General features: G+C 45.2%; 2 protein-coding genes across 3 annotated transcripts; one reads left to right on the top strand and one right to left on the bottom strand.

Annotated features, from left to right (window-relative positions):
• Positions 1–13,043: 13,043 nt before the first annotated feature.
• On the top strand, positions 13,044–66,219 carry RPIA (ribose 5-phosphate isomerase A). 2 transcript variants are annotated; one of them, XM_060247870.1, is made up of 9 exons: positions 13,044–13,129; positions 13,337–13,397; positions 15,035–15,090; positions 18,643–18,702; positions 30,406–30,470; positions 49,263–49,331; positions 57,902–58,043; positions 59,914–60,013; positions 63,438–66,219. In XM_060247870.1, the coding sequence occupies exons 1-9, from the start codon at positions 13,067–13,069 to the stop codon at positions 63,533–63,535; spliced, it is 714 nt and encodes a 237-aa protein (XP_060103853.1). In that variant the 5' UTR covers positions 13,044–13,066; the 3' UTR covers positions 63,536–66,219. The 2 variants fall into 2 exon arrangements, with proteins under 2 accessions (XP_060103853.1, XP_060103854.1); XM_060247871.1 differs by lacking the exon at positions 49,263–49,331.
• A 28,002-nt stretch (positions 66,220–94,221) lies between these two features.
• Positions 94,222–100,949, bottom strand: LOC132577962 (cytochrome c oxidase assembly protein COX18, mitochondrial). Its single transcript, XM_060247750.1, has 6 exons — positions 100,689–100,949; positions 100,473–100,573; positions 99,135–99,298; positions 97,108–97,229; positions 95,851–95,958; positions 94,222–95,557 (listed from the first exon to the last, which is right to left on the bottom strand). The coding sequence occupies exons 1-6, from the start codon at positions 100,947–100,949 to the stop codon at positions 95,387–95,389; spliced, it is 927 nt and encodes a 308-aa protein (XP_060103733.1). The 3' UTR covers positions 94,222–95,386.
• Positions 100,950–133,617: the final 32,668 nt, after the last annotated feature.

Raw genomic sequence — 133,617 nt, 5'->3', positions numbered from 1 at the left:
ATAACTCTGATAACGGACTTAGCATTTGTTACAATTTTATGCGGTTGTTACAGAAACAATAAAACCATTTCTCACACTTTCTGAGACAGTTGTCTGTTCCCAGGGTTCGTTATCAGCAAAGGGAGGAAGGAGTCCTGCTGTGATGTCCTGACCGGCTAGTTTCAAAGGACACCTGCAGATGTTTCCCAGAGGCTATCTGCCACCCTTCAGTGGTTACAGTTTGTTTGAAATGCAAAGCGTTTTGATTAGTGGGCCTAGCTACAAGCACACAGGGTTAGTATAGAATTACAATATGGAGTCAGTTAGGCTAACATCACCAAGCTCAGCATACATGAAAGGCACAAGTTCTGACAATGTGGTTGGCAGAAAAGGCCGAGTTACGAAAATTTTTGGACAAGAATTTAAAAAGAGGATTTATTCGACCAGCTACTGCCCCTCATGCCACCCTGGTACTTTTCTGGAAGAAGAAGGTCAGGCTTCGGCTTTGCATGGATTTTAGGGGTATTAATGTGATCTCCACCTCCAACGCGTACCCGATACCACTAATAAAAGACTTACTAAGTACAGTGTCAGAGGGGAAGTTTTTCACCAAACTAGACTTACAGGATGCATATTTCCAGGTGCACATAAAGAAGGGAGATGAATGGAAGACGGCGTTTAATACACAAATGGGTCAATTTGAATATTTGGTTATGCCTTTTGGATTACAAGGAGCCCCGGGGGGTTTTATGAACTTTATCAATGAAATTCTATGCAAAAACCTATACAAAGGGGTTGTGGTGTATGTGGATGATATAATTATTTATTCCAAGGATTTTCAATCACATGTGAGATTGGTGCGGGAGGTGTTGAGCACTCTGTATGAAAATCAGCTGTATGTTAAGCTATCCAAATGTGAATTCCAAAAGACGGAACTTGATTATTTAGGATACAGAGTGTCAGGGAAAGGACTAGCCATGAACCCCGCTAAAATCCAAGCGGTATTAGATTGGGAACCCCCAAGAACACGTAGACAGCTCCAATCCTTCCTCGGGTTCGCCAATTTTTACCGTAATTTCATACAAGGCTTTGCGCAGACGATGTTGCCTCTAACTGACCTCCTCAAAACCAAAGGGAAGGACCCAGACGCTAAACAACCGGGGCCCAAATTGGAATGGATGGCTAAATGCCAAGAGGCGTTCAATAAACGAAAAGGGCTCTTCACTAGTGAACCCATACTGACTCATCCAAATGAACTGAAACCCTTCGTGGTCCAATGCGACTCCTCTGACGTCGCTGTAGGAGCAATTCTGATGCAGCCTGACGAAGAGGAGGCATTAAAACCTTGTGCGTATATTTCTAAAAAATTCTCCTAGGAACAGCAGAATTGGTCCGTTTGGGACAAAGAAGCGTTCGCAGTGACTTTTGCTCTAAAAACCTGGATAGCATGGTTAGAAGGGGCAAGAGTCCCGTTTGAAATTTGGACAGACCATAAAAATTTAGAGGCTCTCAATGGGAGAAGAAAACTAACTGAAAAACAAATTCGGTAGGCAGGCTTCTTTGCAAAGTTCGATTTCACCCTGAAACACATCCCAGGCTCAAAGAATTTTCTAGCAGATGCATTGTCCCCCAACATAATAGTCAGAGAGAGGAGGTGATTGACTCCATTATCTCACCAAACCAGCTAGGAGGAGCTGTAACTACCCGCTCCAAAGCAAAACATGAAAACCTCGAAGAGAAGTGGGGGGGGGGGGGGGAGAAAGACTAATTGCAGAAGTAAAAAAAGAAGGAGACCACAAGCTGGAGGGAGCCACAAAAGGAGAAGGGGGATTTTGGTACAGGGAGGGAAAACTCTATGTGCCTGAAAGTCTTAGAAAAGTATTACAGTTCTGCCATAGCAGCAAACTTTCAGGGTACTTTGGCTATGTAAAAACTATGCACTTGGTGAATCGACCATTTTGGTGGCCATTCATGAAAAAGGACATTTCTAATTACGTAGCCTCCTGCCCAATGTGTATAATGGCTAAGAAACGAGAAGGGAAACCCCCAGGGTTATTGCAGCCGTGAGAGACAGCTAATCGACCATGGTCAGTGGTTTCGATGGACTTCATTGTAGAATTACCCATGTCACAAGGGAAAACCGTAATCCTGGTAATAGTGGACACATTTTTGAAACAGGCTCACTTCATTCCTTGCACTCAACTAGCCCATTTGTTTTTCCAACATGTGGTAAAATTACACTCATTTCCAGACAAGGTCATTAGTGACAGGGGCCCACAGTTCGTTGCCAACTTCTGGCGGGAGTTTTGTAAACTTACGGGGATAGAGCAAGGTCTAAGCTCTGCTTATCACCCTCAAACTGATGAGCAAACGGAAAGGGTTAACGCGCCGCTTGAACAATATTTACGGTGTTTCGTGAATTATCAACAATCCAGTTGGTTGGAACTTTTATCTTTTGCGGAATATGGATACAATAACAGTGTGCATAGCTCCACAAAAACCTCTCCCTTTCTTGTGGTGAATGGATATGAGGGGAAACCTTTCCCGTTATTACCGGGCAGAACGACCTCGGAATTACCTTCATCTTTTGAACACTGGTGGGGTAATCCAGGGAAAGTTTGGAAAATAATACAAGAGAACCTGGAAGTCGCTAAAGATACCTACAAAAAACACTATGATAAGAATCACAGTCCAGTATGGGACTTTAGAGAGGGATAGAGAGTCTTTCTTTCCACTAAAAACTTACCACTGGTTCAACCTTCTAAGAAATTGGCATACAAATTTTTGGGTCCCTTCAGGAAAAAAAGGGTAATCAACAAAGTGGCAGTAGAATTGGAACTACCTAAAATGTTTAGTAAAATACACCGTTTTTCATTGCAGTCTACTCTGACGAGACCCTGGAGCTACGTCCTGGCACCCTCAACCACAAGCTCCACAACCTATCCAGATTGCGGGTCAGAGTCACCATGAAGTTAAGGAGATTTTAGATACCAAATTAAAACGGGGGGTGCTGTATTTTTTAATTAGATGGAAACATTTCTCAGCCGCCCACAACGAATGGGTCGAGAGCTGAAATGTGCAAGCAAGAGATTTAATTAAAAAGTTTTATAAAAATCATCCTTCAAAACCCAGAAGAAGATCTTAGAGGGGACAGCATGTCAAGCATGCAATTTCTTAATGTTGTATTGCCTATATTCCTCGCATCTACCCTTCCCCCCTCATTCCCCTTTCTCTTTTAGTAGTGAATTTCCTTGCATAATAGATCTCACAGACTTAGGCTGTGTCAGTAACCTTGTAATAGCAATTTAAAAAGCATCTCCCACAGGTTCTCACCAAAAGGTCTTATCAGCATGTTGAGAATGTATGAGAACAGGAGATGTTGCCATTCCATAGTGACCAAAGAGATAGTTGCTCATAGTCTTTGAACCTTCAATGTAATTTACATCTGTATGTTATTCTTTTGAAGTTATCTGTAACCCTGCCTTTGAAGTAACCTTTAAGATGCCATGCAAAGTAACAACCTGTATTAGGGTTTGTAGAATCTTTCGGGATCAAGTGCCGTGTTCTACTGGAGAAAGTTTTCCTTCCAGACGTTTCGTTCTCAGCTGTGGAGAACATCCTCAGCGGCGTTGCAGCCGGAGCAGGCGCTCAGACCTTCTTGGCTGCTGTGCATTGAGTGGAGCCAGGGCTGCTGGAGAGCTGCTATTTCTAGGCTGGAGGGGGTGTAATGAAAGGGCAATTGGTTTGTGGATGTGCCCATTGTTTGGTGGGGCTTCCTGGAAGGGTAGTGATAAGGAAACTGGCTGTTGAATGTGACCATTGTTCTGTGTGAATTGCTGGGAGGGTTGGAAGGGGTTTGAAGATAAGGAAGATGGTTGTTGTATTACTTCCAAGGTTTCGTCCCTTGGAGTAAGTCATAGAGTATCAAATAAAACGAGTCTTTGATTTAAAACAAAACCTTGATTATTTTGAAATATCGATGCTTGACAGCTTCAATGCTTTGTTTTCCAACCAGAAGTACCTCCAACATTTGTCACTGATACCTGACACTGGAGGAGCAAGTGGGAAGCAAGAGACTATGATGTCCACTCAGGCTGCACCCATATTACGTCTCTGGATCTTCTGGAAATCCCCAGCCCCAAAAATTTTAGTATGGCCTCACCCAGGGCCACAGCCTTTGCAATCACAGTGGGTGTCCAGCAAGGCTGTATTCTGGCCCCTACACTAATCTTTTTAAAAATGATTTTGCACCCTTTATGAGTTGTGTTAATCGACATTACCCCAAACTAGGAAAGAGATACTATTGCTATATGCCAATGCTGCTGCTGCTTTCACTCTCAAAAGTTGGGATAAAAAAGATGCTAATGCACTTTTTACTTTACTGTGATAAGAATAAGCGTTCCCTAAATTTTGATAAGTCCAAAATTATTGTGTTCAGTCAGAGTTGGAAGCCCTTCCAATAGACTGGCATTTCCCATTCGCTGGGTCGCAACCCAGCACCGGGCCACAGAAGCCTCAATACTGGGTCGCAAGAAAAGCCAAAGGAAGCCCCGCCCCCAGCAAAGTCTGAGCTCAATTTGGCTTCCTTCTTTCCCCCATCTGTGTTGTGCAGAGAAAAGCTAGCCTTGAAGGCTGACACAGGCTGAGCTCCGTTTGGCTTCCTTCCCCCCCCCCCCCCCCGTGTTGTGCAGAGGAGCTGGGCTGCCTCTCCTTCCTTCCCCCCCCCCTCCAAGTGTTTGAGAAAAAAGCTGGAGTCCACTGGCACTTTAGGCCCATGAAGTGTTCTTCAATGTATGAGCTTTCATGTACCTTGCAGTATGTTCTTTTGGGGAGATTTCCCCAGGAGACCTGGGCAGCAAATTGGGGGGGGGGGGTGTTTTTCAGCTGGGAGGGGCAGGAAGTGGGCATTCCAGTAGCTTTTTTGTTTTGTTTACCAAACGACCCAGGGCAGAACTGTTGCTGGCTGAGGTCATCTGATAGTAAGTTTTTTTCTTTGTTCCCCCTTCTTTCTTTCCCTGCAATTGATGTTTTCTTGGTGGGGGGGAAGCAGCAGTGGGAGGGCTTCCAGTGCCCTGGCTCCACTGGTGGACATTCTGGTGCTTTTTAGGCATTGTGTGAGAGAATTTTGGACTGGCCTGATCCAACATGGCTTCTCTTATGTCCTTATGTTCTTTTTTCCCATGTCTTTCTTTTCTTTTCCGTTCCTTCCATTTCATTCTTTCCCTTTCTCTTCCCTTTGTTCTATTTTTACTGGACAAAACTTTTCTGTTCATCATACTGTTGTTGCCGACAGAGGAACTCTGTCAATGAAAAGTTGGCACCCCCAGTTGAAGCCAGCTGGCCTTTCTATGAGATTTCTATATGGGTGAGTGAGAGGTGTGGGGCAGAAAGAGATTATTGGAGATTACTGCTGTATAGCTCAACAGCACTGAAAGTGATGGCACTATGAACTTGGCACCATTTTACTGTTCCTGCTTTTAACAGCTGTCTGACACCAAAATTAAACTCCTCCTGTAGATATTAAAAAGGATAAAAGAAGTTCACTGGCTAAATATCTGCACAACAGATGGCTTTTAAAGGCATGGGAAACACAGCCAGTAAAAAGCTGCAGGCCCCTCATAAATATCCTTTTTGAGATAACTGCAGAAAAGCTTGTTTGAACTTCATATAACTTGACTTTCATTAATTGCAGTACAATTCTCTGATACCTTTCACACCAATTTCCCAGTGTTTCAGCCAAAAAAAAGGAAGAAAAATAGCTGTCAAAGGATTTTCTTGAAACTAAGCATGCTTGGTTGTAGCTTGAGGCAGGGTTCCCGTAGTAGAAGCTGAAGGGCCTACTAAATGCATCAGCGTATTTTGAGGTAGAGCAGCTGCCAGGGCCCAGTGTGGGTGGAACACAGTGCTGGCATTCCTGATGGCGATGGCAACAGCACTTCCAACTGAATACACTGGACAGTGCTATTGCGGAAGGGGTGTGTAGGTGGTGTAGGCAATTGAATATTGGCATTAGGAGTGCTTGCAAGCTGGAGAAGAACACAAAATAGATGCATGCAGGTGTGAAGGGTGGAATGAGAGGACCCTGGAAATGTATGAAAAAGTTGCAGACCGCCCACTTTCCACCCCCATTTTGGCTCAGCATGAATTTCAGAGAGATTTTTCTGAAAACGAAGTTACTTCAGAAGAAAAGGCAGGTGTGGAGAAACGCCATTTTCGTTAATGGTGGTGCTTGGTTGGGAGGGAACATGAAACTGCTAAGGCAGGCTTTGTGGCCTAGCCTTCCCTTCACTCCCTCCTCCCTTCCGGAGTTAAACCATCAACTCTAGGGGGAAAGCCTCCTAGAGGGGCAGGAAGTTCTTCCTTTTTTTATTGGAGTGAGGCAGGAAAAGGTCAGTTCTCGGGCAGCCCTCAAGGAGAGAGGTTGTCAGTCTGTGGGCTCCTGACTGTAGGAGAAGCCTTCTCCTGGGGAAGAGCAGGAGTGGACTCTAGGCAGTCAGACCGAGGAAGTCATCCACAAGGCAGGGCAAGTTTAAACCAGGGACGGGAGAGTGCGTTTAAATCCACCTTTTATTTGTCTTTCTGGTTGCTGTTCGGGTGCTGTGCTAAACTTTTACATGCAACTGCTTTTGTTCTTTTCTTTTCTTTTTCTCTTCTAATTAAATATTTTTACTGTTTTGAATGCTGGCAGTCAAACTTTGTACCACATAGATCCCCAACCACTTTAGACCACGCTGCTTTATGAAGGGGGCCCCGGGGAAAGGGGGAAGGCATGTAGTTGGATAAGGTGCCAATCCTCCAGGGGTTCCCCGAAGAAGTGCTGTGGTCTCTGTGATACCAAAGTACAGGGTGGCAGAGGACCTTGAGGCCTGGCCTCAGAGCTGGAGAGGGGGATTGGGAGTCCTGTTCCTCTCAATCCGAACCCCTAGACTGAGCAGGTGGTGGCAGCGAGCCCAAGTGGCCGGAGGAGAAATAGCTCCCTCCAAAAAGGGGAATGGGGTCTGGTAGGCAAACCAGGGCCGTTCCGCCACAGCAGGCTTGGGGGAATACCCTGGAAGTGACATCACAGGAAAAGGTGTTCTGGTTCAGTGTGCCCTGGAAGTGACATCACTTGGCCCTTGACCTCGAAGTGACACTACAGGAAATGACATAATTCCTGTCTCCTGGCTCCACCCCTGAATTTTAGTGTACCACGAAGAAGTGTAAAAATAGCCAGGCCATGGGAAAGAAACGTTTCGGAAACCCTGAAATAGACTATACGAGGAAACCCCATCGAACAGGTGAAGAGCGTTCGATTTCTCGGGATTCATTTCCACTACAATGCTAACTGGGCCACCCATATTAAGGAAGTGGTCAGATCTGTGAATAGCAGTGAACTTGCAATCTCCCAATTTTTCTATACTAAAGGAAACCAAATTATACCTGCTGTTCTTAAAGTGTTCAACTATAAAATATGTGCTAAACTATTATATGGAGCCCCAATTTGGATTTCTGCCTTTAACAAAGTGGTTGATAGAATCCAACCTAAATTTCTTAGGAAAATTTTAGAGCTCCCAGCTTGCGTACCTTATGCAACAATATGCCTTGAGACAAACCAGAGATGTTCAGGCTCAAAGGCATGGATTTCAACCTTCAAATTTTGGCTGCGCCTCCATTTTCAAAGTGGGCCTATCTATGATTTCCTAATGTGCATTACTTTGCACTTGACCACATTGAACCGAGCCCTGCGGCACTCTACTGCTTACCGTCCGCCACTGCAAAGACTGCCCATTTATACTCACTCTCTGCTTCCTATTAATTAGCCAGTTTTTGATCCACAAGAGGACCTGTCCTTTTACTCCATGACTCTCGAGCTTACTAAGGAGCCTTTGATGAGGAACTTTATGAAAAGTTTTCTGGAAGTCAAGGTAAACAATATCTATCGGGTCTCCTTTGTCCACGTGTTTGTTCACCCCCTCAAAAAAATGTAACAGGTTAGTGAGGCAAGATCTTCCCTTACAGAACCATGCTGAGCCTCCCTCAATAACTCGTGTTCATCAATGTGCCTACACATTCTGTCATTGATAATAGTTTCTACCAACTATCCCGGTATTGAAGTCAGACTGACTGGCCTGTAGTTACCCGGATCTCCTCTGGAACCCTTTTTAAAGATGGGGGTGACATTTGCTACATTCCAGTCCTCAGGAATGGAGGCAGATGTCAATGAAAGATTACATATTTTTGTCAGAAGATCCACAAGTTCAACTTTGAGTTCTTTCAGAACTCTTGGATGTATGCCATCCGGACCTGGTGACTTACTAGTTTTTAATTCGTCCATCAGTTGTAGGACCTCCTCTCTTGTCACCTCAATCTGGCTCAGGTCTTTCAACACCCCTTCCAATAGAAGTGTTTCCAGAGCAGGCAAACACTTCTCATCTTCCACAGTGAAGATGGAGGCAAAAAATTCATTCAGCTTCTCAGCCATTTCCTTATCCTCCCTCAGTAATCCTTTGACCCCTTGTTCATCCAAGGGCCCCACTGCCTCCCTGACTGGTTTCCTGCTTCTACTATATTTGAAGAAATTTTTATTGTTGGTCTTTATGTTTTTTGCAATATACTCCTCATAATCCCTTTTTGCCTGCCTGATCACAGTCTTGCATTTGATTTGCCATTGCCTGTGTTCCCTTTTATTAATCTCAGTTGGACTAGCTTTCCACCGCTTAAAGGAGTCCTTCTTACCTTTTACAGCTTACATTACTTTGTTTGTTAACCATGCAGGCCTTCTCTTATACCTGTTTGTACCTTTCCTAACTTGTGGTATATATTTTATCTGTGCTTCTAGGATTGTAGTTTTAAATAGCCTCCAAGCTTCCCCAAGGGTTTTACATCTCTCACCAGGTCTTGGGCATTACTTAGGACCAAATCCAGGATCGCCCCACCCCTGGTAGGTTCTGTGACCATCTGCTCCATAGCACAGTCATTGAGAGCATCTAGAAACTCAGTCTCTTTCTCTCGACCAGAACACATATTGACCCAATCAATCTGCAGGTAGTTAAAATCACCTATGACAACACAGTTTTTTCGTCTAGCCACCATCTTTAAGCCTTCCATCATATTATAGTCATCCTCTGTCTTTTGATTTGGTGGGCGATAATAAACTCCTATAGTTAAATTGCCTTTTGGGCCCTCTATTTCAACCCAAAGTATTTCTATAAGGGAGTCCAATTCTCTGACCTCAGTCTTACTGGACCATATGCCCTCTCTGACATACAGAGCCACCCCACCTCCAACCCTTCCCTCCCTATCTTCCGGTATAACTTATATCCAGGAATCACCGTGTCCCATTGATTCTCCTCATTCCACCAAGTTTCTAAAATTCCCACAATGTCTATGTTTTCCCCCAACACTAAACATTCCAACTCACCAATTTTACTTCGAAGACTTCTAGCATTTGCGTACAAACATCTATAATTTCCCAGGGAAACTAGGCCCGCCACCTTGAGACTCTGGCAGGCAGTCCATTCTGTTTGTCACCGTCACTGTTCCATTACCCGGTAGAAAAGTATCAGCTAACCCTTCATCTCTTTGAGATGAGTCTTCCCGAACCAGAAACATTTCATCTCCTGTCGGCTTTCCCCCTAGATTTAGTTTAAAAACTGCTCTGCCACTTGCTTATTGTTCATTTTCCCAAGACAAATGAGAGTGAACAGAAAATTATTTTGGCAGACAAATAGAAAGGAGGAGAGAGATGGAAAGATAAGAGTGAAAAGAGGGAGAGGGAGAGAGAGAGAGAGAGAGAGGAGGCTGAAGTTGGTTCCTTATTTGCAGATCCTTATTTATCCCTTATTCGTGAATTCAACCAAAAACACTGAAGAGAGTTTGAAAGCTCTGAACGCCAAAATAAGGTATATATCATATACCCCCTTGTTCAGAGGACTCTGCCCTTCGAGAAGACATGTGCTGCCTCAAGGTCCAATGAGTGGTTCTCGTGCCAGCTGATCCAAAGCAAGGTGCCCCCCCGAGACACTCAAACAGGCAGACACTGGCACCAGACTGTATCCCAAAACAATGTTTGGACCACCCCAAGTTACACACCCCCACGCTCAGGACACTGTGCCCTGCAAGAAGACATGCAGTACTGCCCGGTCCAAACTCTGGTTCTGGCACCACAAGCTTCTATTTGAAGTGCCACCTAGAAGCCTGTATTTCAAAGAAGAGTTGAATAAGGAATTATTTTGATTGATTTCCCCCTACACCCCAAAAAGCAATATGGACCACCACATGCCATACACCCCCATGTTCAAGGGACTCTGCCCTTCAAGAGGACATGTGTTGGTTCCTGATCCAACGAATGGTTCTCATGCCTGCTGCTCCAGAGCAAGGTGCCCCCAAGACACTGTTTTGATTGCTTCTAAAAAGCATGGCACTGCATGCTTTGTTTTGGGGGAGCACTGTAAAGGCCTGTCTTTCAATAAAAGAACCTCTCCTAGTAATGTCCCAGCTTGCAGACCCCCGTAGGGTTTGCGCATGTCTTTTGTAGAATTGGCAAACTTCATGACGTATTTGTCCTTTTACAGTGATATTGTGACAAAACTCATTTCCTTTTTTGGCATATTCTTAATACTCATACCCTTTACAGATCACTGCCAGAAAAGATGTGCAGTGCTGGCAGTGTGCCCATCTATGACACTGGGTCTTGTGCACATAAGGAGTGCAACACCTCTTTAAGTTCCAACACGAGTTTGGTTTACCCTGTGCGCACACTGGCTGAACTGCATCTAAACTAATCTCAAGGTTTTTGAAAGAAAAGCAAGATAACACATGTGCCCCTCCCCAAAGGCATTCTATCAACTCCACTTAGCTTGGAAGATAGCCCTCTACCTTGATTTGGCTGACCTGGTGAAATGGATCTATGTTATAACCACCAGATAATATATAATTATTTTGAGAGCCAGTGAGGTTCTAGTGGTTGACAGTGATGGACTAGGATCTGGAAGATCCAGGTTCGAATCCCTACTTACACCATGGAAGCTCGCTGGGTAACCTTGGACTAGTCACAATCTCAGCCTAACATACCTCAAAAAGGTTGCTGTGCAGGTAAAATGGAACAATGTAAGCTGAACTAGGTTTCCACTGGAGAGAAACACTGGGTACAAATAATAAAATAAGTCTCTGGGCTAGACTACTATAATGCATGATGTATAATGTTCATTAATTTGCCGTTAAAAACATTTTGGAAACTCCAACTGGTCCACAACGTATCAGCCTGGCTATTATCAGGTGCTTAGTAGGATCTGCATATCACTCCCACATTGCAGATGCTTCATTGGTCTCCAATTAGTTACCAGGTTGGATTCACCCTGGCAGCTATTGCTTAAAAGGTAAAGGTAGTCTCTTGTGCAAGCACCAGCTGTTTCCGATCCATGGGGGTGACATCACATCATGTTTTCCTGGCAGATTTTTAATGGGGTGGTTTGCCATTGCTTTCCTGGTCATCTACGCTTTACCCCCAAACAAGCTGGGTACTCCTTTTACCGACTTCAGAAGGGAAGAAGGCTGAGTCAACCCTGAGCCAGCTACCTGAACCCTGCTTCTGCTGGGATCTAACTCATTTCAGGAGCAGAGCTTGGACTGCAGCTTTACCACTCTGCGCCACAGGGCTCACCTACCTGCAGGCCTATGGCCCTGCTACAAATGGATCACATCCACACGTTACAGAACGGCCTGGCTAAAGCTAGCAGGAAAGCAGAAGGCAAGAAAGAGAAACATCCCCGAGAGCGTCCTCGGAAAGAGATCAGTGCAAGGGCAACCCAAGGGATGCGCTCAGGAAACCGCGGCTTGACAGGATTCTTTTTCTATCATCATATTTTGCAATCCCCCTTAAATCTCAGTGGGAACAATGCCCAGCCGCCGCGACCAGTCTCCAGACCCGAAGCCGCTCCCTCCTGCCCCGGGACGGCGAGGCAGCCTCCCCCACTGGCAGGCAAGGAAGGAGGGAAGAGGGCTCTCCGCCGCCCGCCGCCTCACCTGCCCTTGCTGCTACTGCTGCTCCGCCGCTCTTCCTCCTCCTCGTCCTGCTGCTGCTGCTGCTGCTGGGCCGCCGCCGCCTGGCCCACGCCGCCTTCGTCATCCTCCACCGTCACGTCGGCAGCCGCCGGGAGCGCCGCCGCCTCCGCCCCGCCGCCGCCGCCTCCGCCCAGCCCCAGCAGCCCCGCGCCGGCCCGGCCCGCCTCCCTCAGCGGCGGCAGCAGCAGCCACAGCACCAGCGCGGCGGCCAGGCCACGACCAGCACCAGGACGGGCCCTCGGGCCTCGCAGCAGCCGCCCCGGCATGGGCCACTCGCCCGCCCCGTTACCTCATGAGGGACGGAAACACAGAGGCAAAGAGGCCAGCGACACAGCTGCCGGACGCGGCCCAAGCCCTCACGCCTGCGCCAGCCCCCACCCCTCATTGGCCATAGCGCCCCGACACACTCTGAGGATTGGACACCGAGGCCGTTCCCCCCACCCACCACCCGGGGCCAGCCAATCAAAAGCCAGCCAATGAGAGGGAGGTGTCCGAGTTAGTCACTGCCAATCCCAAGGCGCGTTTCCCCAAACCCTGCCCCGTGTGCGGGTGAGGAGGGTGCGGGCCACGGAGAGACGGGATTGGACGCTGCCTAGGCCCGCCTCTTCCTGATTGGGCTCCGCGGGAGCCTCCGACGTGGCCGATTCTGAATGTGGGAAAGGCCTCCGCAGAGCCACCTCCCTCCCTCCTGTGGGCGGGGCTTCTGCGACCCCAGAAGGGCGGAGTCGAGGAGGGAGGGCGGGGCATTCTGCTGCGCATGCTCAGAGAGCGCCTTCCTTTGGCGAGGGATCCTGAAGTGAAGCACACCCCTGAGGGCGGGGCCGGGCGCTGCAAGTCCCATCATGCGCGGCGGGGGAGGGGGAAGGCGTCCGGCCAGGTGCCTTGTGGGCGGTGTAGTCCCTGGGGCGGCGGGGGCGCTGGGGGGCCGGGCGTGGGCACTGCAAATCCCATCATGCGCGGCGGACGGGGTGTGGCTGAGGGGATGGGGCTGTGGGGGGCGTGGTGCGGGCGGCTCCGGCTAGTGCGGGCGCGCGGCGGCGACGGGATGGCGCTGGCCGAGGAGGCGAAGCGGAGGGCCGCCTGGGCCGCAGTCGACGCCCACGTGCAGGTGAGCGGGGTGGGGGGCGAGGCGGCTGGGCCGGAGCCCCCCCGGAGGAGGAGGAGGTTTCCGCGGCTCACCCCCCTGGCGGGGCGCTTGCTTAGATCCAGGCGGCCCTCGAGAGCCGTCCGCGTGCAGCCAGGGGCACGACCACCCGCGTTGGTGCCCTTGCGCATGCCACGTGCAACATGTTGACGTGACTCTTTCCATCTGTAGAATAACCACATCCTTGGAATTGGCAGCGGCTCTACTGTAGTCCATGCTGTAAATCGGCTGGGTATGTATTTCCATACCTCCTTCTTGTCCAGGCTGCTGGGTTTGATTCGGGGAATTCCTATAGGGGTGGCTCCCTTGTTTCCAGGGAGGGAGGGAGGATGGCACCGACCTCTTGCCACTTTCCCTCTCCCACCGCAGGCTCCCTCCCTCCTGTTCTTCAGGGGAGTCCCCAGGAGCAGCATGTCCGGGGCCATCTTGAGCAGGGAGAGGCCATGTTGTGCAGATAGAAAGAATCCTCTTGCTGACAACTTTTGGGAGGATCCAGGCCAGAGTGTGGTGGGTGCCTAGGTTCAAACCAGTCCTGCTGAAGAACATTTCCAAATGGGAACTGTTGCTTATGTAGAGCATGTGTCTGTAAATCCCAGCATATGCAAGCCCAGGCCAGGAAGCCAGTTCCAAGATGTGATGTGGCTTACTGCCTTCAGGCACTAGACTTCACAAGCACAGACCCAGGTTACGTCCAGTGATGTCCAACCTGGCAGGCCCAGTGATTGGACTCCTCTACCTAATTGCATATTGGGTCTAAAATAGTGGTGTAAATTTCCAGGAAATATTGAAACCATGAGGGGGGGGGAATCAAAACCTATCCAACATTCATTTTGTTATCAAACTTAAGAGGACATAAGATGCATTTTCAAAACTTTAATATTGTGTGTGTGTATTGCACTGTACATGTACACAGAAATACACACACAAATTTAATGTATATATGTCTTAGGTGCGTTTGAACAAAATTTCAGCTCTATCCAGTAGTACAGAGAGAAGAGGGTCCAAAGCAGGGTAGATTTCTTTTGCAGCTTGGTGTTGCATGAGAGGCCAGTTTCCCCTTCTCCTGAGCAATCTGCAAACCAAAGGTTTGGGGGAGGCAAAGAGGTGGTGATGTGATCAACATTTAGATAAGGTGGTCCAGATTCTGTGGTCTTTTGGAAAGGGCTGACAAGAGTAAAGCACTTAATTAGATTTTTGCTGAATGTTGGCACCTAAGAAATTTCGTGGATGAAGCCAGAAAAACTGTTGTCCTCCATCAAAACCTGCAAACACCAAGTTCTTCTTTTGTTTGGCATCCCCCGCCCCACTAACTGTTATTGGCCCTCTTACCTAGATGTATTATGTGTGTTTGTGTTTATATGTTTTATTGAATTGCTTACTTATTTTTATGTTGCTTAAAATGCGGTTTTAATGCTGAAAGCTTTTAATGTTTGTTATGTTCTCTGCCTTGGGGACTTTGTTGGGATGGAACATATATGAAGCTGCCTTATACTGAATCAGACCTTTGGTCCATCAAAGTCAGTATTGTCTTCTCAGACTGGCAGTGGCTCTCCAGAGTCTCAAGCTGAGATTTTTCACACCTATTTGCCTGGACCCTTTTTTGGAGATGCCAGGGATTGAACCTGGGACCTTCTGCTTCCCAAGCAGATGCTCTACCACTGAGCCACCGTCCCTCCCCAATAAGATAGAATAAAGATAGAATAACAATGTTTGTAGTAAACGGATCTATCATCACATGTTTTTTCTTGATGTTTTTATTCTGTGCAGACAGAGTAAACCCTAGTAATTTGGGCACTTAAAAGATGAGCAGAGGTCTTTGATGTACATTTGGCTTGCTGATTCTTATCCCAGGATTTTTCCCCCCTGCAGCAACAAGAGTTAAAGGAGAGAATCTCGACATTACTTGTATCCCTACATCTTTTCAGGTGTGTTCTGAACCCTGTCTTCTTAAAATGCAGGTTAACTTTACATTCCATCAGCTTCTTGGGAATGACATTGCCGCCTACTCGTCTGTCAATGCCTGAATTAAGATGGGTTTGTCCTTGGAATGGATCAGGGTGCACCTCATTCCAGGCCCTGGTTAGATCTGTGCTTCCTAATTCCTTATTTCTTTATTTCATTTATACCCCCATGGGTAAAACACAGCTTCCCTCATTCCTTCAGTTTATCTTAATAATTCTCTGAGGTAGCCTGAGTGCGCGTCATTAACAAAATGCATCATTAACAAAATGTTTTGAGAAGGTGCTATAATAAAGGGAATGGGACTGTGGACTGTGGACTCTACCACCATGTTCAGTATGTGTTCCCTGTTTGCTGTATGTTTTGCTTTAAACTTACATAATATTTTTTGCATTTTGTAGCATATCATATCTAATATTTGGGCCTTTATTTTCAGACTGCTGTAATCCTAGTTCTATGTTGCATCCTGTTAAGAGCATAAGAAGAGCCCTGCTGGATCAGACCAGTGAGGGTCCATCTAGTCTAGCATCTTGTCTCACACAGTGTCCAGTTAGTTCCTCTGGAGGGCCAACAACAGGTCAAAGAGGCTGAGGCCTTCCCCTGAGAGAACATGTCAGAAGAGCCATGCTGGATCAGACCAGTGAGGGCCCATCTAGTCTAGCATCTTGTCTCACACAGTGGCCAGCCAGTTCCTCTGGAGGACCCACAACAGGGCAGAGTGGCTGAGGCCTTCCCCTGAGAGAACACGTCAGAAGAGCCATGCTGGATCAGACCAGTGAGGGTCCATCTAGTCTAGCATCTTGTCTCACACAGTGTCCAATTAGTTCCTCTGGAGGGCCAACAACAGGGCAGAGTGGCTGAGGCCTTCCCCTGAGAGAACACGTCAGAAGAGCCCTGCTGGGTCAGACGAGTGAAGGTCCATCTAGTCCAGCATCCCATCTCACACAGTGGCCAACCAGTTCCTCTGGAGGGCCCACAACACGGCAGAGAGGCTGAGACCTTCCCCTGAGAAGAACATCAGAAGAGCCCTGCTGGATCAGACCAGTGAGGGTCCATCTAGTCCAGCATCTCATCTCACACAGTGGCCAACCAGTTCCTCTAGAGGGCCAACAACAGGGCACAGAGACCAAGGCCTTCCTCTGATATTGTCTCCTGGCACTGAGATTCCTTTAGCTTCCTTTAGTCACCATGACTGGAAGCCTCTGATAGGCCTATCTTCCTCCACGAATCTTATCTCATCCTCTGTCTGGAGCTGTCTGTTGCATTGACTTTTGTTGCCTTGAATCTCAGTGAGAAAGGCAGACTTTAAATAAACGTGATAGTAGCTCCTAATTCTTTATTTCAAATACATTTTATTGCAGTTTGATCATCATATGCAGGGTACATAAATACTGTTCAGCAAGATTATAACTCAAATATTAAGCACAATAAACTTCAAATATTAGCTAGTATAAGTATTGTAAAGCTGAAACCTTCATAAGGAAATTTACCTATAATTTACATAGAACTGAACAGGGATAAACCAAGATAGTCCCTGCCTTTGAACAATATAAGTAACAGTAAAAAACTCTGCCAAAAGGAAATATCATTAATTATATTAGGGATGGATTCTTGTGAAATTAGATATTCTGGAATAGGAAACCAGAAAGAGAGAGAACATTCAATTTGGTTAATGTTGTTAGAGAGCTTGGCCATTATGTAGGTACTCCCATGATTTGTGATGCCACAGGTTTGTGTCAGGATGTTCCATGTTGTAGACATGGCTGTTCTAGCTGCTGAGGGAAGAAGAAAAGGAGACGGTTTCTTTTTCATGAGGCAGGCTGTCTGGAGCAGTGCCCCCATTTTAAAAAAAGAGTTGGTCAGGGGTGAAAGCAATAGTTAAGTTGGTGATTCTTTGAATTCATTTTAAATCCCCCTCTCTTCCGCCCCCTCCCTGCAAAAAAAACCATGTAAATTAGGGCAAAAGGCCCAGCAATGGATAACTCTAATTCTTCCATGAGGTACTGCACGTGTTTGTAGGGACACTGACTGGTATGTAGGCCCAGCAGCAGACTAGGGCACTACCAGATGTATTTGTCCCTTCTCCTTGCTCCTGTGTTGTCTTTGGGTTTTTTCCAAAGAGAAATGATGCTGTACCTCAACAGGAATACAACTCTCTGTGACAGCACATTAACTGAACATAAAATGGCCCTGTAGATGTGAGGTCTGCTGGCTGAGAGCTCACAGCACACAGTCCTTAACAGCACCTGGGAACTGGCTGCCTGGCTTGGGTCTGTGCCCTCCATGTAAATATTATGCCCCATCTAGAGGTGTTGGTGATGCTAACCAAAAATTAAATAACACGCTTCCAGATTTTGTGGACTGCTGGTTCAGGCTTATGTGGTTGAAGTTCAGATCTCAAGAAAGACTGTGAAATGCTAGCCTTGTGCAAAATCATGTGGCAACTTCCCTTCTCTTGCCAGCATCGTGTTTTAAAATCATCCTCAGTTGCCTCATCGTGTGGTCAGTTTCAGTGTCCTGATCACTCCATTTCTTGTTGCAGTGTGGCTGTGCTCCGCTAAACCAAGGGACATAGGGCAATGTACTTCAGCAAACATTCGTTAGGTTACTGACCTAGAAGGCTTTATGTGATCGTGCTTATTTATTAAAGAGGCATAGGATATATGTAATTGCTTCATTGTTCTGTTAAATCAGGTAGTCTCTAGATCCAGGAGTTCTGCTGGATATCCTAAAATAAATGTTAAGTACTTATGCAGCAAGGAATGCTGTTTTTCTAAATGTTGTTTAGTTAAAGTAGGATGGAAATAAATGAATACTCATAATAATAGAATATTGCATTTTATTTTATTTTTTTGAAAAGACAAAATTGTTACAAGTTCTGATCCAATAGAACTTGCATTTTAGCAATGTGGTGTCAGATTTAAAGAAGAAGAAATGCTGTCATTTTCTACAAGCAAAATAGCAAAAATTCCTGATATTGGAGAGCTGGAAACTGCTGCACCCTATGCTGTGTTATCATATGTACCTCAATTTTTGCCATCTGGGTAGTGGGTGGAATATCCACAGCTGAAATCACAAAACAAATGTTGGTCTCTTGCAGAAACAGCGGAACTACCAGCATATGGGGGTACGGAGTTTAAATGATGAACCCTCACTCCCAGGTGAGGGGGTGCCATTTTTTGTTGCGTTGGAGTCCAAATGACTGACTAGGCATCACAGGTTAGCTGCCCTGGTGCCACTTCCGTGAGGATCGGGCCTTTTCCCCATGGAAGGGAATGGATGCTGCCCTTGCCTGTATCGGGAAGGGATAGAAACTGAAATCTTTCTTCATTAAGGAGGGGGAGATGTTTCTCAGTATCATTTTGCTGATTTCATTTTTAGATCAGAATAGTATGCTACTTTTGGAAAGTTAGTCACATATTCTCACATAATAAAAATAGACACATCTCTGATTGTTGCTGAATTAATCTGTTTTTCAGACTTTGAGAAAGAATTCTGATTGTTAATTTTCCCTGTAGGCACGCCAGTTGATTCTGCAGAATGGCTTAACTTTAAGTGACCTGGATCGACACCCAGAGGTAACAGGCTGCTTTTCTCTCTTGGATGCTGTGTGTGCCTCCCCCCACCCCCCCATGATGATGCAGAGGATTTTCAGAATAGGCTGGGTCGAAGTACCAGAATGAAGAGATGCCACCAAGGAGGGGACCTGCAAGGATTGCTGAGGGCCACTACTTTTCCATCCGCCACTGTTTCCTCTTTCTCCCCCCTGTGTCACCTCTACCCTGCTTTTCCCTGCTTCCTTCTCTGCTTCCCAGCCACTGGTGCTCAGTGTTGGAAGAATCAAGGAAGAGTATTAGTCTGTAAAAACTTGGGTCATTAGACTATTTTTGGCTGGCAGATATTCTAATTCAACAAAGGTTTAAATTTGGATGTTGTAGATGTCAGGGCAGTATGAGAAATCTTTTTGATGATCATTCTGACCACCCAAGAGTTAAACAACAGTCAGATTGTCTTGCCAGGTTGGTTGTGCTAGAGGAAGTCACATCATGATGAATGTGAAGTGTTTTATCTGAGCCAAAATATTCTTGGCATTGCTGGTCTGTTAGAATCATAGAGTTGGAAGGGACCTCCAGGGTCATCTAGTCCAACCCCCTGCACAATGCAGGAAACTCACAAACACCTCCCCCCAAATTCACAGGATCTTCATTGCTGTGCTGTCAGATGGCCATCTAGCCTCTGTTTAAAAACCTCCACGGAAGGAGAGCCCACCACCTCCCAAGGAAGCCTGTTCCTCTGAGGAATCGCTCTAACAGTCAGGAAGTTCTTCCTAATGTTGAAACTCTTTTGATTTAATTTCAACCCACTGGTTATGGTCCTACCTTCTGGGGCCACAAAAAACAATTCCACACCATCCTCTATATGACAGCCCTTCAAGTACTTGAAGATGGTGATCCTATCACCTCTCAGCCACCTCCTCTCCAGGCTAAACATGCCCAGCTCCTTCAACCTTTCCTCATAGGACTTGATCTCCAGACCCCTCATCATCTTCGTCACCCTCTTCTGGACCCGTTCCAGCTTGTCTATATCCTTCTTAAAATGAGGTGCCCAAAACTGAACACAATACTCCAGGTGAGGTCTTACCAGAGCAGAGTATTTTTTATTTATTTTTTCGTATTTATATCCCGCCCTCCCCACCAAAGCAGGCTCAGGGCAGCTAACAGCATTGTGATATCAACAATAAAACAATAGAAACCATTACAATAATAAATCAATTAAGAAGTTAAAACAGTTTACAGTTTGAAATTTTTAATACAATTTTAAAACAACAGTTTTGGTGCTAAAATTCATGCGATACATTCAGTGGTGTTGGGCATCTATGTACTTTGGTTGAAGGCCATTCGAAATAATGTTGTTTTGCAGGCCTTGCGGAACTGGGCAAGGTCCCGCAAGGCTCTAACATCGTCTGGGAGTTGGTTCCACCAGTGGGGGGCCGCAATAGAGAAGGCTCTTTCTCTAGTAGCCTTCAATCTCGCCTCTCTCGGCCCGGGGATTTTTAATAGATTTTGTGATCCAGCTCTAAGTACCCTCTGGGGAATATGTGGGGAGAGACGGTCTCTAAGGTAGGTAGGTCCTCAGCCATATAGGGCTTTAAAGGTAAAGACCAGCACCTTGTAGCGAATCCGGAATACTATTGGCAGCCAGTGCAGTCTCCGCAGCCCTGGCTGTATATGGTCCCGCACAGGGAGACCCAATAGCAGCCTGGCTGCTGCATTCTGCACCAGCTGCAGCTTCCGGATTCGAGACATGGGCAGCCCCATGTAGAGGGCATTGCAGTAGTCTAGTCTCGAAGTGACCATTGCATGAATCACTGTTGCCATATTGCTGTGCTCTAGGAAAGGGACCAACTGTCGTGCCTGCCTAAGGTGGAAAAAGGCGGATCTCGCAGTGGCTGCTGTCTGGGCCTCCATAGCCAATGTGGGCTCCAGTAGCACCCCCAAGCTCTTGACTTTGGGTGCCGATATCAGTGGAGCCCCATCAAAGGCTGGTAGAGGGATTTCCCTTCTCAGGCCACCATGGTTCAGACAAAGGACTTCTATCTTCGTCGGGTTCAGCTTCAGATGACTCAACCTGAGCCACTCTCCCACAGCTTGTAGCGCCAGGGCCAGATTTTCTGGGGCAGAGGCAGGCCGGCCATCCATCAGCAGATAGAGCTGGGTGCCATCAGCGTACTGATGGCAACCCAGTCCAAATCTCCAGACAATCTGGGCAAGGGGGCGCATATAGATATTAAACAGCATCAGAGAGAGCACCACCCTCTGAGACACCCCGCAATTAAGCGGATGTCTCTGGGACGATTGTCCCCTGATCGCCACCCTTTGTCCCCAAGCACAGAGGAAAGAGGAAAGCCATTGCAAGGCCAACCCCTGGATCCCCGCATCGGTGAGGCGCTGAACCAACAACCGGTGCTCGACCATGAATTTGAGCAGACTTCAGAGGATGGTGAAGGACAGGAGGGCCTAGTGTGACTTTGTGCGACTGAACAACAACAGGTTCCACTCATGCATCAAGTGCTTCACCATACCACAAAGCAGATTGCAACCGCAGACAAAAGAGAAGCTTGACACACAGACACTGGGATTTTTCGAACAGGAAGAATGATTATTTGCTCAATTTAAAATTAAATTTAGCTAATAATTGTATTATGACAAATTCGAAGAATGCAGGTAAATCAATGATGGGGAAACAAAGACATCAAAGTAAATATAAGTAGTCTGAATGATCAACTTATTTAATTTTGACTATGGTAATAATATTTGTTCCTTAAATTAAAAGATCTGTTGTTGAAGGAATACACCAGAAGCCTTTGTCTAAATATGAACAATGATTTCTGCAGGGCTAGTGGTAACATAAATAGAATGTGCGCCCAAAGGAGTACAGGTATTATCAGCATCAGTGTCTCACTTCCGACTCCCCAGGACAGTGCTAACAAGCCCGTGGTAGGATTCCAGAATGCATCTAGCACTGGTGCTCTTTGGAGTTAAACATTTCCTAAGATCTTTCTTTGCAGCATTATGTTGTTGTTTTTTGTGCTATCCAATGGTTATGTCTGTTCTGCACTCAAAAAGAAAGTTAATAGTAGTGAATCTTGTCCTTCTAATCTAGATATAAATTAATTAAATGACAATGCAATACCGAACAAACTTAAAGAACTTATGTGCTTGCCTGGCAGAGGGGTAAACACCCATTTGAGTTTCCTGAATTACCAAAGGTCAACCTAAATATCAGGGATATGTTGACTGACTATTGGAGGCAACTGTGACAAAAAGGTGTCAATGCTAAAAGCTAACATCTGTAAGGCACATCAAAATCTGACCTGTACAACAGAAGCATCCATTACAAAAAGCCCCTAAGTGCCTTTGCAACAGCAGTCTTCACACTGCCTTAGTTAGCTGGGGGCAGTTTCCTTAGAGAGCCCTGTGGCACATAGTGGTAAAGCTGCAGCACTGCAGTCTGAGCTCTCTGCTCATGACCTGAATTCAATCCCAGCAGAAGCTGGGTTCAGGTAGCCGGCTCAAGGTTGACTCAGCCTTCCATCCTCCCAAAGTTGGTAAAATGAGTACCCAGCTTGCTGGGGGGAAAGTCTGGATGACTGGGGAAGGCAATGGCAAACCACCTCGTAAAAAGTCTGCTGTGAAAACGTTGTGATGTGACGTCACCCCAGAGTAGGAAACGACTGGTGCTTGCACCTTTACCTATTTTCTTTTTAGTTTCCTTCTCTGCCCTAGGAACTGATAGGACCAGCTAACAGCTGCATACAGTGAAAACCACAAACTGCCTGAATGTACTAGTGAAAGGCTAATACCAAAAAGTCTGCCATTGCCTCCTCAGATGGCCTCTGCCCATCTCTAGGGTAAAGGAAAACCCCAACAGAGAACTCTCAGTTAATTAAGAATCCAACACGCAGCCAGGCTATTCAAAAGTTGCCAGCCATGGGCATATTTGCCAAGCAGCCTGTACAGTTGCGCATAACCATAAAGCAGAATATCTGCCTCTCTCTGGAATACAAGCACCAAGCAAAGCTCTGCATCCAACCCACTGCATTAGGGCAAATTATATCTTTGAACAGAACATAACATCCTGAGGTTCCATCAAGCTGAACAAATTAGTCCTGCAGATCTGCACTAGTATTAAAGAGGAATAGAAAACAGGCTGTTGTTCATTTGCCTTTTAAGATTACTGCATAAACACTTCAGCAACACGAGTTAAAAAAGGATGTTAGCCAGTGTTCCTGGCTACCTAATACTGTAACATGAAAGGAAGGCTCCAAGTTTTAAGGCAGAAGTTTTAAGATTGCAATGCTGCAGTTACTTAACCTACCATTAAAATGGTTTTAAACTTTCCTGATAGCTGACTGTTGAACAAAGTAGGATTTTCAGCTTTGAAGGGGAAAGAAAGTTTCAAAAAATCTTTTAAACACCAATAGTGAGGTGGCCTTGAGAGAGCCAGTTTGGTGTAGTGGTTAAGTGTGTGGACTCTTATCTGGGAGAACCGGGTTTGATTCCCCACTCCTCCACTTGCACCTGCTGGAATGGCCTTGGGTCAGTCATAGCTCTGGCAGAGGTTGTCCTTGAAAGGGCAGCTGCTGTGAGAGCCCTCTCCAGCCCCACCCACCTCATAGGGTGTCTGTTGTGGGGGGAGAAGATATAGGAGATTGTAAGCCGCTCTGAGTCTCTGATGCAGAGAGAAGGGCGGGGTATAAATCTGCAATTCTTCTTGCTAACATATCACTCAATTAATATGCTTTTATTGACCAATATTTTGATCACACATAGCGCTTTACCTGCAATATGTATTTCATGTAACCTGATAGTGAAGGTCAGAGATTTATGTTTCTTAATATATACATATCCAGACCCCTCACCATCTTCGTCGCCCTCCTCTGGACCCCTTCCAGCTTGTCTAGATCCGTCTTAAAATGTGGTGTCCAAAACTGAACACAATACTCCAGGTGAGGTCTTACCAGAACAGAGTAAAGCGATACCATCACATCATGTGATCTGGACACTACTGTTGATACAACCCAAAATTGCATTTGCCTTTTTAGCCACCACATCACACTGTTGACTCATGTTCAGCGTATGATCCACTCATACCCACTCCTTTTCGCACACACTACTGCTAAGACAAGTCTCCCCCTCCTATAACCATGCAATTGATTTTTCCTATCTAAATGCAGAACTTTACATTTATCCCTGTTAACATTCATTTTATTGATTTTAGCCCAGTTTTCTAGCCTATCGAGGTCTTCCTGTTTGTCTTCTACTGTATTTGCAACCCCTCCCAATTTAGTATCATCGGCAAATCTAATAAGCATTCCCTCTATTTCTTCATCCAAATCATTTATAAAGATGTTGAACAAAACAGGTCCCAGAACAGATCCTTGAGGCACTTCACTTGTCACTCCTCTCCAAGAGGATGCGGAACCATTCACAAGCACTCTTTCGGTGCGATCTGTCAACCAGTTACAGATCCACCTAACGGTAACAGGATCCAAACCATATTTTACCAACTTCTCAACAAGGATAGTATGTGGAATCTTATCAAAAGCCTTACTGAAATCAAGATAAACGACTTCTGTAGCATTCCCCTGATCCAGCAAGGTAGTCACTTTCTCAAAAAAAGAGATCAGGTTAGTCTGACATGACTTATTTGTGAGAAACCCATGCTGGCTCTTAGTAATCACAGCCATTCTTTCTAAATGTTCCAGGACTGACTATTTGATGATTTGTTCTAAAACTTTTCCAGGTATAGATGCCAAGCTGATGGGTCGGTAGTTATCCTTTTCCCCCTTCTTGAAGATGGGGACAACATTCTCCCACCTCCAGTCTTCTGGCACCTCTCCTGTTCTCCAAGAATCCTCAAAAATAATGGACAGAGTCTTGGGGAATTACATCCACAAGTTCTTTTAATACCCCTGGATGCAGTTCATCGGGCCCTGAGGACTTGGTTTCATTTAAAGAAACTAGGTGTTTATGTACTACCCCTATGCTAATCCTAGGTTAGAACTTCAAATCCTCATTATATGTTCTGTTTTTGCCATGTTGAGCACCGTTTCCCTCAGAAGAGAAGACTGAGGAAAAGCAGACGTAGAAAAGATTTATTTTATGTGGCCCTTGGCCGTACTGGGGGAAAATAGGAATTGAACGGTTACGCCCTCTCTTCATTACCTGTTACAATTTCACTTTCCTGCCCTCACAATGGGCCTACCATGTCCTTGCTCTTTTTCTTACTCTGAGCATAAGAACAGAACTCTTTTTTGTTGTTTTTTTGTATCTTTGGCCAGCCTAAGCTCCTAAGTTCTTTCAGTCCATATAATACTTCTTGAGTCAGAATCTAAGTCAGCATTATATTTCTCTTGACAGAAGCGGTAATTGAATTTGAATGTTTATATAATAAATAGGTAAGTGATCACAGTCTTGGTGTGCCCCGGCTTCCATGTGCATTTTGTAGTTCAACAGGTTCCATGGCCAGGGCTGGCTCACCCAGTAGGCAAAGTGGGCAGTTGCTTAGGGTGCCAGGAGGGTAGGGGTGCCAATTTGGGCTCCCCACCCCCTCCCAGTGCCCCAGGCAAGCACCCAATTTGCCTGCCTCCTCCGCCTGCTGGCAGCTACTGCCGTCCGCCACCGCTGCTGCCTCACCCGCCCCTTCCCTACACCACCGCCTCTACCCCTCCTTTCCCTGCCCCGCCGCCACGATCACAGTGGGCGGCGAGGCAGCAGCGGCACCCCCCTTCCCTTTCCTACCCTGCCCCACCACCACGATCACAGTGCGCAGCAAGGCAGCGGCAGCACCCCCTTCCCGTCCCTTTGCTCCCCCCCCCCCCCCCGGCACTCACAGCCCGACACGGATGAAACTTATCTTTAGAACGACCGGGCTGAAATGAAGGCTTGGCTCCCCCTTCCCTTCTGGTTCCAGAAAGGAGGGGGGAGCCAAGCCTTCATTTCAGCCCAGTCGTTCTAAAGATAAGTTTCACCTGTGTTGGGCTGTGAACGCATGGCGGAGAGGGAAGGGACGGGAAGGGGGTGCCGCTGCTGCCTTGCCACGGTGTGTGTGGGGGGGGTGGGTTGCAGTGGAGTGCGGTGCAAGGCAATGGCGGGGGGCGCCTTCCTAGGGCACTATGATCCCACAGGCTGGCTGATCATGGTGATCACGACTGATGGCTCTGGCCCTCCCTGTGAGGACTCTTTGTTTGTGAGATTTGTAGCCTGCTCTCCCCTGGGCTCAGAGGGGATAACAACAATACTCTCTCTCAGCTGTGGAGTCCTGTGAGCAGAAATTTTACTTTGCGAGCTCCTGGCATTCAAGTGGTGAGCTCCTGCATCAATTAGTTTGCTCTGGAGTCATTTTTTTCTGAGCTGAGACAAAAATGTGTGAGCCAGAGGCTAGAAAACTGAGCTAGCTCATACTAACTCTGCTTAGAGGGAACACTGGTCATAAATTAAAATATTGAAAACAGCTGTTACCAGTACTACTAACAGTCAGTCTGGTAGCACATGAGAAGGGAGCGCAAGATAGTGCCCTTTATCCATAGATTAAATAAATCATAATGCTTTTGGGGGGGATGTACCAGGAGAGTGGTTCCGCAGATAAGCTGGGCTTTAAAGGTAAGTACCGAGACCTTAAACTGGATGAGGTATTCAGTCTGGAGCCAGTAGTAGAGGACTGTTTGGATGTGGGCTCAAAGTGGAGTTCCCATCAGAACACGTGCTGCCTCATTCTGGACCATTAGACGTTTCCAGGTCAGCATCAAGGGAAGCCCTGCATAGAGTGATCTAATTTGGAGGGGACTGTTTCAGAAATCACTATGGCTGAGGGTGAGACAGGAAGGGGGCTAGATTTGCAACCTGGCACAGATGGGAAAGATGCCAGTTTAGCCGCATTGGTGATCTGGGGCAGCACCTGGCCAGTCGCACATCAACAGATACAGCTGGGTGCCATTTGCATGCTAGTGACTGGCCAGCCTGAAACTCCACACCAGCTGGGCGAGGGAGCGCATATAGATGTTAAATAACATTGGGGAGTGTATTCCCCTCAGGGAAGACCACCCACCAAAGAGTATCGTGGTGAGACTCTTCTCCCTTAGCACCACCCTCTGTCCTTGACTTTGGAGAAGTGAGGCAAGCCAATTCAAGGCTGTCCCACGGATCTCTGCGTTGGTGAGATCCTAAGTGACCATGTCGAATGCTGTCATCAGATCAAGCAATGACAGCAGTGCTGACCTACCTTGATCCAGCTGCCTATGAAGATCATCTGAGAGCACCCTCCTTTCCCCAGCTATAGCTGGGAGACTGACTGACAAACCCATCAACAAGGGGTGGTTCTTGTAGGCCGATAATATCATGCCAAGTTAGAAGAAGACTGGAGGTGGCGCTGCCGCTGCCTTGGATCACCAGCCCCCACAGTGCTCCCTGTTGGGAGTTTAATTCTCCTCTCTCGAAGGATGTAGCTCTTGTGTTCCATGGCTCAGTGCTCTTTGGTGCAAGCCTGGGACTTCCACCTCACCATTCTGCAGACAGCAGGAATGGTTTTCAGGTGGAAAGATGATCAAGAGGCTTGCAGTCTGCTTTGGGTTCATCTTCAGATTTTGTCAGTGCTTGTATCTAGCAGACAGTTGCTTGCATTTTGTTTGGTCCTTTTATTAGGACCAAACAAAAATAACACAGCAGCTTGCAAGCTGACATCAGCACTCTTTTAAATCCACAGGCTTTTTAAGTTCAGCTACCCAGCCTGGTAAAGAGATCTTCAAAGCTTTGTGTTATTTTGATTGGTCCTAATAGAAAGTACGGTGTGGCTTTTGTTCCTTTGGATTTTGCTTTGGCTCAGTGCAGCTCCCCACCACCTGGATATGTGATATTAGTTATGGGCCAAAGTAGCCACTTACGGAGCTTAGTTTCAGAAATGAGCAGCATTGCTGCTGTTGCTGTTTCTGAAATATGTCTTGTGAGTATATTTAGATTCTCTTCATAAAAGCGCCCAGAGCAGGCTATGCGAGAAGATCCCAGTTGGGGAGGGGGAGATGTGGTCCCTTTTCTGTGGCCACAAAGTCAGAACACGCCTGCTTTCCTTTAGAAGCACTGCTGGATACGTGGACAAACTCCACTGAAGCAGAAGCATTAGGAGAATTCTGTGTGTCATGTCATGTCTGCGAACATGCCATAGCGACATGGAAGTTGCTGTGTGTTGATGCAAGAAAGGTCATGCTTGTGTGAACCAGCCTTCTGACTCTGAGGGGGAAAGGATCTTAACATGGGCACCTCCCACCAGACAGTCAAGGAAGTGGGTCTAAACTGCAGTCTTTCTGTCTCCAGTGATGGAGTCCTTGGTTCATTTCTTACCTACAAGATGGGCTCTGCTAAGCCCCTCACTTGTTTCATTTACATTTAGGTCTTCCTGAATCCTGATACCGTTCCTGAACTTCACTCCTGTTTCTCAGTACTATCTTGCTCTTCCTTTTTAACCACGTTTATTGATTTTTAAATTAACTCAAACAGAAATAAATAGTTCCTTTGCCTGTGGCCATGGCAAAGTATAATAATGGTAGCATGTCTGCAGATAAGTATAAAAGGTTTCCAAATGTCTAGAATATATATCAGTGCACAGTTGTTGTCTATATGCTGTATATTCAGATACTGATAAGGTTGTAAGATCCTCAATCCATTGGTTACAGGAGATGCGCACTTATCTCTCCCGTACATGGGGGGGCGGCTCATTTTTCTTGACTGTCTCTACAAGACAAGCAAACAGTATAAAAGTTTAAAAGGCTTCTCAAAAATCAGTTATATTCTAATACAAAATTGATATGAGTAATTACTTCTTCCCAAAAGATTGAATAACTGGACAGGCCTAAAAGCATATGTTTAAAAATGTGTCTTGTAAGTTACAGAACCAATAGCTAATTACTTTACTTAGGCCTTTACTAAAAAGGCGCTGTGAAGAAGTTGGTTTTTATACCCCGTTTTTCTCTGGCCTAAGGACTCAAAGCAGCTTACATTTGTCTTCTTTTCCTCTCCCCACAACAGGCAACTTTTGAGGCAGGTGGGGCTGAGAGAGTGCTGAGAGAACTGTGACTGGCCCAAGGTCACCCAGCAGTCTTCATGTGGAGGGGGGGGGATTGCATAATTGTTTGCTGAGTAAGTGGTAGCGCAGGGGTGTCGCGCAGGTGGCCTGTGGGATGGATCCAGCTCTGGCTGATCAGCCTGTAAGTGAGGTGCTGACGTTTTACTCAAGAAGTACATATACTTAGTGTCAGGTGGTCTCTAGGGGTGTGCATCAAAAACAATATTTTTCAGGTTCAAGTATATTGGATCTGGAAAAATATTGGTATTCCAGTTTTTCAGGATCCTGGTACCAATATAGTGTTCGGATCCTGATTTTATTTGGAAAATAGTAAAGAGTCCAGCAGCACCTTTAAGTCTAACAAATTTTATTGTAGCATAAGCTTTTGATCATCAGATGCTTTGAAGAGAGCTGTATTTCTTATGCTACAATAAAATTTGTTAGTCTTAAAGGTGCTGCTGGACTCTTTACTATTTTTTAGTTCCATGTGTCTTGAAAGCTTATGCTACAATAAAATGTGTTAATCTTAAGGGTGCTCCTGGAATCTATATGGTTCTTTCGTTCTATCACAGAATCAGAGCTTTCCTTTCTTTTCCTTTCCAAGATAGACCTTCCCTTTTGCCCTGACCTGCCTCGTCCAGGGTGGCCTGATCCCCTCATATCTCGGGAGCTCATCAGGTCTTTGGGAGGGCAGCTTCCAAGGAATGTCAGGGGCAGGCAATGGCAAACCACCTCTGAAGCAACTCTCATCTTAAAAACAAGTCTAGGTTCTCACCTACTGGTGCATAATGCTAAAAGAGCTGGAATGTCTGGCTGCCAGACAATCTTTGGATCTTCTGGCTGTACTACACGTGCAGCCATTGGAGGATGATTTATTATTACCTGCCCCTTCAGTGGGAACCTTGGAAGAATAGCACATGGGCATTTCCTCCCAAAGTCTTGGCAATACTGACTCTAAGGCTTAAAAGCCTGCTTTTTTCTTCAAAGAAACAGGAGTCTCTGAACCTCTCTCAATAGATAAAATGGCCAGTCTTGTAATACCCCTCTAGAAATCGGTGGCGAGGCCTCCTTTGGAGACGTGCTGTGTGCAGTTCTGGTCACCATATCTCAAAAGGGACATGGCAGAGCTGGAAAGAGGAGCTCAAGGGGCACCTCTCCTATAAAGAGGGGCTGGCATGCCCCCTCCTGCATTGCCTGGTTTTTCTAAATGGAAATATAAGAATTTTATAAAATTGGGGTGGGGAAGGGCAAAGAGAGAGCTTTTTCTCCCCCTCATATAAAACTTGAACTCGGAGGAACCCATCAAAGTTAATGGGCAATAGATTCAGGGCAGACAGAGGGAAATATTTATTGAACAAGTGATTAAATTGTGGCATCCACTGCCAGTGGGTGTAGTGATGGCCACAAGCACATGCTGCTAATGGAGGCAGAGATCCATCAGTGGCCACCAGCCATGGTGATGAAAGGGAACCTCCCTATTCAGTGGCAGTCATCCTCTGGATATCAAGGGGGGAGGCCTTGACCTCTGTGCTGGCTTGTGGGCCTCCAGGGGAACTGGTGGGCCACAGTGTAAAACAGCATTCCGCATGAGGCACCTTCTGATCGTCTCTGATTCTGTCAGAAGCAGAAAATGTTGTTAATGTGTTTGCTTTGCATGTGTGTAGCTGGATGTTGCCATTGACGGGGCTGACGAAGTGGACTCTGACCTCAACCTTATCAAAGGAGGCGGGTAAGACAGACTCTTAGTCCTTCCAGGGAGAACAAGGTTGTGTGTTCTGCTGCTAGTGCCAAACCCTTTATGCTCCAGATGTTTTTGCCTACAACTCCCATCAGCCCCAGCCAGCATGGCCAATGACTGGGGCTGATGGGAGTTGTAGGCAAAAAACATCTGGAGAGCTACTGTTGGCCACCCCTGCTTTATGGAATGTCCTCCATGGAATTGTGCCCAAGCTCCTCTAGGGCTTCTTCGTTGGACTGTGTGGCCCCGAAGATAAGACTCCTATGGTATCAAGATCACAGGCCTCCAGGTTAATATGAAACAAAACTTTGTACAATAAGCATACTGGTTTCGAGATGTTTATAGTTTAATTTTTCAGTGAACAATAATGACTTTAGACTGAGGTGTTCCCCTTTCACTTCCCACATGCCTCACTCACAAATCCTCCTTTCTCTTCTTAAATCAACTGCCTGACATTTGAGGTTTTGGCTCTCTCTCCAGCCCCTCAGATGCCCTCTAAGTGCATTTCTATTCTTCTTCCCTAGAATCTGGATGCTTTTCCCAGCGCTAGGATGGGATTCTAATCAGAGGACTCTGCTGCTTCTCAGACCACCACTGACCTCTCTCCCACCACTCCACACATACTCCTTAGCTCCGCCCACACTCTCTCAGTCCCCAACCAATCACTCATTCACCCTCCTTGCTGTACTGCAGCCTACTAGCAATTAAAGGAACACACATATATCAAATCATTGCAGATGTCAACTGTGTTACCTTTTAAGGCAATAATCTTTCGAGGGACTAGCTGAGCCTTTTATGGGATGGGGCATATTTTAATCTTTGGAGCTGGGAGTTAAGGACACATGATTCTTTCTGAGGTTATTTGGATGATGATGCATCTCTGAAATTGAGTTATTGATTTATTTGATGAAAAGGATTAGAGAAACGTCTGGGGTCCCCAGAAAAACTCTCACACTTCAGTGTACATCTAGAGCGCTTGTGCTGGGTCAGATGCAGGAGCCATCTAGCCTCAAAGTCATTTGTCCTTGGGAGTTGGTCTCCTTTGCCCTGGAGGTGCAGCAGGGCATTCACTCCTGACGCCAGATGCCATGAGATGGCCAGTGCTGGGGTGGAAAGTTCTCTGGGATAATCCTTTTATGGATTCCTGCCTCCACTGAAGGCTAGGAAAATCCTGAATTTGCTGGAATATGCATGTTGATTCTGTTGAGCAGATGGAGGGAATCCCAGTCAGCTGTTACAGGACATTTTGCTCTCAGGAGTTCTATTGGCGGGTCCTCCAACTGCTAGCCATGTTATGATTTGGGTCCTGGAAAGAATTCTTCCTGTCTTTTCTTCATGGTGTTCCCTGCCCATTGGGAAACTGTTTCAGTTGTTCCTAATTGTTGACCTTTAATAGGTAATTTTCCTTTTTTTGCTGCGCTCCCTCCTAAAACAAGGAGCTTTGTTCCTGTACAAGAAGCCCCTCAGCCCAGGTCTGCCTACAAGAGCCCAAAAAATACAGTGAATGAACTTTTCACCTAAGGATTTATGGGCATGTGTCAACTAGGCAGCATTGCTTTTTTCCAACTGAAATACAAAGTGTTTCAAGAATGTATTGTAAAAGTTGAAAATGCTTCTAAAATAGCGGTTGCTCCTGTTCACCCAAGATTGCTGTGGGCACCTTCAGAGCAGGATTGCAGCCAACTTTTCTGGATCTCCCAGATGTGGTCTGCTGCTTCCCTCACTTGCTGGAATGTTAGGGAAAGGGGGAAGCAAAGTGGAAGGGTTTTGTTAGCAGTCCATCTAATATTAATAGTATTATAACACAAAGTAAATGATCTCCTTTGTGGTCTCTGTGCATCACACCCTTGGGATTCCAGGTGCCTGCGCCGACTCTACTGGTACTGAAAAGCTCCATCAAAAGATTTTTGTGTCCCGACCACTGGGCATGCTCACGAACCTATCCGCACATGCCCAGTAGGCGGAGCACCAAGATCCCGCCAGTTTTTTTCTGACCGCCGCGCTATTGAGACATACTTTCGGCTCTCCGGTTTTTGAAAAATTATTCGTCAAGTTCCAAGTGGTTTTCAGTGTAAAACCAATTTTATTGTTTTGCAATATATTGAAAAGTATTCATCAAACATATACTTAAAGGTATTAACCAATACACTACAAAATTCCCTCCTCCCCCCACCTCCTCTATTTCATGACCGCCGTTGTTCAAAACAAAAAAAAAATAAAGGTAAAATTCACAATTATAGAATCTTCACTAAAAATTACAGTTACCTTAACACAAGATGAACCAAGACTATGTAATAATTATTATTATAATTAACCCTCTATTTATCTCATAACCTAACCTTTTGCTAAATTACCTATTAAAATGAAAGCCAATATTTGCAGCTTTATCTTCTCATTAAAAATTCAGTTAATGTTATCAAAAATCACTAAACGTCTCTTCACTTTCCATTGTTTTTCAATATATTTTTGAAATTTCTCCCAGTCATCTTTAAATTTTTCTGAATTACAGTCTTTTAAGATTCTAGTAAGCTTATACATTTCACTCCAGTGTAGTACTTTTAAGATCCAGTCCCATTTCTCTGGTATTTTATCTTGCTTCCACATTTGCGCATATAATGTCCTCGCAGCTGAAAGCAAATACCACACCAATGTTCTATCTCACTTCGGAAAACTTTCCATTTGTAATCCCACCAGAAATACCTCTGGTGCTCTCTTGATGTTATAACCCAAGATTTTTGAAATCTCTTGTTGAATCATTTGCCAAAATTGCTTTGCTTTTTCGCAAGTCCACCACATATGGTAGAAAGAACCTTCGTGTTTTTTACACTTCCAACACCTGTCTGATACTTGATTATTCATTTTTGCTAATTTCTTGGGTGTCATGTACCACCTATACAGCATTTTCAAACAATGCTGTTTTATATTGTAACGTCGATATTTTCATAGAGTTCTTCCATAGGTGTTCCCATGTCTCCATTTGTATTTCTTTATTCATATTTATTGCCCATTTTATCATTTGAGGTTTCACTACTTCATCTTCTGTAGACGATTTCAATAGTAACTTATATATCCTCGAAATCAGTTTTTCATCCTCACCCAACAGCATTTTTTCCAGTTCTGTTTGATCTTGCCTTATCCCTGTATTTCTAATATCATGCTCCACCAAACTTTTAATTTTTTGCAATTGATACCAATTAAATTTATCCTGCAATTCTTCCACCAGTTTTAGTTCCACCTTGCCTCCCTGTATTTTTAGCAGTTGTTTATATGATAGCCATTTATCTTCCTGTGGATCTGAAGACAACTTTAAGACTTCTGTTGGCACAATCCATAGTGGTTTTCTTTTGTCACCATATTTGTTATGTTTTTCCAAGTATTCAACAAGTTTCTTCTTATATAATGATGTGAGAAAAATCCATCCATCTTCTCCTTTCCATAATATATATAGGCATGCCAACCAAAAATATTTCCATGGCCTTCTAATGCCAATAATTTTCTATTAAGCAAAGTTATCCAGTCCTTAATCCAAACCAAACAAACTGCATCATGATATAACTTAAAGTCAGGCAGTTGGAATCTACTACCCCTTTCTTTCGCATCTGTCAGAATTTTCAGTTTGATTCTTGGTTTTTTACCCGCCCATACAAATTCTGAGATCTTTTTTTTGCCAAAAATTAAATTGTTTATGGTCTTTCACTATTGGAATTGTTTGGAAAAGAAACATCATTCTTGGTAGAACATTCATTTTGATTGCAGAGATCCTACCCAGCATAGACATATTCAGTTTGTTCCATTTTAACATATCTTCTTCAATTTTACGCCAAAGCTTTTCGTAGTTATTTTTATACAAATTAATATTTCTCATCGTAATCTCTACTAGATATTTTACTTTTGAGATAACTTCACATCCAGTTAAGCTTTGTAATTCATTCTGTTTGCTCGATGACAGATTCTTACTTAAAATTTTCGATTTTTCTTTATTAATATGAAAGCCCGCCAACTCTCCATACTCTTTAATTTTGTTTAACAGCAAGGGCGTCACTTGTAGTGGGTTTTCATTAATAAACATCATCTGTAAATGCCCTATATTTGTAAGAAAAACCTTTCAATTTCAATCCCTCTATTTCTTTGTCCTCTTTGATTTGCATCAGCAAAATCTCTAAAGTCATTATAAATAGCAACAGAGATAGAGGGCAATCTTGTCTTGTTCCTTTGCTAATTGTCATTTGTTCTGTCAAGTCTGCATTTACACAAAGTTTAGCTTGTTGTTCTACATAAATTGCCTTGACCATTCCTATAAAATCAACTCCCAATTTCAATTTCTCCATCACCACAAACGTAAAGTCCCAGTTAAGATTATCAAAAGCTTTCTCTGCATTGGCAAAAAATAATGCAACCTCTTTTCCTGGAAGCTTTTCATAGTATTCTACAATATTTATTACTGTTCTGATATTGTCTCTTATTTGCCTTCTGGGGAGGAAACCTGCTTGCTCCTCTTGTATAAAAATATTCGAATGCTGTTTGAGTCGTTCTGCTAGTATCCTAGCATATATTTTATAGTAATTGTTAAGTAGCGAAATCGGTCTATAATTTTTAACATTCGTGGCATCTCCATCTTCTTTTGGTATCAATGAAATAACTGCTTCCTTCAATGTATTTGGCACTTTCCCAACTTGTCTGATACTATTCATCAATTTTTGAAGTTTGGGTACTAATGTATCTACCAGAACTTTATAAAATTTTGCCGAGAAACCGACACAGTGCTTTGCCTTATTTCATTGAATTTAATGCTGCTTCAATTTCAACTTTTTCAATTGGTTCATTTAAAGTTTTTTCCATGCTTTCTGTTAAGGTCTTTACTTTTATTCTCTGCAAATACACTTCTACTTTCTTTTTATCTACTTGTTGACCTTTAAATAGTTTAGCATAATATTTGTAAAATTCCCTTTTAATTCCAGCTTGATCCACAAGTTTTTTACCTTCCGATAAAATTCTGTTTATAAATTTATTCTCCCTTTTTTTCTTCATTTGCCATGCCAAATATTTCCCAGGCTAACACGTCTGAGAGCAAGTTCTTTGGGGGAAGGAAAAATGGCCAAACAAGTACAAGAACAATTGGATGTGGATTTCCGGGGTTGGAAAAACCCAAGCTGAATTGCTTTTCAGAAGGGGAGCAGGCTGGGGCTTCTGTTTGGGGTAGTGGAGGGCAATTTAATGCCTACTGCCTTCTTTTCTCAGTCAGAGATCAGTCCAAGATATGCACAGGAAACTCTGAGGAGATTTACCTTGGCTAAAAGGGAGTCCCGGGGGGGCTCCTTTGAGGGGTCTCCGGAGACGAGTTGCATATTCATCATCTGCAGAAGTTTCCAAAGTCATTTATTTGACATAAGCTCAACAGGATCCTAACCTTCTTTGAGACTGCTAAACATCTAAAGCTATATAAGACCGGTGTTGAATCTGGATAACTGCAGAAAAAGGTACTGATGACTATCTTCATTCTGGGACTATTTAAAGTTAAACCAAATAAAATCAGAAGGTGAGAAATACGAGATTAAGAAAGCTTGGAAAAAGAAGGGGAGAAAGGGCGAAATTTGAATTTTATAAATTTAAAGGACAGTGCTAAAAAGTGGAAAGAAATTTATTGTTTTGTCTGCTTGTGGTTTTGGTGAAAAAACCCCATCGTCACAGATTTGCAGCTCTCACAGTCAACACAGGAAATACGCCAAACATCGTGAGATCTTTTTACCAGTGAAAACTGGATTTGGTGGCAAAAGCAGGAAGTGTCGGATGGAAAAGGGAAGTCATTGAAGCAGCTAGCCTACTCTAGGACTATAATATCATAGAAAAACATCAGCGACCATTGCTAGGAGGTCAAAATTTAGACAAAGTTTTTAAAGTGTTCAGGACTTTAAAAATTGGTGAAGCTGAGAGATGACAATTATAAGGTAAATACTATTGGACATTATCGCTGATAATTATTTTAGAAGCCTTTTGAAGGAAATTTTTTTTAAGGGAAGCAGAAAGTCGCGACCGCCATTTTGGAAGAAATAAAAACTTCAAAAATTGAGCCCAGGAGGCTCTGAGGACGGCAAAATTAGGCTTATTGAAAAGGGCAAGCCTTACTCTATCAGACCTGATAGTTTAAATTTAATTTAGAGAGGTCAAAATTTTCAGTGTTTTTTTAAATGTCAGAGCATAAATTAACCCATGCAAGGACTGCCTCAATGGAGAAAATGCAAGGGCAGTTAGAAGCAATGGAAGCCAGGATGATGAAAGGGGTGAGAGACATAACTGCTTCTAAAAAAGAAATTAGAAAAAACATTGAAGAGCTAAGGAAAGATATAGACGATCCCAGAAATGAGACTGTGGTAACATCAAAGAAAGTGCAAGAGATGGAACAGAGAGTGAAAGTACATGATTCCACCTTGCTAAAAATGCAAGAAAAGGTGGCAATTCATGACTGCAAATTGATGGAAAACCAGATACATCTGAGAGGAGTACCTGAGGATGAAGAGACTGATTTGAAAGGATATATACTAAGAATAATTGCAGAATTTTGGAGGAAGATCCTGAAGGAACTAGAAGTATGTATGACTATATGTATAGAGTGCACTATATGCCAAGAAAAATAATCTACCAGGAGATGTGGTTATAAGATATATGACAAAAGAAATGGTGGGAAAAATCTTGAATAAAAATTTTGAAAAGACATTGATAGTGCAGCAGAGTAAGAATCATGAAAGAATTGCCAAGACAAGTGATAAATGACAGAAAAGCATACAAAAAATTGACAGAAAAACTACGTGACAATGAAATGAGGTATAGATGGATAATACCTGAAGGTCTGAGCTTTGAGCAGCAAGGAAAAGGGATTACAATTACAAGCACACAGGAACTGCGTAGGTTTTATGAAGAACATAAAGAATTTGCACCATGATGGATTACAAATTATTATCTTGGAATGTAAATGGACTAAATTCACCACAAAAAAGAAAGGCAACGTTTCATTGGATTAAAAAGCAAAATTGTAATATAGTTTACAAGAAGTGCATATCAAACAAAAGGATTACAAATTTTTATAAAATAAACAACTGGGACTAGAATTTTATTCATTGGCCGAACAGAAGAAAAGGGGAGTGATTTTCTATATTAAACAAGAATTGGAGCCGAAATTAGTGTTTAAAGATGAAGATAGAAGTGGTAGAAATAATATTAAATGAAAAAAAAATGTTGTTATTGGGACTGTATGCATCAAATGGTGCAAAAGATGCTTTTTAAAAAGACATTATACAACAATTTGATGAACTGACTTATGACCAAGTTTTGATAATGGGGGACTTTAATGGAACAATTAAGAACACACTGGATAGGTCTGGGGGTAAAAAAAAATAATAAGGAAGGAAAATTGCCAAAGTCTTTTTTTAAATTGGTCAAACAAGAAAATTTGGAGGATATATGGAGGAAATTTAATCCTGAAGTGCAGGACTATACCTTTTTTCAGCAAGACAAAACTTCCCAGAATTTACATGTTGTGGGCACTAAAGACTTAGGCTTTATAACAAAGAAAATAGATTTTACCTAAAATCGGGGCTGACCATAACCCAATAATGTGAATTACAAAATTGTCTATGAAGTTGAGAAGATGGAGATTGAATGAAGATTTACTGCAAAATAAAGAAATAGTGACATCTCTAGAAAATGAAACTAAAGCTTTCTTCCAAATAAACGATAAAGAGGATATAGAATTTCAGACGGTCTGGGATGCTTATAAAGCAGTAATGAGAGGAATATTGATTACATTGAATAACAAAGATAAGAGGGCAAAAGAAAAACAGATGTTGGACATTCAAAATGAAATAAAGAAAAAAGCAGAACTGAGAAAAAGGCCAGGGAAAAAGAAAATTATAAGGGAGATTACAATATTACAAAGGCAAATGAGACATTTCTTAAATAACTGGAATGGAATCTGAAAAGATTGCAGCAGAAATCTTTCGAGGGAGCAAACAAACCCGGAAAATATTTGGCCTGGCAACTGAAGAAAAAGAGAGAAAGTAAAATTATTAATAAAATTATGGTGGATGGAAGAGAGGTGGTAGATCAAGAAGGAATAAAAAGAGAATTCTTTAAGTATTATGCCAAGTTATTTAATGGTGTTAAAATAAGGAAAAGAAAGATGGATGAGTAAAAATAGCACCCTTAGCAGAAAATATGCAAAAAGTTTTGAACAATCCAATTGAAAAAATAGAAATTGAAGCAGCAATTAATGCAATGGAAAATGGAAAAGCACCTGGGCCAGATGGCTATACAGCTAAATTTTTTAAAACCCTCAAAGAGGAGTTAATCCTGAAACGTCAGAGTAAGAACAGAATAATAAGAACAAAAGGGAAAGTACCAAATATGTGGAAGGAAGCTGTTATTTCGTTCATTCCAAAGGAAGATAGAGATGTTACTAATGTAAAAAATTATAGACCAATTTCATTATTAAATAATGACTATAAAATATATACAAGAATCTTGGCAGAATGGTTTAAACAATATTTGATAAATTTTATAAAGGAAGATCAAGTGGGGTTTCTTTCCAAAAGGCAAATAAGAGACAATATCAGAACTGTTGTAAATATTGTAAAATATTATGAAAGACATCCAGAAAAGGAAGTAGCATTATTCTTTGCGGACACAGAGAAAGCATTTGACAATTTAAATTGGGATTTTATGTTTGCAGTAATGGAGAAAATGGAGCTTGGAGAAAGCTTTATAAGAATGATAAAAGCAATATACACTGAACAACGTGCAAGGCTATGTATAAATGCTGATCTTACAGAAGACATGATAATTAGTAAAGGTACAAGACAAGGTTGTCCACTTTCCCCACTGTTGTTTATAATGACTCTTGAAATATTACTGATGCAAATTCAAGAAGATAAAGAAATGGAAGGATTAAAAGTAAAAGGATTTACTTACAAATACAGAGCATTTGCAGATGATATAATGTTTATAAATGAAAACCCCATACACCTTTGTTGTTAGCCAAAATACAAGAATATGGGGAGTTGGCGGGACTTTGTATTAATAAAGAAAAATCAAAACCTCTATGTAAAAATATGCAAATAAATAAGCAACAAGAATTGCAGAGACTAACGGGCTGTGAAGTTACCGCCAAGGTAAAATATTTGGGTGTAGAGATAACAATGAAGAATATTGATTTGTTCAAAAATAATTATGAGAAGCTATGGCGTAAAATGGATGAAGATATGTTAAAGTGGAATAAACTTAATTTGTCACTGTTGGGTAGAATAACCGCAATTAAAATGAATATTCTACCAAGAATAATATATTTGTTTCAAACTATTCTGATTGTGAAAGACAGTAAACAATTTAATAGATGGCAAAGAAAAAATTTCAGAGTTTGTGTGGGCGGGAAAGAAACTAAGAATTATAATGAAAATTTTAACAGATGCAAAAGAGAGAGGCGGATTTCAATTACCAGACTTAAAATTATATCATGAAGCAGTTTGCTTAGTATGGATAAAGGAATGGATAATGTTGTTAAACAAAAAACTCTTAGCGTTGGAAGGTCATAGAAATAAATTTGGCTGGCACGCTTATATGTATTATGGGGGGGGGGGGAGATAGACGACTTTTTCTCTCACCATTATATAAGAAACAACTTGCTAAATACATGGATAAAATGTAAGAAATATGGAGATGAGAGAAAACTGTTATGGATAGTGCCAGCCGAAATGATAAAAATAACAGCTGAGACGGGTGAAGAAAAGTGGTTGTCATATAATCAGCTATTAAAAATACAAAGTGACAAAATAGAATTGAAAATTGCTGAAGAGCTGAATAATACATATGATTGGTTTCAAATGCAACAAATAAAGAGCTTGATGGAGAATGGCATTAAAACTGAAGGAATAAGAAAAGAGCAAACAGAAATAGAAAAAGTTCTGCTTGGTGACAATGAAAAATTAATTTCAAAATTATATAAATTACTTTTAAAATGGTCTACGGAAGATGAAGTAGTGAAATCTCAAATGATTAAGTGGGCAATTAATGTAAATAAAGAAATACAGATGGAAACTTGGGAATATTTGTGGAAGAACTCTATGAAGCTTTCGACGTGACGTAGTATTTAAAGTATTAAAGAGAACTGTTTTAAAATGATGTATAGAGGATATATAACTCCTAAGAAATTGGCAAAGATGAATGATAAGATGCCAGATAGATGTTGGAAATGTAAAAAACATGAAGGTTCTTTCTACCATATGTGGTGGACTTGTGAAAGAGCAAAAAAGTATTGGCAGATGATTCAATAAGAAATTTCTAGGATCTTGGGATGTGAATTTAAGAAAGTTGCAGAGACTTTTCTGTTGGGATTACAAATGGAAAAATTTCCAAAAGAAGATAGCACTATAATTTGGTACTTGCTTTCAGCTGCTAGGACATTATATGCGCAGTTGTGGAAGCAAGAAAAAATACCAGAAAAATGGGATTGGATTGTAAAAGCTATGACATGGAGTGGAATGGACAAATTAACAAGAATTTTAAGATACTATGATTTAGAAGTGTTCAAGATGGAGTGGAAAAAGTTCAGAAGATATGTAGAAAAAGAATGGAGAATAAAAGGGCATTGGACAATTTTTGATAATGATTAAGTCTTTTTTAATAATAATAATAATAATAATAATAATAAAATTTTATTTATACCCCGCCCTGAGCCTGCCTCGGTGGGGAGGGCGGGGTATAAATAAAATATTATTATTATTATTATTATTATTATTTAAAAAGAAAATTAATTTTTGTTTTTATTAGTTAAGGGTACCTTTAAACATTAGTACTTTAAGTAAATAACACCGGCGTGGGTCAAGTAACGGGGGGAGGGATGGGTAGAAAGTAATATATGGGATAGATAAAAGAAGTTATTAATAATGCAAGAAATATAATTTGTTACCATATGTTACCAAATAAAATTGTTTTAACCACCAAGAACAACCGGATGCTATGGAGGCAAGATTGGTGAAGGTGATGAAAGAATGAATAACTGATAGCAAGAAACAATTAACTAAAGAAATAAATTCTAGTGCTGAAGAAGTCAAAGAGATTAAAAAAGAGTTTGAGGATCTCAGGAAAGAGTCACAGGCAACAGCACAGAAGACACAGAAGATAGAAGTTAGAGTTAAAGATCAAGATGCCACTATAAAGAAGATGCAGGAGAAAGCAATATTACAAGATTGCAAGTTAATGGAAAACATGATTTGTTTAAGAGGTGTGCCTGAAAAAGAACAAGATAACTTAAAGAAGTACATTTCAACAATCATTGCTGAGTTTTTTGGAGGTGACCCTGAGGAGACAAGACACTTGTATGATTATGTTTACAGGGTAAATTCAGAATTTGCTAGAAAGCGTAAGCTACCAAGGGATGTGGCAGTAAAATTTACTACAAGAGATATGGTGGGAAGGGCGTTAAGTCAACAATTTGAAAAAGCAATGGTAGTGGATGAAAGCAGAGTAAGAATAATGAAGGAGCTGCCAAGGAAGGTTATAAGTGACTGAAGGCAGTTCAAGACTGACAAGCTAAGAGAGAAGGGAATAAGATATAGATGGATTTTACCTGAAGGTCTTAGCTTTGGGTATAAAAGACTGAGAATTATAATAATAGATACTCAAGGCATAGAGAGGTTTTTTGCGAACAATAAAGAATTTGGAGATTAGAATAATTGAAGAATCACTATGGATTACAAATTAATTTCTTGGAATGTAAATGGACTAAATTCACCACAAAAAAGAAAAGCAACATTTCATTGGATTAAAAAAACAAAAATGTAATATAATTTGTCTATAAGAAGTACATATTAAACAAATGGATTATAAATTTTTATGGAATAAATCTTTGGGTGAAGAATTTTTTTCATTGGCTAAAGAAAAAAAAAGGGAGTAATTTTTTATATTAAAAAAAGAATTGGAGCCAAAGTTGATTTTTAAAGACAGTGAAGGTAGGTATGTTGCAGTGGAGGTGTTGATGAATGAAAAAAAAAACATTGTTACTAGGATTCTATGCCCCAAATGGGGCAAAGGATGTTTTTTAATAGATGTTATGCAGCAACTAGATCAAGTGACATATGAGCAGATAATGATAATGACTTTAATGGAACTTTAATGGAACTATCAACAGTTTAATGGAATGACTTTAATGGAACTATCAACAATTCTTTGGACAGATTGGGGGGGGGGAGATGGCAAACTGCCAAAGTAATTTTTTAAACTAATAAAACCAGAAAGTTTGGAAGATGTATGGAGAAAGTTCAATCCTAATACGGGTGATTATGCTTTCTTTTCAGCAAGGCATAACTCCTTCTCAAGAATTGATATGTTATGGTTTACTAAAGACTTGGGACTTATTACAAATAAAATAAGAGATTCTTCCGAAAATAGGTGCAAACCATAATCCATTAATGTGGTTGGCAAAAGTTAGAAAAAAGGTGAGGAGATGGAGGATAAATGAAGATTTATTGCAAAAAGTAGAAGTAGTGGCATCTCTTGAAAAAGAAACTAAAGCTTTCTTCCAAATAAACGAAAATCAGGACATTCAATTTCAAACCATGTGGGATGCGTATAAAGCTGTGAAGAGAGGAATATTAATTACATTGAACAATAAAGATAAAAGAGATAAAGAAAAACAAATGGTGGACTTACAAAAAGAAATAGGTAAAAAAGAAAAACTGAAAAAAAAGACCGGGGGAAAGTTTTTTTGCGGAAATTTACAGTATTACAGGGTCAATTGAGTCCTTATTGAATAAGGAGGTGGAATGGAACTTAAAAAGACTGCAGCAGAAATCTGAGGGTTCGAGTTCCAAGTGGTTTTTGACCTTTTGTCTTCTCCATCGTCTGTTTCTTTCTGGAAAAAAAAGGACATCCTTGTGTCTCTGTGAGTCTGGGCTTTGGCCAATCTTCACCCCGTCCTCCCCCCCACCCCGGGTGGCTCTCAGCCTCCGGATAGTGGGCCCCTTCGTCTATGCGGGGGTTCTTCAAACGGTGCCTCAAGTGCGGCAGCAAGCTCACCCCGACTGACGGTCACTCTCTTTGCTTGCTGTATTTGGGAGAGGGGCACCGCACTGATTCCTGTGGTCACTGCTTAAAGTTCAGTAAGCAAACCAGGAAAAATCGAGCCGCGAGGCTTCAACTAGCACTGCTCCAATCGGTGCTAGCTCCTCAGCCGATGGAACACAGCTTGGCACCGGGGTCTTCGAACCAATCAGCATCAACAGCTACTCCAACGCCAACCAAGTCCGAAGACCAAGACGACGCATGGCTCCAAGTCTTCGACCGCTTTGCTGAAACGCAAGCGGAACAAGGAGCACAAAGCATCAAAGAAACTCAAATCAGCTGCAACGGGTGAATGCGCCTCCCCGACACCATGAGAGGCTTCCCTTGAAAGGGTTCGATTGATACTTAATACAACACTACCTGATTTATCACCACTGAGACTGGTACCTCCCAAGATACTGGCTTCTCAGCACCGGAAGGACCCCGCGCCCTGCAGATCCCCTTCCTCATCGGCCCATGTTTTCGACAATGAAGTGGAACACCTCGATCTTACTCAGCACTCATCAGGGTCGGCACAAAGAAGTAAGGATGTTTCCCCGGCTCAACCTCATCAGTTTTGTTCACCCGTTTGCCACTACAAACCTAACTCTCTGGAGCAAGGGGACCGTCCCCGGCGCGATGACAGGTACCTGTGGTACCATAGTGCCCTTCCACCTTGTGAGCATAGACAGGGCTACCCCTTCCAACCCTATCCACTCTATTCCTGGCATTACCCCCGGGACCTGCCAGAGTGGGATCGGGGTTCGCCTTACCACTCTACAGATCAACGCCGTGGGGACCCTAAACCATCAAGACCAGCATCGGCATCGAAACACCCATCCACACCGACCCTCCCCTACCTATCTGAATCTTCGGATGCTGAGGGGTCGGCTGGTTCAATCGGTGCCGATTCCGATCAACTTCAGTCCAAGCCTACACCATCGACGCCAGTGGCTGATGATGCCCCAATTTCTCCCTCAGAGGACCTCAAGTCCTATGGGGACTTAATCAAGCGGATGGCTGCCTTCCTGGGTCTGTTGATTCAGCAACCCCAACACGAGGTCAACCTAGTTTTTGACATCGTCCAACGAGATGTCTCTACTTCTGTCGCTCTTCCTCTCACCAATGTGCTGCTGCAAACTGTCAAGGGACCCTGGGAAAAACCATCCTCCCTGGCAGTCTGCACGAAACACTTAGACCACATGTATAAGATCCAAGAGAAGGGAGCTGAATTTTTGTTTAACCACCCTAAGCCCAGCTCTCTGGTGGTTATATCTTCATCCAAGGGCAAGCACTGCGCATCATCTCCCCCTGACAAAGAGGGAAAGAAGATAGATGCCTTTGGGCGAAAGTTTTGTGCCACTGTGTCGCTAGGGATCAAGTCTACCAATTATCTGGCCTGTTTGGGACATTATCAGTTTGCTTTATGGGACCAAGTTTCTACTCTCCTGCAGCATCTTCCACAGGAACACCACTGTACCCTACAGAAGATCCAGAAAGAAGGCATGGTGGTTGCTAAGCAACAACTTAACTCCTCAAAGCATGCTACTGACACTTTTGCTAAGATGCTGTCTTCTGCGGTTGCCCTCCGTAGGCACGCCTGGCTCAGGTCTACTACCTTCATCCACAACACAAGGTCTGCAATCGAGGACCTCCAATTTAATGGTTCTGGTCTATTCCACTCTTCGACCAATACCACTCTCCAGGTCTTGGATAAGAGTATTAAGGCTTCTCGTACCCTGTGTGCTTCTTCATCTACACGTCCTTTCAGACAAAAGCCATATTCTCACCCATGGTCACGACGATCTCAGATCTCCTCTCCTGAGCAACCCTGGCGGAACCGGCCCCACTCTCAACAGGGGAAATTGTTCCCAGCTAAGCAGAAATTCCAAGGCCAATTCCGGCAATCCCGCCGAAGGCAGCCTACCAACCCCAAGCAGAGTCTTTGACTTCCCTGGTATTGTCACTCAAGGCGTTCCATCACCCACTGTCACCCCGGGAAGCATTTGGCTATCTCCCTTTTTCCATGCTTGGGAGAGTATTACAACAGACTTTTGGGTACTTACAATTATCTCCCAGGGGTATGCGATCGAGTTTCAAGAATCACCTCCCATTCCACACATCGTTGTTACTCCTCCCTCGGAGGCCCTGAATACAGAAGTCCAATCTCTCTTAGAGAAGGGAGCCATCGAACCCGTCACACTCTGCAGGGTCAGGGGTTTTACTCCCATTATTTCACCGTTCCAAAGAAGGATGGTGGACTTTGGCCTATTATGGACCTCCAGGGCCTGAATGAATGCATTGCGTACAGGAAGTTCAGGATGACCACTTTGTTTCAAATCTTCCCTCTATTAGAGGAGAACTCTTGGATGGCTACGATCAATCTCAAGGACGCATATATCCACCTGTCCATACGGCTGAGTTACCGTCAATACCTCCGGTTTTCAGTGGGTGCAGGTCACTACCAATATACTGCCCTTCCATTCTTCTTGTCAACAGCTCCCCAGGTTTTTATCAAGGCCATGGTGGTTGTGGCAGCTCACCTCCGACTCTTAGGGGATCACTGTTTTCCCCTTCATAGATGATTGGTTGTTGGTGGCTGGCTCCAGATCCCAACTGTTGCAGCACATCCAAATAACGCTAAAGACGCTAGAATCGCTGGGCCTCTGTGTGAAGCTTCCAAAATCCAATCTGATACCCAACCAGAGGGTGCCCTTCATTGGAGCCCTCATAGACCCCACTGTATGCAAAGCTTTCCTCCCAATTCCAAGGACGTGCCGCATCAGGACCTCGGGAATGGCCTCCGCTCATTCCATCCAGCGGCTTCTGGGCCTTATGGCCACTACAGTCATATCATTGGCAAAGCTGCGTACGATACCTCTGCAGTTACGGTTCCTCAAGGCATTCAAACCGTCACACCACTCTTCTGCACGCATGCTCACGCTGCTGCCATCAGTCATACGCTCCTTCCGTTGGTGGGGGGATCTTTCAACCTTCTGGAAGGTGCTCCGTTTCGACTACCTACCCCAGCAGAGATGTTAACGACGGATGCCTCTCTTCTGGGTTGGGGAGCCCACCGCAGAGGCTTGACTGTGGGAGCTACTTTGACCTATCGCATCGTGCATCATCACATCAATTACTTAGAACTTCTGGCAATTTGGTTTGCTCTTCAATCTTTCCTCCCTCTAGTGAGGGGAAAATCCATCTCGATCCTGACGGACAATATAACAGCTATGGCCTATATCAGTAGACAGGGCGGCACTGTGTCAAGGAGTCTAAGTTGTCTTGAGATGAGCGTTTGGCTCTGGTGTCTGGACCAGGGTTTTTTTCTTTGTGCCGCAGATATTCCGGGTACCCTGAATGTCCAGGCAGATTATCTGAGCAGAGGGGGGGCGCAACTACACGAGTGGGAATTGAATCCACTCTACTTCAGACCTGTATTCACAGCTTGGGGTCACCCCGAGATGGACATTTTTGCCACTCGTTGGATACCCTGTCAGAGGGCAACGGCCTTCTTCTCAATTGGTCTCGCAGCTTCCTCTATCTGTTTCCGCCCGTCCCCTTGCTAACCAGGGTTCTGATCAAGATAAAGAGGGAACAGCCCAGTTGCATTCTCATAGCCCCATGGTGGCCATGTCAGTTGCGGTTCCTGCTTCTCCTCCAACTGTCTCAAGGCCGGTCGCTGTTTTCCCCAAAGGAGACGGATCTCCTCTTCACCAACAGGGGCAAGACGTACCATCATGATATCCCTCACTTGAAACTGACGGCTTGACTCATCACTTAGCGCCAGTTTCTGACAGGATTGTCTTTGTTTTATTAAACAGTAGAAAGCCATCTACCAGGAGATCCTATAGTTTTAAGTGGAAGTGGTTTGCTTCTTTTGTTCCCCCTTCTCAACTCCCTCCGGATCAGACTAGTCTTCGCACAATTTTTTTATTTTTATTGCAATTGTTGGACTCTGGTCTTTCATATTTATCTATCAAGGTATACCTAGCATCGATTTCAGCATATCACGCCCAAACTGAGGGGTTTTCCGTGTTCTCTCACCCTGAAACAAAACATTTCCTTAAAGGTCTTATTCGTCTACATCCGCCCGCCCGTCAATTGGTCCAGGCTTGGGTTCTCAGAGGGCTTACGCATCGTCCCTTTGAGCCTATGGCCTCATGTCCCCTTCACCTCCTTTCCTGAAAGGCGGCATTCTTGGTGGCAATTACATCTGCTAGGAGAGTCAGTGAGCTCTTAGCCTCCAGATCGGACCCTCTGTACCTGCGTTTTCTTGACCCAGGGGGTGGCCATTCCTGCTGACATTCGTTTTTTACCTAAGGTGGTGTCTGAATTCCACCTGCATTCTGAGACTTTGTTACTGGCCTTTTTTCCCTCTCCACAGGATCAGGAACAACAGGCCTTGCACACGCTTGATGTTAAACATGCTTTATTGTTTTACCTTCATAGGACTAAGGAGTTTCATTTGTCAACTAGCCTTTTTGTTTGTTATTCTGGATCTTCTAAAGGAAAGCAGGTCTCCTCTCAGACTGTCGAAGTGGATCGTAGAGACTATAAAGTTAACATATCTGCTGGCCAAGCGTCCTTTGCCGGGTCTTCCCAGAGTGCATTCTTCGTGTGCCTTGGAAACGTCAATGGCCTTCCTTAAGGGGGTGCACCTGTCAAACATTTGCAGAGCAGCTTCTTTTGTGAAGCATTATGCCTTGGATGTGGATGTGATGGACCGCATGCGTGTGGGGAATGCGGTGCTTCAGGCTGCAGTTGTCTAGTGCCAGCGCCCTCCTCCAGATAATTTTTAGCTTGCTATTCTCCCAAGGGTGTGATGCACAGAGACCACGAAGAAGATAAACAGGTTGCTTACCTGTAACTGATGATCTTCGAGTGGTCATCTGTGCATTCACACTACCCGCCCTTCCTCCCCTCCGCTGGCAGTTCTTGGAGTTGCTTTCAGTGGTCAGAAGGAAACTGGCGGGATCTTGGTGCCCCGCCTACTGGACATGTTCAGATAGGTCCATGAGCATGCCCAGTGATCAGGACACAAAAATCTTTTGATGGAGCTTTTCAGTACTGGTAGAGTCGACGCAGGCGCCTGGAATCCCAAGGGTGTGAATGCACAAATGACCACTCGAAGATCATCAGTTACAGGTAAGCAACCTGTTTTTTTTTCCAGTATCAGTATCAAATATGTGTCAGTAATTTACAAGTGTGATAAAAGATAGTTCACACAATTTAACAGTCTCCACACTACCACAAAACTGAAATACCAGAGGTTAGCATAAATTTCATGTGCATGGTTCTGTAGACCATGTCTAACTAATATTCCTTCAGAAGCAGTGTTTGTAGGAACCATTTCAGCCTGACTGAAAATCAACTGAGGCTATTTGCAAAATGGAGTTTGTTCCCTAAAGCGTCATTCATGGCAAACGTGATCTCTCCCTGGTGACACCACCGACTATTACAGAAGGGTCCATCTTCCTCTGCTGTAACTGCATGTCCTCAGTCCTCCTGGGGGCCAGATTGTCATTTTTATTGAACAGCCAAAGACACTTGTCAGTTACTGGAAGTGGATACATTTGGATGCACGAAACGTGGAGGAATGTTGGCCACCCAGACAAGGAAGTCTCCCTGAGCAGCAGGAGCTCCTGGGTCCCCTCTGATGGGCTTGTTGTTTTCTGCTCTCTTCCTTTCCTCTAGGGGCTGCCTGGCTCAGGAGAAGATTGTTGCTGCCTGTGCAAAATGCCTCATTATTATTGCTGATTACAGGTAAAAGACCCTGCTTTTCTGAAGAGGCAAAGGGGGAGGGGTACGTGAACTTCTTTGAGTTCTTATGCTTATCGTTGTTGTCATCATCATCATTAATTTGACTTAATGAATCGCCCCATCCCAGCTTAGGGTTGCCAAGTCCAATTCAAGAAATATCTGGGGACTTTGGGGGTGGATCCAGGAGACATTAGGGGTGGAGCCAAGATCAAGGCTGTGACAAGCATAATTGAACTCCAAAGGGAGTTCTGGCCATCACATTTAAAGGGATGGCGCATCTTTTCAATGCCTTCCTTCCATAGGAAATAATGGATAGGGACACCTTCTTTTGGGGCTCATAGAATTGGATCCCCTGGTCCAATCTTTTTGAAACTTGGTGGGTATTTTGGGGAGAGGCACTAGATGCTATACTGAAAATTTGGTGTCTCTACCCCAAAAATCAGCCCCCCCCCAGAGCCCCAGATACCCGCAGATCAATTCTCCATGATTTCCTATGGGAATAAATCTCCATAGGGAATAATAGAATTCCCAGCAGACATTTCCCTCCCCTCCCCTCGCTTTCTGATGACCCTGAAGTGGGGGGAGGGCCTCCAAACCGGGGGATCCCCTGCCCCCACCTGGGGATTGGCAACCCTATCCCGGTTAGCCCTGGGCTCTGGCCAATGAACATCAGTAATATAGTGGGGACCAGTGTCCCCTCTCAGCTGAGTTAGTGTGAGCCAGCTCACAGATTTTTAGCCTCCAGCTCGCACCTTTTTGTCTTAGCTCAGGACGGATGACCCCCGAGCACAATAATTTATGCAGTAGCTCACAATTTTAATGCCAGGAGCTCACAAAGTAGAATTTTTGCTCATAGGACTCTGCAGCTTAGAGGGAACATTGGTGGGTGCATAAATTTTGAACCAATAAAACAATTTAAGATCAAAACTTCTTACCAACCCCTACTAAGAATCAGTGTATCTGCCTCCTTTTCTTCAGTAGATTCATAATACTTCAGGTCTTTGTTTTTCAGTTATTCAGAACTGTTTGCCACTTCCATGCCTAGTTAATTTACAGGTTTTTAACCAGAAAACAGCCTGTTGAAACTGTACATTTGGTATTGTCTTCTTTCTAGCAGGTTGTGTTGAATTTGCTGGCTGTGAGGTGTGTCTTTAAACCTTCCTATCTCGCCTTTCAGTGAGTCATTCACAAGGTGGTGCTGTGCAAGATGGGCCAGATGAGTGGCCCATTGAATCTGGCAACCTGCTTCTTTCACGCAGTGGCCAGCCAGTTACCCCAGAGGGCCAACGATGGGGGCATAAAGGCCAAGACTTTCCCCTTTCCAGGGGTTGCCTCCTGTGGCTGACTGCCCCCGAGTATGGAGGTTCCCTGAAGGCGCCACGACTAGTAGCCAATGATGGAACTGCCCTCCATCAATCTGTCTCACTCCCTCTTAAAGCCGCCTAGGCTAGAAGGCAGCAGTACAGTCACTGGCAGCAAACTGAAAGGGTCAGCCCAGCATGCTGCAGTGGTGAAAAAGACAAACTCTGTGCTAGGGATTATTAGGAAAGGGACTGAAAAGGAAACGGCCAAGGGTGACGCCCCTGTGGAGACGGAAGGTACAAAGAACTGAGGAGGGCAGCCAAGAGGAGAAGGGGGTTGGAGCACCTTCCCTTCCTGTGAGGGAAGGCGGGAAAAGTCTGGGACTCTGGTTGAGAACAGAGACCGGGGGGGGGGGGGGGGGGACATGAGCCAAGTTTATAAAATCCTGCCTGGGGTTAGAGGAGTTGACAGATTTTTCTCCGCCTCCCGGAATATTAAAACTTGAGGACGTCCAATGAAGCTGATGGGCACTAGGCTCAAGATGAATAAAAAATACTACTTTACACAGAGAGTGCTTAAAATGTTGAATTGGCTGCCAAGATGATGTAATGATGGCCACAGGAATAAACAGCTGTAAGAGGGAATTACGTAGATCCCTGGAGGATAAACCTATCAGTGGCTACTAGCCGTAGTGACTGAGGGGAACCTTCACATTCAGAGGCACTAAACCTTTGAATCCTAGAGCCAGGAGACAACGTCAGGGGAAGACCTCGGCCTCTCTGCCCTGTTGTTGGCTATAGAGGAACTGGCTGGCCAGTGTATGGCATAGAATGCTGGACTAAATGGAGTATTGGTCTGATCCAGCAGGATGATTGTGCTCTTATGTAGTCCGCATTTCAATTACGTGTTGAGTAAAGAAATATTTATTTTTGTCGAGCCTAAATCTATTGTGCATCAACTTCAGTGGGTGACCACAAGTTTATTATTATGAGAGAAAGAGAGAGAAGTTCTCTTTATCCAGTTTCTCTTCCCCATGCAGAGTTTTATAAGCCTCTTTCCTGTCTCCCCTCAGTCTAAAGCCACAGACTTTGAAAAGCTCCATTTGGATGTTCCCCTGAAGAATGAAGAGCCCCTTGAATGGCTTCCTCCCCTCTCCATTTTGGGGCTGGGAGGTGGGAGGGCTGATTGTGAAAGCCTTTTTGCCCTAATGGAGCCAGGAGAGAGAGCGTCCCCAGACAGAGAAGTTGTGTCATTCTCACCCAGATCAGTCCTGTAGCCGTGCTTTTAAAAGAAGGCCACTTTGCCCCATTTCTGCATTGCTGGGGTAGTGCCATGGAGGCCCACCAGCTTCCCCTGGAGCCGTGTGGCCTCCCTCCCTGCCTGGAATCCCACAGCTCAGAGCAGCTCCCTCTGTGTTCTGTCCCGCCTGCATCCTCTTGTTGTTAACCCCCCCCCCCCGCCGCCCCTTTCCTGGCGGGTTCTGTTGGGTGTGGGAGGACCTTTAGCCTTCATCTGCCGCTTCCCCCCTCAGGCTTCCACTGGCTGTTGAGTGCCATCACTCTGGCTGGCTACTGGTGCTTTCTTTAGCTTTGGGGGTGTTTCCTCTTCACAACTAGGGTGCCAGACTTCTTCTTTGAGGGGGGGGGCATTACCTGGATGTACTGATGATCTGCCCTTTGGTCTTCTGTAAGCACTGCCCAGTGGGAGTCCTGGCCAGTGTGATCTTTGTCACACAAAGCCCCCAGCCCAGCATCTGAGGAGCCAATGCAAGAGGTGAACAGCATCCTTTGGATCTGTGTTGGGGGAATCACAGAGTTAAGGTGCGAGGGATTGGCACTGATTGCAGTTTTGTCCAGCAGTCCACGGGACGTTCAAAATGCGACCTGAGGTGCTACTTTTTTAGGAAGCCATAGTTCAACTGTCTTAGAAGAAAAAGACACTGGATTTGTATCCCATCCTTCGCACTGCATCTCAGAGTCTCAGAACAGCTCACAATCTCCTTCCCCCCTCCCCACAACAGACACCCTGTGAGGTGAGTGGGGCTGAGAGAGCTCTCCCAGAAGCTGCCCTTTCAAGGAAAACTCTTGCAAGAGCTATGGCTGACCCAAGGCCATTCCAGCAGCTGCAAGTGGAGGAGTTGGGAATCAAACCTGGTTCTCCCTGTCAAGCATGCGGGTTCAATGATGAGTCAAAGTTGATACAAAGGCTATGTTTATTGATAGACCGATACTTTGGCCGAAGCCAGTTCTTGAGAAGAATGAAACTGATACAATACTTTTAAGGCTTACTTCAAAAGGATTCCAAGGGAGGGGGTTGCGGGATAGCATTCACACATAAACTATCAAAATGTCTACATTCCCAGGGCGTTATCAGACCTCCAGGTTTTTAAAGCATAAGTTACAGCAAACGCTTCCTTGTCCCACACTGACCAATTTATTTGTTCCTGCGAGAACTTCTTAGAAATGTACGCGCAAGGCCTCAGCCTCCCCTCCTCGTCCTTCTGCATGAGGCTGGCTCCGATGGCCACATCGGAGGCATCGCATTGCACAATGAAAGGCCTCAACTCATTGGGTTGGCTCAGGACCGGTTCGCTAGTGAACAGCCGCTTGAGTTTATCAAATGCCTCCTGGCATTTTTGTGTCCAATTTAAACGCGCCCCCGGCTTTTTTGCATCTGGGCCCTCGTTTTTAACAACTCGGTGAGGGGCAGCATAATTTGGGCGAACCTGGGTATGAAGTTTCGATAAAAATTTGTGAACCCGAGGAAAGATTGTAGCTGTCTACATGTCCTTGGGGGGGGGGGCAATTTAGCACGGCTTGCACCTTGGCTGGGTCCATTGCCAACCCCTGAGCAGAAACTCTAAATCCCAAATAGTCCAATTCAGTTTTGTGGAATTCACATTTTGACAATTTGGCATATAACTTACGCTTCAGTAAAGTACTTAGTACCTCCCTTACCAACTTTACATGAGATTGCAGATCTTGAGAATAGATAATGATGTCATCCAGGTACACCACCACCCCCTTGAACAAAAATTTCCGCAACACATAAAGTTCATAAACACTCCCGCGCTCCTTGCAATCCAAACAGCATCACAAGATACTCAAACTGTCCCATGGGGGTGTTGAAGGCCGTTTTCCACTCATCCCCCTCCTTAATGCGTACTCTGAAATACGCATACCTCAGGTCCAGCTTGGTGAAAATTTTCCCTTCGGACACTGTGCTTAGCAAGTCCTTGATGAGGGGGATGGGATAAGCTTTTGAAGTGGAAATCCCATTAATCCATCGAAAAGCAGTACAAAGCCTGAGCGAGCCATCCTTCTTTTTCCTAAACAAGATGGGGGGCAGCGTGGGGGGCCGTCGCCGGTCTAATGAACCCCCCGTTTCAAGTTTTTGTCTAGGAATTTCCGTAGTTCCGTTTTCTCTTCCCATCCCATTGAGTACAGTTTAGCCTTAGGTAGGGTTTGCCCCGGAATCAGCTCAATGGCACAGTTTGTGCTCCTGTGTGGGGGAAGTTCGTCAGTGCCCTGCTCGCTGAATACTCCCTTTAAGTCTTTGTAGGCTTTGGGGATGGCCTGAACCTCCTCCATCGTTAAACAAACTTTCTCTTTTCTGGGAGGAGGTCGGGGGCCCCATTCTGTATTCCAGTGGTGTTCCTTGCATCTCGGGTCATTAAATTGTATCGTCTGGTCACCCCACCGTATGCCAGGCTCATGCTTGGCTAGCCACCCTACTCCCAGTACTACATCGTAGGTGGACGAGAGGGCGATTACAAAAATTTCCTGGTCCCAATGGTCTTGGATCCCAACGGGCACCAGTTGAGTCTCTAATACACAGGGCTCCCCCCTCATGACCGACCCGTCCATCTGCTCGAATTGGATGGGAAAAGGCAAGGCCGTTGTGGCCAGCCCTAATGCATCCACTAACTTTGGGGTAATTATGTCTCTGGTGCACCCTGAATCAATTAGGGCTTTCACCTGCACAAATCTCTTGAGTCTGTTGTTTAACAAAAGCATGGGCACAAAATATAGCGACCCCATTACTCTCATCCTGAGTGTTGCCGGTTCTTCAGTGACCTGCTGGTTGGTACCGTTTAGAGCAGGTCGTCCTTTTTTCCCGATGCCTCATCCATCCAAGACATCTCGTTCAGCTCGTCAGTGATGAGGGTGTCATCATCTTGCGCCGCGGTGGTCATGGTGCTGCTCTTTGCCGCTTCCTTAGGGCAGCTAGCTGTCTTTTCAGGCACCGGAGTGCTCGTCTTGAAGGCGCTTGAGGGTGGCCAGGGTGGGTTCGGGCAACTGCTAGCCAAGTGGTTCGGGTCCCCACACCAGAAACATTTGCGGGACCCCGGAGTCTTCCCGCTGGCGCCCCCCCCCTTGGGGTTTCTTCACCACCGACTTTCCCACTGGCTTCTGGTCCTGGCCCAATTTACTGCTCTGATGTTGGCACTGCATGGCTACCTTTTTCATGTTGGTCTCGACCTCTCCCACCAGTTGGATCCAACCCACCAAGGTGGTGGGTCTAGCTTGTTGGAGGGCCCGGTCTAAGATGCTCGCGTTCAGCCCTCGTGTGAAGTGCTCGATCTTCATTAATTCAATCCAACCTCTAACCTTCGCAGCATTGGTCTGGAACTCCGCAGCATACTCTCTAATCATCTTGGAACCTTGCTGCATGTCCTCATGCTCTTCCGGTCCCGGGTTGTCACCCCCTTCATTGGTCATCTTCACCCGGCGCATGTGCCTGGTTAATATGGCCTATCTGCTTGCCGGGGCCTCATCCATCGTGGTGATAGAGGTACATGGTTGCCACTGCCGGCAGGTGACCAGGAGCTGTTGGATGTGTGGTCCTCTCCAGGCATCCAGAACGTGCCACGGTGGTGTCGGTGCTCTCACCCCTTCTTCAGGCTCTGGAAATTCACCGCCTCCTAGAATCCTTTCAGCCATTTGGTTACAAAGTTGCCAGGGCGGTTAAACTTCTTAAAGGATTCTTCTCAAAATGTCAAGCATGCGGGTTCAATGACGAGTTGAAGTTGATACAAAGATGTTTATTGATAGACCGATACTTTGGCTGAAGCCAGTTCTTGAGAAGAATGAAACTGATACATTGATACAATACTTTTAAGACTTACTTCAAAAGGATTCCAAAGGAGGGGGTTGCGGGATACTATCAAAATGTCTACAGTCCCAGGGCGTTATCAGAACTTCGTCCTTACTTTGCCCAGATGTCTCATCCTCCCTTAGGAGAATATATGGGAAGGTACTGATTACTTAGTTCCCTTCACACTACTCTTAATTAACAGCTATAAAGCTGGATGGGAAAGGGGAAAGAATAACAAACTAACAAGAATGGGTCTTCCATGACAATTCCCAGACCAGACTTTTGTAGGACCCTAAAACAATCAATTATCAATAGCAATTAACCATGCTTGATACTCCCAGATAAGAGTCTGCACACTTCACAACACCAGACTGTCTTATTGGGAGTCTATGTGTCGCTGTTGTATGTGCATTCAACCACCACTCTAAAAGGGGGCTGGGGGAGGAGGAAAGGGTGATCTGGCAACTAGTGAACGGGTTGAATTTTTTCCTGGAAATGACCTTTCCACTTCAGCATTTCTCTCAGTGGAGGTGGAAGGTTGTGCACCCAGAGCTTGAGGGGACAAAGGGGCCTCTTTTTTCATACTGCATGTCTAGCCTGCAAAGAGAACAACACTCTTGGCACGTTTGGTGTTGTGAGTTAGGAAAGTGAGACTGCAGGCATGCAGAAATGAAGAGCTGCTTCTGCATCCTTAAGTCCGTATGTTTAGCCTGGAGAAGTGAGATGATCACCATCTTCAAGTACTTGAAAGGCAGTCATAGAGAGAAGTTGTTTTCAGTTGTCCCAGAAGGTCAGAGCAGAACCAATGAGTTGAAATTAAATCAAAAGAGCTTTCAGCTAAACATTAGGAAGAACTTGACAGAGCGGTTCCTCAGGGGAACAGGCTTCCTTCTTGGGAGGTGGTGTGCTCTCCTTCCTTGGAGGTTTTGAAACAGAGGCTCGATGGCCATCTGGCAGCAATGCGGATCCTGTGAATGAGGCAGATCACAAGAAGGAGGGCAGGAAGGGCTGCATCAGTGCTTAATTCTCATAGGCCTTTCTTGCCCACCCAGGGAAATGCTGATCACCACTTCGGGGTCAGGAAGCAATTGTTCTCCAGGCCACTTTGGCCAGGGACCCTGGAGGGCTGGTGTTTTTTTGCCCTCTTCAGGCCCTGGAGCAGGGGTCGTTGGGGAGAGGGATTTGTGAATTGCCTACGGGGTGGGGGGTCTTCCTGGGATTCTTTGCTGTAGCTCAATGCAGTTTTTTTGCCAGAATTAACAGCTGCCCTGCTGAGAGGGCAGGCCTATCTTTGATTTATTTATTTATAGTACGCCCTTTCCCAAGATGGGCTCAGGGTGGATTGCAACACAGTAAAACACAGTTAAAATCACACAATAAAACAGTTAAAAATTAAACAGTTAAAACCATTCAATAAAAATGAAATAAGACAGCTGTAACAACAAGAACTGCTCTGCAGCCAGCAGCCATGGAGTGTCCTCTCTTTTCTGAAGGTCTCTTGCAGTTCCATTCTGTGACTTCATCAGGATCCTGAAGGAGCTGATCTTTGGAGTTTGCTTCCTTTTCTCTTTATCCTTTTTTGTTGTTTGGTCTAAAACATTAGCACTCGGCCTTAAAGATGCTTTCTTTGTATTTCTCCCATGGGATCCAGGGACCTGGGCAAAGGAAGTTCTTGCTCTTTCCTTCTTTCCCCAGGGAACCATGAAGTGGAGGAGGATCCTCAGGCAATAGAAGGAAGAGACGCTTGGCTCAGTAGCTCTGCTGTACAATTGAGAAAGCCTGGCAAAGCAAGCTATTCCTCCCTCCCCCTCAAGGGAGGAACCTCAGCCAATGGAGAAAATAGAGGCTTTGCACTCTAGCTCCTGTGCAATTGAGCAAGCCTTACAAAGTAAGCTGTGAAGCAGAAGGAAGCAAGAGAGAGGGAGAAGGAAGCAATTGCTTGGAGGCCTGATAAGAGCTCTCCAGGGGCCTAATTTGGCCCCCAGGTTGCATGTTTGACACCCCTGCCTTTCTTCTTTTTTGTGTTGTGTCTCTCAGATTGCAAGCTGTCAGTTCAAACTGAAATGCACGAATGCTTTGGCAGAAAGGAAGCATAGAAATGCCGTAAATCTGTTAAAAGTGTGCCATTTGCCATTACATGAGTGCAATTTCCGTTTCAACCTGTGTTCCAATAGAAAGAAGTCCAAAAGCCTTGGAGAGCAGTGGAAGAAAGGGATCCCTATCGAGGTCATCCCCATGGCCTATCGGCCAGTCGTCAGGACCCTGACCAAGAGGCTTGGAGGTGCTGCAGAACTGAGGATGGCTGTCAGTAAAGCGGTCAGTGCAAATGGGGGTGGGGTGGGGGCTGGAATTGCCACTCACTGAAATGCCCATGTCTGTGTTTTATATATGGGGAATGGATTAGCTGGAAGAAGCTTACCGTAGCAACAGTTACTATTCGTTAATATAATTATGACATTAAATTAGTAGCTCTTGGCTTTCCAGACAGTGCCAAATAAGGAAACTTTTTTGTTCTTGCCAAATTCCATCAGTGACAGGCAGTTAATATTGTTTATTCAGTTTTTGGACTGCCTTCCCCTGTGGAAGATTGCTCAAGAGAGTGCCTATCAGAGAGATCTTTACATAATTTCATAAGAACTAAAAATCATAACAGTGCAGTAAATTACCAGTGAAATGGGGATGAGGCTGCCAGAGTCTGCTGCTGCCTCAACGGGGGGTGTGGAGATGGAGGAAGAGTGCCAGCCAGGAGAACCATCACTGTCCTCCACCAAACACCTGGTGGAACATCCCTGTCTTACAGGCCCTGCAGAATTGCATGAAGGCCCACAGGGCATGGATGTTGCTTGGCAGAAAATTCCACCAGGTTGGGGCCAGGGCCAAAAACACCTTAAGGACAGCCAGTGTCTTTCAGGCCAGGGACCATCAGCAGGTGATAGAGCAGGAGAGGCGATCCTGAAGGGATGTGGGTCCCTGACAGTTGAGGGCCTTAAAGTTGAATCCCAAAATGTTGAACCTGATCCAGTACTCTGCCGGAAGCCAGTGCAGCTCACGGAGCACAGGATGGCTGTGTGCAGAATCCCTGTGAGGATTTGTGCTGCTGCACTCTGGATCAGTCGGCATTCTCAGGTCGCACTCAAGGGTAGTCTTGTGTAGAGTGAGTTACAGTAGTCCAAGCTGGAGGAGACCATTGTGTGAATTATTAAATTATTAGATAGATTATTAAAATGTTTCATGCAGTCCATGCTAGTATAAGCTGTGCTTACTTTGTGGTGATAAAAATTGAAATTCCTTCTCTCCAGCTATTTGGATTCCGAAGTGCTTATAATGTAAATTGAACAAATGTTCCAAACTTTTCAGTTTTGTGTCCTAAATTTTAACTTATCCCAGAGTGCAATCAATAAATGTACAGACAGAGTTATTTCTACAAGTCTGTGGGAACCCCCAAGTTTAAAAAGACATCTTAAAAAAGAGGCCTCATTGCATAGTTCTGGACAGGCCAGGGTCAGTTTCTTGGTGGAGAACATGCAAGGAATTGCAGGGGGTGGGGGGAGACACATCACTTTCCCCCGTACTTCCTTCCCCACAGTATTTCCTCTTTCACTCCTTCTGACAGCCCTCATTATCCTGTTTTCCCTGTTGCCTTGTCTCTTTCCCACTCACTCACTCACCAACCTAACTTTTATTTGCCCTTTCTTCACATTATGCGTTATACCTCATCTGCCCAAGATCAAAGCAATCCTGGAAAGAGCTCTGCCTCCTCCCAGAGCCTTTTACCAACGAAAACCGAGGCTTGATGGCTGGCAATACTGTGGTTGTCTAGCAATAGCCACTGAGAGCGCAATCATTATAATGGGGGGTTAGCCCCTCCCAAAGTATTTTCTTTTTAAAAGAGTTCTCTGCAAGCCAAGCACTTTTCTCAGGCTTGTTGAAAAATCCATCATGTCTGTCCAGAGTTCCATTCTCTGGATTTAAGTATCTACAGAATGGATCACATTGAGAATTGAAAATGTTTATTGTCAAATGCAACTAATATGATTTCCTTTTTTCTGTAATTCGTGTATTGCATCTTAGTTTAATTTTAAATAAATCAGTTGTAAAATGAAAGGTTATTTTAACTCATTCAGTTGATGCCTTTAAAAATATTTTATAGACCAGTATTACTGAATTTTTTTCTTTTGTTTATTAGGGTCCAGTGGTGACAGACAATGGGAATTTTCTGTTGGATTGGAGATTTGATAAAGTGCATAAATGGGACGATGTGAACATAGCAATCAAGATGATACCAGGTGAAGAACGTCTAATCTCGCAGATATTCAACAGATCCTGAATGCTGGTCTCTGATATCCAGGTGCAGCTAGGTCTTTGTTTTCTGAAGTGCAGCTGACTTCTTAGGAGCAGGGGGAGTGATTTGTGGGGCTCACAGACAGCTCCTTGCGGTGCTGATGTGTCCCAGGCGAGGGCTGCAGTCCCAGGCGCATCTTCCTGGGAGGAGCCAGTCCCACAGAACTCGCTGGAACTCCCCGCGGTGGATCTCTGCTGCCATTGGCTCCCTGAGGCCTTGTTCTGGAGGGTGAGGTGAAACCAGCACTGCTGAGGGGGAGGCTGAGCACAGGCTCTGGGGTAGAATTTGTTTCACTGCTGCCCCACAAGTGGCTTCAGAATTTGTAGCTTCAGAGCAGGGTGGATCCATCCGGGATCCATCCGGGCTCCTGTGAGGCAAAGTGAAGCATTCTGAGTCCCCGCTCTGGCTCTCCTCACCTGTATCTTGAGGACTAGTGGTTTAACGAGATGAAGGAAATGCTCAAACAGTTCCCTAGCAATTTAAAAAGAGTTTCTACTTGGCAGAAGTGACTCAGCTGCAGTAGAAGGTGCTTTCTATAGCTAGAACAGCTGCTGGTAAGATGAGTGAGTGTGATTTGCTTTTCTAAAACTGCTGGGGAGCATTACCTAGGATTGCTGTGGGAGGGAACTGTGTGAGTGCTTGGTGCCTGCTGGAGAGGGGTTTCTAATTTTTGTGTGTGTCTTTTTTGTAGCTGTTGCTGAGTGAGGAAAGCTTGTTTGCCTGGGGGTAATTGCTGGACCCACCCTCTGCTGTTGCTCTGGCTGTTGAGTCAGAGGTGGGTGGGGGCATGAGCCTTTAATTTGCAAGGCTCCTCCTTGCCAGAGGTGCGAGCTCTTAGCCTGGGGGTTCTGTAGAAAGGTAGGTACTTACTCACAAGTAGTTGCAAGTGGCAACTGGTAGTGGGATTTAAAGAGAAGTCAAGATACAAAATGTTTTGAAATGGATTGCAGCAGCATGGCTGGTGAGGGAGCAGAGGCAGTGATGTGTAATGACTGTGGGATGTTTGTATTTCTACCTGAGAGTAGTAGCAATTAAACTTGCAACAAGTGTAAGTTAGTGACCCTGCTGGAGGAGAAGATACAGGAACTGGAGGCACGATTGTCCACACTGCAGTGTATAAAAGAAGGTGAATATTTTCTTGACAGAATGCATGAGGCACTCTTGAAAGGACAAGAGGAGGGAGAGGAAGTGGTATCTCAGCAATTAGAAGAGAACCCAACACAGGAAGAGGGTTCCTGAAAAAATGTAGCCCGAAGGAGAAATAAAATCAGGAGATTTTCTGAGCCTCTGCTGCTCAGCAATAGGTTCCAGGATCTCCCCAAAGTAACTGATTCTGAACCATTGGAAATAGGGCAACTTCCCCAGTCTCCACGAAGCTTGAACAAAGTTTCTCAGGATCCTGTGGATAAGAAACCTGGAGCTTCTGCTCCCCAATATAGGAAGAGGAAGGTGATGGTGATCGGAGACTCCTTGCTCAGAGGGGTAGAGCCCAAAGCGTGCCGACCGGACTTGTCATCCTGAGAGGTCTGCTGTCTGCCAAGTGCACGCATCCAGCATGTGACAGAAAGGATTGGAAGATTTATCAAGCCCACAGATTACTATCTTTTCTTGCTGATCCACGTGGGAACAAACGATACTACCCGTCATAGCCCTGAACGTATTAGAAAAGACTATGTGGCTCTGGGTCAGAAGATGAAGGAGCTGGGCGCACAGGTTGTGTTCTTGTCATTTCTTCCTGTTGAAGTCCGTGGCTTAGGATGAGAAAAAAGAATACTTAAAACAAATTACTGGCTACGTTGGTGGTGTCGTCAGGAAAGATTCAGATTTCTGGACCATGGCTTATGCTTTCAAGATGGTGGTCTTCTGTTGGGAGATGGTTTGCACCTTACGGCAGTAGGGAAAAGGGTGTTTGGTAACAGCCTTGCTAACCTAATAAGGGCTTTAAACTAAATTATATGGGGGAGTGAGATAATAATTAAAAGTCTCGTATGATGCCAGAAACTGGGGGATAAGAACATTAAAGATTTGCAGAGAGTGGTGCATACACTAGGTAATGTGAACTTTTAGGTTTGTACGGAAACTAAACCCTCAAGATGCACAAGACGTGGTTTCCAGTGTCTCTACACTAATGCACAGAGTATGGGAAACAAACAGGAGGAACTGGAAGTCCTAATGTGGGAAGGAGACTGTGAAATAATAGGCCTTACTGAAACTTGATGGGATGACACTCACAACTGGAATATTAAGATTATAAGAACATAAGAGAAGCCATGTTGGATCAGGCCAACGGCCCATCCAGTCCAACACTCTGTGTCACACAGTGGCAAAAAATTTTATATATTCACACACACTGTGGCTAATAGCCACTGATGGACCTGTGCTCCATATTTTATCTAAACCCCTCTTGAAGGTGGCTATGCTTGTGGCCGCCTCCGCCTCCCGTGGCAGTGAATTCCACATGTTAATCACCCTTTGGGTGAAGAAGTACTTCCTTTTATCCATTTTAACCTGGAGGGTGGCAGTCCAGTGACTGGCATCTTTTGGTACTTGTGTGTTCTCAAGGCCTGGCACCCTCATCTCTTCAGGCCCATCTCCATTTCCGACCCTCCCAGCTAGGGTTGCTCCCTGGTCACTTTCCAGAGCCCGGCATCACCGGTCCTCCCCAGTTGTTCTGGATGAGTCAGGTTAGGCCTGGTTCAGAGAGAGCATGCACTTAGGGGAAGCCCTAGGCATCCTGTTAGCTTTCAGTAGTACTTTAGGTTTGCTCTGGGAATAGTACACAAGTAATAATATTAGATAAAAAGGTAACGGTAGTCCCTTGTGCAAGCCCCACTCGTTTGGTTCCTGAACATTGCCTGACATCCCTCTCAGTCGTCTTCATCACAAGGCAGTGCCTGCCCAAGATTGCTGGGAGTGGAGAGCAGAAGGAAGGGATTTCCCCCTTGTCTCTTCTGGATCTGGAAGGGTTTGGCCTGACTCACAGAACACATTGCATGCTTTATTACCCTTCCTATCAGTGTTCCCGCTAAGCTGAGTTAGTGTGAGCTAGCTCTCAGTTTTTTCGCCTCCGGCTCACACAGTTTTGTCTTGGCTCAGGAAGGATGTCCACAGAGCACATTAGTTTATGCAGCAGCTCACACCTTTAATGCCAGGAGCTCACAAAGTGGAATTTTTGCTCACCAGACTCCACAGCTTAGAGGAAGCCTTGTTTCCTAGGGAGAGTGAATCCAGTCTAAGCCAGTAAAGATGTAACTGCTTGGGACTGCACTGCTGTTCTCACAAGAGCCTTGTAAGAGAAGTCAAAATGTATTATACAGAGCATTTTAATGTAGCAATGAACAGTAATCAATGGGGCTTGTCTGTTCTAGGAGTGGTGGAAACCGGTCTCTTCATCAACATGGCGGAGCGAGCTTACTTTGGTATGGAAGACGGCTCAGTCAGCATCCAAGAGAAGCCAGCCCACTGACCAGCCCTCGCCTTCTTCACCTGGCCCTCACTTGATTCTTGTTAGGGTGCCATTGACATCTTGCCTTAGAGTGTGTGTGTGTGGGGGGGGTGCACACCCAGTGAACGAGCAAGAAGTCCAGCAGACTTAACTGAAGTGAATTTTCTCCTTTAAGTCTGTTTTTTTACTTTTTTCATAAATGTTCTTAATTTTTTAAAGGACAGTTGAAAATGTTGAACACAGTTTCTTTTAAACTCTTTTCATTTGGTGTTTATACAGAATGTTTACAAAAAAGGATATGACTAGCAGTGCTTTAGCCATCTGGTTTGCTCAAGCAGTGTCTGTCAGGGAATGAAGCCCAGAAAACAGACAGTTCATAGTGCATTGGAACTCACAGATGCCTTCTTGGACCCTCTTGGTTCTCTGTTTTTTTTTTAAAAACAATTTTTTCATACTTTTTTTTTAATAATGCAGCTTGTCTAATTTTGCTATACTGCACTTGATACCTGGTCCGTGAGATATCATAATGTGAATGGCCTTTTAAGTTCTATTTAGGACTCATCATTGCATTTCTGGCAGTGCTGTGCCATTTGGCACATTATTTTCTCGTAACAGATGCGAAAGGGATGAAAAAATGGTGTGCATCCCAGGCCTGCTGCAGCTAGCCCCCAGCATGCAAAGCTGAATGGGTCACTGGCCCCAAACATGCCGTTCACACCTTAAGACCTTCCTGAAGCTGCATGAGAATAGGTGTGCCAGAGTGTCCTCTTCTGCTGTGTGGGAAGTATGGATTTGACCTAAACAGGGTGCCAACCTTTTGTTGGTCCTTTTCCAATCTGGGGAGTGTGGGTGCTAATGTTCCAGTTTCTTTGCCAATGTTCTATGTGCTAATGTTCCAGTTTCTTTATTTTCAGTCATTTGAATAGTTAATGCCCAGAGTTCAGTCTGGGGCCTAATTCTGCTTTACAGTGGAAAGTTCCTGGTTCACTGTTTCTCACATGTTGATGTTTCATGCAATGTCCTACCTAAATAGAAAGATTGATTGAGCTTTCTGCCAGACATCTTAATGTAGCAGGAACAAGGCACCTTTTAAATGTATCATATTCCATTTCTAAGTGCTTTGTACAATAATTCTGTCAAAAAAGACACCAAATTGTCTCTTTCAAGCAACAGAATTTTAAAAAAGCTGTAATGCCAATGCCCTGTGCATTTTCTTGTTTAAGTGAAACTGCATAAGTAACAGTCAGTTGAGCTCTGAGAGACAGCGGGAAGGGGAGAGTGTTTGCCTTTTCTTATCTGCTGGGGAGAATTAGCTGAGTGCTACTGTGTAGAAGGAGAGAGTCTGAGTTTATGTGTTTGCTTGCTGAGGAAGAGGAACTGCTGTTTCTGTTGTCTGTTTTGACTGGGCTGTAGCTGAGTGTAGTTGATTGCATCAGGTGATTGTTGCTGATTGGAAGTGTCTATGTTGCCTGGGCCTGACTGCTGGCCCCACTCTATTTGCATTTGTCAGGCTACACCTTGCTAGAGGGTCAAGCCTTTGGCGCAAGCTAAAGGGCTTTTGGTTAGCCTAGGGTCTCTGAAAGAAGCCCGGGAAGGACCAGGAAGCCAGGTGAGGAACCCAGGGCTGTAGTCTCCTAGTGTTCCCAATAAGGTAAGCAGACTTTCCACAAGGAGAGTCACAAAAAAAAATGGTATTAAAGGGGGGGATTGTAAATTTAAAAAGCAGTTATGAAGGCAGAATGTCAGCAGGAGGTTGGGGGCTTTCCAGTGACTTCCCACTGGACGGAAGTCTTCAGTATGTGCTCAGTGCAAAGAGCTCCTGGTTCTCAGGGAACAAGTTCACACCTTTGAGGCCAAAGTGGCTGACCTGGAGAAGCAGAGACAGTCAGGCACTTAGAGAAGACTCTCGGGGACTTGTTAGATGTGTCCCACTCTAAAAATGGGAGCCCCACTGTTGCCAGGGAGCATGAGGGTCAATAGGCAGCAGGACACCTGCTGAGGATAAGGGAAATGTGCCCCCAGAAGGGACCTCTTTTTTAGTTGGTGAGCAGGTATCCTTTTGCACCAAGGAACCATTCCTGGGCAGGGAGAGGGGGGGTTCTTGGTAGTTGGTGATTCGATCCTCAGACAAGTAGACAGCTAGGTGGCTAACTCATGTACTGACCATATGATGACTTGCCTGCCTGGTGCAAAAGTAGCAGACATTACATGTGTTCTAGATAGACTGATAGACAGTGCTGGGGAGGAGCCAGTGGTCATGGTACATGTCGGCACCAATGATGTGGGGAAATGCAGTCGTGAGGTCCTGGAGGAAAAATTTAGGCTGCTAGGCAGGAGACAAGGCCAGGATCTCCAAGGTACCCTTCTCAGAAGTGCTACCTGTTCCACACACAGGGCAGGAGAGACAGGCACAAATTAGGAGTGGAAGTTGTGTGGAAGAGACAATGGTGTAGGGAAGAAGGGTTCAAGTTTGTTAGGCACTGGGGTGCTTTTTGGAACAAGTGGAAGCTGTACAAAAGAGAGTCTCCATTTGTCCCCAGAAGGAACCAGGCTGCTTGTGCTTAAAATCAAGAAGGTTCACTATTATCCACAATTTATTTCTTCCAAAAATTCTCAACAGTGTTACAGACAAAAAACCATCTATTGCACAACACACCTACTGTCCAGAAAAATCATATATTATTAAAGTCCAACGAATCATAAAAGAACTGGTCCAGTTTCATTTCAGGAGGACCCTTCTTCAGGGGACCATCTTTTACCTTTATGGGTTCAGTGGTACTGATGTGCCATTTTTCATATCTCAGCTTTCCAAATGATAATCTCATCTAAAGTCTTTTGTTGGAACGCCACTGCCAATCCTTATCCTGCAGTATTTGATAACGTCTTGAGAGAAGGGGAACTTGTGGATCTCCTGACAAAAATATGTAATCTTTCATTACATACTGTCACTTTAAAGAGATCGAGATCAGCCTATGTTAAACAGCCAGCCAGCACCCGAAGATCTGCAGCACACTAGCACCTTCTTTTCCGCACTGACACTTTAAAGAGCACTTTAAGAACTGCAGCATACCATACCATCCAGCACTTTAAGAACCGCAGCATACCAGCACTTAAAATCTGCCTTCTTGCACTTTAAAGAGACTGAGAACTCAATGTTAAAACCATCTAGTACTCTAAGAACTGCAGCATACCAGTACTTCCAGCCTTCCAGCAAACAAATTACCCGCTGCAATTGGTGACCCCACCCATTTATTATTTATGGTTATTTTTTGGGTCTTAAATTGATTTAAAAATTGATTGAATGACTTTATTTAGACCTAAGGGATTATTTATCCACTAAATTGAGATAAGATAGTTGACCAATTAATTAGAAATTGAGGGTGGGGGGAGGGGGTGAACTAAAATAACATTTAAAAAAATATTTATATATATATATATATATTTCTCTTTAATTGGCTGAGATGATTAGTAGTGGTTAGAAAATTTTTAGGTAGAGTGGGCGAAAGAACAGAATACGTTTGTGTAGCTGTTGATTCAAGGTAGTGACCCAGACTTCGGAAGATCTTTGGTAAATGATGTCGGGCCAGGGGATTCCAGTGCTCCTGGGGAGGGGAAAGTACAGCGGTGGGAGCAGGCAGAGTGTGAATGGAAGGAGTTTGAGACACAAAAGGGCTCGCTCCCCTTCCAGCCTGTGTCCCATCCCAAGGATGGCAAGTGTCAATTACCTTGTCCGGGAACGAGTGTAATTTTACCACGTGATCAGAACAGGGCTAATTTCTTGGCCGTAGGCAGTTGAGCGCACAGGATGAAGTGGGCTTGTTTAGAGAACGTGTCAACCACCACTAGTATTACTGTTTTCCCTCGGGAGGGGGGTAGTTCCACTATGAAGTCCATGGACACTACCGACCATGGCCGCTTGGCTGTCTCTGTTGGGTGCAGGAGCCCTGGGGGTTTCCCCCCCAACTTCGCTTAGCCATGGTGCACGCTGGGCAGCTGGTTACAAATTCCGACACGTCCTTCCTTAGGGACGGTCACCAGAATTGCCGGTTGACTAGGTATAGGGTTTTTACGTAACCAAAATGCCCGGCTAGCTTGGAGGAGTGGCAGAGCTGCAGGATCTCCCTTCGCAGCCCCTCGGGGATGTAAAGCTTTCCCCCCTTGTACCAGAGTCCGTCTTTCCCCTTCAGCACTCCCTCTGGCCAGATCCCCCCTTCCCTCTCCGCTTCCAGGGCAATCCGTTCGCGGCTCAGCCCGTCCAGCTCCCTCCTTTTTTGGGATCGGGTGGTGACCATGGCCGCCACTTGGGAGGGCGGAATTAAAGAGTCTACCACCTCTTCCCTCTGGCTCTCATGTTGCGGGAGCCGAGAAAGAGCATTGGCCAGAAAGTTCCTTGTCCCCAGGATGTGCCTCAGAGTAAAATCGAACTTGGAAAAGAAGCCCGCCCACCGAATTTGTTTTTCGCTCAGTTTTCTTTTCCCCGTCAGGGCCTCAAGGTTTTTGTGGTCCGTCCAGATCTCAAACGGCACTTTCGCTCCCTCTAGCCAAGATCTCAAAGTTTTAAGGGCAACATGACCGCAAACGCTTCCTTATCCCACACTGACCAATTTCTCTGTTCCCCCGAGAATTTTCGGGAGATGTAGGCGCAGGGTCGTAGTTTCCCCTCCCCATCGGGGTGTTGAACGCTGTTTTCCACTCATCTCCCTCCTTGATGCGCACTTGGAAGTACGCGTCCCTCAAGTCCAACTTAGTGAAAATCTTCCCCCCGGAAACCGTGTTCAGCAGGTCCCGGATGAGGGGGATGGGGTAGGCGTTGGACATAGAAATCGTGTTTATTCCGCGAAAATCCGTACAAAGTCTAAGCGAGCCGTCCTTCTTCTTTCGGAAGAGTACTGGGGCGGCGTGGGGGGCCGTAGCGGGCCTAATGAACCTCCGCTCCAGATTCTGATCTAGGAACTTGCACAATTCCTTTTTCTCTGCCCACCCCATCTGGTAAAGTTTGGCTTTTGGCAGGCTCTCTCCCGGGATCAGTTCTATGGCGCAGTCTGTGTTCCGATGGGGGGGCAGCTGGTTAGCTTCCTGCTCACTAAACACCCCCATCAGGTCACGGGATACGCTCGGGACGTGGTGTGCCTCCTCCACCAAAAAGCACGCCCTCTCTTTGGCCACGGGTGCACGCGGCCCCCACGCCGTGTCCCATAGTGGCTTTTGCACAGGGGGTCCAAGAACCGGATGGTTTGGGCCCTCCACCGGATGCTCGGCTCGTGCTTTTCCAGCCAACCCACCCCCAACACTACATGAGGGGGCGATGACAAAAATTTCATGATCCCAATGTTCCTTGATCCCCATGGGGCAGGGCTGAGTTGCTAGCGTGCACGGCTCCCCGCACATCACAGACCCGTCCATCTGCTCAAACAGCATCGGGTGCGGTAGTTGTGAGCTCTCGACCCCAGTGCCTCCACTACCTTGGGGGAAATTCGGTTGCACCCAGAGTCCACTAGGGCCCGTATCTGCAGGAACCTTTTCAGTTTGGGGTTTAGCAACTTCACAGTAACAAAACATAAATGTCCCGTTACTCTCACCGTCAGTGGTGCCTCTTCCCGCTCGACCTGCTGGTTGGCGCCGTTCAGAGCAGGCTGGTCTCGTTTCCCACCGGCTCTTCCGCCCAGGCGAGGTCGGCTAATTCCGCTGACAGCAGCACCTCTTCGTCCAGCAGCTCCTTGGTCGCCACCGCGCTGCTCTTCGCCGCATCCTTAGAGTGGCCAGTCGTCTTCTTGGGCCCCGGGGTGCTTGGTTTGGGGCCTGCCGGGGGTGCTCGAGCAGTGGGGGGTTGAGGGCAATTGGAGGCGAGGTGACCCGGATCCCCGCATCGGAAACAGTGACGGGGCCCCACCAGCACCGCCGCCGCGGACCTCTTGGTCTTCTGGGTCTCGGCTTTCCCTGGAGCGGCCTTAGGTTGGGTTTTGCCCGACTGGTGTTGGCGCTGCATCGCCACCCACTTCAGGGTAGTCTCCACCTCGCCCACTAGCTGGATCCAACCCACCAAGGTGTCTGGATGGGCCTGGGTGAGTGCCCGATCCAGGATGCTAACGTTGAGCCCCCTGGTGAAGTGCTCGATCTTCATCAACTCGCTCCAGCCCCGGACCTTTGCTGCATTTGCCCGGAACTCGGCCTCGCTCCCCTTCCAGCCTGTGTCCCATCCCAAGGATGGCAAGTCGGTAGATTCAATAACTTTGGTGAAACAAAGTTGCTAGTTTATTGATATCATAGTTCTCGACTACAAGGAGATTGAAAGACTAAAGATCATACAGTAGAATGCAATCATATAAGGTACACTTCAAAGGGATTATTGAGGGAGGGGTATTATGCAGGGCACATTCACACATTGATGTTACAGTTTCGTTCTCAGGCCCACTTTGGCCTTGAGCGTCTCCTCCTCCGATGCCAGCCTGAGAAGGCTCTATAATCTCCTTCACATATTCCCATTTCAAAGCACAGCTACATAACAAAGGAAAGGAGGGGGTGAGGAGAGTTCAAGCTAGCAGCATTGGCATACAGTATTGCTTTACCCAGGATGCTTCTCTCCTGAACCAAAGATTTGAGTGCAGGCTTGACCAGAGTTAAAGCAGACTTGACAGCAAGTGGGAGGGCCAAGTGGAGACACTCGCCTCCGTCCCTGGTAATGTGCAATGCCAGGTCCATAAATAATAAAACCTCAGTCCTGCAAGAATTTTTCATCAGGCAGGACATGGACCTGGCTTGCGTGACGGAAACCTGGGTGCGGGAGGGGGAGACAGTTGCTCTCTCCCAAGTGGCCCCGCCTGGGTTCTTCATCCTTCACCAGGCCCGGACTAGCGGGCGGGGAGGAGGGGTGGCCTTTTTCATACGGGAGGATTGCTCCTTCAGGATACTTCTGCCGCCAGAGATCAAGGGCGTGGAGTGTGTGGGCCTGGTGTGGGATGTTGGGGAAAGTTTGGCAATCTGGCTGGTGTACCGTCCGCCTAACGCACCGGCCAGTGCCCTACCATCCCTGATGGAGGCTGTAGCAGGCTGGGCATTGGAGCACCCTTGACTTATAGTCCTGGGTGACTTCAATGTCCATGCTGAGGACGCAGCTTCCACTCGTGCGATGGACCTGGTGCTTTCCATGGCAGCACTAGGACTTTCCCAATATGTAACAGCGCCCACGCATCAAGCTGGGCACACACTAGACCTGATCTCTGCGGCGGGAGTAGTAGTGGGTCAGATATCTGCCGAGGCAGTGCCATGGTCTGACCACCAGGCCCTGAAGGCCCGTGTGGACATGCCATCCCTGTCCCGTTTAGGCGGTGAGCAGATTTTGGCTCGCCCGCGTAGTCAGATGGACCCGTTGCGGCTTCAAATGGCTATATGGGATCCCTGGCCCTCCGGCGACTCGTTGGAGCTAGTGGAGACCTGGAATGACCGGCTCTCCGAGGCCATCGACAAAATCGCTCCCCGACGTCCTCTTCATCCTCCGGTATACCCCGGAGTTGCGATCAATGAAGCAACGATTAAGACGACTAGAGAGATAATGGCGCCACGCTCGTGACGAAGCTACGAGAACATCATATAGGTCATTTATGCAGACCTATGAGATGGCTGTTCGGACTGCAAAGAAGGATCACTTTGCGTCCAGAATCGCATCTGCGACCTCGCGCCCAGCACAATTGTTTAGTATAATTCGGTCATTAACAGAACTGCTGCAGGGCAAACAAAACATTAGAGAATTGGAAACAGGCTGTGAGGCTTTTGCGAGCTTTTTCGCAGATAAGGTCTCGTCGCTCCAACACGACTTACCCACCATAATTAATACAGTAGAGGAACTTGGGGCACTGAGCACGTCTTCTGGTCCAATTCTGGACTCTTTCAATCCACTCAGTCTGGAGGAAGTCGACAGGATCCTTGCAGCTGTGCGCCCTACGACCTGTAGGTTGGACCCGTGCCCGTCTTGGCTTATAAAGGCTAGCCAAACGTGGCTGCGTGAATCACTACAGGGCATTATCAACAGGTCCCTGATTGAAGGGATCTTTCCCACACCTCTTAAAGAGGCAGTGGTCCGTCCCCTCTTTAAAAAGCCATCAGCAGACTCGGCCATATTGGCGAACTATCGGCCGGTGTCAAACCTTCCCTTTTTGGGTAAGGTCATAGAGCGGGCGGTGGCAACTCAGCTGCAGGGATTCCTGGAGGACACTTCCACGCTGGATCCATTCCAGTCCGGCTTCCGGCCAGGTCACGGGACGGAGACAGTTCTGGTCGCTCTTATAGATGACCTCATGCGACATCTGGATCAGGGCGGCTCTGCGGTGCTGTTGTTATTAGATCTGTCAGCCGCTTTTGACACGGTTGACCATCAGCTACTGACTAGCCGCCTTGCCGATGTGGGGATTCAGGGATCTGCCTTACAGTGGCTGACCTCCTTTCTCCAAGATTGGGGACAAAGGGTGGTGATAGGGGAGGAAGCATCCCAGAGGCACTCTCTTAGTTGTGGGGTTCCGCAGGGAGTGGTCCTATCCCCGATGCTATTTAATATCTATATGCGCCCCCTTGCCCAGATTGTCAGGAGGTACGGACTGGGTTGCCATCAATATGCGAATGACACCCAGCTCTATCTATTGATGGGTGGCCAGTCTGACTGTACCCTGGAAAATCTAGACCTGGCACTACAAGCCATGGCTTCTTGGCTCAGACTGAGTCAGCTGAAATTGAATCCGATGAAGACGGAGGTTCTCTACCTGGGTCGAGGCGGTCCGGGGGGAGAGATCCAGCTGCTGGCCCTTGATGGGGTACCACTAATTCCGGCTTCTAAGGTCAAGAGCTTAGGCGTGCTTCTTGAATCCTCCCTTACAATGGAGGCCCAGGTAGCAGCCACTGTTAGATCTGCCTTTTTTCATCTTTGGCAGGCGCGGCTGCTGGCCCCTTACCTGGAGCGCAACGACTTAGCGATGATAATCCATGCTACGGTCACCTCAAGAATAGATCACTGTAATGCTCTCTACATGGGGCTACCCTCGATGTTAACCCGGAGACTACAACTAGTGCAGAATGCTGCGGCACGGCTGTTAATGGGGCTGCCGCGATGGGAGCACATTCAGCCAATGCTGAGGGAGATGCACTGGTTGCCTGTTGTGTTCCGAGTTCGCTTCAAGGTGTTGGTATTAACCTTCAAAGCCCTTTATGGTCAGGGACCTGCCTATCTACGGAACCGCCTTTCCCCATATATCCCCCAGAGAGCACTGCAATCAGGGACAAAAATCTGTTGTCTGCCCCTGGCCCAAAAGAAGCCAGGCTGTGTGTGACGAGATCCAGGGCTTTTTCGGTGGCAGCACCAGAACTTTGGAACACCTTCCAGAAGCCATAAGGGCCCTGCGGGATTTTTCTGCGTTCTGCAGGGCCTGTAAGACCGAACTGTTTAAACAGGCCTTTGCTGTTTGAATCAAAAAGGGCTGCCACCGGACATCTTATAGAATGCTGGCGATCACAGTCAAGAATTCAATACCGCCTATACTGTACTGAAACAGCGCTATAGAATGGTTTTAAAATTGATATAGTAAATTATGGTTTTATATGTTTTATTGGATTGATTGTATTTTATGATGTTGTAAGCTGCCCTGAGTCCGCTTGCGGAGAGGGTGGGATATAAATTGAAAGTAATAAATAAATAAAATCTGCCTCCATTCCTGAGGACTGGAAGGTAGCTAATGTCACCCCCATCTTTAAAAAGGGTTCTAGAAGAGATCTGGGAAATTACAGGCCAGTCAGTCTGATTTGAATACCAGGAAAATTGGTGGAAACCGTTATTAAAGAGAAAATTAGTAGGCATGTTGATGAACAAAAATTATTGAGGAAGATTCCGCATGGGTTCTGTAAGGGATCTTGTCTCACTAAGCTGTTTGAGGGGGTGGACAAAGGGGACCCAATAGATGTTGTTTACCTTGACTTCCAGAAAGCTTTTGATACCTCATCAAAGGCTCCTGAGTAAGCTCGAGAGTCATGGGGTAGAAGGACAAGTCCTCTTGTGGATCAAAAACTGACTAATTAATAGAAAACGGTATAAATGGGCAATTTTCGCAGTGGAGGATGGTAAGAAGTGGGGTACTGCAGAGCTCAGTATTGGGTCTGATGCTTTTTAACTTGTTCATTAATGATTTGGAGTTGGGAGTAAGCAGTGAAGTAGCTAAGTTTATAGACGACGCTAAATTGATCAGGGTTGTAAGAGCCAATTCTAGAAAAAGTTTGGTGGCTTGCTGAAAAAAAAGTATAGTCCCGCACTTCAGGGTTGAATTTCCTCCATATATCTTCCTAATTTTATTGTTTAACCAATTAAAAAAAAAAGACTTTGGCAATTTCCCTTCTTTACAGTTATTTTTCCCCCCTCCAGATCTATCCAATGAGTTCTTAACTGTTCCATTAAAATCTCCCATTAACAATACTTGGTCATAGGTCAGCTCATCAAGCTGTTGTGTAATGTCTTTTTAAAAAGCATTCTTTGCACCATTAGGTGCATACAATCCCAATAACAACATTTTTTTCCCATTTAATATTGTCTCTACTGCTACAAATCTTCCATCTTTATCTTTAAACACTAATTTTGGCTCCAATTCTTGTTTAATATACAAAACCACTCCCCTTTTCTTCTGTTCAGCTAATGAAAAAAATTCTACTCCCAATTGTTTGTTCCATAAAAATTTATAATCCTTTTGTTTAATATGCACTTCTTGCAAACAAATTATATTCCAGTTTTGTTTCTTAATCCAATGAAATGTTGCCCTTCTTTTTTGTGGTGAATTTAGTCCATTAACGTTCCAAGACAATAATTTGTAATCCATCATGGTGCAAATTCTTAATTTTCTTCAAAAAATCTATGAAGCTCCTGGGCATTTGTAATTGTGACTCTCTTCCCCTGGAGTTCAAAGCTCAAACCTTCAGGTATTATCCACCTAAACCTCATGCCATTGTCTCTCAATTTTTCTGTCAGCTTTTTATATGTTCTCCTATCATTTATCACTTGCGTTGGCAGCTCCTTCATAATTCTCACTTTGCTGCCTCCCACTATCAATGCCTTTTCAAAGTTTTTATTCATGGTCCTTCCCACCATTTCCTTTGTCATATATCTTATAACATCTCTTGGTAAATTATTTTTCTTGGCAAAAAGTGAATTCACTCTATACATATAATCATACATGTTTTTAGTCTCTTCAGGGTCTTCATCTAAAAATTCTGCTATTATTTTTATTATGTAACCTTTTAAATCACCATCCTCCACTTCAGGTACTCCTCTCAGACGTATCTGAGTCTCCATCAATTTGCAGTCATAGATTGTCACTTTTTCTTGCATTTTCAGCAAGGTGGAGTCATATACTTTCATTTTGCCTTCTACTTCCTTCACTTTCTTAGATGTTTCCTCAGTTTCCTTTCTGAGATCTTCCATATCTTTTTTAATCTCTGCAATAATTTCTTTTTTCAATTCATCTATCATCTCTCTCACCCCTCTCATCATTCTGGCCTCCATCGCCTCTAATTGATCTTGCATTTTTTCCAATGAAGTAGCCCTTGTTCGGGGCTGCTTGTGTTCAGACACTTAAAAACACCAAAAAATTTAATCTCACAGATTTCTAATTTGACTGTCAGATTCAAAAGATTAGGACTTGCTTTTTATCATAAGCCTAATTTCGCTGTCCTCGGAGCTTCCTAGACCAAGATATTAATTTTTAAAACCTTTAAACCCTTCAAAAAACAACGAAATTTTGGACCTCACCAATTTTCAATTCAACTATCAGGTTCAAAAGAGTAGAACTTGCCCTTTATAACAAGCCCAATTTCACCATCCTCGGAGCTCCCAAAGTCAAGATATTTATTTTTAAAGTTTTTAAATCTTCCAAGATGGCGGCCACAACTTTTTACTGCAATTTGCAATTTCTTTCCCCTTTTAAAAATTTCCGAGGACCATACAAATAATATGACCAATAGTATTTATCTTCTTACCCTCTTTTCAATTGATTCCAACAATTTTTAATGTCCCGAATTCCTTTAAAACACTGTTTTTATTTTGGCCTCCCAGCAGTGGCCGCCGATGTTTCTCAATGGATTTTATTCCTAGAGTAGGTTTTCTTTCCACTACTTCCTGTTTTTGTTGCCACGAAGTCTCATTCACACTGGTAAGGAGATCTCACGATGCTTGATGTATTTCCTGTCTTGCTCAGATGTGCTGCAGGTCTGTTCCAATATGATGATGTTGCTTTTTCTTCCAAAACCACAAGTAGACAAAACAATAAATTCTTTTCCACTTTTTAGCAGTTTTAACACTGTCCTTTATATTTATGAAGTCCAAATTTCACCTGTTCCTTCCCTCTTCTTCCAGGCTCTCTAAATTTTCTTTTCTCCCTTCCTCACTATACAAGAACTTGTGGACGTTCAGTGAAATCACTGAGCAGTGAGGTTAAGAACGGATAAAACGAAGTTCTTTGCCCAAAGGGTGATTAACACATGGAATTCACTGCCACAGGAGGTGGTTGCAGCTACAAGTGTCAAGCATAGGTATTTCAAGTAACCAAGCAATTGTTGAATACAAAGTCTCAGTTTATTGATAATCCATTGTTGCTTCAAGGTGCAGCACCTTGAAAGTGATACAGAGTTGCTCATAGCATGGTGTTTTAAGGATTACATCAAAGAGTATAGCAAAGATAGCCTCAAGACATAGCAAGTATGTGTGAACTGCTACAACTATGCAAAGTACTATCTTGCGGCTGAAACTTCCCTGGGTCTCATACGTTCTTACTATAGTTGATAAGCAATGAGTAAAAACCGTTCAGGGGAGGCGCCTTTCTTTCTATCATCAAAGTTACAGCATTCCTACATTCGGAGTCTTATCTGGGAGAACCGGGTTTGATTCCCCACTCCTCCACTTGCACCTGCTGGCATGGCCTTGAGTCAGCCATAGCTCTGGCAGAGGTTGTCCTTGAAAGGGCAGCTGCTGTGAGAGCCCTCTCCAGCCCCACCCACCTCACAGGATGTCTGTTGTGGGGGAGGAAGGTAAAGGAGATTGTGAGCCGCTCAGACTCTTCGGAGTGGAGGGCGGGATATAAATCCAATATCATCATCATCTTCATTTGCTACCCAGAGGTGGTAAAGGAGAAAGGGAGGTGAGAAACTAGAGGGTGGGTATTAGCTTTGATATGCAGCTATGAGAAGGGACAACTATCGGGAAGAAGAAATCAGAATTCAGTAATGTATAGAAATAGCATGCTTGACGTACTGCCCTCCCTAAGATCTTTTCCGGGTGTTTTCTGGATTCAGTTGGTAGAACTTCTTTATTAGTCTAGTGGCTTTTATATTTGAAGCTTCCACCCATTCATCGTGACTAAGTGGAAAGTGTTTCCATCTAATTAGAAAGTATAGCACCCCTCTTTTAAATTTTGCATCCAGAATTTCCTGTACTTCATGGTGACTCTGACCCCCAACTTGGATAGGTTGTGGAGCTGGTGGTTGAGGGTGACAAGCGGTAGCTCCAAGATCTCGGAGTAATAGGCTACAATGAAAGACAGGGTGGATTTTACGAAACATCTTTGGTAGCTCTAATTCCACTGTCACTTTATTTATGCCTCTTTTTATTTTGAACGGACCCAGAAATTTGTAAGCCAGCTTCTTGGACGGTTGAGGCATTGGTAACTTCTTGGTTTATAGGAAAACCATCTCTCCTGCTTTGAAATCCCATACTGGGGTGTGTTTTCTGTCGTAATGTTTTTTGTATGCGTTTTTGGCTGCCTCCAAATTTTCCTGTATTACCTTCCACTCTTTTCCCAAAGTTCCCCACTAATGTTCAAATGATGAAGGCAAGTGACCAAGGGGTCAAAGCATTACTGAAGGAGGATAGGGAAATGGCTGAGAAGCTGAATGCATTTTTTGCCTCTGTCTTCACTGTGGAAGATGAGAAGTGTTTGCGTGCTCCAGAACCACTTATTTTGAAAGGGGTGTTGAAAGACCTGAGTCAGATTGAGGTGACAAGAGAGGAGGTCCTAAAACTGATAGACAAATTAAAAACTAATAAGTCACCAAGTCTGGATGGCATACATCCAAGAGTTCTGAAAGAACTCAAAGTTGAACTTCTGGATCTTCTGACAAAAATACGTAATCTTTCATTGAAATCTGCCTCCGTTCCTGAGGACTGGAAGGTAGCAAATGTCACCCCCATCTTTAAAAAGGGTTCCAGAGGAGATCCGGGAACTACAAGCCAGTCAGTCTGACTTCAATACCGGGAAAGTTGGTAGAAACCATTATCAAGGACAGAATGAGTAGGCACATTGATGAACATGAGTTATTGAGGAAGACTCAGCATGGGTTCTGTAAGGGAAGATCTTGCCTCACTAACCTGTTACATTTCTTTGAGGGGGTGAACAAACATGTGGACAAAGGAGACCCGATAAATATTGTTTACCTTGACTTCCAGAAAGCTTTTGATAAAGTTCCTCATCAAAGGCTCCTTAGTAAGCTCGAGAGTCATGGAGTAAAAGGACAGGTCCTCTTGTGGATCAAAAACTGGCTAATTAATAGGAAGCAGAGAGTGAGTATAAATGGGCAGTCTTCGCAGTGGAGGACGGTAAGCTGTGGAGTGCCGCAGGGCTCAGTACTGGGTCCCATGCTCTTTAACTTGTTCATAAATGATTTGGAGTTGAGATTAAGCAGTGAAGTGGCCAAGTTTGCAGATGACACTAAATTGTTCAGGGTGGTGAGAACCAGAGAGGATTGTGAGGAACAAGTTGATGGGATGTGAATTGGCAGAGACTGACCAAGAAAGAGATCTTGGGGTCGTGGTAGGTAACTCAGTGAAAATGTCACGACAGTGTGCGATTGCAATTAAAAAGGCCAACGCCATGCTGGGAATTATTAGGAAGGCAACTGAAAACAAATCAGCCAGTATCATAATGCCCCTGTATAAATCGAGGGTGCGGTCTCATTTGGAATACTGTGTGCAATTCTGGTCACCGCACCTCAAAAAGGATATTATAGCATTGGAAAAAGTGCTGAAAAGGGCAACTAGAATGCTTAAAGGTTTGGAACACTTTCCCTATGAAGATAGGTTAAAATGCTTGGGGCTCTTTAGCTTGGAGAAACATCGACTGCTGAGTGACATGATAGAGGTTTACAAGATTATGCATGGGATGGAGAAGGTAGGGAAATAAATACTTTTCGCCCTTTCTCACAATACAAGAACTCGTGGGCATTCAATGAAATTGCTGAACAGTTGGGTTAGAACGGATAAAAGGAGTTACTACTTCATCCAAAGGGTGATTAACATGTGCAATTCACTGCCACAGGAGGTGGTGGAGGCTACAGGCATAGCCAGCTTCAAGAGGGGGTTAGATAAAAATATGGGGCAGAGGTCCATCAGTGGCTATTAGCCACAGTGTGTATAAATTTTTTGGCCACTGTGTGATACAGAGTGTTGGACTGGATGGGCCATTGGCCTGATCCAACATGGCTTCTCTTATGTTCAATTCAGTGGTTTTCCCTCCTGGTAATAATGGGAAAGGTTTTCCCTCGTAACCATTCACTACACAGAAGGGGGACATTTTGGTGGAACTATGGACACTGTTATTATATCCTTACTCGGCAAAAGGTTGCGATTCTACCCAGTTGGTTGGTGATTCACGTAACACCATAAATATTGTTCTAGGAGCGCATTTACTCTTTCCGTCTGTCTGAGGATGGTATGCTGAGCTCGGACCTTGCTCTATGCCCGTTAATTTGCAAAACTCCCGCCAGAAGTTGTCAATGAACTGTGGGCCCCTGTCACTAATGATCTTATCAGGGAAGGAGTGTAATTCAACAACGTGTTGGAAGAACAAGTAGGCTAGTTTCTTCGTAGTAGGCAGTTGAGGGCACGGAATGAAGTGAGCTTGCTTTGAGAACATGTCCACTATTACCAATATTACTGTTTTCCCTTGAGACAATGGGAAGTTCTACAATAAAGTCCATTGAAACTACTGACCACGGCCGGCCAGTTGTCTCTAAGGGTTGTAATAATCCAGGGGGTTTCCCTCCCCTCTTCTTTACCATGATGCATACAGGGCAAGTGGATACATAGTCCGAAATGTCTTTTTTCATATGTGGCCACCAAAACTGTCGGTTGACCAAGTGTAATGTCTTTACATAGCCGAAGTGCCCTGAGATTTTACTATTGTGGCAGAATTGCAGCTCTTCTTTTCGGAGGCTTTCTGGTACGTAGAGTTTTCCTTCACGGTACCAGAATCCCCCCTCTCCCTTGATGACTCCTGGTTTGGAGTCCCCCTCTTCCTCCACTTCCTTGATTAGTCTATCTCCTCCCCATTTTTCTCCCGTGTCCCCTTTTTTTGTTTTGGATCTAGTAGTAACTACCCCAACTAAGTGATCGGGGGATATGATAGAGTCAATAATTTCCTCTTTTTGACTGCTGTGTTGGGGAAGTCGGGATAACGCATCAGCAAAGACATTTTTTGATCCTGGGATGTGCTTTAGAGTGAAATCAAATTTCACTCTAACTCCCAAGGCTGAGCCCCGGGTTTTTGTACATTGTGATTAAACATAACAATACAGCTATTCTCACACCACCAGAGACAGTCGGCTCTTCCCAGGTGCCCTTATCTCCTTCCCAGGAAGGAACCCTGCTGGTTACCTTGGGCATGCTAACTTCAAAGGCCCCAGATGTTCTTTATGCCTAGTGTGAAAATTCCTCCCTTTGCGGTCAGTGATACTTTGAAATGCAATGCAAGGTTCTGTTCTCATGGTTAGTAAAAAGCAGGGGTCACATAGCAGGCTACAAAATGGCGTTAGTCATGTCAAGCAGTTACATTCATTCAGTATAATCCCTAAGCTAAGTTACATGTCTGACAGGCTCCTTCTAGCCAATACCTCCAGGTTTTTAACGCAAAAGTCATGGCAAACGCCTCTTTGTCCCACAGGGCGTAGCCTCCCCTCATCATCAGCCTGCATTAATATTGCTCCCACTGCTACATCGGAAGCGTCACATTGGACCATGAAAAGTTGTAATTCATTGGAGTGACTAAGGATAGGTTCACTGGTGAACAGTCTTTTTGGTTTATTGAACGCCTCCTGGCACTTTCTTGTCCATAATAGTTTGGCACCTGGTCTTTTCACTTCTGGACCCTTTCCCTTTGTTTTAAGTAGGTCCGTCAGTAGTAACATGGTGTGTGCAAAGCCCTGGATGAAATTACGGTAAAAATTTGCGAATCCGAGGAACGATTGGAGCTGTCTACATATCCTCAGGGGTTCCCAATCTAATACTGCTTGTATCTTGGTGGGGTCCATGGCCAGTCCCTTCCCAGATGCTCGGTATCCCAAATAGTCCAGTTCTGTTTTGTGGAATTCACGCTTAGACAATTTAGCGTATAGCTTATGTTCGTACAGAGTGCTAACCACTTCCCTCACTAATTTCATATGAGACTTTAGATTCTTGGAGTAAATAATTATATCATCCAGGTACACCACAACCCCTTTATACAAGTACTCCCTCAGTACTTCATTGATGAAGTCCATAAACACTCCAGGCGCCCCTTGTAATCCAAACGGCATGACTAAGTACTCAAATTGACCCATGGGAGTATTGAAGGCGGTTTTCCACTCATCCCCTTCTTTTATTCGTACTCTAAAGTAAGCATCCCTCAGGTCCAATTTTGTAAAGATTTTCCCTTCCGATACTGTGCTCAACAGATCTTTAATCAATGCGATAGGGTAAGCATTTGACATAGAAATCCCATTGATCCCTTGAAAGTCTGTGCAGAGTCTTAGCCCCTGTCCTTTTTTTTTCTGAACAGTACTGGGGTGGCATGCGGGGCTGTTGCCGGCCTGATAAACCCTCTCCTTAGTTTTTTGTCTAAAAATTTCCTCAGCTTAGCTTTTTCTGCTAACCCCATGGAGTATAGCTTTGCTCTGGGTAGTTCCTGCCCTGGGATTAGTTCTATGGCACAGTCGGTATTCCGATGGGGGGGAAGTTAGTTCGCCTCTTCTTTGCTAAACACCCTCCTTAAATCCTTGAATTCCTTAGGGATGGAGTGTACTTCTACTGTTGAACATAATCTTTCATTCCTAGGGGGAGGCTCCCATTGATTGCACTTACTGTCAGTAAAGTCTATGGTTTGATCTCCCCATTTAATATCTGATTCGTGTTTTGCCAACCAACCTGCTTCCAAAACCACATTGAAAGAAGCGAAGGGAGCAATCACAAAAGGTTCAGTGTCCCAATGATTTTCTATGCCTACTGGCACAGCTTGAGTTTGCTCCACGCAGGGTTCCCCTTTCATTACTTTCCCATCCATTTGTTCAAACTGTTTGGGTTAGGGCAAGGGGACTTTGGGAAGACCCAGAGCATCCACTAATTTGGGGGTGATTATTTCTCTGGTGCATCCTGAATCAATCAGGGCCCGTATATGTATGAATCTCTTTAGTCTTGAATTTAATAAAATCAATGGGACAAAAAATAAAGATCCAGTTATCCTCACCCTTAATGGTGCCGTTAATTCCACGACCTGCTGCTCGGCACCTCTCAGTGCAGGTCGCTCCCGTTTCCCGCCGGCTCATCCTCCCAGGACATCTCGCTCAGCTCATCGATAATGATGGTTTCTTCATCCATGGAAGTAGTGGCTATGATGCTCCCCTTTGCCGATTCTTTGGGATGGGTTGCAGTCTTCTTGGGTGCTGATGTGCTGGGCTTCGGAGTAAGGGGGGGGACTTGAGGTCGCTCCGGGCAGTTAGCCGCTAGGTGATTTAGATCCCTATATCAGAAGCATCTGTGCGGGGTCTGTGGCTTGGTGGCTTCCCCAGCCAGGGTGGTCTTTTTCCCTTCAGATTTAGCCCCTGAGATTCACGTTCCCCCTTTCTGCTGTTGTCACTGTAGGGCCACTCTTTTCATGTTAGTCTCCACTTCGCCTGCCAGTTGCATCCCCCCCCCCCCACCAGCGTGGTGGGGCGAGCTTGTTGTAGGGCTCTATCTAACATGCTTGCATTTAGGCCCCTCTGGAACTGTTCTATTTTCACCAGCTCGTTCCAACCCCGAATTTTGGCTGTGTTGGCTCTAAATTCTGCCGCATACTCACGCACCGATTTTGACCCCAGCTGCATATCTCTGAGGGCCGTCAGCACTCGAGTTTCTTGTAGTGGGTCTTTGTATTATGTGAATAGAGCTTGCAGGAACGCTGCTACCATATCCAATTCTGGGCTTCTGGTTTCGTACAGGCTCACGTACCATCGCTTAGCGGCCCCTTTCAGCTTCGATCCCAGGTAATCCACCCAGCTGAATTCGTCAGGAAAGGTGTTTCCCCAATAGTGCATGTAACTATTGGCTTGGATAGAGAAGTACTCCACTTTTTCGGGATCCCCGTCGAACGTAGCATCTAGTTCCGTCCCTCTACCGTAATCTCGAGGAATGGGTAACGGCGCCAATGGTGGTTGGATTGGGGCTGGTGGCGGCGGGGCTACTGGTGGTCTCCCCAAGGGGGGCACTGGTATTCCCTTCTGGTCTGCAGGTCTCAAAACGCATTCGAGTTGCCTTCTGATTTCTTGCGCCATGAAGGTGGCGTTGGCTTGGATCTCATCCTTCAGGCTTCTGGCCATGTCAGCCATCTCAATTCTCACCATCTGGAGTATTCCCTGCTTGACTGGTCCAGTCTCTTCTTCCTCCTCGTCAGGACCAGGTTGTTCCTCGGGTTGGGGTTCTTCCTGCTCCCCACCACCGGCTGGTTGGGTACTCTCCCGCGCACCCCCCGGGCCACTCTCACCGATCATCACTCTTATTTGTGGAGTGCCTGGTCAGGATGGCTTCTCTCTGCACTGGTGCCTCCTACATCAGAGTGGTAGAAGTCCACGGTTCCCAATTTTGAGGGGGGTGATGAGTTGTTGCACGTGCAGGGGAGACCCGCGCCCCGCGGCTCATCGTGCATCTAGGATGTGCCATGATGGAGGGGGGGGGGGCTGCACTTCGATTTCGTCCTCTCGGCCTCTTTCCAGAGGGTTGGGGAGTTCACTGTTATCTGGAGCTCTTTCCACCATTCGGTTAGAAAGTTGCCAGTTCAGTTGAATTCCAGCAGGATCACTTTCAAAATGTCAAGCATAGGTATTTATTTCAAGTAACCAAGCAATTGTTGAATACAAAGTCTCAGTTTATTGATAATCCATCTCTAGAGCCAGAAATCATAAACATCGGCTGCCACTAAAGAAGGGTCAAAGGTTTTATATTTTTAAAACAGAATGGGACTCTAAAAGTTTATAAAACCGACAGCAATCATCTTTAAAAGAAATTTTTTTGATTATATGTTTAAAAATAAATTTTAAGGCTTATTGGAAAAAGGAAAACTTTTTGGAAAAGAGGCTTGGAAAAATCGCAGCCGCCATTTTGGATTTTTTTAGAACTTAAAAAATTAATATCTTGAGCTAGGAAGCTCAGAGGACAGCGATTTTGGGCTTGTTGAAAAGGGCATGCCCTAATCTATTGGAATATATCATTGGTGAGGTCAGCCTATAAGCCCATTCTGTGCAATGGGAGGACAGTGATGTCTGATCGAAAGTTGGAACCAAAGCTTACACGATTAAGATCAGGTTCACTGGGAGGTGGAAAAATGGCTAAAGTTCAAGAGCAATTGGATACGATGGAGACAAGACGATGAAAGACTTAGCAATTGGAACTGAGAAGGCGATGAAAGACTTAGCATTTGGAACTGAGAAGAAATTAACAAAGCCCTCTCCCATTAGATGTTATATGTCATCCAAAACAGTTCAGTCTTGAAGGCCCTGTGGAACTGCGATAAATTCCGCGGGGCCCTGATGGCTTCTGGAAGGGTGTTCCAAAGTATTGGGGCTGCAACCGAGAAGGCTTTTGTTCTGGTGGAGTTGAGCCTAGCCTCCTTTAGCCCAGGGACAGCCAAAAGATTTTGAGAACTTGATCGCAGTGCTCTCTGGGGAACATGTAGGGCAAGGCGCGGTCCCACAGATACGTAGGTCCTAGGCCATATAGGGCTTTGAAGGTTAATACTGTGTGACATAGAGTGTTGGACTGGATTGGCCATTGGCCTGATCCAATGGCTTCTCCTATGTTTTTATGTAACTGCAGCTGTTCCTAAATAATAGCCCATAATAATCACTCTTCAGACCTAGGAATGGAACAGAGACTGTTTTGGTAGCCCTAGTAGACAACAACTGCCTATATACTGACAAGGCAATCCTCATAGAATCATAGAGTTGGAAGGGATCCCCAGAGTCATCTAAGTCCAACTCCCCACTGCACAGTGCAGGAATACCTCCCCCTAAATTCACAGGATTTTCATTGCTGTCAGATGGCCATCTAGCCTCTGCTTAAAAACCTCCAAGGAAGGAAAGCCCACCACCTCCTGAGGAAGCCTGTTCCACTGAGGAACCGCTCTAAAGGTCAGGAAGTTCTTCCTAATGTTTAGTCAAGGGTGTCAAACATGCAGCCCTGGGGCTGAATCAGGCCCCTGAGTAACTGGCTGTCATCTGCTTCCTTCTCCCTCTCTTTTGCTTCCTTCTGCATCTCAGCTTGCTCAGCTGGACTTGCTCAATCACACAGGAGCTATAGAGCAAAACCTCTATTTTCTCTATTGGCTGAGGTTCCTCCCTTTGGGAGGGAGAGCTTGCTTTGCCAGGCTCTCTCAATCACACAGCAAAGCTACTGAGCCAAGCCTTCTGAGGCTGAGGCTCCTCCCCCTCCTGGTCCCCTGGGGAAGGAAGGAAAGAATGAGAGCTTCCAGGTGGAACAACTGGGAAAAAAACAGAACATACATGATTCCAGACTCTTGCAGTTGGAAATAGACAGAGCTGCCTATATGCTGAGGTTCCAAAACATACCATAAGAGAAAACTGAAGATTTGCAGAAAATATTAAGTGAAGCCTTGGCTGAAATTCTACAGGTGACTCCTCAAAGGGTGGAAGAAGAGTTTGATCAAGTTAGACGAGTGCCATCAAGCTTCACAAGACGGAATAAACTATCCAGTGAAGTCCACTTTGAAGCTTACAAGAAAGAGGACCAGAGATGACATTTTGAAGCAAGCAAGAGCTAAACCTATGATGATAGCTGGAAATCTGGTGAAAATTTTAAGAGAGGTACCATGGCCGGTGAGACAAAAGAGGAGAGAATACCAAGCTTTAACAGGTTTCCTGAGAGAAAGAGAAATACCCTATACACGGCTAATGCCTGAAGGCCTTCTTTTTACCTATCAGAATAGGTATAGGATAAACTCCATTTTCAAAGCCCAGAACTTTCTGGACAGAGTGAAGGAAAAAGAGGGGAAGGAAGAGAAAGACGATGAAGAGGAAGAAAGCTCTGGTGAAGAGAATCCAAATGAACCACGGAGATACTCAACAAGACAGCAGACTAAAAAAGATAGTAATAAGAAAAATCCATAATGGCTTCAATAATTTCTATTAATGTGAATGGACTTAATTCTCCTGTTAAAAGGAGGAAGACCTTCAGATATTTGACAAAATTGGAAATGGATATAATTTGTTTACAAGAAACCCATATTTTAATTAAAGACCAACATCTTTTGAAAAATAAGAAACTTGGTAGCTTATTCACAGCAACAGATATGAATAAAAAAAAGGGGGAGTGGCAATATATATTAAGGATAAATTCAACCCACAATTGTAGTATGCCTCTGAAGATGGAAGAACCCTATTAGTGGAAATTACAGTGGAGAATAAAAAAAATCCTATTGGCAAATATTTATGCCCCAAATGATCAACAAATGATCAAGATTTACATCTTAAATTATCAAATTTGGAATATGTGGAATACTGTTTAATAGGAAATTTTAATGCAGTTTCTGATAGACATCTGGACAAAAAAACACAGACTAAAAGTAAAAGTCTTCAATTGCCAATAAGTTTTTGGAAGCTAGCAGAAGAATTGGATTTGGTTGACGTATGGAAAACAAGATACCCAAATTCTAAAGACTTTAACTATTACTCTCCTAGTCACCAAACGTGGTCAAGAATTGGTATGTGCTGGCTTTCTTCTGGTCAAAAATTTAGTTGAGACAGAAATTCAAACATGAGTTATCTCAGACCATAGTCCTGTACTGATAAAGTTCAAAGGTACACGAAGGAGAAGATCATGGAGATTAAATACCTCAATTCTGAAAGATAAAGATTTTCTCAAAGAATCTAAGGTTGAAATTGAATCCTTTTTCAAACAGAACATAACACAAGATGTAAAGATGAAAGTAGTTTGGGATACTGCTAAAGCATACTTTAGGGGCCTTGCAATTAGATATAGTGTCAAGAAAAAGAAAGAACTGAAAAATTTCAAAAACTAATGTCACAAGCTGGAGAAGCTGAAAAGAATTTAAAAAAACAAAAAAGTTCACAAGACAGATTTAGAAGATTACATTAATCAAAATAATCTTAATAAATTTACAGAAGAACAGCAAAAAAAATTTAAATGAACCAATAACTATAAGAGAACTTGGAGACGTAATGGCATCTCAAAAGAATGGCAAAGCCAAAGCTTATGAGGAGTCTTTACTGTTACCATTTAAGTGTCTCCTTGAAAAGATTCAAGATGAAGGCCAAATACCAGCTACATGGCAAGAAGCTACAATATCTTTAATCCCAAAAGAAGGTGCGGATTTGAAAGATATAAAAAAATTATTGTCCAATCTCTCTCTCAAATGTGGATTATAAAATCTTTGCTGCAATATTGGCACAACGTCTGAAGAAAGTTCTACAGTCTACAATACATCAAGACCAAACTGGATTCCTTCCTAGAAGATACTTGAAAGATAATGTCAGAATAGTTTGTAATATCTTGGAATATTATGAGACTCACCCAGAGGAACAACTGGCACTAATCTGCTTGGATGCTGAGAAGGCCTTCGATAATGTTCGTTGGCAATTTATGTTACAGCAACTGAAAGGTATGGAATGTGGTGAAAATTTTTTGAGAGCAGTAGAAGCAATAGTGCTCTTTTCAAAGAGCAAGGTTAATAGTGAATGGTGAACTAACAGAAGCAATTAATATTCAAAAGGGTACAAGACAAGGCTGTCCGTTGTCACCACTACTTTTTATTCTATCTCTAGAGATATTGAATAATCAGATAAGAGAAGACACAAGTATCAAGAAAGTGGTGATAAAAGGTGAACAATACAAACAGAGCTTTTGCAGATGATCTAGTTTTTATATTAGAGCAACCAATAGACTCAATGAATGACTTATAAACAAGATCACTCAATTTGGTTACTGGGCAGGACTGAAGATCAATTACCACAAAACAAAATTTTTGACAAAGAATATGACGTTGGAACAAATCCAACAAAAATCAGGGTTCTTATATGAGAAAAGAATCAAATATCTAGATGTACTTATCTCAAATAAGTGCAGCAGTTTAAAACTGGACAATTATGATAAACTACTTAAAGAAATTAAAAAAGTTTTGGAAAAATGGCATGATTTGAATTTATCCTTAATTGGAAGAATAGCCTCACTAAAGATGAATATCCTCCCAAGGTTATTTTTATTTCAAACTATTCCAGTATTTTTAAATAGTGAGTTTTTTCAAGAATTGAATAAGATGGTCTCCAGGTATGTTTGGCAAGGCAAAAAATCTAGAATCAAACTAAAGATATTGCAGGACTCTAAATTGAGAGCAGGTATGGGCCTCCCAATGGCAATTGTATTACAAAGCTTCTGTGCTTTTGTGAGTAAGAGACTGGATATTATTGAATGACAAGAGACAACTGCTGTTAGAGGGACATGATCTCACTATGGGTTGGCATGCATATCTATGGTATCAAAGACTTGAAGGACATTCCTATTTTAAGAATCATTGGTTTCGGAAATCTTTGTATCATACATGGTCATAGTTAAAAACGAGAATTCACCAAAAAAATTCCAAGGTGGGTATCTCCAGTGGAAGCATTTACTCATCCAAATCTTTTAAAACCTAATCAGAGTTATAGATATGATGACCTGTTGGGAAAAGACAATCAACTGAAAACCAGAGAGGAGCTGGAAAACATGGACATTAAAATGAACTGGTTGGTTGAGAATGCAAGTCGAACCTAGGTATGTCAAAGACAAGACGACAGGCTTTAACACAGAACAATACCCATTTGATAAAATTTTCCTAGGCCCTCAAGAAAAGCTGATCTCTAAATTATATGCATATCTACTACAGGTGAAGGTGCAAGATGAAGTTGTAAAAGATTGTATGGTCCAATGAGTGAAAAATTTGGGTCATAACATTACATTAGAAGAATGGAAGAGATTGTGGAAGTTCAATATTAAATTAACTAGGTCAGTAACTTTTAAAGAAAACTTGTATAAGATGTTTTATAGATGGTATTTGACTCCACAGAAATTGTGTAAGATATATACTAATATGTCTAACAAATGTTGGAAACGTGCTAAACAGGTTGGTTCTTTTTCTCATATATGGTGGACTACTGGAAAATGGCTCACAAATTACTACAGAAGATTATGAAGACACAGATTCAATTCAAACCAGAACTATTTTATTGAATATATTTCCTGAGGACTATTCCAAAGAAAGAAGACATCTGTTGACACATTTCAGTACAGCAGCCAGGATTCTCTTGGCGCAGAGATGGAAATCTCAGGAAATCCCCACAACAATGGACTTCGTGGGAAAAATTCTGGAAACAGCAGAGCTGGATTTTTATCCCAGCTGTTGGCTGGGAAATCTAAGGAAGAAGCAAGAAAATATTGGGTGAAATTTTATGCCTGGATATTATTGAATGACAAGAGACAACTGCTGTTAGAGGGACATGATAGATACTGGCTAGATACTCAAGACTCTTAAGATTCTGGTGTGAACTTATATTTCCTTTTTCCTGTATTCTGTATTGCAAGGTTGCCTGTATTGGAAATGTCAATTTTAATAGATATTTTAACAAAAAGATTAATATAAAATATAAAAACGTTGATGCATAGTTTAGAGATAACAATATGTGACAATTTATGTATTTTAAGAAAGTATCACAGATGTAGACTTGTATTCTTTGAAAGTATTTTTATGCAGATTAAGACTGATTTGTAATCTTTATCTCTTATCCCTTTCTATTCCCTATTCCTAATTCCTTTAAACTAATAAAACTTTTAAAAACTAAAAGAAAGAATGAGAGCTTCCTTTGCCCAGTTCCCTGAATTGCATGGGAGAGATACAAAGAAAGTATCTTTAAGACTCTCTAGTGCTAATGTTTTAAGCATGTTTTAAGTTTTTTAAAAAAATATTTGTGTTTGTCTGTGTCCTTTATAAAGTTTATATTGCTGCTACCTGGCATTACATTTTATGACACATGGCCCAGCCCAACAAGGTCTCATTTATGTTAGCTCTGGCCTTCATAACAAATTAACACCCCAGGTTTAGTCAAACTCTTCTGATTTAATTTCAGTCCATAAGTTCTGGTCCTACCTTCCAGGGCAACAGAAAACAATTCTGCACCATCTTCTACTTCTCTGAAACCCAGCTTGAACTTCTGGTAGTTCCTGATCTACATACTGCTGAAGCCTAGCTTGTAGGATCTTTAACATGACGTTGCTGGCGTGTGAAATGAAGAAGATATTGGATTTATATCCTGCCCTCCACTCCGAAGAGTCTCAGGGCGGCTCACAATCTCCTTTTACCTTCCTCCCCCACAACAGATACCCTGTGAGGTGGGTGGGGCTGGAGAGGGCTCTCACAGCAGCTGCCCTTTCAAGGACAACCTCTGCCAGACCTATGGCTGACCCAAGGCCATGCTAGCAGGTGCAAGTGGAGGAGTGAGGAATCAAACCCGGTTCTCCCAGATAAGAGTCTGCACACTTAACCACTACACCAAACTGGCTGAGTGCAGTGGTGCGATAGTTTGAACATTTCTTTGCATTACCCTACTTTGGGATTGGAATATAAACTGACATTTTCCAATCCTGTAGCCAGTTGTGTTTTCCAAAATTGCTGACATAATGAGTCCATCACTTTAACAGCATCATCTTTTAGGAGTGAATAGCTCAACTGGTATACCATTTTACCAACTTGTCAACAAAGACAGTATGTGAAACCTTATCAGAAGCCTTACTGTAATTTATATATATGTCTACAGCATTCCCCTGATCCAGCAAGGTAGTCACTTTCTCAAAAAGAAAAGTATGTAATATAATTTGGAACAGTAGATTTAAATATATCTCTATTCTGGTGACAATAAAAATATTCTACACAGCCAATACCCCATTTCAAAGACAGCAGATGATGTAAGATTTGCCTCCATGCTTGAAAGATGGATGGTCTCCAAATCTGACATATTCATTACCTTTTGTTATCCCCCGCACCAGTTGAACCCAGATAATAGCCATAAACCAAGCTAGTTAAACTTTTAAATATTAAAAGTGTCTTTGTTGTGCATGTTAATATGCAAATTTAATAAGCATTCCCTCTATTCCTTCATCCCAATCATTTACTGCCCACCCTTTATATGTAGAACTGCAATTTCTATTTCATTTAATTGTCTGAGGAAATGTGCTTGCACATAAAAGCTCACACTGTCAGCAAAACTTTTTTGGTCTTAAATGGGCAGCTGGACTCCCAACTTTGTTATATAGCATCTGTGCAGACACCAATTCCCTCCCTCCTGGCCCGCTGTGAGCTCTCACATGGTGGTCTCCTTCAGTGGGAGGTTACGGCCGCCTCCTCATAAGGGGTCTTTAGTCACTCCTAGCTGGAAGGAAAGTTGTTCTGCTGCCAGCCCATGCTGGAACAGTCCCCATGTGTGCCTGCACAGAAGACATCGATGAAGAGCAGTTAGTGGCAAGTGAAAGCCTGTTGTGCTTGATACTCTCCCAAATGGAAGCACTCTTTTGACAGTGTTCTTTCTGTAGCCACTGATGGTGTTCTAGGAATGCACTTAGGATTCTGTTCTAAAAGGGAAGGTCATTGTCTGGTTTTCCAAGACAGGTTCACAAACTGCAGAAGACGACACTATAGAGTTACTAACTCCAGACTGGGAGAGTTCAGGGTGGCGCCTGGGGAAGGGGAGGAACTTGGGATGGATATGTCACAGGATTCACTCTTTGAAGCTGCCACAGTCTCCAGGAGAGCCATCTGCAGATCTCAAGGTCCCCCTTCAAGGTTGGCAGAAAGATGTCAAGATGATATAATCAGAGTTGGAAGGGATTTCTAGGATCATCTAGTTCAATCCCCTGCACAATGCAGGAAACTCACAAACACCTCCCCCTAAATTCACAGGATCTTCATTGCTGTCAGATGGCCATCTAGTCTCTGTTTAAAAACCTCCAAGGAGAGCCCACCATCTCCCAAGGAAGAAGCCTGTTCCACTGAGGAATCGCTCTAATGGTCAGGAAGTTCTTCCTAATGTTGAGCCAGAAACTCTTTTGATTTAATTTCAACCCATTGGTTCTGGTCCTACCTTCTGGGGCCACAGAGAACAATTCCACACTATTCTCTAGATGACAGCCCTTCAAGTACTTGAAGTACTAAACATCCCCAGCTCCTTCAACCTTTCTTCATAGGACTTGGTCCTCACAGGACCACTCACCATCTTCGTCGCCCTCCTCTGGACCTGGTTCCAGCTTGTCTATATCCTCTTTAAAATGTGGTGCCCAAAACTGAACACAATACTTCAGGTGAGGTCTTACCAGAGTGATCTGGACATTGTACTTCTGTTGATACAGCCCAAAATTGCATTTGCCTTTTTAGCCGCCACATCACACTGTTGACAACTCATGTTTAGCGTATGATCCACTAAGACTTCTAGATCCTTTTTGTACATACTACTGCTAAGACAAGTCTCCCCCATCCTATAACCATGCATTGGATTTTTCCTACCTAAATGCAGAACTTTTCATTTATCCCTGTTAAAATTCATTTTATTGATTTTAGCCCAGTTTTCCAGCCTGTCAAGGTCATCCTGTATCCTGTTTCTGTCGTCTTCTGTGTTTGCAGCCCCTCCCAATTTAGTATCACTGACAAATTTAATAAGCATTCCCTCTATTCCTTCATCTAAATCATTGATAAAGTTGAACAAAACAGGTCCCTGGACAGATCCTTGGGGCACTCCACTTGTCACTCCTCTCCAAGAGGATGAGGAACCATTCACAAGCACTCTTTGGGTGTGATCTGTCAACCAGTTACAGATCCACCTAACGGTAACAGGATCTCAACCATATTTTACGAACTTCTCAACAAGGATAGAATGTGGAACCTTATCAAAAGCCTTACTGAAATCAAGATGATGCATCAAGACGTAGATTACTAAAAAGAAACTACTACTACTAATGCAAAGCACAAAAACAGGCCTTTGGAGCAGAAGGCAGCCTCTGGGTGGGGGGGGGGGGTGGCCTTGGGCGAAGGGGTAGCCCAGAGCTTATTCTGAAGTGCAGGCAGCTGTCCCAGTTCCTAATTCAAACTCTTCCCCCACCCCTGATAAGCTTTTGAGAGGCATCCCAAACAGGGGGCCTTCTTTATTTATTTGATTACCAAACTGCCCCCCAGAGGTCTCTCAGGGCAGCATAAAGGTAAAAGTAGTCCCCTGTGAAAGCACCAGTCGTTTTTGACTCTGGGATGACGTTGCTTTCACATTTTCATGGCAGATGTTTTATGGGGTGCTTTGCCATTGAGCCCTGTGGTGCGGAGTGGTAAAGCTGCAGTTCTGCAGTCAGAGCCCTCTACTCACGACTTGAGTTCGATTCCAGAGGAAGCTGGTTCAGGTAGCTGGCTCAAGGTTAACTCAGCCTTCCATCCTTCCGAGGTCGGTAAAATGAGTCCCCAGCTTGCTGGGGGAAAAGTGTAATGACCAGGGAAGGTAATGACAAACCACCCTGTAAAAAGGTCTGCTGTAAAAACGTGAAAGCAGCGTCACCCCAGAGTTGGAAACGACTGGTGCTTGCACAGGGGACCTTTCCTTTCCTTGCCATTGCCTTCCCCAATCATCTACACTTTCCTCCCAGCAAGCTGGGTACTCATTTTACCAAACTCGGAAGGATGGAGGGCTGAGAACCTCAAGCTGGCTTCCTGAACCAGCTTCCGCTGGGATCAAACTCAGGTCGTGAGCAGAGGGCTCCAACTGCAGTACTGCAGCTTTACCACTCTGAGCCACGGGGCTCTTCAGGGCAGCATACATCATAGAACAAGTTAAATTATATATCAAATAGTCCATAAATTAATCAGCATAAAACCATTAAAACACAATGTAAATCATCAGCGGCATTCAATATATACTATCTTCCTCCATGGGGCGGGGTGTGAGTGTTGCAGACCTTGGGCCAAGCACGATGGAGGCCACTGCTGTCCTCAGCCATAAGCCCCAGAGAACAACTGTCTTGCACACCCCTAAGAATTGTGCCAGTCCCTGCAGGGCGTGGTCACCAGGCAGGCACCAGCACAGGTCCTGTGGCAGGAGGCAGTCTCCACTGTGAGTTTAAGTGTGTGTGGGGGTGTCTATGATTCTAATTGGACTCTCCCCCGCCTCCAGGATCCGAATTTGTCCTGGGGGCAGCCCATACAACCAGGAAACAGCACTGACCAACTTGCAGGGCAGTCCCCTGAATGATACCTGGTGGTCCAAGCCTTATTTTGGGATTCAGAAATTTTGGAAAGAGCCCTCAACATTTGTGTTTGGATTCACGAGTAAGGAACTAGGAAGCTGTTGGAGCTTAACCACAGGATATAAAACCAATGTTCATATTAAGTGGATTTTTATTTTATTTATTTGGCACGATTTCCAGAAAAACGGAAGCTAGAATTTTCAATATTTATTGAGAAAAGCATTTGTAATTCTAAGTAAAAACAAGCAGAAGTTCTTATATTTTGGAAGCTCTCCTGAGACTAAACTATGCTTAGGATATTGACTGAGTATTGAGATTTCTTAACCACAGTTACTTTTATTCTAGTTCCTGTGCACACAACATAAAGCCTATCTGTACTCCTGAGTGCCAGAAATAAATGTAACGAAACTATAGGATTTTAGCCAGAAGCGACTCCAGGGCAAATAGCGCCCCCCCCCTGCTGTGCTCTGCCCGCCCTCCCCCCCACTGCCCTCGTGGCGCTCCACTCGCCTACCCCCTCACGTTTAATCTGTCTTTCTTCAGTTTGGAGGCTTATTTATCACTGGAACCCAATCTTTACAATACATTCTGTTCAGAACATGTTTCCAAGAGAACCTGGAAATCTTACAGACATGTTCTGAACCTTGTTGGTCTTCTGTGAATGTATTGTAAAGATTGGGTTCCAGTGATAAATAAGCCTTCAAACTGAAGACGAATGAAAACGTCTTGATATTTAGAACAGACGTCTTTGGAAGGGCTTCCTTTAGTTCTTTGAACTAAATACTGAAATATTGTTACTCCTTTGTGATTGGAAAGACTGAACTGTCTTCTGTGAATGTCTTTTTGCTACATGCTCTTGTCTATTTGAAGTTCTATGTGCAAGCTTTGTCAGAACACTGACCTCTACATTACACTGTCTTGTTTAAAATTTATGGTGTGTCTCAGCGTTTTTTTTATTTACACAGAAATAAATGTAAGGCTGAAGGTCCTGTTTTGAGAATCCTGGAGGCGCTGAAAGCATGCACCCGTCTCAGGCCTGGCAGAGGGCTGGGTACCCCAAACATGGCCAAAATTCCTGCAAAAACCCCACACATTCCCAGAGACTCCTAACACCCTCAAGGAGCCACAATGTTGTTTACTCTTCTCCAACACAGCACAGCCCCCCCGCCGTACTGATGAAATCTGATTTGTTCAAGGTGAGCTTCCACATCCAGGAAGAGTAAATAGAGTATCGCTTGATTTCAAGCGTCAGCAATGACATGAACAAAAAGAACAGTTTGTTTCAAACAGTGAGGATCTCACTTCAACAAATATTTTGCACAGGCGGCAGCAACAAGGTCCCTGTAAGGAGTGGCTGAATCAGACTTGGTCAGGGGTATACAGCAAAGTCTACGGAAAGCAGGAGAACGGAGCAGAAGATTGTGTGAAAGTCCCATGAGGCTCGAAGACACCCAGTACAAAGCCATGGCCTGCAACAAAAACAGAGAGATGTGCTCTGTTCAAATGAGCTGCAGCAACAGTCCTCCTCACTCTGCTGTGGGCAGACAGCAGCCTCACCACAGACCAGGAACAACAGTCAAAATGCATCTTGAGGAGGAGCGGCTGGAGACACAGAGCCAGATATTTATAGTACTCATGGTGCATAATGCAAGGGAGCATCTCCAAGGTCCCAATTCTGCTAGGCATGCACTTGTAGTGCCAACCATACAACACCCAAGACCTGCAAGAAGACACTGACCAGCTTCTGTCCTGCAGCACTTACAGATGGCACAGTTGCAGCAACAGGGACCATAAGTACAGACATCCCCCGAAAGAAGTGAGTAGCATACTTCTGAATCCTGGACAGTTTGGTTTTCTGCAAGACAAAAATCTGAAGAGAAGAGAAATTTCAATGTGAAAAAATAAGGAAAATGTCAGCTGAGACGATGCAAGGCAAAAATGGCCTCCAACTGATTCTTTGTGCCTTTACATTCCCTTCCAAGTTTACAGTTTAGAAAATAACGTTTCCTCTACATCAGACATTCTTTTATAAGCATACAGTTATTCACAGGCTTTGCCAATTAAAGCATTTCCATGTTTGATGAAAACAAACAGGAGACTCGAGGCAATTTAAAGACCAACAGATTTATTGCGCTGTTGTGGTCTATAATCCACTGCATCAGATTAAAGAAATGTGTCCTCAGTGTGCAGAAACAGAGAGAATCCCATGCAAAAAACTGGGGGGGAGGGGGTCAGAGCTCAGAGGTATGCAAGAGAAGCACAGTGACCATTCCCAGAAGCAGAGGGATTATTCTAGTACTGCTTTTGTAAATATGATCTGGAAAAAAAATATTGTGAGTGCTTTTGTGGATTCTTTTTACTTTGTGTACCATTCCCAGAATGTTGCAAACTGTGTGACCTCTGGGACTCCGCTGTTGTTCACTTGCTTGGGGATCTCTAACTTCCAGCACCTCATGAAGGGGCTTTATTAAGCAAAAATAAAAGACTAACAGAATTTCCGGTGGACGAGGCTATTTTTTGTCTTATTGTATCCTTATTGTATTTTTTGTCTTATTGTATCCTGCCAAAAGGTTTCCCTTTTGGAACGAAGAGAGCATCTGTACAGACACCGAAGGTAAGATTCCCTTTTTCTTGCTGCCACCCGTCGAGCAGCTGGTGTGCTCTCTGCACTGCAAGGAGTCAAGCCAGGTGGAGAACCACAAGATAAAGCAGAGGAGAGCAAACCGAGGGACACCACCAATGTTCCCTCTAAGCTGCAGTGTCTTGTGAGCAAAAATTCTACTTTGTGAGCTACTGGCATTAAAGCTGTGAGCTACTGTATAAATTAGTGTGCTCTGGGGTCATCCTTCCTGAGCTAAGACAAAAACGTGTGAGCTGGAGGCTAAAAATCTGTGAGCTGGCTCACACTAACTCAGCTGAGAGGGAACACTGGACACCACCCTGAGCTCTTGGGGGTGGGGATCAGGGGAATCATGGGCACAGCCCTCTTCCTGTTCTCCCCACTCTCCCTTTTACGTACTTCCACTATCAGCAGATTCAGTACTCCAAGAGTGATGGGCAAAAGCAGGGTCTGATCGGGTGCAGTGAGGTCCGTGAACCAGAGGGTGCCTCCCATGGAAAGCTGTTCCTGGACAGGAAGCCCTGCTGAAGACACAGGGAAAGAGCACATTCTTGTTGCTTGAAAAATGCATCACAGAACAGTTTCTATTCTTGTACAGCACCTGTCAGTTATTAGGAACATAGTACACAAGCAGGTTATTGAGAATCTAGAGAATGTTGGGAAATTTTAGGGATTTTAGAAATGTGTGAGAGTCAGAATTGCAAGTGGATATGGTGAAAGGTGGGATCATTTCCAAAGGTGGGGGTCCAAGAGGCAGGAAGATCATGACGACAGTGAACCCTTTAAGGTCAGGAAAGAAGCAAGAAAACTCTTCCTCTTAAAGGCAGCAATCGGAACAGAACCTAACTGATGAGTTTGCTTTCTACCTCTGATTTAATTTTTATGCTTCTATTGAGTTTTTTTTTCTCCAACTTTTGCTTTGTTAATTTCTGAGGACTTACGAAATTTGTGTTCTTGGGTTCCCATCTCAGATGGGGAAAAACTGGCCCTTGAAGTCACTGAGGCAGTTTCTTGTTTCTAGCTGGGAAGAGCACAGAGGGCTGGGGATGGGTCTCCCCCCCGCACCAAGTGCTAGCATTTGAGAAAGGAGCAGAGAAGCTTCAGGCAGCATCAGGGTCAGACACTGAACGAAGCGGTACTCAGGGGAGGGTCCTCTAACCTGCTTGAAACTGATTCTCCTCCCCTGCATGATTCCTGATAGGGTTTCTTTGTGAGTCCTCAGCAAACCAAGAGGAGTGTGGGGGCAGTGATGCTCTGTATTCTTGGTGCTTGGGCTGGTAGACCAGACGGGCCAATGGTCTGATCCAACGTTGTAGTTTCTCTTATGTCCTTAAGTGCTGGCCAACAAACCTGCCCAAAAGGAAGGCCACCCACCCTCTTTCCCTCACGTGTCCCTTTTCACCTCTCAGGCACAAGGAGCCAGGCTGCCAGAAGCCCATCACGATGGATTGCAGATGGTTTCCCTAATGATGCCCTTCCAGGGTTTTTCCAGGCATCCCAGTGTGGGAGCAAAAAGGGGCTTCACTGCTGCCACAACAGTGCCACACTGATCAGGAAGAACTAGGAAGCCCCCTCCCTCCCCAATGCAAGCCTGGATCCAAAGCACCCTGGGCTTACCTGAATTTCTCTGAACCCTGACTGCCAATTTTAACAAGAGCATTATTAAAAACTTACAGGCAGCCTTAAGCTGGGGGGGGGGAGGAGCTAACTGCTTGATCCTCCAACAAGGACAGGTGCTAAAGCACAAAACGAGCAACTGCAGTGCAGCCTTCTGCAGTTATGGCATGCTCAGAAACCATTTGCTCACTGATCCCCCTTCTTGCACATTAAGGTCAACTGAGTATGATCAGCACCAAATACCTTACCACTGTTAGGGAATTATCTGGTCCTACAAGGGGCAGCCTCTTCAACACATAGGTCAGAAGTCTACTGGGCCCAAGTGATTTTAAGGCTATTCATGCCTTTGTCCATGTGCTCCAAACAACTATTCTCAGCAAACCAGATAATGGGTTCCATGCCAGGAATGCTCCCCAATTTAGAACTGAGGAAGTTAAAAATGTCAAATTGCTCACTCTGAAGCAGGACACAGAGAAGAAAGCAGGTCTTTAGGTTTTTCTGCAAACTTGGGATTGCTTCATGATCCTGGGATTTTCTCACCTTGCATATCTAGTCATCCATGCTCTATATTGGCTGCTTTAGAATTAGACATATGACATGGAAAGATGGCTTCTTTTGTTATGTGATGATTTGCTTGTGCTGTCTGCAGAAGACTGCCAACTGCCCTCTGGAACATTTTCTTACCTGCTTAAAAATCTCATTATTCCGTTTTATGCAAAGCTAATAAGCAGTCTTAAATGTGAAAGGTAGTAAGTTTTCAAAAGACTTTAGAAAACACACACACTGCATCGTCAACTTAAAATTACTACCTTCAGAAGCTGTCCTTCCAATGCTGAAGTTCCGCAAAGCGAAGGAAACAAAGACCCATACTGGAACCTGTATCCATATCAGCAAGCTGGCCTTGAAAGGGTGACAATTATCTCGAACATATAACTCTGAAACAATTCTTTTCAAATTCTTCCTGAAATGGAACCTGGTTGGAAAGATAAGCATAAGACAATCTTATAGCGTGAGGCTTAATTGATCCCAAGGAAACAGCATTTCCCTGGGCATGTAACAAAGGGCTGTGAGAACTAAGCACTAATGCAACCCTTCTCATGATCTGCCTAAGTTCACAGGATCAGCACTGTTGTCAGATGGCCATTTAGCTTCTGTTTCCAAACCCCCAAAGAAGGAGAGCCCACTATCTCCCGAGAAGGAAGTCTGTTCCACTGAGGAACCGCTGTCAGGAAGTTCTTCCTAATGTATAGTAGAAAGCTCTTCTGACTCAATTTCAACTTGGTTCTGGTCTGACCTTCTGGGGTAACAGAAAAGAATTCTGCACCATCTTCTTCATGACAGCCCTTCAAGTACTTGAAGACGGCTTTATATTGCCTCTCAGTCGTCTCTTCTCCAGGCTAAACATGCCCAGCTCCTTCAACCTTTCTTTGTAGGACTTGGTCTCCAGACCCCTCACCACCTTCATTGCCCTCCTCTGGACCTGTTCCAACTTGTGTCTATCTCCTCCTTGGGGAGGGAACATATGAAGCTGCCTTATACTGAATCAGACCCTTGGTCCATCAAAGTCAGTATTGTCTTCTCAGACTGGCAGCGGCTCTCCAGGGTCTCAAGCTGAGGTCTTTCACACCTATTTGCCTGGACCCTTTTTTTTTTTGGAGATGCCAGGGATTGAACCTGGGACCTTCTGCTTCCCAAGCAGATGCTCTACCACTGAGCCACGGTCCCTCCCCGAATGGATGGTGGCTCAGTGGTAGAGCATCTGCTTGGTAAGCAGAAGGTCCCAGGTTCAATCCCCGGCATCTCCAACTCAAAAGGCTCCAGGCAAATAGGTGTGAAAAACCTCCGCTTGAGACCCTGGAGAGCCACTGCCAGTGTGAGCAGACAATACTGACTTTGATGGACCCTGGGGGGGGGTCTGATTCAGTATAGGGCAGCTTCATATGTTCTTAAATGGTGGTGCCCAAAACTGAACACAATACTGTGGATGAGGTGTAAGCAGAGCAAAGCCATGCCATCACTTCGGGTGATGCACTCTGAAACTGCACTGGCCTTTGCAGCTGCTGCGTCCCCCTCTCAGTCTCTCCCCTGGCAGGGGTGCCCTCCTCCTCCCCCTCCCCCAGGGGCTGCTGCCTGCTGGAGCCACCCACCTGGCGGCCCACGGGCTCCACCGTCTTTGCTGGGCGCACAGCGAGACCTCCAGGCGCAGCCGCTGGGCCAGGCCACGCACCTCCGGCTGCAGGTTCTCCAGCTGGCTGAGGAGACACCGGCAGGGCCGTCAGCGGGGAAGGGGCGGGCGCGCTTCCTCCTCCTCCCCCCCCCCCGCGCGCTCTGCCCATGCGCAGAGGATCCGGGCGGCGGCGCACCTTGGCGAGGACGCGGGCCTGGAGGGCGGCGAGCGGGAGGGTGAGGCCGGTGCGGAGGAGGGCGCTGGAGGCCACCACTGTGGCCCACCACGGCAGCCCCGAGGCGGCCTGCAGCCCCGCCAGCCCCGCCTCCGCCCAGCCCACTGGCGCCCACCCCGACACCGCCTCCCACCAGCCCCACGCCGGGGCCGGCCCGGGCCCCCCGCTCAGCCCCCGGCAGCCGCCGACGCCCAGCAGCCGCCCCCTCAGCAGCCCCCTCATCGCCACCCGCCAGCCGAGGATCACTTCCGCCTCCGCAGGAGGGACTTCCGGCGCGTCGCGGGGAGGGAGGGCGGGGCTTCTCCTCCCCCTGGCCCCTGCGTGACCCCGGGGGCGGGGCGGGACTGGGTGGGCTTGATCCTCATTGGCTGGCGTCGCTTCACCCGGTGGCAGGTGCCTTCATACAAACCGCATTGGAAGCAATATTTAAATTCCTTTGCGTCTCAGTCAAGATACTCGGGAGAGAGGGCAGAAGCGCAGTCCGTTTGCGACCACACCTGTTTCGGGAAGCGGTCAGATCTATTTTGCAGTTTCTTGGGCTTCGTGTACCTCTGCAAACAAAGAGAGAAAATTGTGCAATTTTTTGTAAAGGAGAATCTTTGGAATACTATTGAACATTGTTTAGTAAAAAAAATGTTTTGGTATTACATGCATTAGTAAAAACCGTTACAGAGTGTTCTATATTTATTTGCTTATTCATACTTGTGAGCTCTCTATGCGCTGTGGACAATCCAAGTGCTTCATGGACCTTCTAAAATCTATGTGGGAAGACACTTTGCCATTAACAGGAGGATATCAAACCCAAAAGACTCCAGAAAGGAGTCAAAAGGTGAGCTCAAAACCAGCGCCAGCCCCGGGGTGCCTGGTGCACGAGGCAGGAGCCCCCCCCCCACGCCGAGGCACAGCACCCGCCCGCCTCCTCCCTCCCTCCCCCTCCAGCCCGCCGCCGCCCCCCTATGCCAACGCTGTGACGCTCGGATCAGTCGCTTCCCCTCCCCCTGCCAGCTCCTCACAGCCTGCGCATTCTGTTAAGAGACTCTTAAACGCATAGGCATGGGCTGCGAGGAGCTGGCAGGCCTTAGTTTTACTCGCGGTGAAGGGGGGGGAGCGAGCATTGCGCGGCGGCAGCGGGCTGGAAGGTGCAGGGGGGGCGGTGCGCCGGAGGGGGGGCGACCGTGGCAGGTGGGAGGAAGACCAACTAAGCACTTGGCTGGGGCACCGGGGGGGGGGCAATTTGCTGCCCCCTGCCTCCAGGTGCCCTAGGCAACCGCCTAGTTTGCCTAGTGGGTGAGCTGGCCGTGCTCAAAACAATCGCCGTTCAGCTTCCTTCTCCCCCCTGGTCCTTTCCTCCCCATTAGAAAATCTTCTCTGTGTTGCCCATTCAATCACTGCAGCCCGCATTGAGTTTGTGTAAAGCACTGGGTTTGGAGACGTTCAGCCACTAACATCCTTTATTAACGAACACACAACAACAAGACAACATGACAGGGCCCGGTCGCCGCTTATATTCCTGCACCCGGAACAACCCACTCCAGCCAGTTTGGTGTAGTGGTTAAGTGTGCCGACTCTTATCTGGGAGAACCGAGTTTGATTCCCCACTCCTCCACTTGCACCTGCTGGCATGGCCTTGGGTCAGCCATAGCTCTGGCAGAGGTTGTCCTTGAAAGGGCAGCTGCTGTGAGAGCCCTCTCAGCCCCACCCACCTCACAGGGTGTCTGTTGTGGGGGAGGAAGGTAAAGGAGATTGTGAGCCGCTCTGAGACTCTTCGGAGTGGAGGGCGGGATATAAATCCAATATCTTCTTCTTCTTCTTCTCCCAAGGCCAGTCCAATCCTGGCCATTTAAAGTTTGCACCACAGATCTTAATTGGCAGACAGTCAGTCTGTCCCTAGTCAGGTGACCCTCAGTTTCCTGTGGTTCCTCTGTTTCCGCTAGGCAGTGCTGTGTTGGAAATTCAGAGACCAAAATGCAGTACACAACAGTTTGCCAGATATTGTGGAAACAGGACATATTTCCAAAACTATAGCTGTGTTGCACATTGGTGGATTTTTCTTGATAAACAAATTGGCCTCTCTTCAATTTACCTTTGTCTTGGTGAAGCCTGTGCTCTTTTTTGATGGCCTCACTCAAGTAAGTTTCCTGCTTCTTGAAGAGGGATGGCTCCCTTGACTGGAGTCACAAACCAGACAGCCTGGCAAGGAAGTCTTGCATCTGACAGACCAGAGATCAGGCGCCTCATTTCTGCAAATGTATCTTTCGTCACCATAACAGACTAGCTCAGGTATTGCAAGCAGGATGCTGAAAAGATGTCCTTGCCTGGCAGCCTACCCATTTGACATTGGCTTGCCTTGGTTGGAACAGGGCAAGGTCCTCCTGCCCCTGGCCCCAGCCTCCAGCTCATCATTGTCAAGCATATGAGTATGAATCTTGCTTTTTCTTTATGATATTGTCTGAAGGTATTAAAATCCATTGAATGTTCGGATATGCAAACCCCTGCTTCCCCCACCTGTCTTTCCCTCAGTCTCATTTAATGTAGCAAATGTAGGAATGCTTTGAAGGCAGAGAGTGCCAAACCTGTTCCTAGGCAAAAGCCTGGGAAGACAGGAGATTGTAACCACAATAGATAGTTGAATGCATAAACTGTAGCTTTTCTCACGCCAGTGTGACATTGCTCCCTTATCTTGCTTTGCTCCTTTGAAGCATCTTTTAATACTGTATGTACTCCATTGTCCTGTATCACTTTCAATGAGTCCATTGAAAGAGCTACATTGGATTATCAATAAACTAGAACTTTGCAACAATGTCTGGTTATTAGAATTTTCCATGCTTGACAATCATGAACAGAGCCTTTGCAGAAGTCAGGAGCCTGATCACTGGCTGTGTGGCATACCTGTCTTTTCTGTGGTCTGCTCAGATGCAAGACTCTCTTGCCAGGCTGTTTGAATATAAATCTCCTCACATCAGCTAGATTACTCAAATCAACAGTCATGCAATCTCACTCCTCTAATATTTCGTGTGAAGGGCTGAAGGTGAAGGTGATTGTGGCTGATTGATTAGAGTGGCTGTGTTGCCCACCCTCTTTGCATTATTAAGCTGTGCCTTGCCAGAGGCGCGAGCCTTTGGCATGAGCTAAAGGGCTCTTAGCCTGTGGCTCTTAGCCTGGGGGCTGTGTAAGGACCAGGAACCCAGATTCCTTGTGTTCCCAATAAGGTAAGTAGACTCTCCAGGCTGGGAGCCACATAAAAAGAGTTTAAAAAGAGACTGCATATTTTTAAAAAGCTATCATGAAGGTAGAATGCCAGCAGGGGGGGGGGGGGCTTTCCAGTGTTTTGCACTGAGTGTCACATGTATGACTATCTGCCCACAGGACAGAAGTCTTGGGTGTGTGCTCGATGCAAGGAGCTCCTGGTCCTCAGGGAACAAGTTCGTACCCTTGAGGCCGAGGTGACTGCCCTGGAGAAGCAGAGACAGTCAGTTAGGCACTCGCAGAAGACTCTCGGGGACATGTTAGTTGAGCCCCACTCTGAACGTGGCAGCCCCGTTGCTGCCAGGGAGTGTGAGGGTCAAGAGGGAACAGGGCACCGGGCTGAGGATAAGGGGAATGCGCCCTCAGAAGGGACCTATTCTTCGGTTGGTGAGTGGGTATCCTTTCGCGCCGAGGAACCATCCCTGGGCGGGGAGAGAGGGAGGGTCTTGGTAGTTGGTGATTCGATCCTTAGGCAAGTAGACAGCTGGGTGGCAAAACCGCGTACTGATCGTATGGTGACTTGCCTGCCTGGTGCGAAGATAGCGGACATTACGTGTGTAGTAGATAGGCTGATAGTGCTGGGGAGGAGCCGGTGGTCGTGGTGCATGTTGACACCAACGATGTGGGGAAATGCAGTCATGAGGTCCTGGAGGAAAAATTTAGGCTGCCAGGTGGGAGACTTAAGGACAGGACCTCCAAGGTAGCCTTCTCAGAAGTGCTACCTGTTCCACGTGCAGGGCAGGAGAGACAGGCACAAATTAGAAGTCTCAATTTGTGGATGAGATGATGGTGCAAAGAGGAAGGGTTTAAGTTTGTTAGGCACTGGGATGCTTTCTGGAACAAGCGGCAGCTGTACAAAAAAGGTCTCCACTTGTCCCCGGATGGAACCAGGCTGCTGGCGCTTAAAATCAAAAAGGTGGCAGAACAGTTTTTAAACTAAATCTAGGGGGAAAGCCAACAGCAGATGAAATGCCTCTGGTTCGGGAAGACTCATCTCAAAGAGATGAAGGGTTAGCTGATACTTTTCTACCGGGTAATGGAATAGAGTTGTCCACTGAGACGGTGACAAACAGAATGGACTTCCTGCCAGAGTCTCCAGGCGGCTGGAGGAAGGTGGCGGGCCTAGCTTGCCTGGGAAATTATAGATGTTTGTACGCAAATGCTAGAAGTCTTCGAAGTAAAATTGGTGAGCTGGAATGTTTAGTGTTGGGGGAAAACATAGACATTGTGGGAATTTCAGAAACTTGGTGGAATGAGGAGAATCAGTGGGACACGGTGATTCCTGGATATAAGTTATACCGGAAGGATAGGGAGGGAAGGGTTGGAGGTGGGGTGGCTCTGTATGTCAGAGAGGGCATACGGTCCAGTAAGACTGAGGTCAGAGAATTGGAATCCCTTATAGAAATGCTTTGGGTTGAAATAGAGGGCCCAAAAGGCAATTTAACTATGGGAGTTTGTTATCACCCACCAAATCAAAAGACAGAGGACGACTATAATATGATGGAAGGCTTAAAGACGGTGGCTACACGAAAAAATTGTGTTGTCATAGGTGATTTTAACTACCCGCAGATTGATTGGGTTCTGGTTGAGAGAAAGAGACTGAGTTTCTAGATGCTCTCAATGACTGTGCTATGGAGCAGATGGTCACAGAACCTACCAGGGGTGGGGCGATCCTGGATTTGGTCCTAAGTAATGCCCAAGACCTGGTGAGAGATGTAAAAGTGATCGCACCGCTTGGGAGCAGTGACCATAACATTATTGATTTCACTATTTGTATAAATAGGGAGTTGCCCCAAAAGACCGGCACGACCACATTTAACTTTAAAAGGGGTAAATTCTCTGAGATGTGGAGGCACGTGAAGAGGAAACTGAAAGGAAAGGTAAATACAGTCAAAACTCTTGGGGAAGCTTGGAGGCTATTTAAAACTACAATCCTAGAAGGACAGATAAAATATATACCACTAGTTAGGAAAGGTACAAACAGGTATAAGAGAAGTCCTGCATGGTTAACAAACAAAGTAATGGAAGCTGTAAAAGGTAAGAAGGACTCCTTTAAGTGGTGGAAAGCTAGTCCAAGTGAGATTAATAAAAGGGAACACAGGCAATGGCAAATCAAATGTAAGACAGGCAGGCAAAAAGGGACTATGAGGAGCATATTGCAAAAAACATAAAGACCAACAATAAAAATTTCTTCAAATATATTAGAAGCAGGAAACCAGCCAGGGAGGTAGTGAGGCCCTTGGATGACCAAGGGATCAAACGATTACTGAAGGAGGATAGGGAAATGGCTGAGAAGCTGAATGATTTTTTTGCCTCCGTCTTCACTTTGGAAGATGAGAAGTGTTTGCCTGCTCTGGAACCACTTCTATTGGAAGGGGTGTTGAAAGACCTGAGCCAGATTGAGGTGACAAGAGAGGAGGTCCTACAACTAATGGACGAATTAAAAACCAGTAAGTCATCAGGTCTGGATGGAATACATCCAAGAGTTCTGAAAGAACTCAAAGTTGAACTTGTGGATCTTCTGACAAAAATATGTCATCTTTCATTGGCATCTGCCTCCGTTCCTGAGGACTGGAAGGTAGCAAATGTCACCCCCATCTTTAAAAAGGGTTCCAGAGGAGATCCGGGTAACTACAGGCCAGTCAGTCTGACTTCAATACCGGGGAAGTTGGTAGAAACCATTATCAAGGACAGAATGAGTAGGCACATTAATGAACACGAGTTATTGAGGAATACTCAGCATGGGTTCTGTAAGAGAAGATCTTGCCTCACTAACCTGTTACATTTTTTTGAGGGGGTGAACAAACATGTGGACAAAGGAGACCCGATAGATATTGTTTACCTTGACTTCCAGAAAGCTTTTGATAAAGTTCCTCATCAAAGGCTCCTTAGTAAGTCATGGAATAAAAGGACAGGTCCTCTTGTGGATCAAAATCTGGCTAATTAATAGGAAGCAGAGAGTGAGTATAAATGGGCAGCTTCGCAGTGGAGGACAGTAAGCAGTGGGGTGCCACAGGGCTCAGTACTGGGTCCCATGCTCTTTAACTTGTTCATAAATGATTTGGAGTTAAGAGTAAGCAGCAAAGTGGCCAAGTTTGCGGATGACACTAAATTGTTCAGGGTGGTAAGAACCAGAGAGGATTGTGAGGAACTCCAAAGGGATCTGTTGAGGCTGGGTGAGTGGGCGTCAACGTGGCAGATGAGGTTCAATGTGGCCAAGTGCAAAGTAATGCACGTTGGGGCCAAGAATCCCAGCTACAAATACAAGTTGATGGGGTGTGAACTGGCAGAGACTGACCAAGAGAGAGCTCTTGGGGTCGTGGTAGATAACTCACTGAAAATGTCAAGACAGTGTGCGATTGCAATAAAAAAGGCCAACGCCATCCTGGGTATTATTAGGAAGGGAATTGAAAACAAATCAGCCAGTATCATAATGCCCCTGTATAAATCGATGGTGCGGTCTCATTTGGAATACTGTGTGCAATTCTGGTCACCGCACCTCAAAAAGGATATTATAGCATTGGAAAAAGTGCAGAAAAGGGCAACTAGAATGATTATAGGCTTGGAACACTTTCCCTATGAAGAAAGGTTAAAATGCTTGGGGCTCTTTAGCTTGGAGAAACATTGACTGCGGGGTGACATGATAGAGGTTTACAAGATAATGCATGGGATGGAGAAAGTAGAGAAAGAAGTACTTTTCTCCCTTTCTCACAATATAAGAACTCATGGGCATTCAATGAAATTGCTGAGCAGTCGGGTTAGAATGGATAAAAGGAGGTACTTCTTCACCCAAAGTGTGATTAACATGTGGAATTCACTGCCACAGGAGGTGGCGGCGGCTACAGGCATAGCCAGCTTCAAGAGGGGGTTAGATAAAAATAGTGGCTATTAGCCACAGTGTGTATATATTATTGGCCACTGTGTGATACAGAGTGTTGGACTGGATGGGCCGTTGGCCTGATCCAACGTGGCTTCTCTTGCGTTCTTATTTCAGTGATGTGTAAGGATAAAGAATAAGTTCATCCACACAAAGCCAGTGCCAAACATCCTGTTGCCTTTATCAAGAGTGATGGCTTTCAAGTGGAACCCAGAAATCCTGTCATTTCCTCACAAGGCTCTAGCAGCTCATTCTTTGTACAGACGGAGTCGATTCAGAGCTTTGCTTTAACACAGGGGAAGAAACCGCACTGCAGTCTTTCTTGAGCTGAAGGGTGTTTTCAACTCTATTCCCAGAAATCTTTTGTGGGAGAAAGTGAATAAGACTTCAATCAACAAAATATTACTTTTTTCATATTCAAATGTTACATTCCCTAACTGTCATTTTCCCCTTATCATCCAATTTGACCCTCAAGGTGAACTAACTAGAGAGATTGCTACAAACTAAGGCATTACATCTTTTTATGAATGAGCTTGCACCAGGCCAAAGGACAGTTGAGGGACACTTTCCAAAACTTGGCTCTCTTCCTATTTCTTTACTACCCTGTGGAGAGGGTGCTGAATGAATGAACTTTATTACAGTCATAGACCAATATAAAAACTATAACACATCATATAAAACCCTCCTAAAATACCTAAGATAGTATAAAATACCCTCCTAAAAAAACATAAAATACAATAAAGTACATAAACATTTCCCCACCTACACAATCCAAGATAACTAAAATATAATTGAACCAATTTTAAAATTCATATCAGTTCCAATTTATATAAATCCTTTAAATCAGAGTATATAAAAACATTTATAAACTAAAATTCCAAGAGATCATACAAGACATGCAGTTTCTTGTTTCTTAGTATGGAACTTCACAAGATAATGGCAAAATTTGGCTCTGTCTAGAGACAGTTGGACTTGCATCCACCAAAAGTTTCTCCAAACATGCCTCGTCCGCGTCTGCCATTGGTTTAACTACAAACGGGGAAACAAACCTATCCCTCTGTACCTGGTGGAAAGGGCATCGAAAAAACATATGAGTCATCGACTCCACCTCTCCCATAGCACAAGGACAGCGTCGGTCTTCATACGGGACTTTTCTATATTTCCCTTCTAGCACCTTTGAGGGCATGGCTGCGCATCGAGCCAACGTAAAGGCTCTTCTGTGGGCTGGTACCTCCAAATAAAAAAAGTACTTGACCGTCCTCATAACATATTTGGTCTCAGTAGCTGCTAAAAAAGAGGGGGCCTGTTCTAGATCCCTTTGTCTCTCTATATCGCAGATTCTTTGTTTGATAATACTTTTTGCTTTGGCATAGCTCTGCGCCAAGAGGTTTTCAAGTGAGAATCCTATACTTTCTAAGTTGCTTCTGACCAATTGCAGCCACCTTGGCCTATAGGGGTCTTGAGTTATTAAAGGGAAGAGGCCTTTTTTGTTTTTATGGATCCTTAGCCATTGACATGCCGAAGATAACATAATTCTGGCCTCAATTCTCATTTGCCCAGTTTCTAAACGCAAAAGGGCATTTGACACACCTGGCGGAAGCTGCAAAACGTTACGAAGAAATTTAGATTGCACTTTCTCGAGAGCCTTCAGTTTTTTAGCCGAAATGCCCAGGTTAATACCATAGAGCAATTGTGTTAACACTTTGTATTGGAACAGTTTCGAGAGGGTGCTGTGATACTGTCATTAACACAATTGCACTTGAGATGTCTCCTGTCTACATTTGTGATTTTTATCAGCTGTCTGTAATGTTGGAAGATCTAAGATCTTGAGCTTCTCTAAGTCTTAGAAGCATTTTTGGTGGGTAGTAAGGGGAAATGACACTGAACAGGTTAAACAATTCAGTTATTCGGGACTGAATTCCCAATACAACAACAACTGGATATTCCACAGAAATTATACTCTAGCCCAAGGGTGTCAAACTCATTTGTTACGAGGGCCAGATCTGACATCAATTGAACTTTATGGGGCAAGGTCATGTGTGTCATGGAATTGTAATGCCAGGCAGTGGAGATAACAAACTTTATAAAGGATACAGACAAACACAAAGGGGTTTCCCCCCCCCTTAAAAAACAAATATGCTTAAAACTCTTGTGCTATTTTGTTTAAAATTGAAAGGTGGAAGAATAGTGGGATTTGGCAGTTCAATTTTTAAAATAAAACATCAAGAAAAAGGCAGTTTAGTGTAGTGGCTAAGTGCGCAAGTTCTAATCTGGTAGAATAGGATTTGATTCCTCACTCCTCCACATGCAGCTGCTGGATGACTTTGGGTCAGCCAAAGTTCTCAGCAGAGGTGTTCTCTCAAGATCAGTTTTCTCAGAGCTCTCTCAGCTCCACCTACCTCACAGGGTGTCTGTTGTGGGGTGAGAAAGGGAAGGAGATTGGAAGCCTCTCTGAGGCTCCGAGTAAAGATTGGGGTATAAATCCAATCTATTCTCTTCTTCTTCACAAGGATTAAAGGAAACAGGTGGAGAGAAAAAACTTTACTACACTATACTTCATGCCATTCGCCATCTTTGAAGAATAGTTTGGCTACAAGTTAATTTGTCAGTATTAACAGGAATTGCACCTTTAGACAGGAGGATTTGGACAGCAATGAAGATCCTGTGAATTTTGTGAGTTTTCTGCATTGTGCAGGGGTTGGACTAGATGACCCTAGAGGTCCCTTCCAACTCTATGATTCTATGATTTCTATCGCGAAAGCAGATTATTGTCAGAACAGCTTAGAGAGAGGGGTTACCCAGATCAGGTGGCCTCACATGCAAGGGGAAAGGTACGGAGAGAAGACAGATGGAATATGTTGACACCAAAAGGCAGTGATGCCTGTAATGAAGGATGCCTCACTTGCTTATTTGAATGTTTTGTATGAGCTAGAGCTGGCAAAAAATCATTGAGAAAAACTGATATGCTGGAGCAGATATACCAGGGTGTTCCCAGCCACCTGTGATTGGATTTCAAAGGCTAGCTAACTTGAAAGATCAGTTAACTAGAGCAGATTGTTTGTGGGGTGAGATTCCATTTGGAGGAATGCATGGACATTTTTGCTGTAAGAATTGTAGCGCCTGTAAATATGCACTATGCATTGATGATTTTTATGATAAATGGATGGATCAGAAGGTGTCTTTGAAATGTTTTTGTAATTGTGGATCTAGGAATACGATTTATGTAATTTTGTGTGACTATTTGAGGCTGTAGAATCATAGAATAATAGAATAGGATGTAGAATCATAGAATAATAGAATAGGATCTCGAGGGTCATCTAGTCCACCCGCCTACACAATGCAAGAAATTCACAAATACCTCACCCTAAATTCACAGGATCCTCATTGCTGTCAGATGGCCATCTAGTCTCTGTTTAAAAACCTCCAAGGAAGGAGAGCCCACCACCTCCCGAGGAAGCCTGTTCCACTGAGGAATCGCTTTAGCAGTCAAGAAGTTCTTCCTAATGTTTTGTTTAAAATAATTTATTTTAATACATATACATTACATTTTCTCCATCCCTCCCCCCTTTTGGTGACCCCCTGCAGTGCATTTTATTTAAATTGTTAAAAAAAGGTAATAAACTTTATCTATTAAAGAATCTTACTTCATAGAAAAAACATCAAAAAGAGAAAAAAACATAGGTTATAATTGTAATCCATATTCATAGTAGTCCTTTAGCCACTAACAAAGAAACGAAAATAATATATTCCAATAATCTCGCTTTTTTACTATAATCCATATAAAGTTTCTTTAGAGATTAACCATTGTCAAAAATCGCCAAATATCCTTTAATGTTCCATTGTTTTTCAACATATTTTTGGAACTTTCCCTACCCATTTTTAAACTTCTCTAAATCTTGTTCTTTTAAGATTCTTGTAAGCTTGTCCATTTCACTCCAATGCATAACTTTTAAAGTCCACTCCCACATTTCTGGTATTTTGTCTTGTTTCCACATCCGCGCGGTTCCGTCACAGTGGCAACCCAGAGAGCTGCAGGGTGGGGGTGGCAATAGCGACAGGCAGGGTCAGGGCCACCGGGCCGGCTATCGCTGGGCCTTGCTGCACGTCGAAGCAGTCGACGCGCCGCACACAGCGGACACTCTCAGAGCCATCCTCTCACGGCAGTTAGAGGGCTAGGTAGGCAGCAGGGACGTCGCCACGGGCTTCATGGTGACTGATGGTGCTCCAACATCAAGGTGGCCATCCAGCGTCAGGGCCTAAACTGCCTTCCTTGTGTGGCCCACCTTCTCCACCTTGTGGTTAAGGACGCATTGGGACAGATGAAAAACCAGGATCATCTGTATCTAGCCGCGACCCATGAGTACCGACTTCTGCTCCAGAAATGTTGGCACATCACGGGTCACTTCTCACGCAGCAATACAGACTCTTATCGGCTGCATGAGAAACAGACACTGATAGGCGTGCCAGGGCACCACCTGATCGGTGATGTCAGCACACGCTGGAACTCCACCTGTGCCATGCTGGAGCACATGGTGGAGCAGAGAGCAGCCCTGGATGCCTTTGTCTCTGAGACAATGGTCTTTCGGGATGAGAACCGTCTCACCCAAGAGGATTGGGTGGTCATTTCTCAGACTGTGGAGGTTCTTGAGCCCTTCAAGACCTACACAGAAATGCTCTCGTCTGACCCGGCGAGCATTGCACTGGTTGTCCCCATGGTCCAGATGGCCCGTGAGGACCTGGCCTCATTTCTAGTGCCAGCTCAAGGTCGTGCAGACGTTCTTCCAGTGGTGCGCACCCTGGTTGTTAGGCTGCAGGAAGGGCTTGAGGCCCGCTTTCAGACTTTCACCCAGGATAAGGTCTACATGATGGCGACCATGTTAGACCCGCGCCTTAAGGGCACAGTTGCTGAGTGGGCCAACGAGCTTGATTGCTGACGAGACGAGCTCTTCCAGAAGGTCAAGCATTCCATAGTCAGGGCAGGCCCAGTGCCGGTAGTTGAGGAGGAGGGGGGTGGAAGCAGCTCATCTGCCACTTCCACTGCTGTTGTTCATCCCTAACCTCCCCAGCTAGGCAGTGTTTCCCAACAGACTCACGCCACGAAGAGTGCTGAGGTGACATTCATCAGGCGGGTCGTTGGCCCCTCTAGGAGCGGTAGGGCACCGAGAGTGAAGACGGGTGCTGCAATGGTGAGGAACTATCTTTTTGAGCCCCTCAAGCCGCAGGAAGTGTCTCCTTTGGACTACTGGGTCATGAAGGAGGGGGTCTAGCCAGCCCTCTCCTCCGTGGCCAAGGCATTCCTCTCATGCCCACCGACGAGCGTGCAGAGCGAGCACATCTTTTCACATATGGGCAACATTGTCTGCCCACATCGCAATCGCCTGCAACCCTGGACAGTTGAGCAGTTGGTCTTCCTGAAGGTCAACTTGCCTATGTTCAGCTCCCCGAATGTAGACTTTGAGAGTGAATGAAGTGAGCACCTACTTGTGCCTGCATCCTCTCTTGGCCTACGCTTGGAAGGTGGTTGTAAAATGCTCCTCCACTAAAAATTGACTAGAGTCCAAAGACAGCCCAAAAACTCACTCACAAATTGATTGGCAGTGCATCCCCCCCCCCCTCATCCCTCCCCAAACCAAAAGTGAATGCTGGTTTAAAACCTGCAAAGCGATCCAAATTTCTCCAGTCCTCCATCTACACATGCCTAATAATACTGAAAGAGCCATTGCAGCTTCCAACTGTAACCAACAGCACCCACAGGCTCAGCCAGGATAACCCAGGTTTTTTTTCAGGGGAAGGAGGAAGAAAGAGGGAGGTGCCAGTGATGATGACAGGCAGCCAGCAGCCATACCAATGCTGAGGTCCCTCTAATGGGATAGTGATGCTGGTATGTTACTGCTGAGCTGAGAGAGAAGGAATGGTTGCCTTCCTCTCACACAATTTGAGGCCCTCCCAGTGATCTTCCTCATTTGGGGTGCAATTCTGGCTCGCCTCCTCATGGTGCACCCTGGGTAATGCAAAAGAGCCTGGACCAGCCAACCATCCATCACTCAAGGTAAGTCAAAATGCTTCTTGCTTTGTGTCAGATACAGAATGATGTGGAGCTAGGTGTGGTGGTCCACAACTTCTCTTGTTTGAGAGTTGTGTTGTTTGGGGCAGGGCTGGAGAGCTGGCATCTATAGATTGTGTGTTCTGTGGCAGGGAAGCTGGCACCTGGGTGAGAGACCCAGAACCAGCAGCCTTGTTGTGGTTGGCCAGCTCTCCCCGTGTTGTTTGGGGCAGGGCTGGAGAGCTGGCATCTGTAGATTGTGTTCTGTGGCAGGGAAGCTGGCACCTGGGTGAGAGACCCAGAACCAGCAGGCTTGTTGTGGTTGGCCAGCTCTCCCCGTGTTGTTTGGGGCAGGGCTGGGGAGCTGGCATCTGGGTTTGCTGCAGCCAGGGGCAGATTCCTTGAGCAGATTGTCTTTTGTGTGGCGGTGATGTTGGCAACTGGGTTGATATTGGTTCCAGGCCTGCACTGCAGGGTTCTAAGGGTGTTTTCGCACTCACCTTCAGCCGGCGCCGCGACCCTCTTGACGACGGAGGATCTGTGCTGATTTCCCACACGAAGCGCTGGAGCAACCAGAAGAGCCGCCAATTTCCGGCGCGAAGCCCGCTCAAGCGTTTTCCTGCTTCTTGGCGATTTACGTTTGAGCGGGCTTCGTGCCGGAAATTGGCGGCTCTTCTGGTTGCTCCAGCGCTTCGTGTGGGAAATCAGCACAGATCCTCCGTCGTCAAGAGGGTCGCGGCGCCGGCTGAAGGTGAGTGCGAAAACACCCATAGAGTAGAGGGATGTAGTGCATTTGGGTCCTTTAGAGATTCCCTGGTGTGAAGTTAGGTTTGGCTTTGGGTGCCCCAGGAATTGGACCCCCTGGTCCAATTTTTTTTTGGGCCTTGTGGGTTTTGTGTGGGACAGTGCCCTGAAGCTGCACAGCAGTTTGGGGGGCTCTCCTCAAAACCTCCTGCTCCCCAGAACCACTTTTCCCATGACAATTACAGTGAGGAAGTGGCTCTAATTGTTTTTTCTCACAATTGGGAGCAGTGTTCCTTTTGGGGTGCCCACAGATGGGTGAAGTCTTTTTGGGCCAGGGGGGTTTCATGCTAGGGAGTCCCCTGAAGCTGCCCTCTCCCTCTCCCTTTTGGGGCCAGAGCCACTTTCCCCACAGCAATTGTAGTGGAGGAAGTGGCTAATTGGGCTTTCCCCATCATTGTTGGCAATGGGCCTTTTGGAGAGCCCAAAGACAGGGACCCCCTGGCCCAATCTTTTTGGGACTTGGGGGTTTTGTAGGTGAGAGTCCCCTGCGGGTTCCCTGCAGTTTTTGAGGCTCTCCCTCAAACCCCCTGCCCCCCAATAGCCTCTAATTATGCCCTATGTTGCCATTGATTTCAATGGCCCATAGGGTATAATGGTGGAATAGGGGCACCCTCTTTGGGTGCCCCTGGAATGGGATCCCCTGGCCCAATCTTTTTGGGACTTGGGGGGTTTGTAGGGGATAGTCTCCTGCAGGTCCCTTGAAAATTTGGGGGCTCTCCCTCAAACCCCCTCACTTCCAGGCGGCTTCAAATATACCCTATTTGCCATTGATTTCAATGGCCCATAGGGTATAATGGGGCCGTATATTCGGAAATATAGCCTCAGATCGCAAAGCATGGAGGCACACCATCCACCAGGCTGTCTCTTCCTTTGAGAACGCACGCATAGCTGGTCTTGAGGACAAAAGGAGATTGAGGAAGAATCGTACTGCTACAGCACCAACCCCAAATCAGACTTTTCCCTGCAGCCACTGTGGCCGGACCTGCCTGTCCCGCATTGGTCTTGTCAGCCACCAGCGAGCCTGCAGCAGACGTGGACTACTGCACCTTTCTTAAATTTTCGTTCATGAAGTCAAGCCGAGAGATTCGGAAATAGCCACACATCTACCATATATGCGGCTATTCTGAGAGCGGTATTCAGCAGTATACGGGATTCAGAATTTTTCCCCCCCCGTATACTTCCGAATCTGTGTAATTCCGAATTTTTTTTTTTTTTTTGCACATCCCTAATCCCAACAAAAAAATGTCTGGTGCCTTCGTAATATTATATCCCAAAATTTCCGAAATCTCTGGCTGAATCATTTGCCAAAATTGTTTTGCCTTTTTACAAGTTCACCACATATGGTAGAAAGATCCTTCTTGTTTTTTACATTTCCAACATCTATCCGACACCTGATTGTTCATTTTTGCCAATTTCTTAGGTGTCATATGCCACCTATATAACATTTTAAAGCAATTTTCCTTAATTTTATAACATGTAGATATTTTCATAGAGTTCTTCCATAAGTGTTCCCATGACTCCATCTGTATTTATATTTATCGCCCATTTTATCATTTGTGATTTAACTACTTCATCTTCTGTAGACCATTTCAATAATAGTTTATATGTCTTTGAAATCAGCTTTTCATTTTCCCCAAAGAGCATTCTCTCCAGTTCTGTTTGTTCTTGTTTTATTCCATAGTTCTTAATGTTCTGTTCAAACAAACTCTTTATTTGTTGCAACTGAAACCAATTATATTTATTCTGTATTTCCTCAGCCGATTTTAATTTCACCTTTCCTCCTTGAATTTTTAAAAACTGTTTATATGATAACCACTTCTCTTCTTTAATATCTGAATACAACTTTATTACTTCTGTTGGCACAATCCAAAGCGGTTTCCTCTCATCTCCATATCTTTTATATTTTGACCAAGTATTGAACAGATTGCTTCTTATATAATGATGTGAGAAGAAGCCGTCCATCTTATTTTTCCCATAGTACATGTAGGCATGCCATCCAAAAACATTTCCGTGACCTTCTAATGCTAGTAATTTTCTATTTAGTAATGTCATCCATTCCTTAATCCACACCAGGCATACTGCATGATACAGCTTTAAATTAGGCAGCTGAAATCCGCCCCTTTCTTTTGCATCTGTCAGAATTTTTATTTTAATTCTTGGTTTTTTCCTGGCCCATACAAATTCTGAAAGTTTCCTTTGCCATTTTTTAAATTGTCTGTTGTCTTTCACTATTGGAATTGTTTGAAACAGGAACATAATTCTTGGTAAGACATTCATCTTTATTGCAGAAATTCTGCCCAGCATAGACAAATTCAGTTTATTCCATTTTATCAAATCTCCATCGATCTTACACCAGAGTTTTTCATAATTATTTTTGTACAAATCAGTTTTTTTTGTTGTTATTTCCACACCTAAGTATTTTACTTTGGAGGTAATTTCACACTCTGTTAACCTCTGTAGTTCTTTCTGTTTGCTCTTTGACATATTTTTGCACAAAAATTTCAATTTTTCTTTGTTTATGTAAAAGCCTGACAATTCTCCATATTCTTGTATCTTACAAAGCAACAATGGTGTTACATGAGTGGGATTTTCATTTATAAACATTACATCATCTGCAAATGCTCTGTACTTATAAAAAAACCCTTTCACTTTCAGTCCCTCTATCTCTTTATCTTCTTGAATTTGCATTAGCAAAACCTCTAAAGTCATTATAAATATCAATGGAGATAGAGGGCAACCTTGTCTTGTTCCTTTATTTATTATCATTTTTCCATTAAATCTGCATTAATACAGAGCCTTGCTTGTTGTTCAAAATATATCGCCTTTACCATTCTTATAAAATCTTCTCCCAGTCTCAGTTTCTCCATCACTGCAAACAAAAAGTCCCAATGCACATTATCAAATGCTTTCTCTGCGTCTGCGAAAAATAATGCTACTTCTTTTTCAGGATGTTTCTCATAATATTCAATAATGTCTATAACTGTTCTGATATTATCTCTAATTTGTCTCCTGGGAAAAAATCCTGCTTGTTCTTCTTTAATAAAACTGTTCAAATGCTGTTTAAGGCGTTCTGCTAGAATTCTTGCATATATTTTATAGTCATTGTTAAGTAATGAAATTGGTCTATAGTTTTTTACATTTGTAGCTTCTCTGTCTTCTTTTGGTATCAACGAAATTACTGCTTCTTTCCATGGGTTAGGAATTTTCCCATCTGTTCTTATAATGTTCATCAGTTTCTGAAGTTTTGGTAATAGCGCCTCTGGGAGAACTTTATAATATTTTGCCGTGAAGCCATCTGGACCGGGTGCTTTTCCTAACTATATTGAGTAAATCGCCTCCTCTATTTCTCCTCTTTCAATTGGTTTATTCAACATTTTCTCCAAGTTTTCTGTTAAAGGATTTACCTTAATTTTCTGTAGATACACCTCAATTTTTTTTCTATCCATGCTTTGACTTTTGAATAGCTTAGCATAGTATTTATAAAATTCCCTTTTAATTCCTTCATGATCAACAATGTCCTTTCCTCCCAACGCAATTTTGTTAATTAATTTATTCTCCCTTCTTTTTTTCATTTGCCAAGCCAGATATTTTCCAGGTTTATTCACTCCTTCAAAAGATTTCTGTTGGAGTCTTTTTAAATTCCATTCCACTTCTTTATTCAGCAAATGTCTCAGCTGGTTTTGTAATATTGTAATCTCTCTTATAATTAATGCCCCTCATTACCACTTTATAGGCATCCCACACAACTTGAAATTGAGTGTCCTCATTTTCATTTATTTGGAAGAAGCATTTTGTTTCCTTTTCCAGAGACACCACTATCTCCTGTTTCTGTAGTAAGTCCTCATTTATCCACCATCTTGGAGTCTTTTCCCTGATTTTGCAGACCACATTATTGGATTGTGGTCTGCGCTTATTTTAGGAAGTATCTATTTTTTTTGTTAATAGTGCAAGATCTTTTGTAGTCCATATATCAATTCTCGAAAAAGAATTATGCCTTGCTGAAAAATGTATAGTCACGTTCTTTGGGGTTTGATTCCTTCCAAATGTCTTCTAAACTCTCATTTTACCAGCTCAAAAAATGACTTTGGTAATTTTCCTTCATTATTTTTTTCCCAGATCTGTCCAAAGTATTTTTTACTGATCCATTAAAATCTCCCATTATCATAACTTGTTCATACACCAATTGGTCTAATTGTTGCATAATATCTTTTAAAAAAGAGTCTTTTGCTCCATTTGGGGCATATATTCTCAGCAACAAAGTTCTTTTGTAGTTCAACGTCACTTCCACCGCAAAATATCTGCCATTATCGTCTTTAAAAATTAGTTTTGGGTCTAATTCTTGTTTGATGTAAAAAACCACACCCCTTTTTTTCTCCTTGGCTAATGAACAAAATTCCATGCTAAGTTGTTTGTTCCATAAAAACTTATAATCCATTTATCTGATATGTACTTCTTGCAGGCAAATTATATTACATTTTTGTTTCCCAATCAAATAAAAAATTGCCCTTCTTTTTTGTGGTGAATTTAGGCCATTTATATTCCAAGATATTAATTTGTAATCCATAATGGTTCTTATTCTTGATCTGTTCCCCCAAAGTCCTTATGCTCCCCCCAAAAACTTTGTCATTTCCTGAATATTTGTGATGGTAAATCTCCGTACTTTAAATTCAAAATTTAATTGTACCCATCTGTATCTCATTTCTTTTTCTCTCGGCTTTTCTGTCAACTTTTGATAAAGTTTCCTGTCACTGATGACTTTCCTTGGCAGTTCTTTCATGATTCTTACTCTACTGCCATCTACCTCCAGTGTGCTCTCAAATTGTTTACTCATAATCTTTCCCACCATATCTCTTGTCACAAATCTTACTACCACATCTCTTGGTAGTTTGTTTCTTCTGGCGTATTCCAAATTTACCTATAGATGTAGTCATAGAAATCGTTAGTTTCATCTGGGTCTTCTTTTAAAAATTCAACAATAATTTTTATTATATATGTTCTTAAGTCAGTCTCAATAGATTCAGGCACCCCTCTTAACCATATCTGATTTTCCAATAGTTTACAGTCTAGTAGTAATGCTTTCTCCTGCATTTTATGGAATCCACTGTGTACATTCTTATACTGTCAAGACGTGGAACTTCAAATAGAGACGGATCATTCTGTTGCAAAATTAATCCATTTATTTGAGAACAAACAGTCAGGCAGAAAGGCAGATTGAGTTTGATACTGGGCCAAGGCTGAAGCTGGCCTTTTCTACAATTCGAAAGTAGGAAACAATACAGCCCTTTTCACACCCCCGGAGACAGTTCGGTCTTCCCAGGGCCTTATCTCTCTCTCTCAGGGAAGAGGAACCTTGGAGATGTTAACTTCAAAGCCGCAGCTGGCTTTCTCGACCGGGTGTGATATTTTACTCCTTGCGGTTACAATATGCTTTGGGAAAGGCACTTGCGACATTTCTCAGGGTTAGTAAAGCAAAGGCTACATCAAAGTACATCATGGCATTAGTCATGTCAAGTAACTATTCTACAATTCAGTTTCAGCAAGTTACACATCTGACATATACCTTGGTCTTTCACTTTTTCTTCCACCTCTTGAACTTTTTTTAACGCTGCTTCAGAATCTTTTCTGAGATCTTCAATGTCTTTTTACATTTCTTTTTTAACTTCTTCTGCACTGGACTCAATGTCTTTTTTTAGTTCTTTCTTTATTTCTGTTTTTGGCTCCTTTATAATCTTTACCAATCTTGCTTCCATTGCATCCTGCCATTTGGCCATTTTTTTCTTCTTCAAGTGACCCAGTCCTCGTTCGGATCTGCTTTGTTTCTGATTTTTGCACAGACATCACCATTTGCCCATTACTTAAATAGGCTCTAAAGTTGATCTCTCAGATTGATTTTCAAGTACTCAGTCTTATAGATTGGACCATGCCCTTTTATATAACCCCAAAATCGCCATTCCCTGATGCTTCTAAGTCCAGGTATTAATTTTTTTAAATTTTTATTCCTTCAAAATGACATCCACGGCTTTTCTGTCCTTTTAAAAAAAAAATTCCTTTTTTCTCCTAAACTGCACCAAAGTTGATTCTAAACATATAATCCAATAGATTCCACCTTTTACTGATGATATCTGCCGGCTCCACTATTTTTTAATGTCCCATTTTCTTTCAATTAATTTTTAGAATTTTGACCTTCTTATAATGGCTGCCAGTACTTCGCAATGTTTTGAGGTCTCTGCCCACCCCATCGAGTACAGTTTGGTCTTAGGCAGGGTTTACATAAGAACATAGGAGAAGCCATGTTAGATCAGGCCAATGGTCCATCCAGTCCAACACTCTGTCACACAATGGCAGTTTTTTATACACACACACACACACACACACACTGTGGCTAATAGCCACTGATGGACCTCTGTTCCATATTTTTACCTAAACCCCTCTTGAAGGTGGCTATGCTTGTGGCCGCCACCACCTCCTGTGGCAGTGAATTCCACATGTTAATCACCCTTTGGGTGAAGAAGTACTTCCTTTTATCCATTTTAACCTGTCTGCTCAGCAATTTCATCGAATGCCCACGAGTTCTTGTATTGTGAGAAAGGGAGAAAAGTACTTCTTTCTCTACTTTCTCCATCCCATGCATTATCTTGTAAACCTCTATCATGTCACCCCGCAGTCGACGTTTCTCCAAGCTAAAGAGTCCCAAGCATTCCAACCTTTCTTCATAGGGAAAGTGTTCCAGCCCTTTAATCATTCTAGTTGCCCTTTTCTGGCAATGCTATAATATCCTTTTTGAGGTGCGGCGACAAGAACTGCATACAGTACTCCAAATGAGACCACACCATCAATTTATACAGGGGCATTATGATACTGGCTGATTTGTTTTCAATTCCCTTCCTAATAATTCCCAGCATGGCTTTTTTATTGCAAACGCACACTGTCTTGACATTTTCTGTGAGTTATCTACCACGACCCCAAGATCTCTCTCTTGGTCAGTCTCTGCCAGTTCACACCCCATCAACTTGTATTTGTAGCTGGGATTCTTGGCCCCAATGTGCATTACTTTGCACTTGGCCACATTGAACTGCATCTGCCATGTTGACGCCCATTCACCCAGCCTCAACAGATTCCTTTGGAGTTCCTCACAATCCTTTCTGGTTCTCACCACCCTGAACAATTTAGTGTCATCCGCAAACTTGGCCACTTCACTGCTCTAAATCATTTCTGAACAAGTTAACGAGCATGGGACCCAGTACCGAGCCCTGCGGCACCCCACTGCTTACCGTCCTCCACCGCGAAGCTGCCCATTTATACTCACTTTCTGCTTCCTATTACTCAGCCAGTTTTTGATCCACAAGAGGATGTGTCCTTTTACTCCATGACTCACAAGGTTTCTAAGGAGCCTTTGATGAGGAACTTTATCAAAAGCTTTCTGGAAGTCAAGGTAAACAACATCTATCGGGTCTTCTTTGTCCACATGTTTGTTCACCCCCTCAAAGAAATGTAACAGGTTAGTGAGGCAAGATCTTCCCTTGCCCCGGAATCAGTTTGATACCACAGTCCGTACTCCTGTGGGGTGGGAGTTCATCAGCCCCCTGCTCGCTGAACACTCCCCTTAAGTCTTGGTTGGCTTTGGGGATGGCCCAAACCTCCTCCATAGTTAAACAGACCTTCTCATTTCAGGGAGGGGGTCGGGGGCCCCATTCTGTATTCCAGTGATGGACTTTGCATCTCGGATCAGTGAATTCTCTTGTCTGATTGCCCCACCGTATGTCTGGCTCGTGTTTAGCCAGCCACCCTACCCCCAGTATTACATCGTAAGTGGATGAGGGCGCTATTACAAACATTTCCTGGTCCCAGTGATCTTTAATCCCCACGGGCACCAGTTGAGTCTCTAATACACAGGGCTCCCCCCTCATGACAGACCCATGCATCTGTTCGAACTGGATGGGGAAAGGTAAGGCCGTCATGGCCAGCCCCAATGCTTCCACTAACTTAGGGGTGATTATGTCCCTGGTGCATCCTGAGTCAATCAGGGCTTTCACCTGCACGAACCTCTTTAACAAAATCACGGGCACAAAATATAGCGACCCCATTACTCTCACCCTGAGTGGTGCTGGTTCTTCGGTGACCTGCTGGCTGGCACCATTTAGAGCAGGTCGTCCTTATTTCCCGACGGCTCGTCCATCCAAGGCATCTCACTCAGCTCATCTGTGTTGAGGGTGTCGTCATCTTGCGCCAAAGTAGTCACAGTGCTGCTCTTCGCCGCTTCCTTAGGGCGGCTGGCCGTCTTCTTGGGAGCCAGAGTGCTTGTCTTAGAGGCGCTTGATGATGGCTGGGGAGGGTTCGGGCAACTGCTGGCCAAGTGGTTCGGGTCCCCACACCAGAAACATTTGCGGGGCCCTGGGGTCTTCCCACTGGCGCCCCCCTTGGGGTTTCTTCACCTCCATCTTCCCCCCCAGTTTCGGGTCACGGCTTGACTTACTGCTCTGATGTTGGCGTTGCATGGCCACTCTCTTCATGTTGGTTTCCACCTCTCCCGCTAGTTGGATCCAACCCACCAGCGTAGTGGGCCTAGCTTGCTAGAAAGCTCTGTCTAGGATGCTCGCATTCAGCCCGCATGTGAAATGCTCAATCTTCATCAGCTCACTCCAACCCCTCACCTTGGCAGCATTGGTCCAGAACTCCGCGGCATACTCCCTAATCGTCTTTGAGCCTTGCTGCATGTCCTGCAAAGCGGCCAATGCTTGGGTCTCCTGCAAGGGGTCTTCATACTGAGCCATCAGGACCTGTAGAAATGTAGCTACATAGTTCCGGGCTCATGGCCTCCAGTTCCGGGCTCATGGCCTTGTATAGGCTCACGTACCATCTTTTGGCGGCCAGCTTTGATCCCAGGTAGACCACTCGACTGAATTCATCAGGGAAAGTGTTCCCCCAGTAATGCAAGTAGCTGTTAGCCTGGATCGTGAAGTATTCCACCTCTTCTGGATCCCCGTCAAAGGTGGCCTCCAATTCCCTCCCTCGGCCTCCTTGTGGGGAGCCGGGGGCGCTGCTGGTTGTGGAGCAGGTGATGGCACCAGTGTTGCCGGTGGTCTGGCCGGAGGGGGTTGTGGAGCTCTCTGCAGACCGAGTAGCCCCAGGACTCAGTTAATCTGCCTGTTGAATTCTCCAGCCATCCGGGTGGTCATCACCTGCATCTCATCCCATAGCCCTTTAGCGACATTTTCCACCTCCTTTCTGACCATCACTCAGAACTCACGGGCCATCTCATCTTCCTCTTCCTTCGGGGCCGGCATGTCGGGATCCACCCCCTCCTCCCCCTGGAGTGAGGTTGGGGTCCGCCAGGGGCATGACTATGATCATGTTGATCTCTTCCTCTCCCGGTCCCGGGTTTTCACCCTCTTCATTGGCTATCTTCACCTGGCGCATGTGCCTGGTTAGTATGCCCTCTCTGAGCACCGGTGCCTCGTTCATCGTGATGGTAGAGGTGTGCGGTTGCTACTGTCAGGGGGTGACCAGGAGGTGTTGAATGTGGAGAGGCAAACTCGGTCCTCTCCGGGCGTCCAGCATGTGCCACGGCGGTGTTGGTGTTCTCGCCCCTTCTTCAGGCTCTGGAAATTCACCGCTTACTGGAATCTTTTCAGCCATTTGGTTATAAAGTTGCCAGGGCGGTTAAACTTCTTAAGGATTACTCTCAAGATGTCAAGCATGCAGGTTCAATGATGAGTTGAAGTTGATACAAACACTACGTTTATTGATAGACCGATACTTTAGCCGAAGCCATTTCTTGAGAGTAATGAAACTGATACATTGATACAATACTTTTAAGGCTTACTTCAAAAGGATTCCAAGGGAGGGGGCTGCGGGGTAGCGTTCACACATAAACTATCAAACTGTCTACGTTCCCAGGGCATTATCAGGACTTTGTCCTTGCCTTTTCCAGATGTCTCATCCTCCCTTAGGAGAATATATGGGAAGGTGCTGATTACTTGGTTCCCTTCTCACTACTCTTAATTAACAGCCATAAAGCGGGACGGGGAAGAGGAAAGAATAACAAACTAACAGGAATGGATCCTCCATGACAATTCACAGACGAGGTTTAGGCAGGACCCTAAAACAATCAATTATCACTAGTATTCAACCATGCTTGACAGTTGGCTGCTGGGGACTGTATCTTGAAGAGAAGGTTTGAATGGGGACTGTGGAGGTGAATCTCTGTCACAAGCCGGCGGAGGTGTTAGGGCGGGGCTGCTTTTGCAGCACATGAAGTACTTTGCTTCGGCAGCCCATGGAAGAACATGGCTACATGGAATTGGGAGCGACCTGGATTTGTTTCTTACAAGAGCTGCCAAAGTGGATTTCCTACCGGTCTTAGGATACAATATCCTAGGGGTGGCCAACAGTAGCTCTTCAGATTTTTTTACCTACAACTCCCATCAGCCCCAGCCAGCATGGCCAAGGCTGGGGCTGATGGGAGTTGTAGGCAAAAGACATCTGGAGAGCTACCGTTGACCACTCCTGCAATATCCAGTGTTGGGACTGGATTTTTGAACTGAAAAATGGAGGAAAGTGGTTTATATACACGGTGATTTATGTTGAGTGCTGGATGTTTATGAATTGTGTGTAAATCTTGTTGATTGTATGGTGTGAATTCTATTGCATATTATATGAATTTCTATGATGAGTGTGTATATTTCAACCATTTGCATATTGGCTTGCACAATTTATTTTCTTTACTTCATCCAAGCTCCGTAACTGCTATGGTTGCTGATTCATATGTAAACAAGTAGTCAAAGTGAATTAACAGAAAAAATTTCTCAATTCACATCTTCCCTGATTCCCTCCTGGTGAGGGAGAGGGAGCAACCTTTTAGACTGTTGTGTCAGAGCCTGCTGGACATGAAAAGGCCAATCTGGTGTTATTTAGCAAAGAGATTTTGTTCTCCAGCGTCTTGTGGTGTCGCACTAGACCATGGTACTGCAGCTGACTGTTTATTGAATCTTGAATCACCTCATGATTCCAGAGCCTTTATACTTGCCAGATTTAATAGCCTTCCTTCAGCAATTTTATGTGGTAGATACCCTGCGGGACCGTATCCTTCCATATATGCCCAGGAGGTCATTACATTCAGCCTCCCAACATCTGTCGGCCATGCCCAGCCCAAGAGATGCCCGCCTTGCCTCAACTAGGGCCAGGGCTTTTTCGGTCCTGGCCCCGACCTGGTGGAATCAGTTCCCTACAGAGATCCAGGCCCTACCTGGCTTATTAGCCTTCCATAAGGCCTGTAAAACGGAGCTGTTCCACCAGGCCTTGAGTGGAGGCTGCGGGCATCTATTCTTGATCTGGTTGGCCTCCCCTATCAGCACTGTCTCCTGTGAGATATCATAATGTGAGACGGCCAGGCTGGGTAACTTCGCTGAGTGCTGTTGATCTGTCTGTTTTTAGAATGTTTTTATTGTATTTTATTGTTTTATCATATGCTGTACTCCGCCCTGAGCCCTACGGGGAATGGGCGGAAGAGAAATATAATAAAATAAATAAAATACTCAGGAACCACTTCTAGTGAAAGGTATTGCCCTCATGAGGCTGGGGGTCCCAAAAGATTAGCTCACAGAGTACTTTACTGTTGTTTTTCTTTGGAGCCAAGGAATGTAATTACTAGACCTCTTCTGCATAATGTTCAGGGTCTCCCAGAACAGCAGCTTGTAGTGTACTTCTTGTAGCTAACAGGGTACCTCTTGTCAGACAGAAATCCCTTTATTACCTTGCAGGTGGCTAAATATTTGCTAGCTGCCATAAGGATCCATGAACAGTTTTCTGTATGCTTTTGGATAATTTATCTTAATTTTTATTTCACTCTTATAATGTAATTTTTATTTTGCTGAATGTAAAATGTTTTCAAAATGTCTCCTTGGTTCTGGTGAGACAAATGGCTAATAAAGATGATGAATGGATGAAAGAACATCAGAAGAGCCTTGCTGGATCAGTCCAGGGAGGCTCCATCTAGTCCAAAATCCCATCTCACACGGTGGCCAACCAGTTCCTCTGAAGGGCCAACAACAGGGCAGAGAGGCTTCAGCCTTCGCCTGAGAAGAACATCAGAAGAGCCCTGCTGGATCACACCAGGGAGGGTCCATCTAGTTCAGACTCCAGTCTCACACAGTGTCTAGCCAGTTCCTCTGAAGGGCCCACAACAGGGCAGAGAGGCCAAGGCCTTCCCCTGAGAAGAACATCAGAAGAGCCCTGCTGGATCAGACCAGTGAGGGTCCATCTAGTTCAGACTCCTGTCTCACACAGAGGCCAACCTGTTCCTCTGAAGGGCTCACAACAGGGCAGAGAGGCCGAGGCCTTCCCCTGAAAAGAACATCAGAAGAGCCCTGCTGGATCACACCAGGGGGGGTCCATCTAGTCCAGCCTCCTGTCTCACACAGCAGCCAACCAGTTCCTCTGGAGGGTCAACAACAGGGCAGAGAGGCTGAGGCCATCCCATGAGAAGAACACCAGAAGAGCCCTGCTGGATCAGACCAGGGAGGGCCCATCTAGTCCAGCATCTGTCTCACACAATGGCCAACAACAGGGCAGAGAGGCCAAGGCCTTCCCCTGAGAAGAACATCAGAAGAGTTTTGCTGGGTCAGACCAGTGAGGGTCCATCTAGTCCAGCCTCCTGTCTTACACAATGTCTAGCCAGTCCCTCTGGAGGGCCAACAACAGGGCAGAGAGGCTGAGGCCTTCCCCTGAGAACAACATCAGAAGAGCCCTGCTGGGTCAGACCAGTGAGGGTCCATCTAGTCCAAAATCCATTTTCACACGATGGCCAGCCAGTTCCTCTGAAGGGCCAACAACAGGGCAGAGAGGCCAAGTCCTTCTCTTGAGAAGAACCTCAGAAGAGCCCTGCTGGGTCAGACCAATGAGGGTCCATCTAGTCCAGCCTCCTGTCTCACACAGTGGTCAACCAGTTCCTCTGGAAAGCCAACAACAGGGCAGAGAGGCTGAGGTCTTCTTCTGAGAAGAACATCAGAAGAACCCTGCTGGGTCAGACCAGCGAGGCTCCATCTAGTCCAAAATCCATTTTCACATGATGGCCAACCAGTTCCTCTGGAGGGCCAACAGGGCAGAGAGGCCAAGGCCCTCTCCTGAGAAGAACATCAGAAGAGCCCTGCTGGGTCAGACCAGTGAGGGTCCATCTAGTCCAGCCTCCTGTCTCACACAGTGGCCAACCAATTCCTCTGGAGGGCCAACAACAGGACAGAGAGGCTGAGGCCTTCCCCTGAGAAGAACCTGAGAAGAGCCCTGCTGGATCAGACTAGTGAGGCTCCATCTAGTCCAGCATCCTGCCTAACATAGTGGCCAACCAGTTCCTCTGGAGGGCCAACAAAAGGGCAGAGAGGCCGAGGCCTTCCCCTCATGTTGCCTCCTGGCTCTGGTTTAGAGGTTTAGTGCTTCTGATTGTGGATGTTTCCCTCAGTCACCATGGCTAGTAGCCACTGACAGACTGATCCTTCATGAATCTATCTAATCTGCTTTTCAAACTGCTTGTCTCTGTGGCCATTGCTACATTCTCCAGCAGCAATTTCCACATTTTAATCACTCTCTGTGTAAACAATTATTTCCTTTTGTCTGTCCTGAACCTCCTGCCCATCAGCTTCATTGGATGCCCTCGAGTTCTAGTATTTTGGGAGAGGGAGAAAAATGTCTCTTTGTCAACTCTCTCCAGCCCACACATAATTTTATGAAACTCTATCATGTCCCACCTTAGTCCTCTCTTTTCTAAACTGAAAAGTGCAAGACTATTCAGCCTTTGCCCCTAGGAAGGTGCTCCAGCCCCGTAAGCCTCTTCCTCGCCCTCCTCTGTACTTTTTCCAGCTCTGCAGTGTCCTTTTGGAGATACGATGACCCAAACTGCACACAGGATTTCAAATGAGGCCGCACCATCGATCCACACAGGGGCATTACAATTTAGGCCATTTTATTCTCAATCCCTTTCCATAGATTTCCTAATGCAGCGTTTGCCTTTTTCACCGCCGCAGCACGTGAGGCTGACACTTCCCTTGAGCTCTTCACCATGATGCAAGAAGTGATAAGAACATCTTCTAGGATGTTTATGAAATCCCATGAGATGGCCACGAAAGATGGCTGCAGAGAAGTGGCTGTATAATCTTCCATCACATCCACAAGCTCTTGCCCAGCTCAGTTACTCAAAATAATTCAATCATTAACTTCTCTTTTGCAGGAAGCCATAATATTAGGGAACCGGCTATTAGCTGTGAGGCTTTTGTGAGATATTTCGTGGATAGTCTTGCCACTCAGTCACATGTAGCTAGCCACTGTTGATACAGGATGTGAACTGGAGGGTCCTTGGGTATCTTCCGACTTGATATTGGACCAGTTCAGTTGACCCTCCTGTATTGAGGAGGTTGACAAGATCCTGGCAGCTCTGAAGCCCACCACTTGCCTTCTGGACCTGTGTTTGCCATGGCTGGTAAAGGCTGGTTCTCAGAGAACTGCTCTTGAGAGAACGGGTACCCCTTGGAGGTATTATCAACTTATCCCTGACTTCAGGGACTTTCCCAGGGTCTTTAATATAATTTAATTTTTAGATTTATATCCCACCCTTTCCCACAAGCGGGCTCAGAGCAGCTTACAATAACAACAAAATATTAACACGTTTTTACAGATTAAAATATGGAGACATCATGAGAGCATAAAAGTATAAAAGGCTGAGAACAGTACAATATATCCACAGGTAGACATAGGAAGGCATGGCCAATATCTGGCAGCATAAGGCAATCACAGTGATAGTAAAAAATGTTGGAGGGAGGGCAGCTTGTAACAAAAAGGATGCCTGCCGGATCAATTAAAAGCCTGGCAGAAGAGCTCCGTCTCAAAGGCCCGGCAAAACACTCCATAGAAATTCATATTATACAAAAGAATTCACACCATACAATCAACTCTAGCGGGAGGTTGTTCCACCAGGGAAGGGCCTGGACTGAAAAAGGCCGCTCTTGAGCCCTGTGGTTCAGCTGACCATCGCCTTCTGTTCCTGGGCAAGGTAGCTGAGAGAGCAAAAGCAGAACAGCTCCAGATCTTCCTGGATGACTCTTCTATACTGGACCCATTCCACTCGGGCTTCCACCCTGGCTATAGGATGGAGGTGGCGCTGGTCGCTTTCACAGATGACTTCTGGAGACACCTGGATTGAGGTGTTCTCTCATAAACAGTTCTCTGAGAGCTCTCTCTGCCCCACCTCCCTCACAGAGTGTCTGTTGTGGGGAGAGGAAGGGAAGGAGATTGGAAGCCACTTTGAGTGAAGGGTGGGGTATAAATCCCATCTCCTCCTCCTCTTTGATTCTTATCATTTATCCACTTTTTCATCCACAAGCAAACTCGTCCTCTTATCCCATGGCTGATAAGTTTACTCAGGAGTCTTTGGTGAAATACCTTGTTTCAAAAGTAGGGTTGCCAAGTCCAATTCAAGAAATATCTGGGGACTTTGGGGGTGGAGCCAGGAGACTTTGGGGGTGGAGCCAGGAACAAGGGTGTGACAAACGTAATTGAACTCCAAGGGAGTTCTGGCCATCACATTTAAAGGGACAGCACACCTTTTTAAATGTCTTCCTTCCATAGGAAATAATGAAGGATAGGGGCACCTTCTTTTGGGGCTCATAGAATTGGACCTCCTGGTCCAATCGTTTTGAAACTTGGGGGGTACTTTGGGGAGAGGCACTAAATACTATACTGAAAATTTGGTGACTCTACCTAAAAAAACAGCTCCCCCAAAGCCCCTGAAACCTCCAGATCAATTCCCCATTATACCCTATGAGAATCGATCGCCACCTAGGGAATAATGAAGTGGTCAGCAGATGTTTCCCTCCCCCCCACCCCGTTTCTGGCGACTCTGAAGTGGGGGATTGGCCTCTCTACTCACGAGTTGCAGCCAACTTCTTCCAAGTAACACAGACACCCCATCCCAAGAGGAGGTCTTTCAATCGGAGACTAGAGCCTCCAGAGGGAGAAAGTCACATGGTCCTCTGGGGGTGGGGCTTCCCCCCGCCGGCCAGCTGACTGGGGGCGGGAAGGAGCCTGGGAAAGTGGAAGAACTCCCGCTGGGACCTGGGGATTGGGAAGCCTATTCAAAAGCCTATTCAAATCCAAGTATATAACATCTACCAGGTCACCATAGGGAAAAGGAAAAAAAAAAAGGAACACGTGAGTGGAGTTTTCTGAGAAACAGCTTAATAGTGCAGAGTTGCTAGTAATGCTTGACTATTTGACAAGACACAGGTCTTTCTTTGGTATCAGCTGATATCATTCATATTCATGTTTCTGACTTTTCACCATTATTTTAGGTCTTGTGCAATTTTCTGTTTGTTAATATAAATGGAAGACTTTTCCACGTCCAACAATAGCTCAAGATGGGCAGCCCTCCCAGGAGCATGGGGGGGGGGGTGTCTTCCTGGCTGCCACCTGCTTGATGGTGGGTGTGGCTTTGCTGCAGTGTTGCATGCAGGACCACATCACTTCCAGTTTTTTAAAAAATAAGTGACATAGGTTAACTCTAAGAATTTTACATCACTTTTGATTTATTAGTGAAAGCGCCCCAAATGGCCTTGTGGCCGCCCCCACCCCCCCCCAGGTACCAAGCCCCGCCCGACAGCCCTCCTTTTGAACAGGAGACTCACAGATGGCCCACTGACCTGATCCAGCACTGCTCTATGTTTCTATTAAAATAAAAACAGTAATCTTTTGTTACCTGCAAAACTATCAAACACACAACATTATAAGAGATAGAATATTATTCTGATGCAAAAGGAATTTTCTCTCGCTGTGTTGTGCAGGGTTAGCAAGAACGTGGGTTTTTCCCTTGGGCAAATATGTCCCTTTGTAAATACAGAGTTCATGTTTGCTTCCAGATAGCATTTGTTTTTTGTCCTATGCTTTTTGCCAGCATTTCTAATAATTGCTGAGAAAGGATTTTGAGCTTCACTGCAAAAAGTTCCTTTTATTCCTTTCTAATGTAGAATCTTAAAGGCATCTCTCTCTCTCTCTCTCCTGTCTCCAGTGGCACATGGCAGCCCTCCTGCCCCCCCTAACAGCAGGCCAAAGCTGCTCCTGCCCTTTTGAATGGAAAGGCCCTCCCTCCATTCCTGCTCTTGACAGCATCTGCCTCTCCTACCCTCTTCCTCATCACACCAAATCAGAACTTCTCTTGTGGCAGGAACTCCTTTGCATCTTAGGACACACACCCTGCTGCAGCCAATCCTCCAGGAGCTTCCAGGGCTCTTCTTCCAGGGCCTTGCAGGGGGATTGGCTACATCAGGGGAATGTGGCCTAAGATGCAAAGGAGTTCCTGCTGCATAAAAGCCCTGTGCCAAATGCTTGCTGAAGCATCCTGGCAGGATTCACTTGTTTGGCTTAATCCTCAGCCACAGCACTGCTCTTGGCTCCCTCAGTGCTTTGCAGGTGTCCACTTTGGCAGCCCTGGAGCAAGACCTGGCTGGCCAGCCAGCGGGTGCCCATGATACCCAGGGGTGGCTCCACAGAAGGGCCAGAAGCCCCCTCCCCCCCTCCACACACAGAGACAAGTTTCCTTTTGCCAGCAGCACCGTCTGGTCACTCCCTCCTCCTCTGTCACTCTTGCTCAGTGAGGCCTGCTTCACCTGCTTGTGGGAAAGGGAAGGAGGACGACACCCAACGGATGAAATGCCTTCGCAATACAACCAGGCATTCCCTACAATAAGAGGCACTCCCCGCAGATGGCTGCAACAAGGCAGGGCCAATCAAAAACACCCTCATGGGGAGAGTTCCAAGCTGAGCCACTTTCTGCCCCGGGATGGACGGGGTGGGAAGGGAAGGGGAGGGGAGGGGAGGGGAAAGCTGCTGCCAAACAAGCACCTCTTGCTGTGGCAGCCTCACCCAGGAGGTGAAGGAGAGCCAGGGCCAGCTCTTTGCTTTGGGGAAGAAGCGCCAGTTTGTGTGGTGGCAGCTTGCAACAAAAGGGCAGGTTTGCTCCCTGCATAGTGACGCTGAGTGGTAGCCACATGGGGGGGGAGGGTCTATAAGAGCATCCACATCTCCAGCCAAGTTGAGGGTTCATAGCTGTTCTCTGCCTGCCCTGAGTGAGTTCAGAGCCTTACTGGTCAGTCAGATGGTTGGTAAGAAGGTGCAGAGCACTGCAAAGTACTCCTCACCCCCATTCTTTTCACGAGCCTTCAGATTTTATCCTCCAGACTCAAGGAGCAAGCTGACACTCAGAAATCCAGGATTGAATTGACGGGAAGAGGTACTTTGGCACCTCCAGAACTGGCATGACAAGCGAAAAGGTACTCTGCCAACCTCCAGGACAGGATTGACAATGTAAAATGTACTTTGCCGACCTCCAGAACTGGATTGACAGCGGAAAATGTACATTGCCAACCTCCAGGACTGTGTTGACAAGGTAGAATGTACCTTGCCAACCTCCAGAACTGGATTGACAGGGAAAAATGTACTTTTCCAACCTCCAGGACTGGATTGACAGGGGGAGATGTACCTTGACAACCTCCAGGACTAGATTGACAGGCGAAAAGGCACTCTGGCAACCTCCAGGACTGGATTGACAGGGAAAAATGTACCTTGCCAACCTCCAGGACTAAATTGACAGGGAAAAATCTACTTTGCCAACCTCCAGGAGTAGATTGACAAGGGAAAAGGTACTTTGCCAGCCGAAAAGGCACTCTGCCAACCTCCAGGACTGGATTGATAGGAGAAAAGGTACTCTGCCAACCTACAGGACTGGATTGACAAGGGAAAATGTGCTTTGCCAACCTCCATGACTGGATTGACAGGGAAAAATGTACTTTTCCAACCTCCATGACTGGATTGACAGAGTAAAATGTACCTTGGCAACCTCCAGGACTGGATTGACAGGGGAAAATGTACCTTGCCAACCTCCA

The sequence above is a fragment of the Heteronotia binoei genome, chromosome 10, assembly GCF_032191835.1.
Source record: "Heteronotia binoei isolate CCM8104 ecotype False Entrance Well chromosome 10, APGP_CSIRO_Hbin_v1, whole genome shotgun sequence".
Lineage (NCBI taxonomy): Eukaryota > Metazoa > Chordata > Lepidosauria > Squamata > Gekkonidae > Heteronotia > Heteronotia binoei.
This window is presented reverse-complemented; position numbering and strand designations above follow the sequence as displayed.

What these genes read in the sequence shown, in the direction of transcription:
- RPIA (XM_060247870.1), top strand. Translation starts at nt 13,067, where the DNA reads ATGGCGCTGGCCGAGGAGGCGAAGCGGAGGGCCGCCTGGGCCGCAGTC. An exon ending in CAGTCGACGCCCACGTGCAG is followed by an intron (nt 13,130 to 13,336) that starts GTGAGCGGGGTG and finishes TTCCATCTGTAG; the next exon opens with AATAACCACATCCTTGGAAT. An exon ending in AGCAATCAAGATGATACCAG is followed by an intron (nt 60,014 to 63,437) that starts GTGAAGAACGTC and finishes TGTCTGTTCTAG; the next exon opens with GAGTGGTGGAAACCGGTCTC.
- LOC132577962 (XM_060247750.1), bottom strand. Translation starts at nt 100,949, where the DNA reads ATGAGGGGGCTGCTGAGGGGGCGGCTGCTGGGCGTCGGCGGCTGCCGG. An exon ending in TGGAGCCCGTGGGCCGCCAG is followed by an intron (nt 99,299 to 100,472) that starts GTGGGTGGCTCC and finishes CTTTCCAACCAG; the next exon opens with GTTCCATTTCAGGAAGAATT. An exon ending in TTGCTGCAACTGTGCCATCT is followed by an intron (nt 95,558 to 95,850) that starts GTAAGTGCTGCA and finishes TTTTTGTTGCAG; the next exon opens with GCCATGGCTTTGTACTGGGT.